This window comes from Camelus ferus, chromosome 11 (assembly GCF_009834535.1).
Source record: "Camelus ferus isolate YT-003-E chromosome 11, BCGSAC_Cfer_1.0, whole genome shotgun sequence".
In the NCBI taxonomy this organism is placed as follows: Eukaryota; Metazoa; Chordata; class Mammalia; order Artiodactyla; family Camelidae; genus Camelus; species Camelus ferus.
The window spans coordinates 57,250,936-57,367,407 of NC_045706.1; the positions used below are offsets into that span (position 1 = coordinate 57,250,936).

The window sequence follows — 116,472 nt, forward strand, 5'->3', positions numbered from 1 at the left end:
AGTTGCTTCTGTGTCTTCATCTGTTGTAAATAGTGCTTCTATGAACATTGGGGTGCATGTATCTCTTAGAATTAAGAGTTTTCATCTTTTCCAAATATATGCCCAGGAGTGGGCTTGATAGATCATATGGTAACTCTCTTTTTAGTTTTATAAGGAACCTCCATACTGTTCTCCATAGTGGCTGTACCAATTTATATTCTCACCAACAGTGTAGGAGGGTTCCATTTTTAATGTTTCTTAACTTAAATTCTCAAGACAGTCAGACCTGCTGGTTGTGCTTCTTAAAATCTAATATAAATATGAATCATCTGAGAATCTTGGTAAAATGCAGATTGATTCAAGAGGGCTTGGACAGAGCCTGAGATTTCGTGTTTTTAATAAGCTGCCTTGTGATGCCAAAGATGCTTGTCCACAGATCATGATTTGAGTGTAAGGTAGAGCATCTTACCAAGTCAGGTAATAGGTGTACGTGGCCAGTTTAATGGCTTGATTGTCCTTAGGTCATGTGCCTATGATTTGTACAATCACTTGGGGCCAGGGCTTGGGGATAGGTTGTTCATTATATGAAATATACAGGGAATGTGACAGGGGAAGTTTACGAAAGAAGAGTCTGGAATTGGGCTGGCACTCTAAATTATGCCTCCTAGATGCAGTTACTTCCCCCTGAGTATTGGTCTTAGTTTAGTACCTTTGTCTCCTAGTGAGAATCATCTCTGAAGATCAAAAGAGGGTCAGACACTCAGAGCCTCCCTACTCAGCACATTACTTCTTGCTTTGATTTTAAGATGTGAAGATGTGACCTCCTTTAGCCAGAGAGGAGCCACGTGCTACATACACAGTGACTGGACTCACACAGGTATTTCTGCCGTTTGCTTCTCACTTGACTCTATGCTGGGTCTGTTTGCTTTCAGCAAGTTAGAATGATTTTTAAATCCTGAGTTCATGGCTGCTGGAATATTTACTTTTCCTAAATGAAACCACTCTTTTCTTTTCATAATTCAGGATCCTGGTGCTACAACAGCAGCCGAATTGAAAAGTCAACCCCAAAAGGTGGCTCATGGAAATGGCCAGGAAAGTAAATCATATATCAAATAAAGCCAATTCCTTCACTCTCCCTAACTGATTATTGTTCCTTAGAAGATAAAATATTTAATTTATCCTAGAGCTACGGAATCCAGGTGCTCTTACTATTGAACAGCTTTATTGCAATAGGTAAGATGTGTTCATCTTAGCACTTTATAATTTTGCCCAGAAAACATTTATACTCATGAGGTCATTTGGCTTAGCTTTATTGGCTTATATTTATTCCAGAGAAAAGAATTTTATTTTTCTTTGCAGAAGTAGCTGAATGCTTTCCTGTCTTCTCATGCCATCCTTGATTTTAAATGATTACAGTTTAAACCATCTGACCCAGAGATTTTTATATCTATGTGCTTCCCTTTGGCTCCAGAGGGCATGATGTGAGTGCATTTGCTACCTAACCTTAGTCTACTATTATAAAGAACGGTTTACTCAGATCAGCTCAAAGAAATGCTGATAGACATTATGAGTTAGTAGCAGGACAGCAGAGAGGAGAGAGAGAGAGAGAGGTGTATGTGTGTTTCCATTTGGATGGTTTCTCATTAGTTCAATAGAACAATCTCCTCTCTGCCACAAAAACAGAAGAAATTACAGAGAAAGTCAGGAGAGAGAAGTGGCCCAGAAGGAAACACAGCTGTCTACAGAGGGGACAGAGTGCTGGCCTGGCAGCTGGGGCCAGCCTACCTCTCTTCTTGTTTCCCTAGTGGCTCCTGGCAGTCTTTTTAAGCTTAAACTCCATGGGTGTTTTAGAGGCAATGTTTCTGAAGACCATACGAATGCTAGATATCCATGTATGTCCAACCCATGGAGAGACCTCGGTGGCACTTTGCACACGTCCATCTTCCACTGAATGTAGTCCTATTGGCCCTGGGAGCTATACACACAGAGCAGCAAGTGTTTTTTGTTTAGCTCACACTGGCAGCTGTTTGCATGCAGGACCTTACAGATCTTCCAATAGACTCCATGAGCTTATGGTCTTCATAGTCTATGTAGAGTGAGCAGCACTTAGCCTCACTGAAATTCTTTTATCATTGCCTCTGCTGCGCACCATGTGAAGTGTGAGCATCCCCAGCTAGGTCTGCCAACCCTGATCACCGCTACAGGGAGAGGCTGAGGTCTTCCCACAGGGCAAATGCTGCTGGTTGAGTATATGTCAGAATTGTTCAGCATGGAAAGAGTTTCTTATGGGGGCTCCATCATTTCGGGGAGACATGGGACATGCTGATGGGGCCATGCTAAGGCACCTCACCATTCCTGAGCCCTGGCTGAGCTGCACCAAGGCTGCTGTGGGTTTCTAGTGCAAACGGGCAAAGCTCTGCCGACCGCAGCAGAAGTCGAAGACACGGAGGCAGCCAGAACTTAGTCTGGTTTGGCTCTGTTCTTTCTGGCTGAGACCGGCCATCACCAAGATTCGGGGATTCCTGTTTTGAGCTTTTGCTGGTGGAGAGATGGCTGTTTTAGAGGAGTTATTTTCTTCCTCTCCAGGACAATAAGGAAGTGGTGGGCATGTTGGCCGTGCTACAGGCATTTTGTTCTGATTCCTGGTCCTCTGACGGCTGCTACCTTTTTCTGTACTGCTACCCTGAGAATTCTGAGAATTAGAGATGGGAATGACAGGACCAGCGTGATCGCTGAAATCCCACTGGTTGAGGTTGGCAGAGAGGCAGTTCTGTACCTCGTGGGTTGGGGAAGCACTGCTGCTGGTGGTCAGATTAGCTGAAGGCTGGGGCTTCGAGGTGATGGTGTAGCCCTCCCGTTCTGAGCTCTGGTGTCCCAGGAGCAGAGAGGTGGCCATCACCTCGGACTTCTGGCCCATCCCTGATCTCTTTCCACGTGTAACCTATTGATACTATCAACTCAGCTCTCCAGGGCTCTTTGCAGTCAGTGAGTAACTCCACATAAGGTTTTAGTTCAATTTTATGACCCCAGCTTATCCATGAATCTTTCTTAACTTGATCAAAAGTGCCTCTCTTGGTGGGAGTGCTTCTCTTGGTGGAATTGAGAATGAGAAAGTTCCTGAGCAGGTTTTCACACTCCATGGACAAGCAGAAGGGAATATGGTAAATTTCACTCAGTCACTGCTCTCACGGCTCCTTGAGATCAGAAGGCAGGGGTCAGATGGCCACTGCATATAAGATGACCCTGAGGCTCCACACCTCCAATAGAGGTCTGTCTTAAATTTTGTCCTAGAATAGTTCTGGAGCAGCAAACTTATTGCCACAGAAATTATGCATCTGGTTGCCAAAGGTGAATTTGTTGCTGAAGCCAGAGTCTGCAATCTTGATGTTCGTGTTAGCACCCAAGAGCAGGTTTTCTGCCTTTTGGTCACTATAAACAATCCACTTCTGGTGGCACCACTGCACAGCAGATACTTTCCAGTGGAATTTTCTTCCAGCCTCTTTTCGTTTCATGTGCCATGAGCCACTAGGTAATCAAACACATCTCTTCCACTAGCATATTCCATGATGAGGTGAAGTGTTTTCTCAGTCTTGAGATTTAATTGCTTTTCCTCCCTTGGTGAAAATAAACCCTGAATTTTCTGAAATTTAATATTGAGTTTCATATTCAGTGCCAATTCACTCTCAAAACCACATATCTTGAAGATAAATAAAAAGACAGAGCCTAGAAATTTCAGTATTTATCTTGAGGTGATGAATTTATAATCCACTTAAGAAAGTGTTTGATTTCCCTCTAGTTAACTGTATCCAATAACTTTAAGGGGATATGTGAGGTACATAATCACTCATCATTGGTGGTCATGTAAATTGGTATAAATACCTTTCAGTGGGGATTTTATAGTATCAATCAAATTAAAAATTCTTTTAAAGAGCAGTTCCATTTTTACAAATTTATTCTATAGAAATGCTTACTTGGACACAAAGATGTGTGTTCAAGGATGATCATAATAGCATTATTTATAATAATGAAAAATATTTGTATGAATAGCCAAGACATAGAAACAACCCAAATGTCCCATGACAGATGAATAGATAAAGAAGGTGTGATACAAACACAAACACACACACACACACACACACACACACACACACACACACACACAATGGAATACTACTCGGCCATAAAAAAGAATAAAATAATGCCATTTTCAGCAACATGGACATGGAGACCATCATTCTAAGTGAACTAAGCAAGAAAAAAGAAAGAAAAATACCATATGATATCACTTATATGTGAAATATTTTTAAAAAGACACAAATGAACTTATTTACAAAACAGAAACAGACTCACAGACATAGAAAACAAAGTCATGGTTACTAGGGGGAGAGGGAGTGAAAAGGCATAAACTGAGAGTTTGAGATTTGCCAATACTAACTACTGTATATAAAATAGATAGGCAACAAGGTCCTACTGTATAGCACAGGGAACTGTATTCAATATCTTGCAGTAACCTATAATGAAAAAGAACATGGAAAGGAATATATGTACGTATATGTATGACTGAAACATTATGCTGTACACCAGAAATTGACAGAACATTGTAAACTGACTATACTTGAATAAAAAAAAATTTGTATGGATGGACCTAGAGATTATCATACTAAGTGAAGCTAGAAAGAGAAAGACAAACACCATATGATATCACTTATATGTGGAATCTAAAATATGATACAAATGAACTTATTTACAAAACAGAAATAGACTCACAGACATAGAGGACAAACCTGTGGTTGCCAAAGGGGAAAGGGATGGGTGAGGGATAAATTAGGAATTTGGGATTAGCAGACACAAACTACTATATATAAAATAGATAAACAATGAGGTCCTACTCTATGGGCCAGGGAAATATATTCAATATCTTGTAATAAACCATAATGGAAAAGAATATGAAAAAGAATATATATATATATATATATATATATATACATACATATATATAACTGAATTGCTGTACATCAGAAACTAACACAATATAGTAAATCAACTATACTTCAATAAAATAAAAAAAATTTGTAATGATGAAAAATATGAGCTAAGATGAATACCACCGCTAGAAAGATGATAAATTATCTATGGTACATTCACACTTTGCTTAATGGATTCCTATCCTCTTGCTCATCCAGATAACCTTTATCCTTGTGATTTTTTTAGAGATGTAGAGAGACCATCAATACTTCTCAAAACCACATCCAGTTCCTGCTCCCAACCATGTGGTTTAAGATGGAAGTTGGCATATTTTAATGATCCTGTCCTGTAGGCCACTGTTGAACGCTCCAGACTGTGTATCTGAACAAAGATGTGACAATCAGGATTCCTCAGTTTCTTACATACGGTTGATTGATCCAGAGATGGATACCGAACCCCAGCTGAACCAACCAGAGTCACACCATAGAGTTTTCGAAGTGGGACTGACAAAGAGGAATCTGAGAATTATTGGTAGCCACAGTCCCCTTCATGTCAAAGTTATTTGCTTTGCAATGAGACAATCCAGCTGACACTACACAAGAATCTGAACTTAGAGAAGAGTGTTCTAAATTTTGGTTTCGAGCACTACTGAGGCCCAACTTCACCTTCTGATCTTATAGTCAATTGTTCAATCCTTCCTTGGAATTCATAAACCAAAACCTTCTCCTTTAAACTAAAGCAGATCAAACTGAGTTTCTGTTTTGATACTGTATTGGTGAAATAAAAAGGCACATTTCATCAACAATATGAAGAGTTTGGTATAATTTTTACCAAACTTACACCTTATTTGGATATGAATATAAACATTGTCATAGAAGATACACAGCAAAGTGCTGACAGTGCTTTACCCTTGGAGCAGTGGGCAACAAGAGAAGGTAATTAAATTACCTTCTTGTGTTAAATTAATTAAAATCTTGTGGTTTTAATATTGTATACTTTAATATTGACTAAAATTTTAACTATTTAAACTCTATTCAATTTGTAGTTGAAAAATACTTTAAAAAGTCCATCAAGTAAAAACTTCTAGGAAGAATACATTTTTAAAAAGGCCAAACAAATGCTTTTCAACCACTGTATCTCAAACATTCTGATACCAAATGCACCTGCCTTAACTCGGTCCACAGTGAAGCCAGTAGAGAATTGTGACGGCTTCTGATAGAAAGCCAAAGTTGCAGAGCGACTTCCCAACTCACAAATGCCTAATTTATGAACACCTGGCACATAAAGAGAAAGATCCTGGCCCAAGCTAACTTGCCAGGAGACAGCACAGCAGAGCGAAAAATGCCTCAGCTTTGCATTTTGAATTGTGCCCTTCCATTTACTAGCTATGGGATATTAAGTGAGATATTTAGGCCTTCCGCACCTCAGTTCCTCATCAATAAAATGTGCTAACCATGATTCTTAACTCCTAGGATTGCTACAAAGTTTAGCAGAAATAACGCATGACCAAGCCTGGAACATGCAATGCACTCTATGCAGATGTTAGCCATCAGTGTCATTGGAAGGCAGCTTGGCCTCTAGGTGCTCAAGATTTCGCTGCATCACTGTCTTTTTTCTCTAATGGAAAGCTGGATATCTGTTACCAGGTACAGACAGAAAATCCCTCGGAGTAATGGTTTGCCTGTCATGGTGACAAATTTCAACATGTTAGAATCAACATCCTCAGAATTAATTCTTGTCCCATATATCTGCATGTCACTTGACTAGACCAGAGCTATCCTTAAGTTTGTTAAGTTTATCACAATAAAAGCAGAGAAATTGTTCTATTTCATCTATGCCATTTCAAACATTCTAAGATTCATGGTTTTTTTTTTTCCCACATAGTACAAATTCCTGAAGTCTGATATCCCTTAGAGTCGATGAAGTGTTTTAATATGCACCATCCAGGCAGCAGGCCAGGAGCTACTTGTGTTGTAGGTGGTTATTGCCTGATATGGGCAGGCATGGCCAAAGCCATCGTTGTATCAGGGTTTATGTATTATTCACATTGCTAGAACTAGATGTGTTTAGTTGCCTTTTAAAATGCCATCAAACACTATGACCCAGCAGTGAAAGAGAAGATGTTGAATATTCAAAAAATTACAGAATAGAGCAGCATGATATATACAAAAACTCTGTATCTAAATACATCTAAAATAAAATTTCTACCTAAGAAAGCATTGCTTTGGAAGTTGATTATGCTTTATCTTACTGTGCCGTTCATAAGATAATGACACTGTAATAATATAATTTAGGTTCAAATATATAGAGTGAGCCACATCAAGAAATATGGGGTCTTCTTCACCCCTGGGGTTTCCCACTTCACTCTGGACAACGTCTTCCAAAGCAGCACCTACCAACCACAGGCTACATGCCAGGCCTACTGGTGGCACTGTTTTTCTTCCACCAGAGGTCAAAGATTTTCTTTCTACATTTTATCCAAAACAAAGACCTTTCTACCACCATCATTTGCAGGGGCTGCAGTTTCACTTCTGATCCTAGACGTTTGCTGCCATTACGGGTAAAGGGATTCAGTGACTGAGCTAGAGTCTGCTTTTGATACAGAAACCTTGACATGTGGACCCTGCCACTGAGGCAGGTGATTCATAGGGAAAAATGTCCTTGTAGAAAGGACGCGATACTTACTATGAGCTATAAACTTTATCTAGTCCTCAAATATCTATTAAACTCACAATGTAGATGCAGTGCTAACATCAAATCTCTAGTATATGAGATCATCTCAGTTTGGGAATACATGGTCAAAGAAAGCATCTAAGAAAGAATTGAGAAGTACTGCCCCTGGTTGGTGTCCCTGAGAGGGGAGCACATACAGGACCACTCAGAGAACTGCCACAAAATTTTGGTTGTACTAATAATCCAAATATGAGAGTCAGAAAATTTGGGTCAGCGAGGAGAGAAGTGGGAGTTTTCCAGCAGAAAGAAGAGATTTTCTTATTGAGAAAACCCATTATGATGGAGAGGAAGCCAACAACTTCCAAGAGATAAATCTTAAAGATGAAAGAAGTTCCCAGGAGACATGACAGTGGCTCTGCCTTCCATACACAGAACGTTCCCACTCAAAAGCCTCCTGTGAGTCTTTAACTCAGGAATCACTTTCAGCAGTGGGAGGCATTCACATTACGAAAGGTAGGTACATCGGGATGAGATGTGCTGAAGGTACCACAGTCTCATGCCGCCATTTCACGTTGACTCTTGGACATCCATCATCTCTTTGAGTAAAATGTCAGATGGGAACATTTTCTACTTAAAATGTTTCTTTTTTTTTTTTCATATCTGCCCCACTCTAACTTTTCCCCTAGTGTTGTTTGGTTGAATTTCCACAGTTAACTGTAACTGTACTGTAATCCAATTAAGGCAGAATTTCTAAATTGAAGCCCTCAGGACACCACAGGAAGATTCATTGCTTACCTGTAGTACCCTGATAGTTTTATTCCCTGCTAGATTGGGGATTAATGAGGTATTTATGGAGAAAACATTAGAATTATGTATTATGCATGGTATTGTGTTTTTGAGGAAATATGATTTAAGTTTCAAAAAATTTATAACCAGGCTTTGTAATTGATGCTTATTTTAAAGTGAGTTCTACCTGGGTGAGAACAGCACACTTGGGGAAGCTCGTGGGAGCCTTCTGACTTCACTTTAGGTACATCTGAAAATGGATTTCAATTCTTGAATTTCCTATGTTTGTGTCAAGCCCTTGCTATCACACTAAAATTTTGTCTTTCCCTCTTCCTATTTTTCCTGTCACCCAACACCTAACAAAAAACTTTTCAGGAATACCTTTGACTTTGCATATAGTAGATTTTCAAATTTTATTTGTTGATTAAACAAATAAGTGTGTATGCAAGTGAATGCATGAGTGAATAAACAATGACTCGAAAAGTTGATTTTCTGGCTTAATTTAAAATCTACTTGTACCTCTAAACTTTGATGAACAGACTTACACTGACATGGTTGTGGTCAATAGGTGACATTCTTTCTCCCTTCCCTTCTTTGAGATGCACAGTCATACCCCTCCCCTCATGCCTACAGGACCCCTCCTGTCTCCAGGAAATGGAAGAGCCAAGCCACTCTCCTGACTAGCTGGTCCTTCCACTGACTTTTGGATAAACATCACTTGGCAGCTTTCCCTAGAAAAAGATGACACGTTGAATGTCTAAATCTGACTAAACCAGCATCTTCTCTCTCCCACTCTCTCTCCTTTTTTCTGCCTTCCACATCCTGCTCCCATCTTTCATCTATCTCCTAATTCCTCAGTATGATACCTGCTTCTGACTTTTCAACTATAGCCTCATTATCTCCTACTGATTAAATCACACACCTCTTCAGCATCTTCTTCCCAAATTCTGTGGATATCTTTTATTTAGATCCTAAGTCCTTTAGCCACATCTCACGATCTACTTATGCGGTTATATATGTGTTACAAATGAACTTGTATTTATGCCATTAAAGCACAGTCAGCTTTTGCCATTCATTGCACTGCTTGTTGCTATTCAACTGTTTTCACTTCCCTGGTGTGATGCCCAACTCCCAGGGGTTCACGTCACTGCCAGAGGACAACGAACAGCTGGACAGTTAAGGTCCAACACACACCAACTCCCACTTAGGCTTCAGATGCAGAGACCAGCAGTTGAAATAAAGCAACATGTATTAAATGTAAATTTGGGGATAAGTCACACACACATGCACATACATAATTTGATTTTATCATCACAACCCTATAGTTTTGACACAATGATCTCATTTTATAGAGTGTGAAATTAAGCCTTGAGAGATGGCTTAAACACAGGGGCGGATCTCACTCTTGGAAAGGCAAGATTAGATCTCAAGTCTCTCCATTTTTACTTTACCTTGCTCTTTTTCAAGACAAAACTTGGCCGGAAACACATTTACTATCACCTAGTTCCAGAACTTTTTTTTTTTTCATGCTGAATGGATATCCTGTACCCATTTAGCAGTTAACTTCCCAGAGAGATGTTGGCTGCACATTGTAAATATAACTGATGCCACTGAATGTACACTTCAAAATGAATAAAATGTTAAGTTTTCTATTATTTGTATTTCAGTACAATAAAAAGAACCAGACACACACACACACACACACACGCACACACACATTTACAATCTTCCTTTTCCCACTGTTTTTCATAACTCCCTTTCCTTAAAAGTTACGTCAATAATTAGAGTCCAGGATGAAATACCTAAGCTGGTTTTATTAAGTTAAAATATTGTATACTATTTTCTTTTTATTACCTGCCTTTTGCCTTCACCTGGTTAAATACAGATTTTGAGGCACAGGGATAGAGACAGTATTATCATTTATCAAAAGCTGCACTTCCCAGAGGGGCTGCAACGAGTTTTAAAACACTAAAGTTTTCTACTCTAGCAATACCATTTCTCAGAAATGCACCATTTGCACAAAGAATTTCATGGTATTTTATTTGGTCTGTTGGATATAAAATGAATTTTGGGGCTTTCACTTCAGTTTCGACTTGACAAGCCCTTGACATGATGTTGATGACTTCCAAATCTCCTTTCCAGCCCACACCTCCTTCCTGAGCACTAAACCATATATCCAACAGCCTACTGGGCATCACTGTGATATCCCGCAGACACCTAAAACTTAGCTTGTCGAAGGCTGTACTCATTACTTTGCACTCTCAGACCTGCTGCTGCTTCTGTATTTTTGATTTTGCTGAAAGATGTAACTATGCACTCACATGTCCAAACAAGACATCGAGGCATCATTCTCAAATTTTCCTCTCCCACCCACTTCCCAATCAATCATCACATTCTTTAGAGTCCATCACAGTATCTTGCAAGGTCTATTTCAAAGGATCAGCCTACACACACCTACACGAGAGTGCACATGCAAAGCTTTCCTTCTTGATTGCCTAGTATGATGTAATCAGCTATCCATTTGCTCTGGTAAATTGATCTCTGTAGACACAGAATCTCGGCCAAATGAAAACTTGGGAAAATAAATCAACAGAAGATAAAGGGAAAAATGCATCATTTACCAGAAGCCTTTTACTACCCAGTTTAATTCTCTGTTGTATTTTGTTCTTGCGAAATCAATGGATGTTTCAATGGTAGAAGCCAATGTGATGCTCTTTCTTCCTTAGATCAGGTCTAGATAAACAGCTTTCCCTCCATCTTGCTCACCACCTCTTGGAGAAACAAGTGTAGACCATACTGAGAAATTATTTTAAAGTATAAACAGATGTGTTTACCTGATGTCACACTTGCTTTTACCCAGAGGCTAAAGGCCACTCCCCTCCTTCTCTTATCTTAGGTACTTCTAATTTAATTAGGAACTTCTTCTAGTTTAAAGTTGGACATTAAAAAAAAAAAAAGCCTTTCCTTGATCTTTTGATTAGATTTGACTAGAATGGGAAATCATGCCAAAACAGAAAGGCTAATGAGAAATAGCAACTCAACACTATCTTCCAAAACTTTTGACACTTGTGAAAAGGATGTCAAAAGAAATGATTAAGTAGGAAGGATTATATGGTAAGTCCCTCAATTTCCTGCCTAGCTCCACGCACCAGTGAGATGCAAAAGTCAGGAGCAGCCATATGTGCTACCTTCATTCTCAAGGAACACTCCTCTTACCACGACACATAAGCATGGTCTCTCTTTTGATGAATCTCCTAAAAATAATGGTTTCAGAAAACAAATTATTCCCTTTAGAAATGTTTAATCAAAAAGAGCCACAAGATCAAAGATGGCATGAGAAGCAAATACAAGTAAACCAAAGGACATAGAAACTATATTCATCATAAGAAATAATAATTGCACAGGAAGTCTTAAGTATTTCACTATGAATTTTAAAATGTAATGAAACAACTGATAAAAGCAAGATGACACAGGTAAAGACGTGAATTTAAACAAGATGGTAAGATTAAAATATGATGAAACGTGAATAGAAGAGCTAAGAAAAGAAATGAGAGGACAATAAAAATCACTGGAATAAAGGTAAAAATGTCAATGATAAGAAGATACACATTGCTAAATCATGTGTAAGGGTCATAAAAGACAGGATTTCAAAAAGGCAAGCAAAATGAAATGGATATAAATTCATTTTCCTAAAAGGATTATGAGAAAATAAAAGGCAAAGGAGATACAAAAATTGCATAAGTTGAGTAACTAAAGAAAAACATTAGAATATAATCCATCTTTAAAGATACTATTCAAGAAAACTTTTTAGAAACAAACAAGGTCTTAATATAGGGACCAAAAAAAGAGAAAGAAAGAAAGAAAATAATAAATCTGGGTCCTAGGAAAACCTGACAGAGAAGATCAACACAAATAAATGCCCTGTTTTATTCAGCTTTGCAGCCAGATAAAGATCAGGTCACTTAAAAACAGGAAAACAATGTTGGCCTCAGACTGCTCCCCAATCCTATTCAATGCTGAAAACAATAGAACACTAAAAAAGTTCTCAAAGAAAAAAAAAGTCTGAGTCAAAAACTGTACGCACAGTCATTCAGACATAAACAAAACAGATGAAATTTTTGCAGTGTACAAAATCTCTGGAAATATGATTACTTTCATCCTTTTTAAAAGAAACCATTAGAGGATATATTTTAGCCAACTAAGAAAATAAGGGAAAAACAATGGCAAAAAGCCAGGTAGAGGGTATTAATGTGTTCAGCTAAAAAACAATTTTTTTTAATGTGTGAATAATATTTACAAAACAGTAAAATATATTATAAATATGGGCAATGTAAATGTAATACAACTAACATTAGTTTGGAAATATTTTTGGTCATTGTTTCCACAAAAATTTTTTTCTGTCCTTCCTCACTCATCTCTCCTTCAGGAATTCTTGTGACACATATGTCAGGGCATTTGCAGTTGCTTCAATTGATATTCTGTTCATTTTTTAATATATTTCTTGTGTTTCATTTTAGACAGTTTTATTGCCATTTTTTCCCTTTGCTCTTGCTTCTGCTATTAATCCCATCCAGTGTACACTGTTCATCTTAGACCATGTCGTTCTCATTTCTACAAGTTCTATTTCAGTTTTTGTTTTATTTCCTATGTGATCACTTAATTTTTTAAAAATAAGGCATACAATTATAAAAGTTATTATAATGCTTTTATATCCTAATTCTAACATTTGGGTCAGTTCTGGGTCCATTTAATTAATTGTTTGTTCTCCTCATTATGAATCATATTTTCCTGTTTCTTTTAATTCCAGGTAAACGTTTTTCCCATTTAAATTATACTTATTTTCCCAAGTTATTTAAATTTATTTAAAAGATTAGGAGATTTATATAAAATAGACTGTAAGGGAGGGCATAAAAATAACAGATTTTTGACAATGTCAATATATTATGTTTATATACTTAACAATAATTATACCAAATGCAATTCTAAATGTAAGCTGGCCATTGATGAAGTATTTTCATAAATTAAAATATTTTATATTCTTAAACCAGTTAGGGACATTACTAATACTTAAGTCATAATCTTAGATGAACAGAAGTTAACTTTTGGCCTTTTTATTATTTAATATCAGATTACTTTCCACTTTTTGGAGTAGACATTGAGCCAATGAATTTCAGAATCCTAGAGTGCAAAAATAATACTTAGAAATCATATATTGTCAACTATCAATTTACTTCATGTGGATCTCTAGCTCAAGAATAAACTACATTGTGTGTAAGTGAGTATGGGTGTGTGCGAGTGTATTTATTCCACACAATTTTATCCCATGTTTAGGCTCATGTACCTACCATGACAGTCAAGATACTGAATAGTCTGTTAGCACAAGGACCTGTTGCATAGCCCTTTCATAACTACACCCACCTCTCCCCCTCCCTACATCTCTAAACCCTGGCAGCCTTTCATCTGTTCTCCATTTTAAAGATATTTCAAAAAATATTTCCAATTCTGCCTGTAAGGAGTTTAGAAGCTAACATTCCATCGTAACAGCAAAAAAAAAAAATGCTAACAGACTGAAAAATCCACTACTCTTCTAGATTCCATAAGAGAGGTGAGGACACAGGGCAAACTGCTCCCCTCAAAATTGAAGAGAGAGAAAGGTGAATACAGGTAGTCATGACCTACCAGACCAGAGACTCACTAGCATAAACTGCTGTGGGAACCAGCACCCGGGTAGGAAAACCTAAATTGCAATTGATAACTTGCTGCAGGTCAGCGTGGACAACTCTGAAAGTTAAAACCTCCAGGGAAACCCATTCATTCTGTAAACTCTTAAAATATTGTGGGATTTCCCTCCAGACGCTTGACCAGGTTCCCATACTAAGTATCAAAGAAAAAAATCCCCTTCTGCTTTTGCAAGGGGAAGGGTAAAGAAACCATTCTGAAATATACCGGAGCACTTTGTTCTTTACGAATAAGTCTGCCCTTACAGGAAACTAGTTAACCGGAGCCTAACTGGCTGGAGTATTATCAGAGCCTAACTCACCTGGAGGAGTGCCCAACTCCAGCCCACTCTGGCCATTCTGTTCCACCCAAAAAGGGAGAAAAAAAATCCAAGAAACACTTGTGAAGTTCATAGTTCAGAGGCGTAGGCTCACTAAAAGACTGCGACCTAATCATAGGGAACCTTCCCTTCCTCCCTCCCCTCACCACGTTACTAAAAGTCTACTTACTGCAGTTCTTTTATTCAATGTCTAGCTATCCTGAAAAAAATTATAAAGCATGCCAAAAGGCAAAAAAAAAAAAGAAAGAAAGAAAGAAAGAAAGAAAGAAAGAAGAAGATAAGAAAAGAAAAGAAGAAAGAAAGAAAGAAAGAAATGAGAAAGAAAGAAAGAAAGAAAGAAAGAAAGAAAGAAAGAAAGAAAGAAAGAAAGAAAGAAAGAAAGAAAGAAAGAAAGAAAGAAAAAACCTCCACAATTTGAAGAGACAGAGCAAGCCTCAGAACCAGATATGACAGGGTTGGTAGAATTATAAGAATGGGAATTTAAAACAACTATGATTAATATGCTAAGGTCTCAACTGGATAAAATAGATAGCATGCAAGAACAGATGGATAATGTAAGCAGAGAGATGGAAAACCTAAAAAAAGTACCAAGGAAAAATGCTAAAGATAAAAAAATCACTGTAAGTGGAAATAAAGAATGCCTTTGATGGGCTCGTTGGTATACTGAATGTGGCTGAGAAAAGAATCTCTGAGCTAGAGGATATATCAATAGAATCCTCTAAAACCAAAAAGAAAAGAAAACAAAGACTGGAAAAGAACAGAGCAGAATATCCAAAGACTATGGGAAAACTACAAAAGGTGTAACATATTCATAATGGGCATACCGGAAGGAAAAGAAAGAAAGAAACAGAAGAAATATTTGAAATGATAATGACTGAGAATTCGCCTAAATTAATGTCAGATACCAAGTCAGAGATTCAAGGAACTCAGAGGACAATCAGCAAGATAAATGTCAGAAAAATTACAGCTAGGCATATGTTTAAATTACAGAAAAATCAAAGACAAAAATTCTTAAGGAAGCCAGAGGGTAAAAGACACCTGACCTATAGAAGAACAAAGATAAAAAATGACGTCTGACTTCTCCCCAGAAACCTTGCCATCAAGAAGAGAGTGGAGTGAATTGTTTAAAGGGTTGAGACTCCAACACCCTTCCATCAATGGACAGATCCAGCAGGTAGAAAATGAGTGAAGACATAGCTGAACTCAGCGGCATCATCAGTCAACTGGATCTAATTGACTTCCGCAGACTGCTTCATCTAACAACACCAGAGTATCCATTTCCTCCAGCTCAAATGGAAAATTCACCAAGATTTCCACCTTAGGAAACGAGAGGAAAAGAGCAAATTAAATCCAGAGTAAGCAGAAGAAAAGAAATAATAAGAATTAGAAAAGAAATCAATGAAATTAAAACAGGATATCCATAAGAACATCAACAAAACCAAAAGCTGATTTTTGAGAGATTAATAAATCAAGAAGCCTCTAGCCAGGCTAAGAAAAAGAGAGAGAGAGAGGACTCAAGCCACAAAAAAGCAGAAATGAAAGAAGGGACATCACTAAAGATCATTTGGTCAAAGGATCATAAAGGATACTATAAGCAGCTCTACAACTCCAAATTTGATAACTTAAGATGAATAAACCAATTCCTCAAAAGACACAATTTGCCAAAATCCACACAAGACGAAAAGGACAATCTGAATAGGTCTGTATGTATTAAACAAATTGAATTAATAATAACCTTCCAAAACACAAAGCACTAGGACCCAAGTAAGTTCTCAGGTGGTTTCTACCAAAATTTTGATTAAAAAATTTTACCAATTCTCTACAATTTCTTTCAGAGGATAAAAGCAGAGGAATATTTTTGAACTCATTCTATGAGGTCACCATCACTCTAATATTAAAAAACAGACAAAGGTATTACAAGAAAGGAAAACTACAGGACACTATCTCTTCTCCTTCTGGGACTCTAATAATTTGAAAATTGTTTCTTTTGATGGATTTCCATAGGTCATTCTTCTCATCATTCTTTTTTTTTTTTTTTGGTTTTCTTTTAACCAGGTGATTTTAAAAGTTCTGTCTTCACAGATTGTTACTTATGCTTGATCCATTCTGTTGTCAATGCTCTATATTGACTTTTTAAGTTTCACTCATTTGTATTTCTCAGCTCCAGATTCATTGCTTGGTTCTTTTTACAATTTCTACCTGTTTGTTAAACTTCTTGTTTTGTTTTTATATTGTTTTTCTGATATCATTCACTTGTCTTTCTCTGTTCTCTTGTAGCTCATTAAGCTTCCTTGAAATAGTTATTTTGATTTCTTTATTGAGTAAATCACAGATCTTCATGTCCTTGGGGTCAGATACTGAAAGATTATTATGATCCTTCGTTGTCATGATTCCTTGATTTTTCATGTTCCTTGAAGTCTTGTGTTATTCACATTTGAATAGGTAGTTACTTCCTCCAGCTTTTACTAACTAACTTCAGGAGAGACATACCTCCCATCTGTCCTGCTAGGAATTCTGAGGTTAGCTCAGACCTTCTATGGATACACTTGTGCCATCCTTCTTGCTCCGTCTTATGGCAGAACTCTTAAGCCTTCTCTCAATCTGGCAATGCCCCATGCCAAGTGCTTACAGCCCCTGTTTTGCTTTCCCAAGGAAGGAGCAAAACTCAAGTTTGTAGTCTCTTCCTAGCCTGCAGATTCGAGTCAACTTGGTGTGTGTGCTCACTGGTCATCTGGCAAAGGTCACTCTCACCACAGTCAAAATCACGCACAGAGAACTCACCACATGGTGAGGGAATGCATGGGTGATGCATGTGGAACAGTGGGAGTGTCCATGGGCCAGCTGCAGGAATCCACAGGGGAGGCCTCCTCAGAAGCTCATGGGTAGGCTTCGTGATGGAGTCTGTGATGCAGTTAGTAAAATTCATGCTCTCTGACAGTCCTATATGAAACTCCTCCAGTCTCTTTTCAACCACAGTCATGGAGTTGATGACTTAGTACTCTGAATGTAGCGAGAGTGAAGTGGCCCTTTAGCATCTTTCTGCACAGCTGGAGAAGCAAGGCACTCACTCAAAGCTCTCTCTTTCGAGGGAGAAATCATGGGCTGAGATGCTTTTGTCACTAAATTGTGGCACCTTGGGGAAGTAATGATGCAGGTAGTCATCTGTTTCTTTTACCCTCTCCCATGTGTGCAAACTTGTATTTTTTGCCCCAGAAGAGTATTGAAACTTCAATTCTGGAAACTTGGACATCCTCAAGGTCTCTCTTATCCATAAGTAATTGTCTAAGTCAGTATTTTCCAGGGACTCCCAGACAACGGTCAAGAAGGACTGGAGTTAGTTCATGAGCCACTGTAGGGTCAGGGTCAAGTTCAGGGTCCACAGCTTGGATCAAGGTCTGTATTCCTATTACCCAAAGCATATGTTGGGAAGACTCCTCCTGGGTCCCTTGGCATGTGGTGCTGGATCTCACAGCTCCCACAGCTCCCACAAAGGCAGTTTTGTCCATGGATGGATACCAGACTCTTGTTGAATGGGGAATATGAACAAGGGAGATCTTATTCAGCCATATTGCTGATGTCACTCCAAAAATAAAATCTTAATAAAAATAAAATTATGCCTAGGTATAAGGAAAAATAATAACATTGCAATGTGTTCACTTTTTTCTTATTTAAATATAATGCATATGGAAACTCTAGAACAAAGTATTGTTCATGGTTGCAAGTTTTCTCCAGTTCATTTGAGGTGGTTTTACATTAGTTCTAAATATTAACACTGCTGTCAATCATTAAGGAAATAATACAAAAAAGGCATACCTAAAATGCCAACAAATAATTTGAAGTGAAGTTTTAAGAAAGATTTAAATAATCCAAAAGAAGTTAGGTGATGGTAAACAGAGAAAGAAAATTGTGGGGACCAAGAGAAAGAATAAAATGGTACAACTAAATCCAATCACATCTGTAATTATTTTAAATGTTACTGGAATAAACACACAAAAGAAAATGCAGAGATTCTCAACTGGTCAAAAAAAGCATAAATTGTCTTCACCTTGCATATAAGAACACACCATGAATGTAAACACAAATGTAGGTTATATGTAAATGATGAAAAGGAGATACCTCATACAAACTGTAAGCATAAGAAGGCAAGAATAGCTGTATTGCTATTAGATAAAATATACTGTAAACCAAAGATATTTGATTTTGATGAAGAGGAGTATTTTATAATAATAAAAAGGTCAATTTAAGAAGAAGACATAACAAAATCATATAACACGAACCAAAAATTGAAGTAATTAAAAGTAGCCAAGTCTGTCACCATTTTTGAAGATTTAACACTTCTCTCTTTCAACTGATGGAACAACTAGATAAAATATCAGGAAGACATAGATGATGTAAGTGATACGAGGAAAAGAAGTTAAGAAAAGACATAAAAGGCACAAAACAGAAAGATGTAAAACTCTCCCCTTTTTGGCGGGTAACGTGATTATTTACATAGAGAAACCTAAGAAACTGACAAAACAATTATTTGAATAAGTGAATTTAATAATGTCACAGAACACAAGGTTTGTTTCCAAAAATAAGCATCTGTGTTTATACGTTACCATTAAAAATGGAAAATCAAACTAAAAATTTTGTTCTCTTGACATATCACCATCTAAACTGAGAGATGTATTTAACACAAGATATGTGAAGATATGTAGTTGCAGTGCACTGAAAACTACAAATATTACCGACAAATATTAAAGAACTAAATAATGAAAAGATATACTGCTTGGTAGTCAATATTAAGATATTGATTATTGCAAAATTAGTCTACAGATCTTAGGTAATATCATGTCATATTTCTAACAAGTTTTTATTGTAGTATTTGGTTAGTTAATTCTAAAATTAACACAGACATGAAAATGACATACATACATCTACAAATCCAAGAATTCAATGAACTCTAAGTATGATAAACTCAGAGGCTATATCAAGATACATTATAGTTAAAGTAGCTAAAGCCAAAGACAAGAAAGAATCTTAAAAGCAACAAGAGAAAAAAAAAAGCAACTTATCAAGCATGAGATCCTCAGTAAGGTGGTTACCAGCCAATTTCTCATCAGAAACCAAGGAGGCAGGAAGGCAGTATGATGACATATTTAAAGTGCTGAGAGAAAAAAATGTCAAGAAATCATTCTTTATCTGGAAAATTTGTCCTTCAGATATGAGGGAGAAATTAAGACATTCCTAGACAAACAAACAAACAAACAAACAAACCCTGAGTCCTTCAGGTTGAAATGAGGACAGGGAGTCCTTCAGATTGAAACCACAAAACCTGCCCTCTGAGAAATCCTACAGGGAGTCCTTCAGATTGAAATGAGAGGACACTAGACAGTAACCTGAAGTCATACGGAGAAATACAAGCTTACAGTAAAGGTAAATACATGGATCATATAAAAGCCAGTATCACTGTTTTTTGTTTTTTTTTTTGTAACCCCAGTTTTTATTTTTCACACAAACGCATAACAATAATTATAAATCTGTGTCTTGGGGCATACAGTGTCTAAATCAAATTTATCCAAAGAAGACAGACAAATGTACAGTAATCACAAGAAATGGTCCTAAACATCAGTAGTCTTTAGGGAAATGCAAATCAAAGCCACAATGAGGTATCACTTCACATCTTGTAAGATAGCTATAATTAAAAAAAACAAAAACAGAAAATAACAAATGTTGGTGATGGGAACATTGCTGATGGGAATGTAAAATGCTTGGCAGGTCAGCAGGGAAAACAGTTGGGCAGTTCCTCAGATAGCTAGACATAGAATTACCACCTGGCCATGGTTCATAGTAACTTCATGACAGTGTCCTAAGACGTCACATTCTGGAGCTCATTTCTGCTTAATGATATAAATCATCTATTACTTAAAATAATACCTGTTTATTCTCTTTTAGTAATAAGCTTCTGATTTTTTTTTCTATTACGTTTGGCAAATCTACAAAGAAGTCAGATCCTATGGAGTGGAAATGAAGTAACAGTCAGATACAAAGAATCAGCTTAAGAGATCAGATGATGAAACCTGGGCTGTAAAGGTCTTATTCCCACAGACCTTTTCCTCTCCAACATAAAGATTGATTTAAGCCATTATTGTCTCATGCCTGGAATGTTGCCAGCATCCTTCTGTTCTTCCTACTCTCTGGTTCACCTCCCTCCATTCTATCTTTAACGTTGCATCAAGAAGAATCTCTCTGAAAAGTAGGTCCAATCACGTAACTTCCCTGTATCCCTGTCTGTTCATATCTCCCCTGAAATAAGACCAACATTCTGTCAGCACGACCAAACAGGCCCTCTACCACCTGTTCCATCACAGAATTGTCCACATAGTTGGTGCTTAGTAAATAAAAACTCACTCAGTGAATGATCAGTGGTTTCCACCAAGAAAAAGAAAAGAAAAAGCAAGCATAACGGTGGGGAAAATTGCTTTACTTTATATATACTTTCTGAGCGTCATCTTTGTAAAGGAGACTGAGAGAGGGAAGGAAAAGATTTTCAAACCGCAGATACGTGCTTTTTCTGCCATATCTCTTGCCCCAGACTTTAAGAATCTGAGAATCTAGCAGGAAATACAAGACTTGAACAGAAACTGCCATATGATTGGGACTTGATAAATGTGCAGAGGAAATTCAGTAGGAGAAGTTTCTATTTCCACCTTGGGGACTCAGAGAGGGCTACAGACATTTGATCTGGGACTTGAAGAAGGAGTAGGGCAGGTGGTAAGAGGCAGCTCTCCAGACCCTGGAGAAAGGCCCTTGGGTGTGTGAAGTTTAGGACAGCGGCACAAGCCGTATACAATAATGAAGGGCTTAACAAGACTTGGCCAAGAGCAGTAAGGCTGGAAACCAGCATTGCTAGTCTTGAAGGCTCCTAATTGCTAGTAAGAGAAATTATAAGTTGAGGTTTCTCTATGAAGACCCTTGAAGCCCTAGCTAATTCTCTGCAACGCCTGAACCCTGGCTGCTTTCTCTCCTGGCCTGCCCTCCCTACCTGGAATTCATTCAGACTCGCTCTCTCCTCCTTCCCCAACTCCATGACAGCAGGCTTCAGTCAGCTTCTTCCTGCCAGGGGAGACTGATTTCCAAAACCATTCTTCAGGTGGCTTTCTATTTCCCTAAGCCTGGGTTTTCTCCTCAGCAGTCTAGGAAACTGAGAGGGGAAAAAAAAAAAAAAACCAAAAACACAGATCTGCATTCTAATCATGGTTCTTCTGCCTGTAGATATGTGACTCTGGGCAAATTACTTAACCTCTCTGAGCCATCTGTAAAACAGTGATAATAACGCTTATCTTCAAGAGAGACCATGAGGGTAAAGGAAAATGTTTAAGCCCCTAGTTCTGAGAATGCTTCATACAGCGTTAGTTGTCTTCCCACTCCAGTCTCCAGGCTCAATCAGGTCAAATCTGGGGCCCCCACTTCCTCATCGCCCAAGCCCTCTGTTAGGGCAGCTTAATGAATTCTCCACTGTGATCATTACGAACTCTCCTGGTTTCCTGCTCAGAGGCCAAAAGACAGCATTACACAGCAAGGCTTAAAGTCTCCTTTTTTAAACTTAAACGAGGCTCACTGGGGAGGCTAAAAGCTAAAGATTTGACCCGTTCTGGCATTTGAGCTGATTCGCATTAGAACTGCCTTTGTAACAACTGGAGGGGAAAGAAGAACGCTCTAATCAGTCTAAGCCTGAGGAAAAGTAATTGCAAATTTATGGAGACAAAAACAGGTGTGTGAAATGGTGTGTAACGGGGCTTGCCACAATCTCCCAGGACATGGTTCCTGGTTGGGAGCCCTCACGCTAGAAAAGAATTAGGAGTATCTTGGCAAGATCGTGTCGCGGGAAGTGCAATATTTATTCAGCACACAGAGAGCCAGTGGATGCACTGACAATTGCAATGCAGGCTCTCTGATTTGATTTTGGCTGGCGTGTTATTTAGAGACTTAATCATATAATGCCTAGTGGCACCAAGTACCCACGCGGATCTGATTGAAGCCTTTGCTCCTGCTGCTTTCAGGGTGCAGATAACTGAGGGTGGCTGGGAGAAAATCATTTGCCTACTTGCATCAGGAAAAGTGGACAGCTCCTGGCTTCGGAGATCCAAACTACAATGAGAACATCCCTGCCTCCAGGTATAGAAAAGTTGTTGGACCCTGAAGATCTCTTACCCTTTGTAGCAACTTTGTAGGATTTGCTTGAGCCTAAGATGACACGGCTTTCTCTGACCAAAATTTGTTTAGTTACCTTTGAATCTAACTATTTCATAGATTCAGACTATCATAGAGGAAGGAATGAGTCGAATTATCTTATTTCAGAGATGAGGAAAATGAGACCCAAAAGGAGCGTAGCTTACCAGGAATCACAGAGACGGTTACCAAAAAAAAAGCCAGTGTGAGAAGGGAAGTCTCCTGATTCCCAGAGTTACTCTTTTTATGGTATTTACCAAAGAAAAAAAAGTAGATAATCATGCTAAATTTATTTATTTTTCTTCCATTGAAACAGACAGTAGGACCCTTTGCCTTATTTCTCCAAAGTGCTAAGCTATGTGTGCAAAAGCTACATTGTCACTTTCTAAATTTTGCCTGTACTTGCAAATTTCAATCCCTTAATCGATATTTGGTACCATGTTCTTTACAGCTTGACTTTAATAGAGTTAATAGGAAATAAAATCTTCAGTTACATCCCTATTCTTCTATTTCCACACTATATTTAAACCTCCAAAAGTTGAGGGGCTCTGATGGGTCCATTTCCATGAGCAGACAATTGTTTTTCATGATTCTTTGGCCAGATAACTCTGGAATCCTTCCTTTTACATTCATCAAATGAATGCTCCTGGCTTGCCCAAGCTTATTTTTTCTCAAATCACTTTTTAGGATAGCCAAAGAAAATTCCCATAGTTCTGAATATGATTGGGTATGAAGAGCTTTAGGCATGAAAATCCCCAGATGGCATCAGAAGTCTGTAAGAGACTGGGAGCAGGGAGGGTGACGGGATGGAGGGCAGTAGTGTTACCCCAATCCTCCTTGGTCCTAGACTCCTGTGCATTGAGCACATGACTGTGTCTGTCTGTTTAGCTAACTGACTACCTGTCCTCTCTCTGTCTACCTCACTATTATATCTCTATCTAACAAGAAACTGTGGACAGAGAAAGAAGAAATCAGCTTCCTGTAGTCCTGTTTATCCATGGTTCCAAGGAAATTCCCAAATGCCAGGCACCTGCCCTTAGTGGGAATGAATGCAGTGTAGTGACTGCTTTGAGACCATTGGTTGCCAGCTCCTGTGCTCCTGGCTCTGTTGCTTTCACAAGACAAGCTGTTGAAGCAGCTATTAAGGTGTATTTCAAACCAGCTGGATATGTAAGACAACAGCCCTGTTTAATCAGCTGTCCTGGTCTTACAGTGTGCTCATCCTTCCACCTTGCCCTACTCATTATTAGAAGCAGAAAGCTGCTCTGTACTGGTTCAGCTTTTCCAAGGAGGTGATGTCCTACTTGCTTACAAATCCCCTCCTACTGTTGCTCCATCAGAATTGGAAGCTTATTTCTCCTGGATTTTAGCACATGGCAATTTAACACACTTTGCAGTTTCGTGAAGTAGAATTGTGTTTGAGAAATAACTTAAAAACCTTTTTATAAATATGCCCTGTGTCTTTCATGGTGCCTGCCAAGTGACATGTGCTCATTCACTGAATGAAGACCTGCAGTGTGCTCACATTTTCCTATTTGCTAAGTTGAGGCCATTGTAGCAGAATTCAGTAACTTCCCTCTAAGAAAATTACCTTGCTTCGTAACTTCTGATTGAATAACACCACTTTGTCTTTCCATTATAAGTGTTCTTTCTGCGCATTCTCACATAGCCTCATGGCTTGCACTCCCGTTTGTGTGACTTTTAAGTCATTACCTCCGACCAGAACTTCAGACTTCATCTGATGATTGTGTATCAAGTTACCTGCTATACATCTCTGCCTAAAAGGCCCAAGGTACCTCAAAACTAACATGTTCCAATGTGAACCCATCACCTTGCACCTTCTCCGTCTCTTTTACACACATACGAATACACACACTCTCAAATAATCCACTACCGGGGATTTCCACCTCAGGGTACATCACCATTATCCATCTAGCCGAACAAGTTAAAACTCAGAAAGGTTGCGTCACCTCCTTCTGTCTCTCAGAATCTAGTGAAGCCTTTTCTATCAGTAGCCCCAGGCTCTACTCCTTCAGGACAGAGTCTCAGTTTCTAAGTATGACTCCTGCTTAAGTGAATGGCTACCTCTTCAGACATTTTCCCCTGTAAATGAATTCCATTCTCTTAGGCATATTATATTCTAGCCATCTCTCTTCTCTTCCATAATTTTTTCTTCCATCTCGCAAGTGTTGCCTTATGAACTTAGGTCTTTAAGATTTAACTCAGATGTCATCTTCTCTGTGAGACTTTTAATCTTCAGTTTTCCTGTGTTTCTTGCCTGTGTCTCTCTTCATACATCATAAAGTGATCACTCATTAATTTTTCTTTCTCTTGCATGCATTGCAAGAGGTGGACTCATGCCCCTTTCCTTTTCCACTTCCCCAGCACATAGCATATTTGTAAAAGGTATTTCGGAAATATTTATCGATAATCAAATGAACAAATGATGTAAGGTAATAACAAAGCCCTTGGAAGAACAAGTCTTGTGAGTAGTAACTGGGGCAAAGGGTAGACCATTTTCTTGGGATGACGGCTCAGATAGACTGAGGGGCAGAGTGACTTGAAAGCAAAACGCACCAGAGAAATACTCGAATCCTATAGTCATCTAATAAATGGCAGGTCTGCTGTACTTAAATGAAAGTTGGCTCCATGATTCTAGTAAAGAAAGAAAAGGTTTATGATACCAAAATGTGGACTAAAATACTATATACTGATAGGTAATAAATGAACACGTTGCATCAAATATGCGTTTCACATATCTCATGAAGGGATGGCTTGAAGACAAGAATGCCTTGGCTCGAGGTCCTCTGGTTAAAAAGCTAAATCAGATTCCCCAATACCATTGTTCCCCTTAATATGCCATCATAGTAACAGCCAGGAGTTAATATAAACTCTAAAATGTATCTCTGTTTTAAAATGTGTCACTTTATTGCCCATAGCTGTAATATGTAATTCATTCAAGTTTCAAAGCTATGGGTTAGGAAGAGTGACTCCTAGTTCTGTTATTCTGGGATTGGGTGAACTAGTCACTATTCACCTCATCCATATAATTACAATTTTATGACTTACATCATATGGCCCTTCTAATTAAATGCTGGGCCAGTAGTTTCTCAGTTTCATCCCTGAATACCTTCCTAATTTGTGGGTGGATGCTAGTTCACCTACCCTAGTCATCTTTCTGTAATTTCTTTATTAGTTAGATCCACACCACCTGGAATGCTAACTGCAGGTGAACTAGTATTATTAAAAAAAAAAAAAAAACCCAAAAAACAAAATGAGGGTGAAAATCTTACATAATAAAGATAGGAGTTATCCATTTAACTCCTATTATTCTTTTTTATTATTTGTTGGTTTTTGTTGGTTTAAATTATGGCGTCACATGTTCTATAATTTTTGTTTGCATTCCAATGGATAGGTTGTTTAAATGTCCTGCATTTTTGGAGGAAGATGTTGGGGAAAAGGGAATAAGGATGTTTAATAAGGATGAAAATGTTCAGTCCTTGATTTTGCTATTTAATTCATTTCTACTCTCGGCAAGGAGCTGTGCAAAATTTTTGATATAAAGTGGCAAACAAACAGACATGGGGCCCTCCCCTCATGAACACAAACACAATCATAAACATGCAAATAAGTATGTAACTCTTCATTGCAATAAGTGTAATGATAAAGCAGGATACTGAGCTAAAGAATTAAGTGTATCTACTTGAGACCAGGTAATCCAGAAAAGCCTCCCTGAAGAAATGACATTAATTTTGAGGTATGTGTTGGAATAACAAAGGGAAAAAATAGGAAGGATGCATTCAAATCAGGGAACCCCATGGGAAAAGACCATGGAATGGGAAAATTCTTGATCCAGCCAAGTTACAGAGTGGACTTCAATGTGGGTGAAGCCTCGTGACAGACGAAGGAAGAGGCATGAAATGAGATGAGATGACATACAATTAAAAAGGTAGATTGCAGCCAGAAATGCCTTTTAGACATCTTACAAGTGCAACGGAATGCTCTAGAAGGATTTAAACACTGAGAATGGGGTGATTAAATTTATGGTTTAAAAGATCAGTCCAGATGCTCTGTAGACTGATGTGTTGGTAAACAGGGGTAGAAAAGAAAAAGAATCGTAAAAAGACTATTGAAGTAACCAGGAAATAATTGATAGTAGCCTGGACAAGAAATGCTACAGGACAGGTGACGATGAGGGCTAGCAAATTAATCAGTGCTATGAAATGGATATTAAAAGCACCCACCTCACAAAGTCAAAAATATTATATGGAATTGTGCCTTTAAAGCACGAAGGACGGTTCTGGTGCACAGAAGACGTCTACATGTTTGTTATTACTACAGCTATTATGGCTACCACTGCTATTGGGGTTACTTGGTTTGATTTTAGGGGTGGTGTTTGGATGGTGGTGAGGGCAAGTAAGTTTGTTTGGTATATAATAATGTATTAATTTAGAAAAAAGTTTGATAGAATTATAGTGTTCTGTCTTGGGGGTGGTGTTTAGAATGATGGTAGGTGCTGTTTAATGGTGTTGAAAAGGAGAAACGGTTGACTTTTTAAAAATCTAATAATTGTCTCAGGGACCAACAGATGCTCACCAGCTTTTTTCTTTACTTCTCTTCCCTTCAAGAAATTTCTTCAGTATTTCTAAGCTTTGAAGCCTCATTTTCTAAGGATAGTACAAATATTGTGATAATTCTCCACTGATATTAGAGCCATCCCTTTCATGGAAATTGTCCTGTGACTTCCTGGGATGTCAGAGCTAGAAGGAAACTTTCAGGGTCATTTGGCTTAATTCTGTCGGTCGCAAATACAGAGGCAGACTGAGAGAGAGAAATGCCGTGACTGGTCAGAGGAGCCAGATAGTGTGTCAAAAATGCCCACGACTGGGTATCGGAGTGAACCAAGTTCAACCTCTGTATATATCACTGTCACTTTGAAACAAATGGCTTAGCCTTCGGAAGCTTACTTCCTCATTTTAGAAGGAGGAGCCTAAAACCTGTCCTGCCTTGTAAACAATTGCCATGAAGGATGAATAAAATAATTCACATAAAACATTTCATGAACTACCAAGTTCATTTGTTATCATTCGTTTGCAGTGTTTATCACCAAACCAACAGATGGGCATGTTGATTCAAGCTGTTTGCCCAGAGGTAGTTAGCGGAGTGCATGGCTCTGATGCTCAAAACCTTTCGAGGTACACGTACTGGGAGGCTATGTTCTAAATACGTGTGCAACTTGAATAAGCTGAAAATCTTCAAGTACGTCTTTCATAAATTCTTAAGATGCTTAAACCTCAATACCACCTTGGGCTCATTATTTACATTTTACTACAAGAAAATAGTAAGTAACCAGAGTAATTAATAAAACAAATACAAGGTCACACAGCCACTGGGCAGCAGAGTCTGGTTTCAAACCTTGATCTGCTTTGTTTGGAAAGCCATAAATTTTTAAGTACTAACAGGGGAGCTCTACCACAGTCACAGAGGTAAGTTGACATCGTTTCTGCAAAAAAAAAAAAAAAAAAGAATTCTTCAATTGACCAAACCTGATTAGGAAACCAAAGGCACATTTTTGTCCTCCAGCATGTGTTGAAATGCAGCTGATATGATATTGCAATTGAGCAAGTGGATCTGAAAATCACCGGTAAAAACACTCTGCAGATGGCAATTAATTACCACACTGGCCCTGCTCTATTGCGCAGTGAAAGACTGACAGAGATACTGCGACAAGACTGAACCAGGAAATGACAACGTGCTTGGGAAACTGCCCTCTGCTGGTCAAGGCGGTGCCCTGTCCTTGTAAAACAGGGACGTTATTCAAAGATGCAAATGAGATATTTTGAGCACTTTATATTTATGACTTTATTACTCTGAGATGGTTGGGAGTTTTAATTTTGTGGTTAGCCCACCTGCTGTTTCTTTATTAAAATCTTAGTTCTGATTAATCAAAAATGCTCTTTGTAGTCAGGTCACATAGATTCCATAAAAAAAGGATGCACTGGTTCGCCCTGGATTTGGCGTAAGATTTATCTTTTAAAGATGCATGCTGATTTATGTGTGTGCTCACAAGTGTGGCAGCAAATTAAAATATGATAGTAAGTGAGAAAGGTTCATGGCTTTCTGAATGTGATTATAAATAAGGAATTTCATGGCCAAGTTGCTCTGTGTAATAGCCATGTCTCTCCTCACCCATGGGCATACTGGGGTCCCTCCGTTGGTGGCAACCACAGTAAACCAGCATTGGGTTTGCACAGCTTTATAAAATTGGCATCAAAAATCCACACCAGAAATCAGCACAACATTGTAAACGGACTGTACTTCAAAAAAAAAAAAATCCACAATTCAATCAGCTGCCACAGTTTTTTATGCACATGGCACTGAAGCATGTGAATTTTCTGAAGCAACAGAAATGATGATTGTCTTTCTACCACCACCTGGAGTTTTGTTGACTAGCACTGGTCAGGAAAGCTGGCTTCAAGTTTTCCTCTACAAAGCTTCAAAAGGCAGCAGGCACAGAACTGGGATATGAGAACCAGAGACAGCGTAGCCCAGCATGGAAACTGTTCAACAGATAATTGGACAGAATATCTAAAGGGGATGTAAGTGGTGTTCTGAGATTTACGTATGTATATTTATATGTATATATATATATGTGTGTGTGTGTGTGTGTGTGTGTATTCAGAGTACAATTTGGATTCTATTTTACCTTCAGTTTACTTATTAAATACCCACATGACAATCTCATCGAGACTGGACATGCTACTTTAGTAAACAAGTCTCTTTCATGACAACTTGTAATATTCCCCCCACCGAATAAAAAACAAACCTAATATTATTTCAGACATACACAGAATGAAATGTAATTTACCATCTAGAACTATGAAACCGATGAGACAGCCAAGGTGCAAAGAGTGCTGCTACTTACATTGAATACAAGAATCTCCTCGTGAGATAACCTTCCCTGCCAAGTTGTCAGAAGACTCTCTTAAGGAAGAGACTTCTGTAATTACAGAAGGCAGCAGAGCAGAGGAGATGACCATTTCTCAGGAACCACGTCTCTGTTTACCATGTGTCTCTGGGCAATTTCTTGACCTGTCTGAGCTTTGGGGAGCTATGGGCATAACACCTATCTATCTGGATTATTTTGAGAATTAAACTTCATGTGTAAAAGTCCTAGTGCATAGTGGACATCACAAAAAGTCAATTCAGGTCTCTTTTTGAGCAAATTTAGCTGACATTATTACTCTGAGACCCCCAGATTTTGCAAGCACACCAAAGGCAGTATAATTATATTTTTGGTGATTAAGAATCTCTTTATGGTGTGTGGGGGTGTATGACTCAGGGGTAGAGTGTGTGCTTGGCACGCACGAGGTCCTGGGATCAATCCCCAGGGCCTCTGTTAAGGGGAAAAAGGAATCTCTTTAGTTTTGTGTCTTTTTCAGCCTAGCTGGTCTGCTCCAATGGAAGCACAGGGGAGATGGCTGCCAGCCAAGGACCTGTGACACTAGGAGTGTGATGCTGAGTCATGGAATCCAAGCTGTGTGAGTGGACTCCAGAGCATTTCTGTGGAAAGTGGAGCAGTGAAAGGAGTGGCCGCTATGGGGTTAAAGAGGAGTTTACAGGAAGCACTGCAGCAAGAGGGCTAGAAGGTGGGGGCTTGGGGGCAGAGACTGTCGTTTCAGGAGGTTGTGATCACAAAGTTTGTGGCTGAGATGGGCTGGAGAAAGAGGATACTGCTGATGGTCCTATAACAAAGTTCCATATTTCTAGAATGACTGTGCACCTCTATGTTGAATTCACCCTGGATGAGGATAATGGTTAGGGCTGGGAGGAAGCCAGTGAACTAGGTGATTATGTGTAAAAATTTTTAAAAAATGAGAAGGAAAAATCAGGATCTTGGTAAGTGAGTTACCTAACAGATGAAGAGAGCAACACAGTCTGAAATCTGAGCCACAAAGAAGCCAAGCTATTTATGAGGAAGGAGGAGAGATGCTTCAAAAGCAACAGAGGAAACGACACAAGTCACCTCTGTGCTGTCTTTTTTTCCAAATGTACTGGGGATACCTTTTCCACTTGCCCCAAATTCTCCTCTCCCTTCAAGCCCGAATCAAATTCCCATTGCTCATAGAGTCTTCCTTCTCTTCTTAAGCCTACTCTGGTTTCGCTTTCCTGGCTCCCTAAGATGTTTATTTTCTATAACACCTAGTTTGGGACATAATGGTATAAAGCTCATCTCCTGTCTGGGTAACTCCCATTTAATTTTGTCTCCCCAAGTAGGCAGCTGGCTCCATCTAAGTTTCCCATCCGTTTTTATCTCTTAGTTCTTAGCATAATTTAAAGCATGTTTGTGAGCTCATAAATACAATACAATTGCTGATGCTATTCAACTTCAAGACTTACTGTAAAGCTACAGTGATCAAGGTGGTGTCATAGTGGTGGAAGAATAGTCAAGTAGATCAATGAAACTAGAATAGAGAGCTCATAAATAGAACCACAGAAATATAGCCAACTGATCTTTGACAAAGAAGCAAAAGCAATTCAACAGAGGAAGATTAGACCTTTTCAACAAATGGTGCTGGTACAATTGGATAGCCACATGCAGAAAACTGAATCTAGACACAGACCTTACACCTTTTACAAAAATTAACTCCAAATGGGTCATAGATCTAAATGTAAAACACAAAAATTCTAACAAATAACATAGGAGAATAGCTGGGTGACCTTGGGTTTGGCAATGAGTTTTTTAAATGTAAAACCAAAAGCATAATCCATGAGAGAAAAAAATTGATAAGTTGGGCTTCATTAAAATGAAAAAATTCCACCTTACAATAAACTCACCTCAGGGAAACAAAAGATAGATCATCGAGTGGGAGAACATATTTGCCAAACACATAGCTGATAAAAGACTTAACCAAACTCAACAGTAAGAACACAAACAACCCAATTTAAAAAATGGGCAAAATATATGGACACCTCACCAAATAAGATTTACAGGTGGAAAATAAGCATATGAATAGATATTCGACACCATTTGTCATTAAGGAATTGCACATTAAAACTATGAGATACCACTGTATACCTATTTGACTGGCTAAAATTCAAAACAATGACATCACTAAATGTTGAGAAGCATATGGAGCAACAGGAACTGTCATTCATTACTAATGGGAATGTGAAATGGCACAGCCATTTTGGAAGACACATGGGCTTGCTATAGGATCTAATAACCACTCTCCTAGGTATTTTACAATATGAATTGAAAACTCATGTCCACACAAAAATCTGTATCTGAATATTTATAGCCCTTTCATTCATAATTGTCAAGAACTAGAAGCAACAAAGATGACCTCCACTAGCTGAATTCAGAAACAAACTGAGGTGCATCCATACAAATGGGATATTATTTAGCAACAAAAATAAGTGAGGTATCGAGCCATGAAAAGACATGGAGAAATCTTAAATGCATATCGCTAAATGAAAGAAGCCGGTCTGAAAAGGCTGCATTCTGTATAATTCTAACTATAAGACATTCCGGAAAAAGCAAACTATGGAGATGTAAAAGAGATCAGTGGTTGCCAAGGGTTGGGTGGGGAGAAGAGATGAAGAGGCAGAGCACAGATTTTTAGGGCAGTAAGACCTCTGTGTGATACTGTACTATTGAACATGCAACATTATGTATTGTTCATTTTTTTGTGTATTTTGTACACAAAAATGAACTTTAAGGTAAAGTATGGATTTTAGTTAATAATAATGTACTATTATTTGTTCATCAATTGTAATAAATGTACCACACGAATGGAGATGATAATACTAGGGAAAACTGGAGCGGAAGGGAACTGGGAGAGGGAGTGAACAGGAACTCTGTACCACCTGCTCTATTTTTCTGTAAACCTAAAACTGCTGTAAAATGAAGCCTGATTATCTGATTAAAAGCAACTTCCTATCAACCTTGCCTCCTTCATTTATTGATTTAAAGACCTAGTGAGCAGCTGGCCCACGTCTGATAACAGGGTTACCCAATATTTCTTTATAAGGTGTTGTTTTTCGCATTGATTTCTATATTCGGCATAATGCAGAGGAAAAAACAGGGGGAAAAAAACAATTACTGTTCTATCTCTTCAAATTCAGGTAATAATGGCTCAATCATTTAACCTCACTAAATGTCGACTTCAAATACAAAATCAGTATGAGATAAGCTTTCCTACCGCAGTGGGTTAGACTATTAAATTCAGGTTGGGTAATTGGTGAAATACCGTATTAGGAAGTGTCGAGGGACACCTGAATATAAACTTTCGTGATAGTTTCAGCGTCCAAATGATGTCTTGGCCTGGGGAATGGCCAAGAGCAGCAGAATTTTAAAACAGGATGAAGAGTTTTCAGGATTCCCTCCACCCTTCCTCCGCACTAGCACCTTCCTTTTTGTTGGAGACTTCTTATCGAATAGCCGTATTACAGGGAATCAAATTACATCGCTGATTACCTCAGACTTAATAACACAACCAAATCATCTGCCTCCATTCCTCACCATCATTTGTTTCTAAGGGGATACCTCTGCCGTGTCCCAGCGCCTTCAGTACAGCGGGGTAGATGGAGCTTGGAGAAGGCATCCTACGAAGGGGCTTTTCTTTCCTCTCTTTCCCTTGGTCTGGCACTCTCTAAGAAGAATTCAATAGAAAGCATCTACTCAGCACTTCTCACTTGCAAAAAAAAAAATGTGAATTTCATCTAAATGACCCATGAAGCTGTTTTACATTAAGTGCTCTCTTGTATAGAAAACGGTTAGAGGACACATTAGGGGGCCATTACATAGCAATTATTTCTAGCCAGGTGTAAACAGAGACCTCTTGTCCACTTTAAGGAACTGTTATGATCCCCCCAACCCATCTCAGGTGTCACTCCACCCCTTTGGCGTGTGTGTTACCGGGAAGAGTTAGTGTCTCAACGCCTGGATATCTCACTCTGATAAAATCTCAGGGGACCAGGACTGTCTTTGGAGGAGGAAAGAAATGGTGCTCCCAGGTAGGAGCCTGCTAGACTTGGCTTGCTCATCGTAGGTCAGGTGATACTCTCAAGTATGTTTCATAGGTACTAGCACTTATCCTTCCTGGGGCTTACAGCTGACATCACGTACTTTCCGTGGCACTTTTCTTCACTGGGGTCAAGGGTGTCCCCAGAAGCCTCCTCAAGACTGCTCTCTATTCAGCCTATAATAGCCGATCAAAACTGGCGTGAGAGGTGAAACTTTTTACCATTTTTAATTGTGGAAATCTCGTAGGCTTTAGAATGGGGGAATCTTTTGTAAATAATGGTTTTGCACACTTATATAACTATTCTTATCTCAAAGATGAGATGATAATATTTACAATACAAGGTTTTTGTGAGGACGTGACTAGTTGTCCCTGTGCACGCGCGCGCACGCGCGCATCCCCCCCATATGCCCACATAGAAACAGACGTTGAACGTTGAACCAAGTGTAACAGCAGACACCCGAATGTTATTTCATTTTCTACATATTAGCAGAACTATCAGCTGCCCATATGGCCATTGGGGAAGATATGGAAGCCAAGCTAATGGCATAACTTGTCCTTTAAAAGTTTCTAACATACTCAATAAAATCAAGCCCTGATGCCAGTCATCGTGACAATTACCAAAGACAGTCTTACATTTTAAGATATTGTCTGTTCTGTTTAAGGACAAAGAAGCAACACTACCTTTTTAAATGAGTATTTCCTTGGTAAATAACTCAGTTCTCAGGGTCTAAAGAAGAGGAAAGGTAACATAGTAGATAAAACCTAGGCCATAAAGAGGAACAATTTATACAACACCATGAGAAAATGAGACCAACCCAGAATGTGGGAAATTCAACAAAACAACTAGCCTGAATGCATCAAAAAGTCAATATGGTGATAAAAGAAAAAAAAAGGGGACATCGTTCTAAGGAAACATTCAAGATCTAAGGTAATTTGTAAACCTTGACTGAGTCTTGATTTTAAAGAACATTTTTTGCCACACAAGACTCACGTGAGACACTGATTGCAATCCTCATCTTAGTTTCACAATTTGAAGAGCCAACACCCTTCCCAGATTTAGGCACACAGTTGAGTATAACTTTTGGGGACTGTTTTATTTTTATCTTTCTCTGATGCTTCATAAATATTGGAGTAAAATGTGCATTTACAGTCAGCTAGCTAAATTTCATTTTGAACCAGAAGTCATCTATCTCTCTGATTTATTTCTTTGCCCCCAATGGAATTTATCATCTTTTTAGGTTTCCAAATAAATTAATTAGGATATTGATTGGGATTGCACTGTATCAAGAATGTAATTCTAGAGTGTGTGGTTATCAGAATGGGCTGATGATTTCAATGAAGAAAATTCAGCAGTCCAGATATGAGGTAATTTTTTTCATGGTAATAGGATAAGAAAAGGTATGGAATCGACTGCATAAAGGAGAAGAAAGCACAGTGTGGTCAACACAAGCATAGTTTCCCAGGTCCCCAGCTTCCCTGTGGGTGCGTACAGCTACAGCTGGTACCCTTCCGACAGAGGGGCAATTCGGCCAATTTTTTCCCCTCCTGGCCTATCTCCTTCCTGAGTTCACTGCAATATTATTCACAAAAGGTAAGATATGGAAGCAACCTAAGTGTCCATCAATAGATGAATTGACAAAGAAAATGTGATATATATATATATATATACATATATATATATATATATGTATGTAATAATATAGTAAATTACAGTTATAAAAGAATGAAATACTGTCATTTGCAACAAGATGGATGGACCTAGAGGGTATTATGCTAAGAGAAATAAGTCACACAGAGAAAGACAAATACTGTATGATCTTATTTATGGATGGAGTCTAAAAACAAAACAAAGTAAGTGAACAAACATAACAAAACAGAGTCATAGATACAGAGAATGATCAGGTGGTCGCCAGTGGTGGATGAGGGGAGGAGAAAAATGAGTGAGGGAAATTAAGAGGTACAAACTTTCAGTTACATAATAAATGAGTCAATGGGGTGAAATGTACAGCATGGGGAGTATAGTCCATAATAATGTAATATCTTTGTAGGGTGACAGTAATTGATTGTGGTGATCATTTTGTAATGTATAGAAACATCTAACCACCCCGTTATGCACCAGGAACTAACATGGTGCTGTAGGTCAATTTTACTACAAAAAGCAAACTAACAAAGAAACAAATAAAGTCATAGTCAAAGAGATGGAATTTGTGGTTCCCAAAGGTGGGGAGTAGGTGGGGAGGGGGACTGAATGAAGGTGGTGAAAAGGTATAAACGTCCAATTATAAGTTAAGCACTAGGGATGTAATGTACAACATGAGTAATATAATTAACATTCCTATATATTATATGTGAAAGTTATTGAGAGACTAAATTCTAAGAGTTCTCATCAGGAGGAAAAAATATTTTTCTCTTCTTTTATTTTGTATCTATATGAGAGGATGGATGAGCCCTAAGCTTACTGGGGTCATCATTTCATGATGTAAGCCAAATCATTATGCATTACACCTTAAGCTTGTACAGTGCTGGATGTCAATTATACCTCAGTAAAACTGGCAGCACACACCTAGTTTGATTCCGGAATTGCAGTGGAGCAGTGACTACTGTGTGCCTCCTATGTTCCCTCTTAGAATAGACGTGTTTGCCGTAGGGATCCTCTGCCAACTACACCACTGTGCGCTGCACGTGTCAGGAGAAGATAGTTTCTAGCTTATGCTCATAGGTTGTTCAGGTTTCAGAGAGTGGAATTCAAGGAGCTGGACCTGAGGAATTGCACCTGAAGAACCGCATCCACATTCCAGCCTAAGTTAAAGGTGAAATTCTGATGAGTCTGATATAATGGGATGAGACTTTTTAAGCATCTTGGGAGGGAGTGAATATATTTTGCATGCAAGAGGAATATACATATTGTTGTGGCCAGACAATGGACTGGGGCAGATTATACTTTCCAAATCTAGTCGCATGATCTCCCAGCCTACTTGCTTTTCTAGAGCCTTGCCTCCCCTACTCTGCCACTGAGAGATGGAGTCTAATTTTCCTCTCCTTGAATTTGGGCAGGCGTGACTTTCTTGTAACTAATAGAATGTGGTGGAAGTGATAGTGCGTGTCTTTGGAGATTAGATCACAGAAAGCAGTCCAGCTTCTGCCTTCAAAACTTGCAATTAGAGCTCTGAGTCACCATGTGAGCAATCTGAAGCCACCATGCTGTTCAGACAAACAAACAAACAAACCCAAACTACCCAAATTAGCCAGTGTGCAGAGATCATGCAGAGAGGCTCTATTACTACATAAAAAGAGGGAGAAATGTCTCCATTCAGCTATCTCCCAACTGCTCCTGCCCCATGCCACTCTGCTGCTGGAGATCCATTCACCCTGTGGCTTGCAACATCTCGAGAGACTCCAAACCCAAACCACCCAGACTTTCCCAAATTCCTGACCTAGAGAATGCATGACAACTCACAACATGACTGGTCTTACTTTAAGCCATTAAGTTTTCAGGTGATACGGTAGCAGCAATACATAACTAGAATATACATAATATGAATGTTTTATTCTCTCTCTCCATACATATATAGCTTATATTATTATATGTTCACACACATATATAATTAATGTGACAAAAATAATTAATATGACAGAAATAATATGGAATAAAGAATAATTAATGTGAAAGAAGCTATGGGGGTGAATACTTTAGGAGAAGAGGGGGCTAGTAATTAGGAAGGGTCTGAGAGGGGCGTCTGAAGTATGGTAATATTCTATTTCTATACCCGACTGATGACAACACAACTGCATTTATTTTTTGCCAATTCATTCAGCTGTAAACTTATGATTTGTACATGCTACCCTAAAATAAAGATATTAAAAGAAGGAAAAAGTGAAATAGAAAATCCACAGTGCCACTGATAAATTAGTGAAGCCCAAACACCTGCACATGATTTAAATGGTGACAGAGATATAACTTTGAGTTGATCCAAGTTCAGAATCAATGAGATTATGGCAGAGTGTGATAGCACTCAAGCAGTGATTCATAGCCATCCTCTCCCAGACTCTTGAGTGACAAGAAGAGAAAGACATCTACCAGCTCCCTGGCTGCAGACACAGAGAAGGAGGAACATGACATGTATTCTGTTTTACTCAGCTGTTCACAATTCCGGACCAAAAACCAAGTATCTATTACATGTTTCCTTCCACTAACTACCAAACTCCACTCAGGCAACACTTTAATAGGTGAGTTATCATTTTATGATTTTTTTTGCTAAATATTATTGGCATTCTTTATGTCTCTTTAACATAATATTCCATCGCTAGCTTATATCGTAGCATTTGTTTATTGCATTATAGAAGAAAATATAATTTGCATTTGATAGTTTTCAGTGCATTTGTATACTGTATGCAAAAGTGCACATTAATGAGTTCATTAGCTATTAAATAATTAGGTAATTACTTTTTAAATATTTTATAATACGCATATACGTTTCATGAGTTGTCAAATGAATGTGTGTAAGTGTTCCGGTCGTATGTGGGAAAAATTCTTAATGGTGTTGCAAGGCATTATTCTTTTTCTCACTTAAAATAATGAGATACAGTCTACTTTCAAAAATTCAACATCTATCATATTTTAGTAATGAATTTAGTTTGTATAACAATGGGGACCCTGTGAATAAAAATCTATAGTCAGAAAGAAAGAGACTGTCAAACCAATAGAAAAATGGGAAATTTACACGTTCATCAAAATGCAACTCACAAAAGATAGATTGGTAGCTTGTGTTACAGGTAAAATAATATACTCCCCAAATGCCTGCATCCTAATCTCCAGAAACTGTGAATGTGTTACCTTACATTGCTGATGCTTTGCCCAAAGTCATGGGTAGCCTGCATCTGTGACTAGCCAGTGCAAGCCTGCATCCCTTCCCTCCCTTCCACAGGTATTGAACTTAGGGGCACTCTAAATCAACATCCTGTATGTCATTCTCTACTACAGAATTTCCTTCCTGGAAAACCGAATCTGTAAGAGCTGGCAGGAATTGTGTGTGTGCACATAGATGCTGGAAAAGAAAGTGAGTGCAAGTCCCATCTGTGCTGGCACAGAGAAGACAGAGGGGGACAGCAGTAGGAAACACGGAGGGTCCTGTAGATTCAGAAGTGGTAAACCTGAGCCAGAGAGCCGAGGCACAGCAGAGAGTGGTATCAGGGACACGGGCAGAATTGGAACCTCTAAAAATGTCCTCCTCCATAAAAATCCCCAAATTATTAGAATCAACTTTCTCAGAACTCTGGAAGTCACTCAAAGGTCTGAAGCATCTAGGGGAGCATTTATTCAAGAAAAAAAGTAAAGCTGAATCTCAGGGAGAACAGTGAGCTTTGCACACGCTCACTGGATCTGGACTCGCCTTCTGCTCCCCAGCTCAGCGGCAGCCTTGAAAACTGAGAAAGCCCTACACTCTCCTTCGGGTAACCCTGAAGCTCTGCGCAAGCAGAAAGTGAGGACCAACGAAGTGTTTCCAACTCCCACACGCCGAGGCTGTGCCCCAACATGCACACAGAAGCTCTTGGTGAAGAGAAGAGACTTATGAGTTCTACATGACTTTCACAGCACAACAACAAAAAGACAATCCAATTTAAAAATGGGCAAAGAATTTGAAATAGCCATTTCTCCAAAGAAGACATAAAACGGTCCAGTAATCACACGAAGAGATGTTCAACATCATTAGTCAGTTAGAAAAACACAATTCAAAACTGTAATTAAATACAATTTCACACTCAGTTTAGTGGCTATAATTTAAAGAGTGGGGATCGAATGTTGAGGAGGATTTGGAGAAACTGAAACATTGATACACTGGAAGCGGGAATCTAAAATGGTACAGCATTGTGGAAAATATTTTGTTGGTTCCTCAAAAAGTTAAACATAAAGTTACCATATAATCAGGAGAATTGAAAATATTTGTCCACGTAAAACTTGTATATGGATGTTTACAGCATAATATACTCATAATGACCAAAAGATGGAAACAACACAAATGTTGGAGTCAATGGGTAAACAAAATATAGTTTATACACACAACAAAATATTATTCTTCCATAGAAAGGAATTGTGTATCGATCCATGTTACAATGTGTTAAGTGAAAGAATCTAATCTCGAAGAACACACGCATGATTCCATCTGTATGAAATATCCAGGGTAGACCAGCCAATGGAGACAGTAAATAGACGTGGTTGTTAGGTAGAGGGTACATGAGGATTGGCTGCTAATAGGTATGAGGATTGGCTGCTAATAGGTATGTGGATTCCTTCCGAGTCACTGAAAAAGTTCTGGAATTAGACAGTTATAATGGTCGCACAACCCACGGCTATATTAGGAACCCCTAAATTGTACTTTTTAAAATGGTGAATTTTGTGGTGTAGGAGTTATATCTCTATTTAGAAAAAAAGAACATAAGGCAGTGTTTATAAATTATCAAAATGACGTGAGTTATGGACCTCAGGTGACATGTGGATTTCCTTTGAACTATGGTGGTGGATTTGGAAGAATTTGAGGATTTCCCATTCTATCTCTGTGGATTTGTGAATTATTAATTCTAAGTCTGCTTCAAAACGATTGCATAAAAATAGGGTGGAAATGAGATCCAGTAATACTTACTCTTTCTGTTTCTCCTGTAATTTGGAATCAGTTCAGGAAGGGGAAATGGCATTCATTAAACAACTATTAAGTGAAAGTTAATAAAAATTAATAATAACCTTTTAAATAAATGTTATCTGGGAAAAACCTTCATTTTACAGATAAGAAAATTTAGATCAAAGGGGCAAAGCTAGGATCTGAAATCAATATATTTGAGTTTAATTTGCTTCTCTTCTTACTTTCTAATATTTTTCCTACAGTGTTTACATGTTATCCCCATACATGTGGAGGTGTAGAATATGAATATCTGAATTAAGGCTTGGCCATGTCCCTAACCCCATATCAGCACCATGTTATCAGTATCAACATACATGAGTTGTCTAATTTGCCCATTTGTAAAACGGACAGTCAGACAGGCAGGGGCAGCAGAGCCAACATGTCACAAGAAGGTAAATATGTCAAGACTCATCAGTGTATATATATAACTAATCACAACAAAGTGTGAACAGCAACACCAATGAGGAAAAAAAAAATCACATAAAGGGGTTTCTCCCCAATGAGGAGCTTTTCACGGCTCCACGTCAGGGATGTAGGCTGCTCCTCTGCTCTCGCAGGGCTCAAAGGTTGAGTTTCTTGCCTGGGTAGCTTCAAATAATAGATCTTTATACCTAATTTCTGTGACCTTTAATCCTTTCCCCAAAGAACTATATGTACATATTAATCTGAATTCATTGTTATGTCAAATAATTCTATAATGACATTTCTATAATAAATATAATTTTGAAAGTCTGCCTCTGGTCATCCGTGCTACATCAAAGCCCACAGAGAGGATGCAAACAATCCCCACTGTTAACGCTATTAAATCCAGAATCAGGAACGTCAGGAATCATTATCAAGTAAATTTACTTCTTTAGATCTTTGCATTCTTTGGAAATTTTCATGGGTGTTTGAGTGGGAGTTAGGGATGTCATTTTCCCACAGATTCTTAGCCTCCTTTGCAAGGAAGTAGAAAGAATTTTATCATCAGTGCCTTTTCCTTTCAATAGCATTTGTTCTCTCAAACCCAGCAGTGTTCTCTGCCCAGTAAACACCCCTTATCACCACACACCCACAAAGATGTGCAATGCGGGAGAAAACACTTTCCTGGCCTGGGTCCTTGTACATTTCTGTGCCTCTGCTTCCCTTACATGTTACTGTTGTTGCTGCTGTTTTGTTTGTTTATTTATTACCCCATATTGCTTGTCCTGTCTCCTTCAGCAACTCTTCAGTTCCAGAAAATACACAGAATCGTGGTTTTACGTGGATGATGGATAAGTATAACTCAATTTCGGTTTTTGTTTATTTGTTTTGTGTTTAATTTTTTTAAATTGAAGTATAGTTGCTTTTTTTTCTTTTTTTTTTTTTTTTTTGGTTTGCTTTGGGGGGAGATAAATAGGTTTGCTTATTTATTTCTTGATGGAGGTACTGAGGATTGAACCCTGGACCTCATGCATGCTAAGTATGAGCTCTACCATTGAGCTATGCCTTCCCCCATCAATTTTGTTTTATAAAAGAAAATTATGCCTCTCTCACTGGTAGCAGTTGACCAAAGAAGTTACTAAAAGAATAAAGACAGGTAACACCACGAAATAATGCACTTGAATTCTTAATAGCTTTTCAAATACGTTACCAGATAGAGAACTTAGACGAAAGTAAGTAACTATAGACTAACAGACAGATTGAATGAAAAACTAGAGAAGCAACAGATTCAGGAGAGAGAGTTTCTCGGGGGCATAGAGAAGAGTGTGCAGAGTTCCAGGAAGTTAATATCTGGACTGTCAGTAATTTATCCCAAAAGAAAAAGGGAAAAGGACCAAAAGACTAAAATCTCTTCATATTATTAACCTCTGTCACAAGTCAGTGTTGAAAAGAGTTGAAGACTTCGGACATTTATGATGGGGGCTTTAAAACAATGCAATTAATTTTACTTGGAAAATTATTTGTGCTATAGATAACTTATGATAAGGTAATGTAGTTCAAATATTTAGTCAACTTTGACCATAGAAACTGTTTAAGTACCAGATGCTCCCCAGTAAACACTGAGCTTAAACATAAGGCATCTAAATGCAAAGTGACCACATTAAACACTCAGCTTCTGAGTGATAAAGGCATTACACTTTACAGAATACAAACGTTACAAAATAACCACTCATGAGGACATTGAGATTTAGTTATGCAACTAAAGAAGATACTAAGTACATTTCCAAGTCTAGGGGTCAGATTTTAGAAATATGGATTTATCATTTACCAACTAAACTGAAAAAGTGTTATGAAAAGTTCCAGGCTCAACAGGCAGGTTTATCCGTATGCAAGAGACATATCTAAGCGGTAGCAGATACAGTGTTTCTCGGGTGAGAGAATGGCAGCTGAGTTTGTTGAATAGATCTGCCCAATCAGATCTTCAGCGCCTCAAAATCAATGGCAGAAGAAAGTTTGCCACTATTACAGTCACACTTTATGGGGTTGAAACTGAGGCTTGTAAGCCATGACCAACAAAAACAAGGTCCTGAAATTAACTGCACATCCACCGTCTGCATATTCTCCAACAGATGCTTCAGAACAGTTGCTTGGGGCTCAGTTAGCAGTGGGGGTAATCTATTAATCATCAATATCTTATCATTATGTCTCAACACATGTGTCTAATACATGGTTAAATTTTATCATTTGCGTGTCAAAATTCCCTTCAAAACTTGAAACAAACACTTGGCCAATATGTGCAGATTTTAACAGAGCTTCTATTTAGATGAGGAGTATGGTGAATTTATTTATTTATTTATACTTTCATATTAATCATTTTGTATTTATAGTACATAAGATATATATACATGTCAATTTTCAAATATACTATTTTATGTTATCATAGAAAAAATAGTGTGATCCATCCTCTCCAACTGTATTGTTGTATTAATTGAGTCCAGTCTCCCTAAAGGACTATTTTATGAAATTAGACAAGGTAATTATCTACATGAAAGAAACTAATTTTTAATTTGGTTAACAAAAAAATGCTTAAATATATGCAATGAGAGAGGATTTTCCATACTACCCATCAAAATTTACTACACAGCTATGGGAATAAAAGCATAAATAGCAATAGTTCACTGGAACCGAGTGCAGAGTATGGGAAAAGATCCTTTATATATGGGGATTCAGTAAATGGCATTAGGAGGTTTTCCAGTGCAGGAATGAACAGACTTTTTTTTCAATAAGTGGTTGGAGACAACTGGATAAACATTCGGGAAAAATAAAATAATTCACAAAATAAAAAACTAGCTTTCAGAAATATTAAAATATATATGCAGAACACTAAACTTACCATTATCGGGGTACAAAGGACCATTTGAACTGAGAAAAACCAGGAGCCAAGAAAGTAAAGACTGACAAATTAATTGTGCTAACATTTCAACATTTTCCAGAATGAATGAAGTAGATTGTAACAAAATTAATAAAATTAAGCAGTGGCTGGGAGAAAATATGTGCAACATGAAATTGGCAATCCTGAATTTCTGTATCACAAAGAAAAACACACAGGAAAAGAAGGAAAAGTTATATGAATATATATATATATGTGTGTGTGTGTATATATATATATATAGATATTCAATTCAGGAAGTAAAACAAATAGTTAATAAGTACAGCAAAACATTCTCAATCTACTCTCAATCAAGTAAATGAAAATGAAAACACAATATCAGCCCGACAAAAACAAGAAGTGATTGATAATATTCATGTTGAGGATAACTATCACTATTTAAGATACACATGTAATTCTGTAGGACAAGTGCTTTTCAAACTTCAACATGAATCACTGCACTTTGAAAGTGCATTTTGTGAAACAGCAGGTCTGAGGTGGCCCATGAAACTTTCTATTTCCAGAAACTCACATATGATGTCAAAGCCTCTAGTCCACAAACCACAAATCTGGTAAAACTTTCAGATACATTTCTGAACACACATCCTGGAGTGTTCATTTTAACATGTACACAAAGATATATTTACTAGGCTGTCTATAACGGTATTCTTTTAATGGAGAAAAGCAGGAAACCACACAAATATTTATCAAAAAGGGAATGTTTCTATAAATTAAAGTACAACTATTCTACTGGAATATTATACAGGAGTATAAAAGAATGGAACAGCTCTATCTATACTGATATGAAAAGAGGCCTTCATTATAAGAAAAGGCAGAGCTGCAATAGAAAGTGTGTAGCATGATCCCACTTATATATTTTCCTGGTTATGAGAAGGAAGCACAAAGCGTACCTGTCAGGAAGGATACCTGTGTTGTATGTGAGTGTTGAGGACAGAATGAGCTAAGTGCTGAGATAAGCTTCTCTGACCACTACGGTCAAATTCCACATCAGGAAACACACTTGCTGGTATAAGAAGGAACCCACTCAACTTGGAATAATACAAATAATTACACAATTACTTAAGTGATATGCTGTTCTCTTTATTCCCTCCCCTCCTACAGTTTCTATCTTACATGTCTCCCACTCACCTCTTTTTTGGGGTATACTTAGTTCTGGGTTTGTTGTTAATAACTCTTGCTAAAAGGTAAATATGTATGATATAGTCGAACTGGGCTTGAAATTTAAACTTCTTCTTGCAGCCAAGTAATTATTATAAAAATACTGACTCCACTCAGACTGCACTGGAACTTAATTACACTGATATAAGCACTGTGATGAATCACATCTCAAGCTGAAGATGCTGAGAAATCACGGAGCGTTAAGAAAGGGGAATTGAATAAATACTAATATCTTCTTTATTCTAAAAGATCGTCATTTATAGAATCTCAAAAAAATTAGCCTCTCAAAACTAAAAGGGAGTTAAAGACTGTCCACACTAGCTGCCTAGAAGATTTGCCTTCCTTCTAGGATGTTACGACTCAGCATAGAAATACGCCATTCTTCCTGCATTTCCAAACAAATGATAGGTGGAAATTTATTAAGCCACCATCAAGATTTGCGATTGCCTGATGATTAATAATGGCACTATGCAATCTTCAGACCGTACGTACATGGAATTTGCATGTGGAAGGAGTAATACAGATGGAAACGCATTAAAGATATATATTATATATATGTGGTGAAAGATTAGGATACATTAAAACTGCAAGATGGGAGAGTCATCCTAAAGGTTATATTAATACAAATTAATGGCTTACGTTCATTCTGATAAAGAAGTGAATGTCATATAATATTTTGTGCAAAATTGAATCCGATAATGTAGATACTGAAGTTAGTGCTCTCTGATGTTCTTCAGTGATCTGTTTACTAGATTCTAATAAGAGAAACAACAAACGAATGGGACATGTGGGGGAGGCTATAAAGCAGGCAAATATCTCTGAAGCATTAGACTACACAAAGAACTTAAAAGTACTTTAAGGAATGGTAATCTAGTTTATATTCAATTTATTTCATTTCCCTACAAAGCCCTGAGGAACATACTCCATTTGTTGCACAAAAGCCAATTACAGTAATGGGCCGTTCATAAGAGTTTCCAGCTTTCAGAATTAGCTCTCACCATTTAACAGTACATTTTCAGATGACTGGGAAGCTAATCACTTCTAATTCTTCAGTAACTCTGTTTACAGGATCAGCATAAAAACGACACCATTCTCTTAGTCCTCAGAGTAGACCAACATGAACAAACTAACAGAAAAAGAAGAATTAAAAAGACCTTGGTTTATCATAAAAGCAGAATCACAAAAATAATTTCCTGGTAACGCGATCCCCTGGCGGGAATATAAATTGTTCAAATACTTTTATAACACTGATTATCTCTGTGCCCTGGGACAACTTATTCTCTTTTCCGTCTTTAGTTTTCTTGTCTGTAAAAGAGGGTAGTCTCCCCCGTCTCATCAGATAGTTGAAAGATGGAACTACTCAATGTGCAAGTCACCCAATGGATGCCCAGTGGGTGTTCCTTCCTCTTCCTTGACCCTGGGCCCTTGAAGCCCTAGATAAAGAAGATATTTTACTTTCTGTCCCCAATAACTTCTTGTCCTGGTCTTTAGGCAATACCCTGCCATGAAGATATGATCAGATGAGACATTCTTTGGCCCCTGGAGTTTTCTCAAGTCCCCCAGTATTTCTCAGCTGGGGCACTGTGGGCATTTGAGGTAGGAAAATGAATTGTGTAGGGTTGTTCCACAGGTATCGGGCGCTCGTGTCTCTAAATGCTTCCCACTAAATGCCAAAAACTAATCAGTCATTGTAACAAACCCCACCCCCGGCCAAAAAAAAAAAAAAAAAAAACCCAACAAAATACACATACATACAATTTCCAGTCACCCACAGTTTCTTCTATAAAAGGACTACAAGATTCTTCAATATCCTACAAGAGTGCATTTCACTTTATTCGTGATCTCACAGTTAAATGAAAAATATTTATTAGCTACTTTTGATAGGCTAGATTCAACTTCAGGTTTATTTAAGATAAAACTCATCTTCCTCACCTACCATTATAAACAAGATTTGGTCCAGGTTAACTAGAAGATGTGTAAATTTAAGGAAGCATCAACTCTTCAAGTTGTTGATATTTAGTTAGCTCTGAGAATAAAAAAATTTAACTTAAAAAAAATCACATGATCTGCATCTGAGAGAAACCTGCAAATTCTACTCTCATATACAGGATGTGATTCACTTGTAATCTGGAAGCTTCAAAATCAGAAAAAGAATCCCCACCATCCACAGGTCTCTTCAGACAGACTGTCAAGTTTACCCAGTTAATTTTTTTTTATTAGATTATAACCAGAACCCATCTTAATTATAGTGACTGAATTTCACCTTCCACCAATCCCAAATAACTCTGCACTTTATTTTAAGGATATCTGTTGGGGTTTTTTTTTTGTTTTTTGTTTGTTTGTTTGTGCACTGAGAATTTCAATCCCTGCAGCTAGCTTCTAGCGTTTGGAATAAATTCAATTTTTGGCTCTTCAGATTGAGTAATTTGTGATTTCCTTTAAGAGTTTCCTCCTCTGCCCTAAAGGTGACTCTTGTGTTTTTTTGTTTCAAAGTCCTCGTGGCCTCTTTTGCCACTGGCTGGTTTTCCATTTCTGATCTTGGCCACTTCTACTTCTCAGCTGATTTGCAGGGCAGATGACTGACAAGACTGTGAAGGCAGTACATGAGCACAACTTCCTGACTCAGTTTAGCAGCTTTGCCACCTCCTCTTGTTGTCTGAACATCTAGGGGCCCTGTCCAACAGGTGCACAGTATTCCTGACATGAACTCGTCATATTGGGGTGACCATGTTTGCACATACATTGTCAGTCACAACGGAAATTTTCACCTAGAAGATGTGGGTAGTTGGTGTCCGGAAACTTCATTGTCCCTGCCCTTGACAAAGGAACCGGCCTCTCTCCCTAGTTAACCCAAATCAGAAGACTGAGCAGCGACACTCTGGAAAAGAGGCTGAGCTGTAGTCTATTCGCTTGAAGCAATCACTAAGCAGCTGTCACAGGGAATCACAAGTGCTTTCTCTTTTTTTGTCCTGGTGACAGTGTCTGTTCTCTGATTTAGCTTCTGGTAACAAACAGAGCCCCTGAGAGCTTTCCAACAGATCTCCAGACCTCCACAAATGAGTCCCTGCAGACTCAGGTGGGAGGAGGTCCTTCAGTCCCTGACCCAGAGAGACAGAAAACGAGGAAACCCTATGGCGGGCCTGCTGGTCCAGCAGTCCATGAACCTAGGTAATGGCACCCCCTCCTCCTCCATCACCCGGCTCCCCACATTCCAAGGGAAAAGAGGGGGGCTATTACTAAGACAAAGAAATGTAAACAGGCAGAAACAAAATCACAGACCTAACACATAGAACATAATGTTACATAACCCCTAACACGGGTTATGACAGGGACACATAAATGTCCCTCTCCTCGTGATTCATGATCACTTCAGTACTGTTAATAACAGTGTCCCTAAAGATAACTTCTGTGCATTTTTGCCCCAGCCATAGAGGGGAAAAATATCAACGTGCCTCTTCTCATTTCCCAGTTTTTTATGTTCTGTAGGTCTGAATGAATCTTCCATTGGCTTCAATTGTGTTTATTCTTCCTGATAGAGTTTTTTGGTTGTTTTTTTTTTTCTTTTTTTGAATTTGGGAGAAATTGATGTTAATCCATTTGAAGGGTAGCAAATGAAACAAATCCCATGATCCACGGGGAAAATATGACTCAGCATTGTCCTTTCAGGTATTTAGATAACTTCCTTTCATCCAATAAGCCTGCCACACAAAATGCAGCTTCTTGCCTCACACTAGCAGGTCCTTGCTCTGCGAGGGAGGTCGAGGGGTGCTGGGCTGCACCTCGCAGGTCTACGAGGCCTATACTCATCCAGTTGCAAGACCAAAGAAGGAACTCAAGAGTCAGTGACAGACATCAATGGTTTAACGGATGGGGAGCTTATGTGTCTGAACACCATGTGCAGAGGGTGGAAGCAGTCTTGCTCCTGGGGGCCGGGGGAGGTTAGCAGTTGCAAGAGGAACTGACATCAGGTTGGCTCATCAGTTACCAGGGAAACCAGCAGAAGGGCATGCCCCTCATCGCCCCTTTGATAAGAACAATCACTAGCTGGGGTGGGGGGCAAGTATGTAGGAAGGTCGGTCCTGTGAATAGGGTGTAGGTGAAGCAGGCGCTGGGGGAGCAGGGGACGTCCGAGAGAGAGAACAGCCACCTTGAATGGCCTGACCATACGAGTGGACATTATTGACACCACAGTAACACGAGAAACCAAGGAGGAGAGAGAGGAAGTAATCTGGCGTTTCACTCACAGTCCAACACTCCTACTGTTCTGGATGTGCAGACAACAGCAATATGGCTGATGTCCTTGGGGCTCACTTCAGATGACTGTTCAAGGGGCCACAGAATGAGCATCTGATTGACCATCCAGACCCCAGTTGATCTCAGGTCTCCAGGATCCCAGTGCTGCTCACTCTCCAGAGGATTCTTGAACCAGAGTATCCTCCCAGCAAGAAAACCACAGTCCCAACTCTTAATTTATTGCCTTCATTTTCCAGGGTCTTCAACTACTGTTTATGTCCACCCCACTTTAGCATAAATCACTGTCAGACTAGTAAATGGTAACATTCCTTTGAGCCCACTGTCATCTCTGTACCTGCCAAACGTATCGTGTCCCCCTTGGCAGCCTTGATGGGACATATTCCAGCCATACACTCGTATTTTGAACAATTATTTTACATATAGGTGTGTGATAACTCACATCTAGATATAAACTACTGACCTTACATTTAGAGAGATTCCGAATTATATTCCTAGCAGGAGGAAGGATTTTCATTAAATCAGCTAACAAGGGGGAAACAGGACTGAGAGTGTGTCTCAGGTAGGAGGAGGTCCTTCAGTCCCTGGCCCAAAGAGACAGAAAAATGAGTGTTTCTCTCAGTCTTATTTCCCCCTTGTTGGCGAGAGATTATATATGGAAAATGAATAAAGAAAGAAGGGAATTAAATATATTTATCCACACATACACAATGTTTTTACTATACTTGAGTTTTTCCACCTTTATTCCTTCCTCTTTCAAGACTTGGCACTGTGCATAAGAAACAAATACAGCTTGAAAAAGCTACTCTGGGTTTCTCACAGACCCTACACATTCCTGTGTACAAATCACACAGAATTTCCCAGTGGGGGCTTGCCTGGGGGATTATTTACAAAAACACTATTTTAATGTTCTGATGGATCAGAAATAGGTTGTGCTTTTCTCGTATTATTCCCAGAGAATTTTTTTCATCATTGTCCAAAATGTGATTACTTGTAATTTAAAATTTATATAAAATTGAGTCGATGTTAGAAACAAACTGACTACGAAACTTGAAAATCACATTCAATTATTAATTAGGGTAATACTGAAGAGCCAGTTTGTAAAGTTCACAAAATTTTTTACTACTACTTTTTCAGTGGTTTATAGGCTATTTTAAGGAAATATTTTAAATTTATTACTGTGACATTTTGTAAAAATACACAGAGAAGGGAAATGTTAATCAGGGGTATAATATATAAAGTTTTACTATCATTACCAAATTTTAAGGCACTGAATTGAAAGGAAAAACGAAACATTATCTTTCAATTTAATGAACAGTCTCTAGGACATCATAGGTATTTAAAAACAATTTCTAAAATTCACCTAAATTAGGCTGTGTGCGTAGATATGGGTATGTGTTGTTTTCCTGATGGCTACACTTTTTCAGAAATTTAACATTTTTCTGGAGCACTCTCTTAAGCAGCTCCTGGAAATTAGCCCTATAAACTAATTATTCTCACTCATAAAATATGTTTTTTCAAAAACTCAGCAGAAAAAGGAGCTCTATTGTTAATTGCTACTTACTCCACAATTCTGTTAACTCTGACCTCCTCCATAATCTCCCTAATTTCATCTCATTAGCTCTAATTATGTTGCCATATACAATGCTACCCACTTCCACCTGCTTGTTGTTTATATCAACCTAATGTTTTGGATTCCTCAACAGGTTCCCCTTTTGGTTGACTCTTAGGCAAGCATTCATTTTGATGATGCTAAGTGTTTTGATGATATGTAAGTCACTTCCTACTGACCTGGCCAACGCCATATTTTTTTCTTCATCCATGGACATTGAGATGATAAGGCTTTTATTGTCCACACGTATCTTTGATAACTAGTTCAGCAGTAGCTTCCTTATTTTAAAATAGGGAAAATAGCTTGTCTTGCAGGCTTTTTTCTTTTGACTGGATGTGATAAAACATATGAAAGAACCCTGTAAACTCAATACCCCCACGATCAACAATGCAAAGTATTATTATTTTCACTGTGATTATTCTTGCCTCTGATTAAAATTCAAAGTGTGTGAGATATATATATAGATATATATATATAAAACATATATATAATATATAAATTAAAAATATATATATATAAAAAACAGATCTGGTTCCTCAAATGTTAAACATGTCTGTCAATCTCTAATTTTAAGGTAATCCACTCCAGAGAGGCTGCCAAAACCATATGAACAGAGAATCAAGCTGAGTAAATAAATATGCAGTTGTTACAAGCTGAAACTTTGGTCCAATCCGCAATGCCACGTCCTGCGTACTGATCTGACGGGCACCATGTGTTAACACTGAAGAACACACTTCCTCCTTAGCAGCCTAAGAGCATACTTAGCACTTATCCCATTATTCCTTCACACTGCTTGGGCCAAGGAGGGGACTCAGGCTACCTGATTTCAACAAAACATAAGGAACAGTCATCAAGACTGTTGTACTGGAGAAAAGATCATGAAACAGAAAAAAATCCCCAAAGAAAACATTAACTTTTGACAAGGTAGTAAAGTTAATACAATGGAGAAAGAATAGTCTTTTCAACAAATGGCGCTGGGACAATTTAATGTACATCAGCAAGGAAAAAAAAAACTCAATCAATAAACCTCATCATATTCCCCTTATATTATACAATTAATTCAAGATTGATCATAGACCTAAGTATAAACCTTAACACCACAGCATACCTCGGAGGTATTACAAGCTCAGTCGCAGACCACTGCAATAAAGCAAATACCACCATAAAGAGAGTCACACAAAGTCTGTGGCTTCCCACTACATGTGAAAGTTATGTTTACACTACACTGTAGTCTATTAAGTGTACAATAGCATTGTGTCTAAAAAGTGTACATACTTTAATGAGAAAATACTTTAGCTCTAATAAATGCTAACCATCATCCGAGCTTTCAACGAGTCATTAATCGTTCTGATGGTGGAGTGTCTTGCCTCAGATGTTGATGGCTGATGACTGACAAGTGTGGTGGCTGCTGAAGGTTGGAGTCGCTGTGGCAATTTTTTTTTTTTTTTCAAAGAGACAACAATGAAGTCTGCCACATCGATTGACCCTTCCTTTTGAGAATGATTTCTCTGTAGCATGCAATGCTGTTTGATAGCATTTTACCCACACTGGAACTTCTTTCAAAATTGAAGTCAATGCTCTCAGGCCCTTCTGATGCTCTATCAAATAAATTTACGTTATATTCTAAATCCTATGTTGTCATTTTAGCAAACTGCACAACATCTCCACCAGAAGTAGATTCCATCTCAAGAAAACACTTTCTTTGCTCATCCCTAAGAAGCAACCCTCCTTGTCCTGTAAGTTTTATCCTGAGATTGCAGCAATTCCATCACAGCTTCAGAAGCCACTTCTAAATCTATTTCTCTTGCTATTTCTAGCATATCTGCATTCTAGCATAAAGGCAGTTACCTTTCCCACTGAAGTCTTGAATCCCCTCAAAGTTATTGATAGGGGCTGGAATCAACTTCTTCCAAGCTCCAGTTAATAGTGATACCTTGACCACTTTCCATGAATAGTGAATGTTCTTACTGGCATCTAGAATGATGAATACTTTCCAGAAGGTCTTAAACTTTGCCTAGATCTATCAGAGGGATCCCTGTCTGTGGCAACTGTAGCCTTTTGAAAGGTATTTTCTAAATAACAATACTTGAAAGACAAAATTACTACTTCACCCATAGGCTGCAGAACAGATGTCGTGTGAGCAGGCACGAAGACGTTACTCTCACTGCACACCTCCATCCTGAGCTCCTGGGTGACTAGGTACATTGTCAATGAACAGTAATATTTTGAAAGGAATCCTTTTTTTCTGAGTAGTAGGTCTCAACAGTGGGCTCAAAATATTCAGCAAATCGTGTTGCATACAGACGTGCTGTCGTCTAGGCTTTGTTATTGCACTTACAGAGCACAGGCAGAGTCGATCTAGTATGGTTCTTCAGGGCCCTAGGATTTCCATAATGATAAATGAACTTTAGCTTGAACTTCAAGTCCCCAGCTGTCTTAGCTGCCCTTTGAAATATGAAGCCAGGCACAGACTTCTCCTCTCTAGCTATGAAAGTCCTGGATGGCATCTTCTTCCATGTCTACATTGAAAATCTGTTGTTTAATGCAGCCACCTTTATTGATTACCTTAGTTAGATCTTCTGGATGACTTGTTGCAGCTTTACATCACTATTTGCTGCTTCACCTTGCATTTTGATGTTATGGAGATGGCTTTCTTTCCTTAAACCTCATGAACCAGCCTCTGTAGCTTCAACCCTTTCTTCTGCAGCACCCTTACTTCTTTCAACTGCCACAGAATTAAAGAGAGTTAGGGCTTGGCTCTGCATTGGACTTGGCTTAATGGAATATTGTGGCTGGTTTGATCTTCTACCTTGACCACTAAAAATTTCTCCACGTCAGCAATAAGGTCGTTTCACTTTCTTATCATTTGTGTGTTCACTGGAGTAGTACTTTTAATTTTCTTTGAGAACTTTTCCTTTGCATTCACAGCTTGGCTAACCATTTGACACAAGAGGCCTAGCTATTAGCCTGTCTTGGCTTGTGACATGCCTCCCTCACTAAGTTCAATCATTTCTAGCTTTTGATTTAAAGTGAGAGACATGTGGCTCATCCTTACATTTGAACACTTAGAGGTCATGGTACGGTTATTAACTGGCCGAATTTCAATATTGTTATGTCTCAGAGAAAAGGAAGCCTGAGGAGAGGGAGAGATGGGGGAACAGCTGGTGGGTGGAAATAGCAGAACACACAACATTTAGTGATTTAGTTCACCATCGTCCATGGGTGCAGTTTCTGGCACCCCAAATCAATTACAATAGTAACATCAATGATCACTGCTCATAGATCACCAAGAGAAATATAACAATATCAATAAAGTTTGAAATATTACACAAGTTACCAAAATGTGACACACAGACACTAAGTAAGCAAATGCTATTGAAAAAAATGACATTGATAGATTGGCTCAATGTAGGGTTGCCGAAACCTTCAATTTGAAATAATCCACAGGGAGGTAGATGTACCGCTGTTACTAGTACCTAGAGTAGTAGTTTATACTACATCTGTGTATACATAGAATTTGTACCAAGGAAAATATTAAAACTATAAATTTTTTTTTAAATTGTGCAACTTTTCCACATTGTGTTATGGCTGAGAGGCAACTTTCTAGATAGGAACTTTCATTTAGTAGTTTTCTATAAGTCAGCATATATGTGGTATTTCTGTTAAGAATAGAAAATTAATCTCTCACAGGTGGTAATATAAATCTTATCAAGTTTCTAATTCTATAGTGTATCATGTTTTTTTTTTTTTTTTTTTTGGTTGGTTGGTTGGAGTAAAAACCTTTCATTCCCCATTATTAGAACTCACAGGTCTGGATTTGAGGGATGGGATTAGTGTCATATGTCTCATCTACATTGAATGTAACCATTCATCAGCTTTTCTCAATATAAAGATGTCATACAGTCAAACCATCAGCAGTTTGGCTGCAAAGAACACAGCCCATAGCCTAGCCTAAGAAACGAATCCTGGGAATCACAAGGATTTTATTTTTCTTATTAGTCTTGGGCCAATTCTGTTCTCCAAGCTCTCTCTCTTAAGGAACTCTTTAATCCTCTGAAAATGAGTCTTCTAAGACTGAAACCTGAAAGGGAGGTGGCTTCTCAAGTCTGAAAGACTAGAAGTCAGAACACATGCTTCCTTAAATGTACAGACCTCACAACCCATGAATTGATTAGGCATCAGACAGAGACAGAGGACTAGTTTATTCTGGGGGCTATGGTTTTCATGCAATTCATCTGTTCAGTGTGTTAGAAAACCACTGAATGAAGAAGAAAAATATCCCATTTCTGTCAAAAAAAGATAAAACAAATGACAACCCTCTAGGAACTGGGAATTCTGCCAGGAGCTATGTTCATTGACCTACTTCTCAATTGCATCTATGAAAAGGATTTTGTCCACAACTTTGTTCAAATCATACACCCTATTACAACATATGCCTTGATAAATACTAAGTCTGGGTCATACTTATCATTTAATCAATGTACATACATATATATATGCATATATATGCATATAAACATATGTTCATTAGCACACAGACACACATGCAAGAATACATACATATACATGTATACACAGGTATTTATTATATACAAATCAGTTTGTATGTAAAATAGCATGAAACAAATAAAAATATGGTATCATAAAATATATTCAGTTTATCCTCGACTCAGTTAATATCACTCCAAATTTTCTACTTTAGTAACTCAAAGTAATTTTAGAAAATGCTTTGAGGTTATTTAATAATATTCTAAAACACCATATAAAAAGTTCAGAGATAAAAAAATGATGACAAGGAAACTAAAAATTTATACTGAGGGTGGTAAATTATATAAATAGTACTATGAAAACTTAAGTAAGTGACATAAAAGACATTCTTGAGGTGCTTTTCTATAATGTAAAGGAACAGGACAAACATTTGCAGGAAGAGAAAAAAATGTTAAGAATTTAGAAGAACCATCTAATCTATAAATTATATGGGATCCTTTGGAAGGAACCATAAAAATTAGAAAAGAAATGGTCAAAATATAATAAAGTATAAGTTAAAATAAAGAGCATAATTAGTAGATATGAATAGTATAAATAATACACAAATATAACTATACTGGTATATTATTATTATTAGATTAAATGGATATAGAAAAACTATACCCAAAAGATGATGATGTCAGTTTTCACATTAAGTAACAAAATTAAAACTGAACATAAATTTCTTCTTTGCAGTGCTGAAAATCAAATGTCAAAGAAGCAGTTTTAAAAATTAAAATGTTATTCTGTTTCCTATAGGGTCGGAGAGGTAAGATCTCACCAGACTGACTCACGCACAGGAAATCATTACAAAATCTGAACATAATGCAAACAGCAGGTACCTGGAGACACTGGGGAGTGAACAGAATTAAGCAGAATCTTGTGGGGTGTACAAACTCAGAGGAGAGGTATTTTACAAATGGATTTCATATTGTTATTGCTCTTAGATTTGAGCCTAAGCATTCAGGATGCTATGGGAAGCAACAAGGCTGCCACTGGAAAAACCACGGTCTTCTGGGCCTGGATATTCACAACCTCTGAGACTTAGAAGAAACTCAGAAGGCAAAGAGACAGAGAAAGGATATCCTAATTCTATCTACATGACTCTCTGAACCATACCTGTAGGAAACAAAGCAACTCAGCTAAAAACAAAAATTCTGAATTAAAATCAGATCTGTTGACCAAGAAACAGAGTTTGTTATTCCCATGCAACAAAAATTACAGAATTCAGATTCTCCATGCTCAGGACACAATAAGAAAATTGCCAAATATACAAAGATCTAGGAATTTGGAACATATTTTGAAGAGCAAAGAAAATCAACTGAGATTTACCCTGAGATGACCAAAATGTTGGAACTAGCAGCCAAGACTTTTAAAGTGACTACCAACAACTCTCCTCAGTGATGTGAAACAGAACACACTTTCAATGACTAAAAAGCCAGGGAATCTCAGCAGAGAAATAGACATTATTTTTAAAAAGAAACAAATTTTTATCCTAGAACTGATCAATGCAGAATCTACAATAACAGCGAAATGTAAGGGGCATAGGCAATATTCTTGGAAATGAAGATGGATCAATAGAAAATATTTACTGTCAATAGCTCTAAGGAAAAATGTTGAAAAGTGAACAGAACCTCAAGTACCTGGTATATGATATCAAATGGTTGAAAATATGTACAATTGGAGTTCCAGAAAGAGTGTAGAGAAAAAAAATAGTGTAGAAAAATACTGGAAAATAATGGCTGAAAATTTCCCAAATTTGATGAAAGACAAAAGCCAGTCAATTAGAATAAACACATAGAAGCCACACCAAGATACAAGCCATGTTATAGTCACATTTTGAAAGCTAAGTATAAAAAAGCAAATCAAAATCACCTAGAGAAACAAATATTACACGCAAGGGGATGATGATTTTATTAAGATCTGACATCTCAAACTACAGAGGAAAGAAGAATGAAACAACATCTTTAAAGAGTTCCACAAAAAGTTTACTCTAGTAGCCTATGTCTAGCATAAATATCCTTACAGGATGAATTTGATATGTAAACATTTTCACTTTAAAGAAAGTTTACTGGCAGGACATCTATACTGTAATGTATGTTAAAGAGATTCTTCAAACTGAAGGTAAATGATACCTAATAGAAACCTGGATTCTCAGAAAGAAATTAAAAGCACCAGAAATGGTAAATATTTGAATAAATGCAAAATAATATTAGGTCTTTATTTCTTAATTTTCATGTAGTTCATATACTTGAAACATAAATTATAATATTATCTAGGGACTTTATCATATATGTACAGATGAACACATAAAACAGCTATATGTATAGAGCTGGAATTTTTTTATATTTTATGTAAAGTAAATCAATACTAACTTAAGTGGATTGTGGAAAGTTAAGGATGTATGCTGTAATCCCTACAGCAACTATAAAAATATTATGCAAAGAACCACAACTGAAGAGCTGACAGGATAATTAAAATAGAATATCAACATGTATTCAAATAATTTAAAATTTAAAAAAAAGAAAGAGAGAAATAAAATTTTAGGAGAAAATAAGAAATAAAGTGATAGATAACTGAACCAAATCACTAATTATGTTAGAAACTAATGGAGTAAACCATGTGCATGTTCCTAATGACAGAGTTTCAAAATACATGAGACAAAACTGACAAAATTAATTTAAGAAGTAGACAATCCCACAGTATTATGAATATTTTAACATCATTATCTCAGCAATTGATAAAACGAGGCTCAAAAACTAAAGCCAAAGGAAAAAAAAAATATCAGAACACCCTTATCAAATTCATTGATATAATTAACATTTACAGAACACTACACTAAACTACATTAGAATATACATTTAGGGCACATGGTAATTTTACCACAATGAACCATAGATTGGTGTATAAAACAAGTAAAAATTCATTTAAAAAATTAAATCATTCAGAATATATTCTCTGAATGCAGTGGAATTAAATTGGAATAACCAAAACCCCTAAAATATGTAGCTATTAAACAACATTCTTCTGAATGACCCGCAAGTTAAAGAAGAAATATCAAGGGCAATGAAAAATGTTTTAAAATGAAAAATCATGAGTATATATTAAAATTGGTGGAGTGCTGCTAAAGCAGTATACATAGGGAAAGTTTTAGTTTGGAATTTATACATTACATTAAAATAAATTTAATGATATGAGGTATTACTTTAAGAAATTAGAATAAGAATAAAAAATAAATAAACAATAAGTGTAAATAAGAAATAATAAAGCTAAAATCATAAATAGACAAAATAGAAAAAGAACAACAGAAAAGAATCAATGAAACTCAAAGCCAGTTCTTTTATTTTGAAAAATCAATAAAATTGATAAGCTTCTCTCTAGTTAATTGATCAACAAAAAAAAAAGAGAGGGGGAAGATACATATTGTCAATATCATTAAAGTGGTTTCATCACTTCAGATGCTAGAGATATTAAAAAATAATAATAAAGAAATATTATGGATAATTTGACAACCTAAATGGAATGGACAAATTTCTGGGAAGATACCAAATTACCAAAATCAGTGCAAGAAGAAATAGAAAATTTTAATAGCCTGATATACTTTAAAGAAATATAATTCAAAAACGAAAAACTTTCCTGGAAAGAGAAATCTAGGTCCAAATGGTTTCACTGGTTATCTCAATAACTTATGTAACAATGAAGTAATACAAATCCCATGCAGACTCTGTCATTAAAATATAGAGGAAGAACGGAATCTCAACCTGTTTTATGACACTATTATTGCCTTAAACAAAAATCAAAGACATCACAAAAAATAAAATAGGTCAATAACTGTAAAAACATACAAACAAAAATTATCAATAAACTTTTAGCAAATAGAATCCAACAACATAAAAATGACAGATAATACATCATACCCAAGGGTTGCTCTTCCTGGGAATGGAAGGTTGGTTTAACATTAGGAAATCAATCAATGTAATTCAGAATATTAATAAAATTAAAAAGAAAAACTAAATAGTATTTTACACAGATCAGAAATAGCATCTAGCAAAGTTCAAGACCATTCATGCTAAAGATTCTCAGCCAACAAGGAAATTTCCTCAATCAGATTAAGGACATCCATGAAAGATGTACAACTAGGGTCATATTCAGTGGTGAAATGCTCAATGCTTTCAGCATAAGATCAGGAACAAGGCTAATGTTCACTCTCACTGCTTCTATTTAACATTGTATTGAAGATCCTATCCTGTACTTTATTAACAGGGAAAAAAAATTTTCTTAAGACATATCGAAAAGAAAGGAAAAAGTAAATCTGTCTTTATTTAATTACAAGCTTTGAAGGGCTTATACTATCTTATTTTAAGACTTACTACAAATCATCAACTATCATTAGAGTATATTGTTGGTGTAAGAGCAGACATATATAAAAGTGGAGCATAATGAACAAACCAGAAATAGACCCACCATGTAATTGATCACTTGATTTCCTAGAAGGGCATTAAGATAATTCAATGGAGGGAAAGATGGTCTGTTCTACAAATAACATTGGAGTAAATAGAAACCTGGTTAGAAAAAGTAAAGACCTTTACCTCAAACCAAGTAGAAAATTAACTTGGAATCGATCATGGACCTAAATGTAATTGCTCAAACTTCTAGAAGAAAACATGTTATTTTTAAACATTGGTTTAGGGAAACGTGCTTTAAACAGGATACAAAAAGCACAAGCCATAAAGTTTTTAAAAAGTGGTAAACTTCATAAAATTTAAAACTTTTTACTTTGAAAGACGAAGTTATGAAAATTAAAAGGCAAGCTAGAGACTGGGAGAAAAATACACCTATATAATACAAGACTTCTATTGAGATGATTATAAGGAATGGTTACAACTCAATTATAAGAAGATAATCCAACTTAAAAAGTGGAGAAAAATAGAAAGCACACACGAAAGAAGATACACGTAATAGTAAATAAGCCCATGAAAAGAGATGCAACATCCCTAGTCATCAGAGGACAAAAAAATTTAAACAAGTTACCGCTATCCACCCACTAGAATGGCTAAAGTTAAAAAGACTGACAACACCAAGTGTTGGTGAGGCTATGAAACAACCATCACACACATAGCTTGCTGGGGAATGCAAAATAGCACATTCACTTTGGAAAATAGTGTGACATAAAATGCCATGTAGATTTACCATAAGAACTCGAAATACCACTCCTAATTATTTACTCAAGGGAAATGAAAACATACCTACATGCAATAACTTGTACGTGAATGATTATAGCATCATTTTCATAATAGTCAGGAACTGGGAACAACACAAATGTCTATTACCTGGTGAATGAATAAACACATTACAGAATATCCATATATAGAAACTACTCAGCACTAAAAAGAGACAAAAGGTGATTACATGCAACAAAACGGATGAATCTCAAAAAACATTCTGTTAAGTGAATGAAATCAAACAAATGACCACATAATGTAAAAGCTCATTTTATAAAGTTTGGTCAGTTTTTTTACACCTGTGAAAGACCCACACCGTTTGACCTACAGAGTCCACAGTCTGGATCTTGCTACTTGCACACTGTGGATGCAGTCCAGTGTGATCCACTGTCTTCTGTTACTCCTGCAAATAGACAGCTGATCCAGACAATGAATCAGACAGTTTTGATCCCTTTGGCAAAACTACCATTTTTATGAAATCTAATAATAGAGAAAAGACAGATAGCCAATTCGTAGTTGTCTGAGCCTGGGTTAAGAGAGCCAATCAACTATAAGGAACAATGAACAAACATCTAGGCGATGAAAACATTTTCTATCTTGTGTTGGTGGTGATTACAGAACACTATAGGATTATCCAAATTCATCAAACTGTATAATTAAAGTTAGTGAATTTCAGTTTCTATAAATGATATTTTGATAAAGCTGGAGGAGAAAAAAACAAAAATAATACTGTTGAAAAATGAATATATAAAAAAGAAAATATAACCACAAAATACCAGCAATTTTATTACACATAAATATATTATTTTAGTATTTCACTTTATGCTTGTTAGGATTTTCAGTGTTTATAAATACTGGTATTTCTTTTTATTAAAATGTTATATATTATACAATATTTTAAAATATATTTAATAGCAATGAACAGTCAGTAAAAAAACCCTAAAATTATAGAAATAAAGTTAAGATAATTTTCTGATGACTTATTCCAGCTGACAACTTAATTGAAATTAATAATTCAAAGATATGAAATACATGGTCTGTGCTTTCTTTCTTTGCCAATCCTAGAAAACTGGAAAAGGTATTGTTTTTGAAATGAAATGCTTTTACTTGCTTGCTTCATGACCGCTTAAAACAATACATACTGCTTCCCTCTTCAGCATTTGTTAACAAAAAAATTTAAACTTTTTATATACTTAGTGCATTGTGCCTATAGAATTATTAATTCTAAAGAAGGTTTGTTCCAAGCAGAACTAACTGTGCAGAGCAACATAATGGAGACTGTCACTGAAAAGGAATTTGTGATGTAGTTTTCTGAATCTTCAAATTGAATGACCTGGGTTAATTTTTTTTTCATGTTGGTAAATTTATTATCTGACAGCAAACTTCTTTTTAGAATCTTTTTTTGTAAGGACCTGTGATATAGTATGGTTTAAATATGAATACAAAAATAAAACAGCATGTATAATAGACTTTCAACTATTGTATCAACTTCAGCAAAGTCATTGCATGGAAAATGTCCAAATAATAAATTATTATTTTAATTTTTATTTTGTGGACGACATGCTAATGTTAGTAAAGTATGAATTAACTTTATTAAGTGTTGGAATGTATGGTTTACTTGACAAGAATACACATCATTATTTCTGAACAATGAAGGAGGTCTTTAAAACTTTTTTGCTTCTAAGTACTATTGTATTTCAGGTAAATTCTACCAGAAACCAAAATATATTTTTCTTCCACCACCAGAATTGTCCATATCAATAATTCTGCTTTATCTTTTAAGAGAGAGCACCGTCTGACAAATGGCCATGTCCGCACAGAGCAATAAACTGCAAAACATCTGACTGTTCACTCACCACTCAAAAATCTCCCTGACAGTTAGCACCAGAACAGCTTCAGAGACCAAACAGGAATAGACATGGCTTTAATAAGCTGAGTGAGAATGCCGTGATTCACATCCAAGGTCTTTTTCGCAGTTTGCTTCTTCCTCTAACAAGGTACAGGACTTGAGCTACTTCCCCGGAATACCAAATGCACGAGATGGGGAGCCTGCTGCAGGTCTCATCCATGTGCTTAGATGAGAGCTGAGCTCAGTTGTCTGGATAAATGTAGGCAGGACGGCCAGCTGCAAGGCAGCCTACCTGGCAGAGGTCAAATAATAGGCACCTTTAAACATCTCTCCCAGAGGAAGAAAAATACCACACAATGCTGACCATTCAAGGAGAAATAGTATCCATGTAAAAATGTTGTTCAAACAAGCACCTTTCCTAAGGTTGGGGTGGTGGGGGGTAGGTCTTCCCATGGCAAAAGTAAAAGCTAGACAAAAGCAGTATGTGACAATCTGAGCTTTGAGATCTCACCTAAAATTCAATGTCTGGTTAGTGGAGTGATTTTAGGAATTTTAGCTTTTAGTTCTTTCAAGACAGTTTCCAATTGGATCAGTGATTCTTTGTTTCTGTGGCTTTATATTCATCCCACACTGTGTGGGAAATGTTTGTGAGCTGCATAGGTGGTTGAAATGGGGAGTCATCATATTAATGGGTTGGAAAAAATAACCTGTCGTGAGGTTAAAATCCCTGACCTACAACTTAATATAGACTTCTATGAGATTCAAGTTTCTCCATCTTCAGAATGGGTTGTGTTAATATTAAATCTATATATTGATCTTGGAGGGCTGCTGGAAAAATTCAATAAAAGATTTAGTGTAACATCTTTCTCAAATAGAAGACCCTCATTATTGTGCCAATTTCATTCACTTTTTTCTAATTGAAATATAGTCAGTTTACAGTATTGTGTCAATTTCTGGTATTCTGAGCCTCAGATAGTCAGGTTGGAATTCTTCCTTCTTCCATATTTAGCCCAATTTTATGCTTTCATCTCATCCACTTGATCCATGTAACCTTTTATATTCCTTTTTTTTTATCCCATTTTCATCCTCAATTCCCATACACACAGACAAACGTTCCCTCCTACAGACACACACCAACACATACCGACACACAAATCTGGATAAGATACTTGACTTACAACAGGAGCTCTACTTTCCTACTTTCTAGACTGAAGCCTACCGTAGTTAAAAAGTGTATGAGGAGTCCAGCTTTGACTGGTTCCCACAATGTATGCTTTGGAATCAACTTACATTATAACCAGTTGCAACAGACTATCATTTTTCACATCTCTCCTATTCTACTTCCAGTATGATAATTACACTTCTCCCACCCTGTTGAACTCAGGTCTGCAGTATGACTTGCTTTGACTAATAAAATTTTAAAAGAAATGATATATTTCACTTTTTGGCAGAGGTATTAAGAGCCAGTGTTTATACCACACAGCTTTTTTCCATCCTCCTTGTGATTAAAATGTTTTAGGAAAGGACTGCTTTGAAAATAGCACTATTTACAATGGCCAAGACATGGAAACAGCCTAAATGTCCATCAACAGATGACTGGATAAAGAAGATGTGGTATATTTATACAATGGAATACTATTCAGCCATAAAAATGACAACATAACGCCATTTGCAGAAACATGGATGTCCCTGGAGAATGTCATTCTAAGTGAAGTAAGCCAGAAAGAGAAAGAAAAATACCATGTGAGAGGGCTCATATGCGGAATCTAAAATAAATAAATAAATACATACATACATACATACATACATACATACATACATACATACATACAAAACAGAAACAGACTCATAGACATACAATACAAACTTGTGGTTGCCAGGGGGACAGGGGGTGGGGGTGGGAAGGGACAGACTGGGGTTTCAAAATGTAGAATAAATAAACAAGATTGCACTGTGTAGCACAGGGAAATATATACAGGATCTTGTGGTGGCTCACAGCGAAAGAGAATGTGACAATGAATGTATGTATGTTCATGTATAACTGAAAAATTGTGCTCTACACTGGAATTTGACACAACATTTTAAAACGACTATAACTCAATAAAAAAAATGTTTAAAAAAATAAAATAAAATAAAAAAAGAAAGAAAAGGACTGCTTTGTTAGCCTGGGTCCCTGAAAGACAACAATGATGATAACACAGATCATGGGTCCAAGCCAACTTTCAATGAAATACATCATGAACAAGACGTATTTCTAAGCCAATGAGATTTGGGATATTCTTTATTACGACAGCTTAACCTGCCTTCTCAGGACTAGGCTACTACTGCAGCCTGAACTAGGTCCTTTATTTTGAGTAAATAGACTTCAGCCTTATTTTCTGTTCTGTAATACAATTTTTAGAAATCTTTTAAATAACACAGTAATTTCATTCGACTGGGTGAGTTTTATACACTCCAACTCCACATTAAGAGGCTGTAGCTCTCTGCTTGATTATAATTTCTTGGATTTCTATTAGCATTGGCTCTGGGTTTCCCATCAGTATAATCCCCCCACCTGTTGCAAAACCCATTTATTCATCTTGGGTACTTTAACGACAATTGCCTGATGAACTGTGATCTGACAATGCCACCCCTCCTTGGGCAGCAGGCTTTATATCCCCGGTCTTAGTGTCTTTTTCCAGCATCAGCACCTGGATGTAGCCCCCTTACTGTCTGTTCCGCTCCTGTTGCTGTGATAAGATTCGGTTTCTGGGTTCCTCTCAGTTTATAAAATAACTAATTTTGATTAAACCACACTTCTATCAATAATAGAATATCCACTCTGTGAGTTACTGACCTTGAGACATTATCATTTTGAGCTTTAATTCTGATACCTCTTATGATTTTTGTGAGAATTTAATAAAACATGTTGCCAAAGATCATTTGACCAATTGTGTGTGCCAAGTTCATTTACCTATGGGAGCTGGGAAAATCATTCAAGAAAGTAAATATAAAATTTTTACCACTTCTGTATGTATGCACACGTACACACACGTTCATTGCTTAGAGTTAAATGAACTACCGTGTACGTATTTTTTCCTAGATCCTCTGGTTGATTAGAGATAAATTGCTACATTTTGGGGGGAAAGAACATTGTTTCTTGAATACTTTCCAGAATTTGCAATCCACTTAAAGAATAAAATGTCTGTAGAGTACCCAAACGCCACTCCATGGTCTGCAGTAGTGCCCTCTCTGCTGACACTCCAAAAAAAATTTTTTAATACAGGTTATTGGGATACCATACTGATATTCCAGTATATTAATCACCCAGTCCTTACCACCATTTAAACTGTCCAAAAAGTCACCAGCCTTATGGTGACTTACGGTGGTAAGGCGGGTCTCTAGAAAGTCTGTGTCAATGTTTTAGTGGATTCCTGGCATTTTGGCTCGGTCTGCACCTTTCAGTCGAGTTCTGCCTACTTTCACACTTCATGCCTATGATGGGCTGAATGTTTGTGCCTCATCAAAATTTATATGTTGAAACCCCACCTCCAGGGTATTTGGTGATCGGTCTTTTGGGAGCTGAGTAGGTCTTGCAGGCTCCACCCTTATAAACGGGAAATGTGCCCTTTTAAAGGAGACCCTAGACAGATACCTTGCCCCTTCCTCCATGTAAGGGTATAGCGAGAGGATGGCTCTCTATGAACCAGGGAGTGGGACCTCACCAGACACTAAATCTGATATGCCTGGATCTTGGACTTCTCAGCCTCCAGATCTGCTAAAAATAAACTTCTGTTGTGTAAGTCACCCTGTCTATGGTATTTTTGTTATAGCTGCCTGAACAGACTCAGACAAGGCCCTATCATTGGTTTGCCCACAGGCTCCAGTGCCATCCTCTTATCAGTAAAATCACCTACTCAGCTCCCTTCTAGAGAGGGGCAAGCCTTCAGACTCACCCACACCCACTTGAGGGGCAGCTCTTCAGGGTTTAGTGCATCAATCGTGGCTGCCATGCTACCCACTGGCATGTTACTCTTGATATGAAACAGGAAAATGCTTTAATGGGGAGATGAATCTGAAGTCCAGGAAAATGTCAAGCAATTTCCCTCATAAAAACTCACATACACTTTAAGCTCAGAGATCAACACAGATCCACATTATCATATAGAAAGTCACTGGGAGAAAGCTGGGCAAGTCATAAGGCCTTGTGCACTTGTAAATAAATTGCATTTGCTTTTCTACAATGGAAAAGGACAAAGCAAAGGAATGGATGCTGATAGTCTTTTACTCCAAGCAATAAACTGTCAGAAGAAGATTAGGAGAGAGAGAAAATGGTAGCAGACCTTAGAAGGAGATTAATCATGATGTATAAATTTTTTAGGGCAAGAATTTAGAAATGTTGAGGATTACTAAGGGGAGGGAGCCCACAAGAATCAGTGGTAGCCTGGTTGGAAGAGAATAAGCCTTCTAGATTCCAGGCCAACATTTTCCACCATCCACTGCACTGTCTGGATCATTACTTCTTAATCCATTTCACCCACTGCAGAAACATCATTGTGGGATGATGACTGACAAAAAGATGCCAAGAGAAACAGAGAATATGGAGTTTGATGGCAAAGATACTCTGACCTTGCACATGGAGCATGCTTCCCATTTCTCCTCCAAATCACTGTGAGAATTTATTATTGTCCCTCATCGAACCACCTTTAAGAAATGAGGGTTTGACTGAGCCTGAGGAGCATTCTCTATGTCATCCTCTTAAGATATTAGACCTTAGACTGCCTGAAATGTAACTGCTGCTGCAGACTCTGGCAATGAGTCCAGCCCACTTCTGAGAGTTTTACTGTAAAGTAAAAAGTTTTACTGGTGACTGAGGGGTCATCTTAAATATGCCTGGACTTGGCTACTGGACAACAGCTCAGCTCTAGCTGTTCCCAGAAGCCCATTCCATCGGCCCATTGATGTTCTTTAATTTGAAAGGTAGTGATACTGAGATTGGTCTAAGGACAAGGAGCTGGCATTTATTTCCTTATATCTTTGTCCTAGAAAAATGCCATGTCTTGATTTAATGGTATTTGTAATTCCAAAGTGAGTTAAATGTCATGACTAAAAAAAGTGAAAAGGTGATTTTAGAATAAAATTTATGTCAGTAGACACAGGCCATGGAGAGGGTCAAGACAACCTATCAAAGGCAAGGAGAGACCTAGTTTATAAATGTCATTCCGTGAGAGAGAGTGTGTGTGTGTGTGTCTCTGTGTGTGTGTGTGTGTTAAAGAGAGAGAGAAGATTCTTCCAAGACTTTATGAGAACTTCTATACTCACAGAAGTAGCCATACTTTGGATTATGTTCCATGTGGAGAGCACAAACCCTTTGTTAGGCAAGAAAAGGTCTATTTCAACGTCTTCCTATTTTTCCTGAGCAACCCCCACCCTGCCCCTTTCATCTATCCTTGTCTGGGCCTTAGAGGGCTGCTATATATTTCCAGAATAAGTCAGGTCACTGTAGCAGAAAAACCAGTAATACAAATGAATTAATTTTTTTTTTTTGCATTGCAATTGGGGTGACAAAACTCAAAAGCACAAGGAATTTAAAAAGATGAAGTTATTTCTGGTTTCAGCTCCCACACATAAAAAGTGCAGAAGTTGTTACTCCTATCCTTACAATAAGAAATAGCTAGACAAAGTAGAAATCAATTATTTAAAAAAAAAAAAAAAAACTGTCAGAGAAAAGAGAAAATCAATTATTTTTTAAGAACTGTCAGAGAAAAGACATTACAGGGCAAACCATTACCCGAAAATCTGAAGCGTCAGGCATATCCAGAAAGTCACAGCAACTGAGATTCGCTTACCTGGAACAGATGCAAACTGATGTCAGAAGCCACTGGGAACAACTTTGTTAGTATTTTTGATGATGTGGTGGAGGCTGAATGAAGATCGGCATGAGAGGAAGAAGTTCCTGGGCACCCCAGTCATACAGCGCTCCTCATACTTCCCTGGGCTTTACTTTAGGATTCTAACCAACTTCTCAAAGTAAGAGCCAAGAAAACTTCCCACAGGAACCTGAAATGGGATGGGAAGGGTAGCCATTGTAAACCCCGACCCAGACCATTCTTTCTATCAAAGGCTTAACCTGCAGGGGGCGCTAGAGGCATGTTTGATCAATTTGAACCAGAGAGCAGTCCTGAAATCTTTTTTCAGTTGGAGGAAGGGAACTCTGTTCCACTTCTGCCACTCCACCTTTCTGTCTTACCTAAGGAGAAATGAGTAACAGTCAGCAGGGAAGAGGATTCAAAAAAGCAGACTGAGAATGCGCTATCCAGAGAAAGAACTGGAGAACAGGGAAGAAAATGGGCTGCCAAGGTGTCCTTCCAGAGGTGAAAGGGTGGTCAAAGTGTAATCCATCCATACCATGTAAAATATTCAGTGGTGAAGAAGTAGCCACTAAGCTACTCAAAGACATAGATGACTTTAAATACATACAGCCGAGCGAGAGAAGCCAGAGCGAGAAGACTGCATACCATATGATTCCATTTACATGACATTCTGGGAAAGATAAAACTACAGAGATATAAAATATGTACTTGATTGCCACAAGTTTCGGGAGTGGGGAGGTTAAAACAGGTAAACACAGGGAATGTTTTTAGAAGCGGAAACTAACCAACCATGAAACTAGATAATTCCTGATTCTCTCTCTTGCCAGAGCCCAGTATGGGACAGGGTGGCTTCGAGAAAATTCCAACTCTTCTCTCTCTGGGGAAGAAAGGGAGTAGAACATATACCCAACATTTTGACTTTTAGGGGGGCTGCCTGAAGGAACAGTTTCTATCTTGCCTGTAATTTTTTTTTGTAAGGGTCATATTTCCCTATTCCTGTGTATATCTATTTTTTTTTTTAGTTAGGATTTCAGCATTTGAAGAATCAGCCAACTCTCCAGAATTTGTGGTCCAGTTTCATAGAGGGGGGACTTTCGGTTGTCCCAGCTAGAGATTTTGGAGACCTCTCGAATCTTCCTCAGAGATGCATCCTGTCAGTACTTGGATTCAAGCAAGACAGAAATGGAAAGTGGGCACCGCAATTTCCTTTTAACTGTTCCACCATCTTGCTGACCTCACTTCTCCTATTTGATTTGATGCAGAAGGGAGAAAAGAATAATGATTAAAACGAGCTAAAGAAGTAGCGAATAGAAAACTGAGGGGAAAAAAATCAACAGTTGGTTTTTTTGCAAAGATAAACAACAAAACTCTAGCTAGACTTAAAAAAAAAAGGATATTCAGGTAGCTAGAATTAGAAATGAAAGAGGGATATTACAACCAATGTCACAGAAATAAAAAAGATTATGAGGCTATTATGAAGAATTACAGCACAACAAATTGGTTAATCTAAAAGAAATGAGTAAATTCTTAGAAACATACAACCTACCAAGACTGAATCATGAAGATATTTAAAAAAGAAAAAAACACAAAAACTCAACAGACTTATAACTAATGAAGAGATTTAAGCAGTAATCAGAATCTTCTGACAAAGAAAAGCCCTAAGACCAGATGGCTTCACTGGAGAATTCTACCAAAAATTTAAAGAATTAACACCAATCTTCCACCAGCTCTTCCAAAGTATCAAACAGGAAGGACCGTTTTCAAACTCATTCTGGAAATAGCGGGGAATGTTTAGATTACCACATGTACTAGGTGTTAGTAACATTATTTTGCCAGGAGTAAACTGCTTAGGGACTAAGAAACTGCTTGGATTTCTAACTTGTGTGAATCCTGATGTTCTGATGTCTTTATGTGGTTTACAGAGTTTTGGAAATTGGGAAGTGGGGTACACGTGTATTTTAGGGTTAGGTTACTCTGACTTTGGACATGTTGTGATAGCCATAACAGACGAAGGGAAAGACACTTCCAGCCTGACCCTTCTGAAGGACACTAGCTTCCACCAGGATGTCTTACTAACCCTTTGACTGAGACACAGCTGAGTAAACACTTGGGGAGGAGATTTTTGAAATGTAAATTTGTTTAGATTTATACATTTTCTGGATAAAGGATGGACTTTTGTTTTAGACTTTGAGTTTGCTGGGAATTTGATAATGTTACCCATATTTTTCAAATTTGGACTGTGTCTGAATTGCAGGTAAAATATTTGGGTCACATTGTCACATAGCTCTCCAGTGAGCAGGGTTGGACGGGGGCCTTGGCACAATTAACAATGGTAAACTAGGTGAATATTTGGCCAGGCTTACAGTCTAAGCTTGGAATTCATTTAAATGTTGGCTCTCTGACATATTTCGTATTTTCCCATCTCACTAGTTGCAGAAGATATAAAATGAACACGTGACACACTCACAGCGGGAGGAAACAGCCTCCCCCTCTGATCCCTTCCCCCAGTGGTCAGCTGCTGCTCTGCTTGATCACAGACTTAAACAGTGAAGCCAGTGAGTTAAGAGAGAACCAATCAACCACACAGGGTAGCATATAAGAAGGATAAATCTGTTGAAAGACTACTTGGGTTCAAACCTTTTCACTCCTATTTACCGGCTGTGTGACCATGAGTAGTTCACTTAATCTTGGGAAATCACGTTTTAGCATCTTTCAAATGATGATATATATCAGCACTTCCCACAAAGTATAATGAATAATATATGGAAAGCATTTACCCTAGTGTCTGATACATAGTAAGTTTCAATAAAATCAGCTGTCATCACCGTTATTATGTTTGAGCACAGCACAGAGCCATGCGTTTTACTCAGCCTCTGCTTATGTCTTACCTTGCTTTCCTTACAACCAAGTTATCCCAACGAACTTTCTGCACAGCACATCCACTATTTTCTCTTTGTTCCTGCATTCCTTCAAAGCTTACATGATCTAGATGTGTCTGCCTAGGGAGATGGGCCCTCTGTGAATGTCAAGTCCTACCCTCGCCCCTTCTCCATGCCCCTGTACCTCCCCACAAGGCTCATCCCTTCCGTACCCATTAATTACCAGCTCATTAATTACTGGGTAAGGGTTTTGCCACACTAACCTACCCTTCAGATAAATTTAATAAAATATTAACACCGAAGCTACTGAAAAATTAAATACTGTGTGTGATCTTCCTTAGAATTATGCAATAGTAACTCTGAACGTAAACTGCTGTTGCCCAAACTATGAGGATAAATGGTGCGAAGGCTCAGAGTAGTGGCTGTAGCCAGGGTACATGTTCTTCTCGCCCCTCCCTTTTCACTATTTGTTAAATAATGCCCTAAGCACCCACGGCTGGCTGGTGAAAAAAAATGTGGCAGAAACTTGTTCAAGGATTTCTTTCTTCCTACAGGTCAGGAGAACAGTGTCTGAACAAGCTCAGTGTGAAGGCTGGGAGAATCATCTTGTCTTCCCAAACTTTCTGTGTGCTCTTTTAAAAAAAAATTTTTTTAAGGGTATTAGGTTTATTTATTTATTTATTTATTCATCATTCATTCATTCATTCGTTCATTCACTTACTTACTTACTTAATGCCTAATGGCTGTACTGAGGATTGAACCCAGGACCTTGTGCACGCAAAGCCCGCATTCCACTGAGCTATACCTGCTTCCCCCTTCTGTGTTCTCTGATTTTGCAGACAAGAAAGCTGAATCCTAGACATACAGTGACTTGTCCAAAATCTTGTACTGAGCGGTGTATTAAGCAGTTTCTCAAACTCATCCGTTTCCCTCTTTACGCTTTAGTTTCCTCAAATGTGTCTCCTAGGCATTTCATCTTTTACAGCCTGCTTTGACTCCTGAGCACTAGCTGCCCCAAGCTTAGGAAATGCTGAAATGCTCGGCTATAACCTCCTTTCCTTCCTCACTTTGTTTTCTGCTGTATACTTTCTTTTCTATTTCTTCTGAAAACCCAAACCCTAACCCCTTTTATCAACATCAACACTCAGGCATATATTTTATATTAATCATTGTTGGTTTCTATGCCTTTCTTTCCAAGCAGCGTATGCACTCTTCGATGAAAGCCCCACGCCTTTTAAAGGAGATTTTTCTAAACTGAGAAACATTGCTTACATCTAAATACACTGCATATGAATCTAGAAAGTATACAGAGCGACAAACTGAACATTCCACTCACTACTCAGCGCTGGCTTATAGGACAGAACAGTACCAACATTTTAAAGCTCCTGAATACCTCTCACTGCCAGACTATACCTCCTTCATTCCCAAACTTAGCCTCCATTTAATTGTGTTTAATATTTCCTTGATTTTCCTTATAGTTTCACTAGAGTTAAGGATTGTTGATTTGAATGGTATCAGAATGAAAGGGGCCCTGTCTTTTTTTGTCGTTTTACTGTTAGGTTTCAGCACAAAGAAAGTAGAAATAGTGCTTTTTGTGTGTGTTTGTTTGTTTTTATTATTATTTGAATAAGCAGAAGAAGGCATCATGTCGCTGAACAGCCAGCCGTAGCTGCCCTGCGAGGTACCTGACGTGCTCTCCATCTGACGGATGGGGGACCTGAGGCTCTGAGAAGCTCTGCTGATGCAGCCTTGCCCCTGGCTGGGTAGACAGTGCATCAGAGACATTTCATTCCTGGCTCCTCTTCCACTGTCACCACTAGCGCAACAGGACACCGTGCAACGTCACTTTGGTTTGACTACAGTAAGAACTATTTTTGAGAGTTCTTGAAGCTTGACCACTTTTCTACATTTACTTTTTTTCAATCCTTCCACTCCCCACCTCCGCCACCATCACTGGCATGCTGAATTCATGTTTTAGAGGAAACAGAGAAATCAGATGCTGATAAAGATCATGGCTTTCCTGCTTTCAAGTGGTGATTCCTGAATTACCCTGTTGGTGTAAAACAGAAAAGCTGTGGTGTGGGGGGTAGAGGAGAGGCTGGCATCACAAAGGCAACAAGATGTGGCCAAAGCATCGTCCACTTAATTCAAATGAACACCCTATGGACTTCGGCAAAGGCCTCATGGGGCTTGCCTTCATCCTCATGACCCAGCAGAGTAATCTATCTTCCCCTCATCTTTGCTCTTTGCTGGAATCCTCGATCCTGATTTTGTTTTGGTGATGTTGTGTTTTAACTCTGATCCAAACCACAGGTTGTAGCTACTGTTGAGCTGTTTCTGCTGCCAAGACCTAGGCTGGACCTGCCTCTGTTTAGGTTGGTGCTCTATTTACCACTTTTCTAGGAGCTTTTTTTCTCACTTTTTCGTCACCTTCTCAAATGGTTATGACCTTGGTCAGAGTCCCAGATGGTAATAAACAAAATGAAAGAAAGAAGAAACGTAAGGCAATTTGGAGGGCAAGAATCTAATTTAAAAAGTATGATTCTAACATTCAGAAAATTAGATTTAACATCTAGTTGCTATTAATTATTAGCTGTGTTTTCTTGTTCAAATGACTTACCTTGTTTGTAAAAGGAGAAAGATAATACTTGCCTCACATGTTTTTTCTAATTAAAATTTTTTAAAGATGATATGCTTAAATGCACTGTCTAAGCTCTAAAGGCTTAAATGATTAAAGTTTTTTAAAAAATAATTATTTGGACAAAAAAGATTAGAAAGATGTGTGGTTAAACAACAGTTTCGATGAGGTTCTAGACACTACTTTTTAAATAATCATTTTCTTGTAAAAATGAATGCACATGGAAATGAACACTCGACACTAAATATAGAGAACTGAAATATATTAAAATGATCTGAGTAGTAGTTAAAAAAATAGAATAAATATATTATTGTAAAATTTTGGTTTTACTTTTCAGGTAGGTTATCAAACTAAGAAATATATTGGGTTCTCTATTTTGTCTTTTCTGATAACAAAGGAATCTTACAACTATTTCTGGAGAGATTTGATTCAGGGGCAGATGTCAAAATTTCCTAGGTATAATTTCTCCCTTTTTGTTAATATCATAATTAGGCTTCATGTAAAGGTACTCATGTCCTACTAATCTCTTTGCTGTGCTTCATTTAAAAATACCTAGCAATATGTGAATATTTGAAAGTGCCTTTCACACTGAGATCACTTGTCCATTGTTCTACAATGGCAAATTGCAACAGGAGAAATCCAAATGTCAACATCCTCAGCTTTCAGCTGGGCTCTTGACAACTCCGCTAGGAACAAATTTATTGAAATAAAATTGTCCAAAAAAGTCCATGAAGAGTGTGGTGCTGACAACGTATATAAATAAAAATAAAATATTCTCTCAGTCCAGTGACTTCATAATACAATTTTTATTAGAAAATATTAAATTATTTATCGAGTATTTACCAAGGGTAAATCATAATCATTTTATTTTTTCCAGTTCAGAGGCTACTTTTTTTCCTGTCACTATAATGATACCTCTTGTGAATTCATTCACCTTACATTTTGTCAAAATACTTTGAAAGTGTTGACAAAAAGCTGCCTCCTTTAATAAAGCACCTTATTCTGGTGAAATGGTTTTTCCTCATGACTTCATGGTCTCTGTCTCCTGCTCCCTGGAAATCTTATCTTTCTCTAGATTTAAGAATTTAAGTTTCTTTTTAAGTCTATGTTTCTAAAGTAATTTACAACACACTGGATTTAAATATCTTCTTGGGACAACTGTTTTGAATTAGATTTTATGAAATTTATTATTTCCCTTGAGAAATTTTATCTTCCTACCAAGTGCTTAATTTTTTCCTCTATATTACGTGTATTTACTACTTTATATTCCAAGAGAATTACAGCATTTTCACTCATGGAAAAAATAATTAGTAATGAAGTAATATAGCTGGCTGCTAACTCCTGATGTAGTCTTTCCCTACTTCAGATATAATGATGATCAAAACAAAACAAAATATGAAGTTATCTATGTGTTTCCAGCAATTAAGGCATTTTCAGTTACTGAAAGACAATGGGTTACCACTAAGGAACTCCATCTCTGGTCTCTATGTGCGGAGCCACAGGAAAGAATCTGTCCTCATCTGCAAGAACATAAGACGTTTCATCCTTTCTCCGCTCTGCCCTACGCTCACACATGCAAGACCACACTGAGCAGAAAACCCACTGCAGCTCTACCGCAAGGCTGCTCCTCTGCGAGGTGGACGGAGTGCTGTTCTCCCTAAGCATCACAGATGAGAAACAGCTAGAAGAATCAAACACCAGCATATCTACACTACAAGAAATGTTGAAACAATGTTCATCAGGACGAGAGAAAATGGTATCAGAAGGAGCCTGGATGTATCCTCCACAAAGGTAGAGAGCTGGAAATAGTAAATAAGTAGACAAATATATCAGAAATGTTAAAGTTTCTTTGGAAGGCAACTTACAGTGTTCAGAAAAAGTAATGGCAATGTATTGCATGGATTAAAACATGACAGGAAAATGAATGATAACAACAGCACAAGGAATAGAAGGGTAGCAAAAGGAAGTCTACCATCATTAGATCCTTTCGTTGTAGTTGGAGGGCCATAATATTATTTAAAGACAAACTGTGCTAAGTTAAAGGTGCATATTCTAAACAGTACACAAACATTGGGATACCTAACAAGTCAACAGAGGGAAAAAAATGAAACTCAAAAATAATTAATTAAAAGAAAACATAAAGAGGGAAGAAAAAGACATTAGAAAAGATACCGGGGGGGGGGGAAGAAAACAGAAAAGAAATGGTAAAACTCAAAAATACTGATTTTTATGTTTAATATGAATAGTAAAACCCCTCCAATTAAATGGGAAATATTGCCAATCTGGCTAAAAAGCAAAAAATCAGTCATATACTGTGTATGTGAAATCAGCTTTCAATATAAAGGCTCAGATAGGCTAAAAGTAAGAAAACCAAAAATAAATAACATGTAAATACGAATCATAAGAAAGTTGGAGGTACTGTATTAATGTCAGACAAAGTAGCCTTACAGGACAAGAATTATCAGCAAAATAAGGAGTGTTATTTCATATCAAGAAAGGTGTCCAGAAGATATAAAATTCCTAAATGCCCAATTTAAAGCCCTAAAATAGAGAGTTAAAATATATGAGGCAAAAGCCTGATAGAAGTGATAGGAGAACCAGACACACCTACAATTATAACTGAAGATCTCAGCACTCTTCGAAATTGATAGAAGTGGCCAGAAAATCAATAGATACTTAAAGGACCCTTGAATATCTAATTGATATTTTCTACGCCTGCCCAGCAAGAGCGGGATACATATTTTCAATTGTATATGTGAACAGGCACCAAGTTACTCCATACGCTAACCTCCAAAACGAGTCTTAATTAATTTCCAAAAAAAAACCCTTAAACTACACAGAGAATGTTTTCTGACCACAGAGGATGTTACTTCTGACAACAGGATTAAGTTAGAAATAAATTTCAAAGAGGTATCTCGAAAAAACCTCAAATAATTGTAATTCAGCAAAGCTCACCTGGATAACCATGGGTCAAGTAGGAAATAATACGTTGAAACTGAATGAACATCAAAGCTTAATATATCAAAGTGTGTATAAGTTACAGTAAGTAGTTGAGACAATTGTACTGGCATCATAATAATAGATTTAAGTTTCAGAAGAGACAGTCCAGGAATAAAATCATATACATAGTTGTTTGATTTTGAAAAAAGGCACCAAGGTAATTCAAGATAAATCTTTCAACAAACAGTGCAGAAACAATTGGATATATACATGAGCGGAAAAAATGACCCTTATCTCATGGTATACACAAATTTAATCCTAAATAGTTAAAAGTTCAAAATGCAACAGTCCTAAAATTTCCAAAAGAAAACAGAGGAGGGAAATTTTTGCTAATTTAGAGTAGACAAAAGATTTTGTAGGTCACAAAAAGCATGACATAAAAGAAATACACTGAGAAATCATATTTCATCAGAATTAAAACATCTGATCTTCAAAAGACTCTATTAAGAAAATACCCAGTTTATAGTTTATTTGCTAAATTTTATACTTATGTTTTATGCACTTTTCTGTATGTATTCTATTTCCCCAAACTAGAATTTAACAAGGAGTGATTTTTATTTTATCATCAATGGCTAACATTTATCTGAAGCAAATATAAAAAATCTTGTGTGTTAATTCTACATCTTGGCATGTTTGTGGTTACATTATCACTAATTTTTCCAACATTCTTAAATTTTTTTCATAATCAAAATGCATAGGTAGATCATGTAGCAACATAATGAATTTGATGGGATATTAAGAAAATTAGTATTTTAAATTATTTTTGTACTACCCACTACATAAAAACAAAAGATGCATATAAAAATGATCTAAAACTGAAAATGCCATCAGTTATTTTTCTATGATGGTAGGAAATTGGATATTTTTTAAGCCCTGTTAATTTTTGTTTTTTCTACAGTTCATGTGGCTACTATGTATTATATTTGACATATTCAAAAAGTAATTAATGAGCATCATAATTATGATATTTCAGATCTACTCAGGGTAGTGACCCATCTCTGAGAAAATAAACCCTGTGCATTTCAGAGAGGGTTGTCTTAGGGTTCTAAAGTGATGACCTTTCTTTGGGATGTAGACAGACGAACAAGAAAACTCTTGGTGGCATAGAAAGAACCAGGCTAAGGAACGATTCTCATCCGCAGATTTGCATGTCGCCAACAGTCAATTAATTCAGTGCTCACTGGGGGCACAGTGTGGGTGTCATTCAACTATTTTTAATGCTCTATAGAGATGGCTTTAAATCAACAGCCAGTGGGCCTCATATTTATTTCTGAGTGGCAGGTTGTCATTTGTTTTGAATACTATTTGCATATTCTTCTTTATTAAAGTGTCAATTCATAAAATGCATAGATGAATAAAATCTTCCTAAAACTTTCATTAAAATATTCACTAAGAATTCCAAGGTTAAACTAAACATCAGTGAAAAATAAGAAAAAAAATCTATGGTGGAACAAAAATAAGAAACCCACTTACTCAAATTAGAATATTTTACTATAAAACATACGTTTTGATTAAAATATAATACCTAACAACCTATCTAACAGGGAAATCTCATCTGATGTAATAGAAGATTTTTAAAGTACCAGTTATTTCACAGTCACTGTGACAGGAGCTGTACATGGCGTGTGCACATCCAGAGGGGGGAAAAGATACAGCACAGGCCCTTCCCTTAGCACACACTTCTGCGTTTGCATTCTTTGTAGTCTGTGATCGGTTTCTATTGAAAATACCAAACATAAGATCAAGTAGCTGATATCACTTTCCCAAAATGAAATCCAACTCAGCTCAGTCTAGCTCCAGGAGTACACCATTCTGATCTGTGTTTAACTTTCAGAACGCATGCAGAAAGATCTCCAAATTCACCTGTTCTTGCTTGAAATTAACAGGCTCTCTGAGGAGACACTAGGGACCAACATCTGTTACTAAATCCAGTTTAGTATGTTTATTGGCAAACTCTGTGACCTCTGGAACCATGGGGCTCTAAAACATAAGAAGGGGAGGGTGAAAGATTAAATCAGAATCCTTTGCATTAACTCATTAATTAAAAATAAACAGGGAAGGCGCACTTTTGGGAAGATGGAATAAACACAGTTTCCCTATTTCTCCATTAAATACAACTGAAACAAACATAAAGAAGACTCTGAAAGATGGAGAGAAGAAGGCAGACTGACTTAGGGGTCTCAGAACTGAGCAGCAACATGGTGATTAGTTTTCTAGGTTTTCTTTTTGTCTTATAGATCCAGATTCAGAGCATGAAGAAGTTGCAGAAGCCAGAAGCCAGAAAATGCCAACAGGTTCAGCCCAATACCAAGCAGCCTGCTCTCTCTACCAAAGGACAGAATACAAATGCAGAATAGTAAGATAGAAAACTTTGTGGCAATAACTGTTTACTGCAGCCAAACACCACAGGAACAACTGGTCCCACCCGCATCCATGCCAGCAAAGGCCAAGTGAGGAGCCTAGATTTCTGCCCTCTGGATACTGTAATGAGGTCCACTACCCCGGCTTCCCCACCAGTGCAGAGTCAGACAAAGACGACAAGAGAGTACCTCCATTCCTGATGAGTGGTAACAAGCCCCTAGTCCCAAATGAGATGCCAGTGAAGACCACGAGGGAAGCCTGGACTTCCGCCACCACCAGCAGCCACAAGGCACCCCTTAATTTCTCTGCTGGGGTGGTGTCATAGGAGGTCAGATGGAGAGCAAGGACTTTTACCACTTTCCAGCTAGAAGACAGAGTCCCTCACTACACCACCCTCAGACTCCATCTCAGAAGGAGGCCACAGTGGACCAGTAACAAGGCACCTGCAGCGAGGGAGGTATCGTTGGAAGACTAGTGGGCATGCTGCAATCTCACCACCCCCCAGCTTTATTAAGGGTCTCCTGTTCGGTGTGGACAAAGGACAAATGGGGAACCTAGACCTCTGTCCCCGCCTGGCAGTAACAAAGTGGGGAACTTCCTTTCCCAATGATGCCATTTTATAGGCAGCCAACTAAAAGAGAAGGTTTAAATGAGATTCAGAGCCCAATAACATAAGACCCCAAATTTCCAACTTTCAATAAAAGACCATTCATCAAACCAATATCAAGGAAGATCTCAAACTGAATGAAAACACATACTTAATAGATGCTAACATTGAGATGACAAAGATTTCAGAATTACCTGACATTTCACAGCAACCACTATAAAAACAGCTCAATGAGAAATTACGAACCATAACTTTAAAAAAAATTAAAAATAGAACGCCTCAGCAAAGACATAAAAAAAACCTTAACAAAGAAATAGAATATATAAAGAAGAAACATAGAAATTTCAGGAGAAATGATTAAAACTAAAAATAAACAAATCCATAATTAAGAGTTGGAAAACTCTTTCTCAGCAATTAATAGAACAACTAGATAAATTATCAGCATGGGTATAGAAGGACTCAACATCCCAGTTGAACCATCACAATCTACCTACCATTGCAGACCACTCCACCCAACAACTGCAGGAAACTCAAATACACAGTATTCTCAGTTTCTCATTAGACACATATGATGTAGATAGACTACATCATAAAATGAATCTCAACAGAACTAAAACAATTGAAATCATAGAAAGTGTGGTATCTGATTACAACAGAATCAAACTAGAAATTAAAAACAAAAAAAAAATGGGAAAAATCTGCAAACACTTGGAAACTAAACAACATACATCTCAATAATCTGTTGGTTAAAGAGGACATTTCAGGGGAAGACAGAAAGTACACTGAACTGAATGAAAATGAAAATGTGGACCTAGAGGTTATCATACTAAGTGAAGTAAGTCAGAGGGAGAAAGACAAATGTTATATGATATCACTTACACGCGGAATCTAAAAAATAGTACAAATGAACTTATTTACAAAGCAGAAACAGACTCACAGACATAGAAAACAAATTTATAGTTACTAAAGGAGAAGGGGGGGGTAATAAATTGGGAGTATGGCATTAACAGTTACTCAGTACCATACATAAAATAGATAAATAACAAGGATTTACTGTATAGTGCAGAGAATTGTATTCAATATCAATAACCTATAAAGGAAAGGAATTAAAAGATAGATAGATATATATACACTTATAGCAAATTACTTTGCTGTATACTTGAAAATAGTACAATACTGTAAATCAACTATACTCCAATTAAAAAATGAAAATGCAACATATCAAGATTTGTGGAACAAAGCTAAAACAATGCTTAATGAGAAGTTTATAGCACTAACGGACTCATTAGAGACGATGAAAAGTCTCAAGTCATAATTTAAGCTCACACCTCAAAAAGCTACAGTAAGAAGATCAAAATAAACTCAAATTAAGGTGACTCAAATAGTAAGGATTAGAATAGAGATCACATAAGTTGAAAATGGAAAAACAATAGAGAAAAGTCAATAACAAATAACTGGTTCTTTAAAAAGGTCAATAATATTGGCAAACCTCTAACATGAGCGACAAAGGGAAAAAAAAAAAAAAAGAGAGAGAACAAATATCTGGAATAAAACAAGTGATAATTGTGCAGACATCCAAAGAGTTAAAAGGAAAAAGGATGAAAAAACTCTACATGTAAATTTGGCAACCAAGGTGAAATGGATCAATTTCTCAAAATACACACACACACACACACACACACACACACACACACACACACAAACACATACGCAAACTAACACAGTTCACTCAATATGAAATAGGTAATCTGAATAGCCCGATAAGTAATAGGAAATTGAACTTGGAATTTTAAAACTCCGAAAAAAAGAAATCTCCATGCCCAGGTGGTTTCACCTGCAAATTCTACCAAATGTTTAAAGAAGAATTAACACCAAATTTTTCCACAATATTTTTCATAAAATGGAAGAGGATGTCCTTATTCATTTTATAAAGCTAATATTACTCTGATAGCAAAGCAAAACAAAGACAGTTCAAAATAAAACTACAGGAAAATACTTTTTAGAAATAGAGACATAAAAATCCATTACAAAATGTTAGCCAACAGAATTCAGCAATTTATATATATGTGTGCGTGTGTGTATATATATATATTCTATGATCAAGTAGAGCTTTTTTCCCCCAGAGCTATAAGGCTTGTTTAATATTTTTATATCAATCAGTATGATCAATCATATTAGGCTAATGAAGAAAAATCACAAGATCATATTAAACTATGCAGAAAATCATTTGACATAATTCAACACCCATTCATAACTTTTTAAAAGTTAAGTTTTTAAAAACCATAAAACCATAAAAAGCTTTTAAAAGTTTTTAACCACTCAGAAAACTAGAGAGGTAATTCCTAAATTGGATTAAGAGCATATACAAAAACCCTGAAGCTAACATTATACAAAATGGTGAAAAACGAAATACTTTTGCTCTAAAGCTGAAAACAAGGCACGAATATCTGCTTTCATTGTTCATGTGCAATATGGTGGTAAAAGTTCTGACTACTGCAATAAGGCAAGAAAAGGAATTAAAAGGCATATAGATGAGAAAGGAATAAAAGTGTCACTATTTGCAAAAGACATGCTTGTCTATGTATAAAATTCTAAAGCATTTCCAAAAACCTCCTAGAACTAATAAGTGAGTGGTTCCAGGAGCCCCATGGATACCAAAATCCACAGATGCTGAAGTCCCTTAATAAAATGGTGTAATGCAGTTGGCCTTCCATATCTACAGGTTCTGCATCCATAGACACGGAGAGCTGACTGGGTATATACAATGGAATATAATTCAGCCATGAGAGGAAAGGAAATCTGCCATTGGTGACAACATGGATGGAACCTGAGGGCATTATGCTACGTGAAATAAATCAGAGAAAGACAAATACTGTATTAGATCACTTATATGTGGAACCTGAAAAAGCTGAACTCATTCAACCAGAGAGTAGAATGGTAATTACCAGGGGCCAGGGGTTGAGAGAACTGGGGAGATGTTTAAAAGTACGGATTTGCGATCAGAAAATGAGTAAGTTCTAGCCGTCTAATGCATAGCAAAGTCATTATAGTAAATAATTCACAACAAATTCAAAGCTGCTGAGACTGGGTCTTAAATGTTCTCACCGCAAAAAAGAAATGGTAATTAGGAGACATGACAGAAATGTTAGCTAATGCCGCTACAGGAGTCATAATGCAATGTATAATGTATCAAATTAACTCGTTATACATCTTAAACTTACACAATTTTATGTCAGTTGTATCTCAATAAAAATTAAAATTATTTAAATTAAAAAAGAATCATGTGGAAGGAACCAGTGTACCTGTTTTAAGATTTATTCTATAGCAAGCAGTCAAGACAGTATGATATTGGCAGAATGATACAAACACCCGGAGGTAGACCCAACTGACTTTTGACAAAGGTGTAAAAGCAATTCAGTGGAGAAGAGATACCTTTTCAGCAAATGGTGCTTGATCAATTTGGTATCCACAGACAAAGCAAACAATCTTGACCTAAGTGTTACCCCTTGCATAAAACTTAACTCAAAATGTATCACAGGTTTAAGCATAAAATGCAAAACTATTTAACTTAAAAAAAAAAGATAGAAGAAAGTCTTTGGGATCTACGATGAGGCCAAAAATTCACAGACTTGATACCAAAAGCATGATCCATAGAAGGAAAAATTGGTAAATTGAGCCTTGTGAAAATTAAAGCTTTTGTTCTGCAAAAGACCCTGTTAGGTGTATGAAAAAACACACTACAGACTAGAATAAAAGTTTGCACGCTCGCTTCGTGTACAAGAAAGTCTACTGTCTAGCATACATAAAGAATTCTCAGAAAATCTTTTAAAAAGATACAATCAGAAAATGGGCAAAATACATAAACATAAACTTCACCAAAGAAGAAAAACTGGCAAATGAACACATGAAAAGATGTCCATCATCAGCAGTCAGAAAATGCAAATTAAAATGACAGTAAGTTATTACTACATACCTCTCAGAACGGCTAATAGAAAAATGATGATCCCACCAAATGCTAATAAGATGGGCTGAAGGAGATCATTGAGAGGACGTGACTGCTGGCTGACCCACAAGACGGACGCAGTAACCATAGCCCCCACCCCCACCCCCCGCTCCCCTGTCCTTGGAATGTGTGGCTCTCCCCATCATTCCCACAACAGGAAGCCTTTTCAAGGACACAGCCTTGAGGGATCATGTTTGCTGAGACCATCTGCATGGAATATGTGACTGAATCCAGTTAGATCCTCTATACAGCTTTTAAGATTCTGGCAGGCAGATGTGGAGATCTCCTAATCTTGTGGCCACCCAAGAGGAGCCTCATATGTAAATTCACTTGCATATTAAACCTGCCACCTACCGATGGGGAGTGGTCTGCCTCTTCCTCTCATCTCTCCTTGCCCTGTATGTACGGGGGCCAGTTTGTGAACCAGTTATATGGAGAAACAACTCATACATTGCTGGTGAGAATGTGGAACAGTACAGCCATTGTGAGAAAAAGAGTTTGGCAGCTTATTAAAAACTAAACGTAGAACTACCACATGACCTGCACTCCTGAGTATTTATCCCAGATTAATGGAAACTTACGTTCCCCACCAAACCTCTACATTAGTATTTAGAGCAGTGTTACATATTCATAACAGCCCCCAGATGGAAACAACCCAGATGTCCTTCAGTGGATGAACAGTCAAGTAAACAGGGGTGTATCCATACACAGGTACTGCCAAGGAAAAAAAGAAAAAGAAGATAACATTGATACACACAACCACAACAATCTAGATGAATTTCGAGGGAGTGATGCACACTGGAAAAAATCCTCCCCCAAAGTTACATACAGTATGATTCTATTTATATAGCATTCTTGAAATAATAGTATTACAGACATGGAGAAGTGATCATTGGTTACCAGAGGTTAAGGAGGGGTTAGGGTTAAAAGGGGGGATGTGGTTGTAACTGGTCACATGAGGTATCCATGTGGTGATGAAAATATTCTGACTCTTGACTGTATCAATGCCAGTGTCCTGGTTGTGATATTGTACTAGTAGACTTTACCATTAGGGAAAACTGGTTACAGCGTACCCAGGGATTCTGCATATTGTTTCTTACAACAGCTTAGAAATGTACACTTATCTCAAAATTTAAAAGTTTAACAAAAACAATTTAACAGAGGTCAGCCCACATGATAAGTCAGAAGACAGTGTATGATGGTGAAATAATAACTAGGGAAGCAGTCTTTACCGAGTTGAGGAATCTAGTGGAACTTCACAGATGAGATTTAGGGAAACATCTCAGAAGGGCTGGCAGAGATCTAAGCCTCAGGATCTAACAAAATCCTGAAAGGTAGAGCCCCCTGGCCAAATGACACTGACAGCAGCATCAGAGGAACCTGAGGACTGGCAGAGAGTGAAAGGGCAGGGATGGATCGAGGGCGCGGTCTGCTGAGGAATATAGTATGGAGAGGGAGAGTATAACAAAGGCATTTCTGCAAGGCAGCTTCCACAGGGTTAGAGGACACGTGTTCAGTGCTGAAAGGTGTATCAGAACTATGATTTGCGAACGCCTTGAGGACAAGGACATCTCTTACTCAATATTGTGTCACCAAACCGCTGTCTGATATCTGGTGCATAACAAATGCTTCATTAACTGTTGTTGTTGATTTCACTAAGCACAATGACGGAGGCAGGACACAGATTCCAGTAGACTAAAGAGACAAAAAGGGGTGAGAAAATAAACAGCTCTTTCAAAAACTCTTGGTTCTGAAGTAAGAACCAAAAAAAAAAAAAAAAAAAAAATTAGAAGGCAAGGACACATTTTATATTATGTTCTTTTAGTGGTTTTAAGATACGAGAAACTTGCATATACATCTTTACTAGGAAAAAGAGCCAGCAGAGATGGGGAGAAGATAAAAGGTAGACAGGGAAATGAACTTTAAGGAAGTAAAACAGATGCAGATGCTTGTAGGCGGAGAGGTGGGAGTGCATACCAGATGGCCTCTATTTTCAATTAAGTGGGAGGTGAACTGCTCTGCTAGGAGAGTAGAGAAAGAATGGAGGCGGGGAGAAAGGCTCAGGTTGGGAATAGATGGGAAATGAGAGTGGAAACTGAACTACCAACATAAGCTCATTTCTCATAAGCATTTGTCACCACGAGGGCTGCACCTCTGCTCACTGAAGTGTGCAGCCTCACTTTGATACTAATATCTCCAATCCCAACTGATGGCATGTCTCTTCTAAACCAGTTTTCTGCTCAGAATAACTGAAGACAAAATGGGCTGTGTATAAATGTCTGTAACTATTTCCCAAATCACATTTAATCAGCACCGTATGTTCTTGAGTTTATACAAACATGTAATTTTTTCAGAGACATATTTAAGCAGTATGCTTTGTTCAAGGACAAAAATAAATGGAGGAGGCGAGAGATGGATATGCTCACTTACCTTTGTGTGTGCACTCTACTGAACACAGAATATCTTATGAGTCATAGGAGAGCATGACCTATTTTTAGATAAATGCTTTTGTAAATTTCTTATGCAGTGGTAGAGGAAATTTTTATGTCCTAATTGAACTAAGCCATCTCATTACCTGGCTCTACTGACCGATGAGCGTTGCCATGGTGATGAGGCAATCAAGTTAGCAGGTCCTACTGTGAGAAGTTTCCATTCTGGATGCTTTATCAAGTTCCATCTTGCTCATCTCCAAATGCCATCTAATCAGCAGGAAAATAAGGAAAATGATTTAGTGACACAGAAGCACATGCCACAAAAGAAAAAAGGTTTTCCTGAACAAATCTGATTGCAAAGTATGCTGACATAAAATTTACAAAAGAAGCATCTTTAAAAATTTGAAAACACTTTAAGGCTGCTCAACAACAAATTAAAATTTCTCAGGTCCATGTATGTACCCATTTTGACATTTTTAAACTTTTATACATATCCAGGTAAAAATCAAAGCTTAAATAATCAAATGTTTTGTTGTCTGCACAATTGGTCTCAAAGATAAATTATTGCTTGTGGTATGGATTGAATTGTGCCCCCCTCCAAATTCATATGTTGAAGCCCTAGCCCCCAGTGTCATGGTATTTTGGACAAGTGTCCTTTGGTAGATAATTAAGTTTAGATGAGGTTATGAGGGTGGGGCCCCATGATAGGATTGGTGCCCTTATAAAAAGAGAAAGAGACCCCAGGGTGCTCTCTCTCCCTCCCTCCACCTTTCTCCCTCTCCACTTCTGTTCCTCTCTCCCTCCATCATGTGAAAACACAAGAAGTCTTCAATCTACAAGCCAGGAATAGGACACTTACCACAGAACCAAACCTACTGGCACCCTAATCTTGGACTGCCCAGCTTACAGAACTATGAGAAATAAATTCCTAGTGTTTAAGCTACTAAATCTATGATATTTTGTTATGACAGCCCCACTGACTAATAAAGGTCATTTAAATGAGTGTTTTGGGATACAATACATCTTACAGCTTGGTGGAGGTCAGGTATTGACAAAGGATAAATAGCTTTTATACTGAAAAATAAAATCTAAGAACAAGAGTTCAAAGTGGTTTCAATTATATCTCAAAATGGGAGTACGGATCTATTTTCTCTTTCTGAAACTATAGAGAATTTAAAAATTTTATCATTTCTTCATATTTGTTACTGTTATTTCCTTAGCAATGAAATGCTCAAATCCAAAGGCATTATGAAACTTGTGCTTAGGAGCAGGAAGAAGGGGAAAAAACCAAGAAAACTACATCCTTTTTTATCATTTGCAACCTGGGGAAAAAAACCGCATGGAATGAAATGCTTTTGACATGATTTAAGGAGAAAAGAAAAGTTCTGGATAAAAATATCAATGGACTAATCATGTCACTATGTCTTCTAAATATCTCATTGGAATTCTCATGAAGATGCACTAAAATATAATACAAAAATGAACAACTACACTGTAAACCCAAAATAATACAGGAGAATATACCAGAACGTGCTATAGTCAATAGATTTTATGCACTACAACGGTTAGTATCATCATTGCTTTATTTCACCAGTGTGTGCCCAGAATCTAGGAATAGCCCTTGGTACTCATTAGGTGCTCAATAAACATTTGTCATTATCATTGTTGACCAGACCATTATTGAGAATTGATTGAGAAGAACCTTTTGAAACACATACCGTATGGTTTTCCCTTAGAAAGATAACATCGCAGATAGCTTCCAAAGAAAGTAGGCAAACGTGATTTCCCATCTTAATGTATATTCAGTGACACAGGGATTATACTGACCAGAGGAAAACCTACTACATAAGTGCTATCATCTGGGCAAGTCAGAACAAGAATAATCTTCCTGTTCCCTTTTAACCACTCTTCTTACACATATTTGGCTCCACAGTTCTCAGGATTTTACATCCCAGAACAAGAGAGGAGTGTAAGGCTGTGTGCTGCAATGTGGTAAATATAGATAACAAAATTTAAGAGCAATTCATTCTGAGTTATTTAGACTTTCACATCCTACATGATACAAAGCGAGTTACAGACAACATTTGCTTCTTTGGCTTATTCTTAGAATTGAACTGTCAGAGCAAAGTAGATTCAATTGGAATTAATTCCAACACATCCACACAAAAAGCAGTATCCACTGACATGGCAAGCCAGAATGAGGTGGAATTCCTTCCCTATAACCTTCAGAACTAGATCTGAGTGGGGAAAGGTGACAGCATTTAAGTGGACAGTGAGCACCAAAGCTAAGGTCACTCTGCCCACACTTTCTTGAAGCCAATATAGGAATTGAAAACTATGATTTAAACAGAATACTGATCAAAGCAGTGATAAATGGGACTTGTAAAATGCTCCTTTAAAACTGGGAAAGATTCTCAAGAAAAACATGATTAGAAATAATTTTTCTAAAAAGAAAAGAAGGAAAAAAAAATATATATATACCACCAATGACTTTGTATTTCTTCTAGCTACTTTCACCCACTAAATATAAATAAGTTTATTCAGTAATAATTAAAATTATAACCATCAATATAAAATTTAACCTTCCTCAAAATATAATTTTAGCAAAAAGTAATATTGATGCATTGGTCACTGGCAAAACTCCACATCACTGCCTAATTAACAATGCTATTATTCTGAGGACACTTTGAAAAGTTTTTATATTCTCTGATAATCTTTTCAATTTGTTTTACTCGTCTCAAGAAAACACCTTTAGTAAAATGTGGTATATTTTGAACAAAGTGAAGTGGAGATCTCAGAGAGAAGTTGAAGTGGGTAGAAGCATCTGTATCCCTGGCATATTTCACAAAGACGAGCCGATGGTCCTGAGAGGCACTTATGAATCCCCACAGCCCAGATGATTTTCCATTTCCTTTCTCTCTCACAGTAACTGTGCCACGTTCTTTTCTCTCTTCCTTTCTCTCTTCACTTCCTGTCTCACCAGCCAAATGGAAAGCCCACTTATAGTTTAGATTAGGAAATACTTACCATAACTCATGTAAGATGAATGAAATGTTAACTAATCAAATGAATCAACGGATTTTTTTTTTATTCTTTTGATCTTCTCACTTTTCTATCTGGGCTCCCATTTTCCCACACCTTCTGTATACCGTAAGTTCTTATCAACCGATTCTTTCTTTCCTTTTTCCTTTCTCTATATCCCCATAAACATCCATAATTTGGGTTTTCTATTAGGCTTGCTAGAGTTTCTATTTGACTGACCATATTAACACATGAAATAACCTTTTCCAAAAATTTCTGTAACAAGAATCCAATTTACTAGATTTTCCTAGAATACAGGGTAAGATTGTTTTAGTTTTTTTCTTCCTCTATCTTACAAAGTATCAAAAATATTCCTATAAAAATCAAGAGAAATAGACTAATTATTAAAAATTCCTTTTTTCTACTTTTCCTTATTCTTTTCCTCTGAACCCAACAATCTATTAAGCTAAATAGTGCTTACAATACAGATACTAATATTGCAGTAAATAAAGTTTTGAAAATATTTCTGAGATTAGTTTTATGAAACATAAAATTTGAGGTTAAGTTCTCCTTTAGAATCATCGTGGCTGCTCAATCTTTCTGATTTGGGGAAGGAGATTCCCGTTTAATCTCATAATTTAAAGGAATAACTTTGCAGTAAGAGCCAACAAACCTAATTAGCCCGCTTGTCATAAATGTGCTCTGTGGACAGCTAAGCATGTCACATTTATACAGCATGGGTGACTTACAGAGATAGATGTGACTTTAAGGGATGTGAATCCATGGGGGAATTCTTTATGAGACTGCCTCCCGCATTAGAAAAATGCAAACAAATCTTGCTTATGAACCCATAAAATCTGTGGAGCCATTTTTCTGACTCACAGTAAAATCCCTAATTCTCAAATTTCATCTTCTTATGCGCACTCTTCTTCCATTCTTCATATTAGCAAACTTTCCACTACATCAGAGAGCTGGCTTGTGCCAGGCACAGGTTGTTCAAGGCTGTCTCCCTGCTGATTTGTCTCTCCTGACTAGATTCAGTTGGCTTTATAAAATGCTGTCCACGTAGTTTTGAGTTTGATCGATTTCCTTGAGATGTAAGCTCACATTAGAAATGCGTCGTCCCAGATGCTGCAGCATGTGCTTTCTTTTTCTGGTTCCCTGTGAGGCATGAACTCTGGAGACCTAGCATGGCTACTGGAGTCTCCGTAACAATATATCACCAGTTTTCTTCACATCTTGGCAGAGTCCAAATGCTCAGGGATTTGCCCACCAGAGCAAGTGGAGAAATGTCCTTTGCTCCGTCCATATGCTGTGATGTCACTCATCAATGATGCCTTTTCTAGGAAGTCACAGAGAACAGTCTGCAGTCCTGGACCGAGCCTCTGGTTGTCATGGGACCACACAGGATCATCGCAATTTTCTTCCATCAGCTACAGCCAGATGTTACCTTCAGGATCTCCATTTGTTGACTAAACTTGATACATTCTTAGTACTAGCAACGTGGTGTTTTTCAGTAAATGATGGAAGGAAAGGAAACTATTATTTTTTGAGCATATACTGTATATCAGATACAGTGCCTAAGCCATATACCTGTGTTAATATATTAACATCAGTGACTTTGAGGAAAATATGATTACTTTTATACAAATGAAAAAATCAAGGCTTCATGGGGTTAATAGTTGACTCATAACCATATCACTCTTCACTTTGAATATTGTTTCATTAGGTTTTTACCTTTTGTAAGGTTCCATCACCCTCTTCAACATTCACTGGGGACTTGAGAATCCCATTAACAGCTTCATTTCTACCTCAACTCCTGCCATCATCTTGGGACATTTTAATGTTTGGGACATTTAATGATTTACCCTCCAGACTAATTCCTACAATCCCTTAACCTCTCCAAATCTAGTGCCCTTATACTAATTTCTTATAAGTATACTAATTATATCAGCCCTTGGATATGTTTCATTTTTGAATTTCAAACCTAATGTTTCATTTTTGGCGTCAACATCCCATCCTGCCCATGTCCTCTCTTTCACTCACAAACATGTGCTCACAACTGCATTGAGCCCTCCAGTACCTCAACTCCTATATTGTCTTCCCAGATCTAAAATGATCTCACTTTTTCTAATGTCCCTCCTTGGAACCACCCTTTCCTGAGCCCTGTCATCTTTCTTACACCCTTATCCTCTGCTTTCCCTGCACAAACCCCTAAAATTGGTCCTGTTTATCTTACATTCCTACTCTCTACTCCGTCTGAGATACACAGACTTTCTGGTGAAAACTATTTAATTGTACAGCTAAGCACCAATATGAACTTATGGTTTTCAAGTCTCTTGAACCTTAAAATTAGATTACCCTGTTCTTTTTTCCATAAAGTTATCTTTTCTCTTCTAATACATTCTTCCCATTGGCATGTAAGCATGGTCATGTTTCTCCCTTTAAAAAAATGTAAAAATATTGGGCTCCTACAATATCCTGTAGATTCTGCTATTTTAATTCTTTGCTTTGCATCCAAACTTCTCAGTGAGTTATCCTCACATGATGTATTCATTTGTATTCTATATTTCACTCCCTATCACACCATTAAAACAGCTCTTGGTAATGTCGCTGTTGCTGAATCCAGCAGGCATTTTCCATCTTCATCTTATTTGACCTGTCAGGAGAATTTTGCACTATCCATCACTCCTTTTAGGATTCATTTGGACATCCCTCTACTGAGTTTCTTCCTATTCTTCAAGCTTCCCCTTCTCTGCCTCATTTTTAGGATCATTCTATTCTTCAAAGTCATTAAATACTAGAGTTTCTCAGAATAAATCCATCTTCTAATTCTACTCTCTCTTAACAAGCTCATCGATGTCCAAGTTTCACTTGCATGCACCTGGACTGATACATGATATCTCTATAACAAAACTGCCCAATTGAACTTTTTGCACTGTTGGAAATGTTCTGTAGTCTGTGTCATCTAAGGTGGTGGTCATATTACCTTTCAGTTTCTCCCACTCTTCCTGAGGTAAGTACCTTAGCATACATTCAAGACCCTATAGTTTCACAGCTTTTAGCAGACTCCTTGCTCTAGGATCTTATACTAAACTTCTCATTCGGCAAATGTTGCACCCAGTTTTCCTCCCACTACAAATTTTGAATACTTCCTCAAAAAGTCTTGAGTTCCATTATCATATCAATTCTCTCAATTTCCTCTTGGAAATTTGTTTTCATTTGTGTGATTCTTTGAATAATAGCTGATTCTCTAATAGGAGAGCAAAGGCCTTTGGCTTTTGTAGATGTTTTACACACCGTTTATTTCCAGTACCTAGTAAAGTTAATGGAATATAAAAGATACTCACTAAATATGTGCTGAATGAATAAATTAACAAATCTTTCCCTAAGTTCTAGACTTTCTAGATATCTCCAACTTCTTCCTAGATATCCTAAATTGTATGTTCTAAAGACATCCAAAAGTGGTTTTAATGCTTTCCTCCACTACTGTTGCTAAACACACACACACACACACACACACACACACACACGTTATTATGACAGCATCACGGACCTTGTCATCCAAAACCAAGATCTGGAAGTTTTCTTTAAATTTCTTTTAGTTTTTCTTTAGCTCTCTACAAGAAAATTATAAGACATTGAGAATTATTAAATAAAGAAGTGCAAGAAATACATCTTGTACGTGATTTAGAAGACCCAGTACTATAAATAACAGTGTATAATTTTCCCAAAATTGATCTATAGATTCAATACAATTTCTCCTTCTCCCCAATAATAGCATTTGTATACTGTTTGGAATTGCATGAATCTATAGATCAATTTGGGGGAGATTACACAGTGTTATTTACAATATTAGGTCTTTTAAATCATATACAGAGTACACGCTATTGGGAGAAAGTTTTGACAAGTTGATACCCAAATTAACATTGAAATACAAAGGCAAAAAAAAAAAATCAGAAAAAAATATTGAAGAGCAAGTTTAGAAGAATTAAAACAGTAGGTATTAAGGTACAAAGTCCTAGTAATTAAGACAGTATAATATGGACACAAGGATAGGCACATCATTTAACGGAGGAGAAAAAATACAGTCCAGAAATAAACCTATATATAAATGGACCCCATAATTTGTGAGAAAGATGTCACTGCAGAAAAATGAGAAAGCATGGTCTTTCCAATATATCATGCTGGTTGAGTAGTTATACATATTAAAATTCTGCAACCCAATACACACAAATCAATTCAAGTAGGATTGTACATCTAAATGTAGAAGCTGAAACAATAATTTCTGGAATAAAACATAAGAGAAGAGCTTCAAAACCTTGAAGACAGGAACACCTAGCATAAACAAAGCACCAAGAGCACTAACCTTATTGGCAATGATTGATACATTGGTCTACATTAAAATTCTGTTTATCAAAATATACTACCAAGAGAGTGAAGAAGCAACTCACACCAAAAAAAGAGGGTATTTGCAATGTTGCAACTGTCCAAGGGATCCTATACAGAATATACAGAAAGAGGTAAGAAAAAAAATAAAGGCACACAATAGAAAAATGGGTTAAAGACCTAAACAAGCATTTCAGCAAAGATGATATTCAACCAGCAAATAAACATAGGAAAAGAAGTTCAACTTCGTTAGTCGTCAGGGAAATGAAAATTGAAAGCACAGTAAAATATTGCTACCTTTACCCCCGAATAGAATGGCCAAGATGAAAAAGATTGATGACACCAAGTAAGTATTGGTGACCATGTGAGGTAGCCTTTAGAGCAGAGGTATATATTGATAAAACTTCAGAAAGCTCTTACTGTATGTACTAAAGCAAATGCATATCTTAAGATCCAACAATTCCATTCATTGTTATCTAGTTTACAAAACTGAATACATATATATGTCAAAAGACATATATAAGAATATAAGAATATTCTTTTCTATAAGAGCCCCAAACTGAAAATTATTAGTAGAACAGATAAATACGTTGTGGGGTAGTTATGCAATAGGCGAAACTGTGAGCAGAAACTGTCTGTAACAATACATAACAAAATGCTCGGGTTTGTCAAACATCATTTGTAGCCAAAGAAATTGAGACACAAAATAGTACATGTTGTATGATTATATTCACATAAGTACAAAAAGAGAAAAATGTAATCCCTGATTTCAGAACCTGAGTTTAGGCATCGTAACTGAATGGGGGCCTGAAAATGATTCTGGGGGCCTGGAATCTTCTAATTCTTGGTCTCTGTGTTAGTTACATAAGACTGTATTCACTCTGTGAAATCCATTAAGCTATACATTTATGATTTGTGCACTTTTCTGTATGTAATGCTAAAATAAAACAATTTATGAAGAGAAAAATTAAATCCTACTTCTCTCAATTTTGTCACATAAGTATCAATTGAATCCACATTTTTTCAGTTCTCTGTCGCTGCCATCATTAGCCTCTCACCTTCAAAGTGGCGGAGGCTTGCCAACTAGTCTTGCACCACCCAAAGTTATTCCCATGTAATTATCTGTGAAAACCCTCTAAATGGCAAATATAAAGACCCAAGTGGGCTATTTAAAACATTTTAATGTTCGCCTAGTTGCAAAGTCTAGTATTCAAGCCCCTTTGTGACAAATCTTTTATTATTTTTATTTGCCTCTGTGTCCATTGCTCACTCTCCTATTTGTATGCTCATTGTTTACTAAAAATTGACATATTATTTTATAATGTTCAACAGACAATAATAATCAAGCTAGCATCTGAAACCGGGTATGTATGGCTCCATAACCTGTGTTTTTTCCCTAACATGACCATACCCACTGCTGTATGTGTGGGGAACAACTTGCTTATTACAGAACCAGTGTTTTTTAATAATAATGTCTATTTTGAAATAGCTGAATTTTTTAAAAAGAAAGAAAGAAAAGAAAACTAAGAATCAAAGCCATTACAGTTCATTTTTATGTTTTTCCCCAAATGTGCTCCCATGTCACAGTACGCTTAAAATAGCAGAAGATTTGGCATTGTCATTTATCCTGAGGGAAATGACAAACCATTGAAAAAAACTTATCAGGGCAGGAGAATAACATAATCATATTCCAGTTTTCAAAAATTAGAGTGAGAGTAGTGGTCAGGTAGATTAGAAGGGGCAAGACTGAAAGTAGAGAGAACAAGAGGCATTTATTTGGTTAACAGATAAAAGCCACTGACAGCTTGAAGACAAACTCAATTATAAATAAATGACAAAACATTTTGAAGATCATGAAATATTCATTCTTAGAAGTGATGAGAAGACTGAGAAATATAAAAGATATTAAAAAATCACTTCCTATGAAAAGTGGGTTGAACCAAATGATCTTTTGAGCTATATCATTCAAGTATATGATTAAAAAATAATTATCTTAAATCTAATAACCAGGAATCTATTACACCCACAAGTACTGCCTGAAAATATTATTCCTAGATGTTTTACAAGTGACTGGTAACTTAAAATATTCATGGATTAAGAAGTTAACAGTTCAAAAGAAATGGTAGAGAATCATAAAATGGGAAAAATCAGTATTTCTGACATGTAAATATTAGTATGGTGAATATAGTTGACATAATGCATAGTAAAAGAATGATTTCTTATTAACAATAATAATCCAGGTTTAAAATCCCACCTTATTAAAAATTGAGGCCAAGGGGGAGAAGGAAATAACATGCTCTCCCACTATGTGGTAATGTACATTACATACCATAGTAAATAGATATTGTCCTTCCTCAGAGGAGCAGGGAAGTTTCAAACATGGTTATTTTCTAAAGTAAAGGTAACTATTCTTAGCAGAATTAGTATGTGTAAGACTCAAGTCACTTAAGACAAAAAGTATAAAGAACTTGTTTGATGTAGAACATTCTAGGAAAGAGGAAATAAAGCCTAAAAGTAGAAAGTAAAAAATAAGAGAGCAAAAGTAAAAGAAAAAAATACCACTTTTATCACAGTTATTATAAAAGAATTAAATTCCCCTTGTACTTGTAAAAGAACCTCAACCAAATATATGATGTTAATCACAGACACAATAAAATGGAATGAAGCAGAAAAACTAAGAATAAAAGGAGGGACAATATATACCAGGCAATTACAAATGGAAAGAAAGCAGCCTGGGCAATATCAGTACTGTAGACCTCAAGACAAAAGCATCAAATGGGAAAACAAGTATGCTTTACATGAATAACAAATGGATGAATGAACACATATAAATGGCAATTGTGAGCATTTATGTTTCACATCATTTGACATTAAAATATTTAATGAGAAGACATAGAAACACAAGGTAGAGTTGATAAAGTTACAGCCACAGTGAAGAACTTGACTATAACTCAATTTTTTTTTAATTTTGGGAGGTGGGTAATTGAGTTTTTTATTTATTTACTTATTTTTAATGGAGCTACTGGGGATTGAACCCAGGACCTTGTGCTTGCTGGGCAGATGCTCTACCACTGAGCTATACCCTTCTCCCTTATAACTCAATTTTTAACAAAGAAAACAGAAAATAATTAATAGAGATAAGTGACTTGAATAAGATAATACAATGAAAACTAACATCTGTGGTTTTTTTACTACATGTCAGGCATTGCTATATTTATTATGTGTATTGTCATATTTATTAGTTCATTTACTGCTTATAGCAACCATCTAGAAAGAAACGATTATAATTTCACTTACAGATGAGGGGATTAATACAAGCAAGATTCAGTAGCCGGACTAATGTTACACAGTTTGAGATTAGTCGAGCCAAATATTGAACACAAGCAATCTGTCTCCAGGGATTTATCTCCTAACCACTTTGTTGTAGTCTTTTAATTAATAAGTCAGACTGAAGAGGCATAAATAGGTTTTGTGCCTAGATATAGATTGTACACATTCTTTTAAATGTCTATAATATATTTACATAATCAATAAATGTCAGAAACACAGAAAAGATGCAAAAAATTCTTTTACCTCAAAGTAATAAATATAAATACAACAAAACTAAGAATATAACACAGAATAGAAATATGCTTTGATAAATGCAAAAATGAAATTTAAACTGGCATTACAGACATTTACGATGAGAAACCAATAAAATTTTGGAGATCAAAGGTGTACACAGAGAAAAATCAATAAACTTATATATATTATTGCATAAGAAAGAATGTGAAAGACAAAAAGAAAAAAAGGAATACAAACAATATTTGTATATCAGCATAGCAAAAAATCAGATGAAGGAACAAGTATTTAATATTTTGGAAAATATTCACAGTGAAATATCAAGAAAATAAGAAGAATGTATGTAAGTCTATAAATGCATGATCTTGATTGTGTTTCAATAATTAAATAATATACAGAGATTTTTTTTTAAAGCAGGACAGAAACACAGTAAACTAACTGTGATAATACTGTGTTAGTGGAATTACCAGTAATCACCATTTTTATGCTCTGAAATACATTTTAAATGTTCTGCAGTGAATAGTCTGTCTCATACCATTTGTACACAGAATAAGTACTATTTACACAGCACAGGGACCAGCACCTAGAGATGTAATGCTGAGTGAGAAGAACAACAACAGCTAGAATCCAAAGAAAATTTCAGAAAGAAAACCAATGAACAAAAGAACATATGCACACAACAGTATGGATCACTTTGAAAAACATTGCTAAGCAAGAGGCAGGTATTAATTTATGATTCTCTTTATTAAATAAAGATACTAAAATGATTTATAGTGTTAAAAATCAGAATGTGATTTCCTGGAGGAATGGAAGGTGGAAGGAAATAAAATCAATTTTAAAAAAAGGGACCCAGGAAAATTTTCTGGGTTGATGAAAATGTTTTATACCTTGTTAGGAAGGGGATACCAGGGAATATAAAATTTTGAGCAGAACATTTATATCTATTTTCCCAAACGTTGAATCTGGGTTGGCCTTGTTATTTGCCTTGGTCAGTAAAATGAGGTAGAAATGACAATGTACCACTTCTGAGCCTAGACTTCATGAGGCATTATCTGTGTCTTTTTCTCAGAACCCTGTTGCTGCCATCTGAAGAAGCCCAGCTTAGTCTTTTGGATAGTGAAAGACTATTTGAAGGAGAGACTGTTTTTTCTCAAACTTTGAAATATTGCCTTTCTAGACTAGATTGCACCCTCTCAGCTCCCAGCTGACCACAGACACCTGATTCCTGCTGAGACCAGAACTATGCAGCAGATCAATACACTAGGGAGCAATAAGAAATGCTTATTGTTTTAAGTCACCTAATTCTGGGCTGGCTTGTTATGCAGCCATAGCTAGCTGATACATATGAGAAAAAAAAAACTGATTGACTTCTACTTTTGTTGTGAAAAATAAATGAGATAACAGACTTAAAGAAACATTGAAAACTGAAAAGTACTACAAGTTATAACAAATCAGACAACTGTCCCTTTTACGATTTTCCCTGGGCCAAGAACAGTACTAAGAAAAAGATTCCTAAAATATTACAGCTATATTTGAGATCTGATATTCCGAGATGAGACATAGACTTTACATCTTACACAAAGTCTCACTGAATACCAATCACTGCCTGAGTGATGAGCCATGAAGAATTGTGCAGTTACATCTGTATTCAGAAGAAAAGAAGACTTACTAATGTCTGCATTAGACATGGAACACACAACTGGTTTCTCGCCCTGATTTTATCCAACCTCTTCATTTTCAGATGAGAAACTGAGACCCTAAGGACAAAAATGTCTTGAAAAAGTCACTCAGAAAATCAGTGCCAGATGTCAGTTTTTAACTCAAGTCTTTTAAGTTAATCTAAATTTCACCACACTCACAAGTAGTTTTGAAGTATTGTGGCCCAGGAAATGGTTACTATCTAATAATTTTTAAAAAGAATTAATTCTTGCATAGTAGAGATATTATTACAAAGAAATTAAAGTTTTGCCAAGTGATCAACCAGCTCCTCTATGATCTTTCACCATTATGGTTGAAGCCGATTATAGAAAAAAAGATAAGCAAAGATATGAAAGGACCACTTGCCTCTTGCCCCTTCCCAAAGAGACTGTGTTGATACTATGGTCCATCTCTGAAGACTATTAATCTGAGACTTATTATGATCAGTACATGTGTTAAAGAGAGGGAGAAGCCCATTCTTATTTATGATGAATTCATTGAAAGGGATGCTGTGTCACCACAATGTGCCAGGCACAGGTTGAGCCAACCTTTGACCTTATAAGTAGCAGGGTCCAAGGCAAGCAGTAAGGAGAGGGACTCTGATCACTGATTCTGGGGAGATGAAAACCAAGAAGAGTCCTACAGGAAAATTTAGTCCGAAAAGTCAAGTTAACTAGAGGTGAGACAGTTTTAAATTTGGAGGGAGATGTCCATTGTACATGTATCCCTTGTGGAGTCCTTGTAAGATATGCAACAGAAACTGGCCTCATTTGGCCAAAAGTCTGTGATATTCAGGCTTCAGAGTTACAGTAGTTGACATTGTGTATTATCCTATTCTTCAAACTGTATCCAGGACTGCCATCTCATTTACTCTGAGTATGCACAACTTTTCACATCACGGGTGACCAGATAAAACTGTGCCAAAGGGCTCGTTGGAGGTCTCCTCACCTCAGAAAACAACACAGTGTCCTCTTGGGCTTCAAATCTGGATGCGGACGAACTCTGGAGCAACCATTTAAGTATCTTATTCTCAGCTGCCGGTGTTAATCATAGATGAGAAAGATTAGGTCTTTCATCTCTATCGTACAGTCTCATATTGGGATAGCCTCATTCATCAAAGTCATAGATTTCAGATATGAAGAATCAAAGGAAGTTTGTGGACTCCTTGGTAGAGCCATTAGCGCATTGCATCTAGTGGATCTGCCAACAGGTGACAAATGTACACAGTGTCTAGCACTGACATCCAAGCTTGTTCTTGCCTGGGCCCTGGTAGATATGTACTTCTCCAAAATGAGGTAGTGGGAACATCGATCCGGGGTCAAACAGACTTGGGTTTAATTCTGGCTCTGACACCAACTGTGTGACTTTGCTTGAGTGTATTAACTTCTTGGAACTTCAGTTTCCTCACTTCTACAATGTGGAAGATACTTCTTCATAAGGTGACTGTAAATGTCAATGAATTAATGTGAATAATGAAAGTGAATAATGTATATGTATAAGACAAACATCTAAACTATATATTACATGCTCAATAATGTCAGTGCTCGTCCCCCTATAAGGCAAAGATCTCTTCTAACATTGTTCTCACTGATTGGTAGAATGGAAAGTATTCAATAAATGACAGCAAAACTTCTGTCTCCACTTCCAACACTGATACAGTCATCTGAACTTGGGAGGTTTTTAACTTTCATCTTCCTGAATCTCTTATTAACTATAAAGTCAGTTCGATGGATCTTCACCTTCAACTCTAATTGGCCAGACCACTGGAACGGAATCATGCTGTAGTGGCCAGGATATCTGTTGTCTTTGAATAGTAAAGTTGCCAACTTATGAAAACACTGTGTCTGTTTGGTTAGAAATCAGAAGTCATCTTACAGTTTCCAGGGCAGACAAGCAACAGCAGAAAGAGATGGTTTTATAAAAATTAAGGGAAGACATTTTTTGCATTAGAAATCTTCTTCATCCTTTGAACAAAAGACCAGGATTCACCCTATCATATAGTCTCAGATTGTGATAGTCCTGTTTATCAAAAACTTGTTTACAGATTTTAAATATGAAAATATCAAAGAGAATTTGCAGGCTCTTCAGTAGAGGCCAATTGTATATTACTTGTTCATATGTATATTACAGTAGAAGAACACCTCAGTCCAGCTTTCAGAACAGAAGTAGAGTGAAGAGCTGCTAGGCTAACATCCTGCCAAGACCTGGGCCTCCTAAGACCTGGAATCTTTCCATACCTCCCCATCTAGCTCCCCCAAACCCCTATCCAGCAGTACCCTGGAGTATAGCTGATCCTCTCTTATCACCATGGAAACAGGGAAGGATGATTTTAACTACAAAAATTAGGATGGATTTAAGATTCACCAACTCATCTTTATCCCATAATTTTGGTGGTCACAATGAGTAAATCAACTTACATGACCTGGAGCAAATCAATTTACTTTTCTGAGCTTCAGTTTCCTCAAATGTAAAGAAAGGGAGAAGAGTAAATGAATCCTTTTATGTTGGACCAACTCTAATTATGATTCATTCTTATCTTTTTTTTTTTTTTTTTTTTTTTTTTAACAGCTCCACATTCTTCAAATGGAACCACTTCATTCACCCGTGAGAACGGCCACAGCCTCCAGCCAGGGACAAACAGCTGGGGGCAGGCGGAGAAAGGCAATTCTAGGATCGTTTCCTCTTGGCATCAGCTAGTCAGTCCCATCAAGCAATTCTAGCTACCACGTTTTTCAGAACCCAGACACTCTTCCCTTCAGTAATTTCAGGTCTTCACCCCAAAATTCTGAATATTATCCATACTTTTGTTTTCACTTAGGTTCTTAGGTTGGCCACTACACTTTTTGCCCAGGTTCTTAACTCCAGGTTCTGCTTAAAAACTATTCGGAAAACTCTGAGTCCACTATGCAGGGACAGCTGTTAATGGAAAGAATCTGAGTCGAGGCTGCTTGTGTTCCACAGCAGTGACTTAGCTCAGACTAAATTTTCTCCCCACAATTATGGGCGTGCTGCCGACATCTTGAGGGACCTGTATCTGGCAGGGGAAGGCACGTGGGCAGAACGAGGAACAAGCCAGCAGCCCCTGGATGACAGGTCTCCCCAAGAGGGCCTTCCCCAGCTGAAGCAGCCAAGCCTCGCCTTTCTGCTGACAGACGCGCCTGCTTCCAGCCATGTGTCTCTCGACACGTGTTTGAAAAGGCCTGCAAGGTACCTCTGTGGCCTCATTTCTCAGAGGATCTCCAGGGAAGCCAGCTTTGTTGGTGACTGCAAAATGTATGCCATTCCCCTGCACAGACTCTCTCTCTCCCCGGCTCTCACAGACTCCCTATCACCTAAAGAATAACATGTAAAGTTTTATAACAATATCTTGCTCCCAAGGGTGTTATGAAAATTAAATAACCTATCAATATGCCTGAATTATTGCATGGTAAGTGGAGGTACTCAAGAATTACCAGTTTTCAAGAATTTCTTCAGTTTACAAGAATTACCCTCCCTACTTCCTGATCTGGTCCTTACCTATTTTATAGGTTTTGCTCCGATGATTCTCATACCTCACTTTAGTGACCCGAATTGCTTGAGCTCTTCAAACATTTTTCAAATTCTGTATTTTTGCATCAATAATTAATCTATCTTGAAACTGATGCTGCCTTTTTCTTATTGGAAAAAAACCCCTCATTCCCGGCACTTTAGTGAAACCCGCCCTCTCTCTCAAAGAACAGGTAACTCTCCCCGCCCCTCCCAGGCCACCACTGGCCCTGGTATAGCCCCACAATTTACTCTGCATTTTTCATTAATGATAATGATGATGATAACTATCATTCCTTAAGTGCCTGTTACTTATCAGAAACTGGACTGTTAACTCTACGAACATTCTTACCCTTCAAAATAATCCTACCATTGTTGATGGTTAGCCTCCATTTTAGATGAAGAAATTGAAGTTGGAAAGGGACTGATCATATTACTGTAATACACAGCCTGGTTCCTCAGTTGTCTTCTTGTCTGGACTACACTTAAATAATTGTGTAAACGAGCTGGCCCTCAATAAGTGACTACTCAACAAAGATACGAATGATGCAGAAAAGTCTCCTCTTTGACCCCCAGTTCTTTTCTTACCCATATCATGGGCTTTTATTTTCCTTTAAAGACATGTTTATTTAACCCAGTTATGCTTCAGTACCCACCATCAAAGAATTACAGAGGACCTTGATAGATCATTCAAGCAAAATGCTTCTTGTTTTGCAGATGTGGGAACAGCCTCACAGGTGACGTGCACACAGCTTCAGAGATGTGCAAACTGTTCCTGAGGTCAAAAATGAAGTAATGAGGGAGCTGGAACTCCAGTGACATGCACTTTGTTTTCAAACAGGTACTCTTGGCAACAGCACCAGTTTAGCGGGCTTGGGGAAATGACTGATTCATTTTCAAATCTATAAAAATTTGAGCACAACTAGAAAGGCTTCAAAACCCAACCCAGGCATCACTTCCTCTGTGACACCGTCTGTTGAGAGCTCATCTAAGTAAAGTTGGCCATTTATAGTTAAAATCTCTGGAAAATATTGGCCAACTATTTCCTCCAAATTAGGTGGTTTGGAGATTATATCTGTTCTCCCCACAAGCTCAACTGTGTGATACACAATGAAAGCAAGTTTCAGAACAAAGACTGCCACCCAAAGGGACATTTATCAGCCAAGCAGACGTATAAAAATATTATCACCAATTCTTGCAAGCCTGCTGAAGCTCTGACTCTGTCAAGCACAGCCTTGACATGAAGCCACTGTACGAAAGCTTTGTATGAAAAGTTCACCCCAAGGCAAATACAACAAATATTTTGGTAGTATGATTAACTACTATTCTTTTAAGGTTCAGTGGCAGGATCTTCTATTAATTAGGGGGACACAGGACCGAGTAGATTTCTAGTTATAGGGCACTCGTGTGAGGGAATGAGATACCTGTTTCACCAAATTCTTATTCACCAATTCTGCCAGAGTGGATGGAATCACACAAATTATTCTAGCCAAGTAGCCAAGGACACATATTAACCACCACAAGTTTTCAATAATAAAAAATCATTTCTAACATATATTATGGAATTGGCGTATTCTATGTACTGATCGTTGAAATGCATACCTTTGGAGTATGAACCTCTCTGGGGACAGGTAACTCACTACACCTAGGACCTGAATTCCTCACTGGAAATCTTTAGATGTTACCTGATCCTCCTAATGTGTGCATGACATCGATTTACATTCACATGTATTGCCTCATCTATAGACAAATAAATCACAGACAATACAACACTACCTCCTTTGTGATTATGCCACAACCTCAAATCTCTCTGTTAGAGCCTGTAGTGCCTGGAGTAGTTGTTCTAGGTAATGGGTCTGTCTCTGCCACCAGAAATTTTAGTTACTTCTATCCTCCTAAGCACCCACCTGGCACTATGACTTGTACAAGGTAAACACACAATAAATGCATATGATCTTTGAATAAATGACTAAAATGATAATACAATCAATGAATTAGAAGAAGCAACTTTAGGAATGACTGTATTAGCTCGGAATGCTTAAACAATAAACATTTATTTCTCATTGCTCTAGAGGCTGAAAGTCCAAGACCAAGATGCCAAGGGATTTGGTTCCTGGTGAGAAACCTCTTTCTAGCTTACGGATGCCTGCCTTCTCTCTGTTCTCACATGGCAAAGAGAAAGAGAGCTCTGGTCGGTCTCTCCTCCTCTTTGAAGGACACTAAATCCCATCATGGGAACCCTGCTGTCACAATCTCATTTAAGCCTAATCAATTCCCAAAGGTCCAACTTCCAAATACCATCACATTAGGATGTAGGGCTTCAATATCTTAATTGAAGACACAAACATTCAGGCCATTACACCACTCTACTCTGCTGTGATCATTTCGATCGAAAACTAAGCAAAAATGGTAGAGAAGCTATTCCTCTCTTAGAAACAAATCATTACGCAGAACTGAATGAGAAAAACTATAGAGTTTTGTATTGTCAGATTCCACTTGTATCTGACCTTCTCTTCCATCAGAGAGGCTAATACGCCCTTTGAAGAGCCAGTGCTGCAAGGTAGGCTGACCTTACAAGGGAAGGCAGAATCTCTGTGGTCAGCTACAACATGCCGGGGGTGTCCAGGGGCAGAAAGGGGTGTCATGTGAGCAGACAGGTTGCCCATCCAAAACCAGCTTTGCCTGTCCCTTTCTGTTTTATTTCCAGAGGCTTGATTATCTTATCCTCCAGCATAGAAACTGGCCTTCAGATGCAAATCCCGAAATGGAAGTTTCTCATCGTCTATTTGCATTGTAATAGGTGCACAATTGATTCGCAAAACCTTGGTGCTGCTTAACGTGACAAAGGAAATCACTTGCTTCCAAAATTACAGGGAGCTTTGGGGTCAGGCAGCCTCGGTAACAATAGAGCCTCTCTTTCAGAAACACAGAGAAATACGGACACGCAGCCCCCGGCTTTGGGAGCCATCTCCATCTGAGTGGTCAGTGCCCTCACCCTCTTACAGCACCCGGGGGACCAGGGTACTAGCATGCCCAAGCCAGCATATGGCGCACATCTTATTAACGTAATCGCGGGACTCCAGCAAGCTGTTTTCAAGATAATTTGGGCCCCTGTGAATAGTCATCCCTCTTCTCAGCCCTGGCTCAGTTCTGGAAGGGATGATGCATGTACATCTCCTCTGCCCAATGGACTCCAAAGAAATCGTGCCAGCGTTTATAATATCTGCAAAACCTCTCTGTAAATAACACCCAGGCCACACTGAGCAGATTGAAGCCAGGAAGCTCAGTTAACCTGACAGCTTTTCCTCAAGTGGTTATTTTTGCAGTTGGAAGGGAAGAAAGACCCCCGCCACTCTGAACAGAAGATTCACGGCAGTCCTAACTTGCACTTTTTTATGGCTGTTTTATGGAAGGTGATGTTTTACATGTATGAAGAATAAAGTGAATTCAGCTCCTCTGCCTGGAAACCTCTTTCTTTCTATGCTGGTCAGTGACAAGTTTTTAAAAAAAGAATAAGAATACAAATAAAAGCAGCCTTTAGTTTACAAAATACATATGCAACTTGGTCTCTATTCAGGCAAGGACCTCCCTCCCCAACTTCCATCTCTATCTCTCCAATCCTCTCAACCATGAATACCAAGATTTGAAGATTTTTAGCTTCCTTACTCACCAGCTCTTAATTTGGTAAATTAGTTATTTCATTTCTCTTAGCCTCAGTTTCTTTATGTATCAAGTAATCATTGTTTTTATTATAGGTTGTAATAGTTCTGAAATTTCCTTGCTAGGGATTAAATGAGATAATTCATGTAAAGTGCTCAGCACAGAGTAAAAGTTTAAAAATGGTCATGTATTAGTTTTTAGTTCTCCTTTGACTTTTCTTATTTTGTACCTCTCCTTTATTTTTACAGTCCATCACACTTGTCTTTTCTGATTCTTAGGAATGTATGTCAGGATGGATTCTCTTTGACGATTCCAGAATATCACACAAATGGACTAATACGGTGTGTAACCTTTGGGGACTGGACTCTTTTATTTGGCATAGTGAATTTAGGATTCAGCCAGGCTGTCCTGTGTATCAACAGTTTCTTCATTTTTGCCACTGAGTAATATTTTCATTGTTGGTTGTACCACAGTTTGTTTATTCATTCATCCTTTGAAGGTCATTTGGGTTTGGTGATTATATGCCATGCTACAAAAAACATTTGTATACAGGTTTTCGTCTGAACATAAGTTTTCGTTTCTCTAGTATAATTATCTAGAAGTAGGATTGCTGGGCCATATATAGGTTTAACTCTGTAAGAAACTGTCAAGCTTTTTCTAAGTGTACCAATTTTTATTCCCACCAGCAAGGTATAAGAGTTCCTGTGGTTCTGTATTCTCACCAGCACTTGTGCTTTTAATTTGAATTTCTTTAATGACTAATCATTTTGAACACTTTTAATATGCTCACTTGCCACTTATATCCCTTTTTTGATGAAGTGTCTTTTCAAATATTTTGCCCATTTTTTACATTAAGTGATTTTCTCAGTTTTGAGATTTGAGAGTTCTTAATGTATTCTGATATATATTTCAAATATTTTTGTCAGTCTGTGGCTTACTTTTTTTCTCAGCAGGGCCTTTTGAAAAAGCAAAGGTTTTTAATTTTGATGACATTCATTTATCATTTTTTTTCTTTCATCAATTACAAGTTTTTGTCTTATGTCTCAGAACTCTTGCCCACCCAAGGTCATGAAACTTTTTTCCTATGTTTTCTACCAAAGATCTAATTATGTTTTAAGTCTTAATTATTCTTTATTCCTCAAGTCATATGTCACTCCCTCCAGGAAGCCTTCTCTGATGTCCTAGGTAAGATCAGATCCCTGTGTTACGCATCTTTGGAGTATTTTATAACTTCTTTCCCAAATTTATCGCAGTTTATAATTATACATGTTGTAATTACACATATTGTATGATTATTTGCTAAATGTCTGCCAATCCTCTTGCTTGTACTTGATTGTCTATCTTTGCTTACCATTGTATCAGAGTCCAGTATAGTTTACTTCATAGAAATTGAATGAATGAATGAATGAATACAAAAATAAGCAAATGCATGGGTGCCACTGTACACCATGAAAGACTATGTTAGCAGAAAGTGTTGTCATCCTAAGTCCTTTGGCCACTTGAGCTCAACAACTTGTCATGAAGAAATGAGGTCAAGCTGAAGTTATTACCACATTTCTGCTCCAGGGCCCATTCTAGAGGAAAAAAAATATAGGAAGAGGGCTAACATTATCTAGGGTCTATTATGTCTCAGGCATTTTGTGTTAAAAAAAAAAAAAATCTGAGGCTCAAAGGTGTTGACCTTGACCTTGACCAGTGTCACTCTTCTAATAAATTGAGAAACTGGGACACAATTCGAAGTCTGAATCTAAACTCAATGTTTTCTTCCTATTCTGTGCTGCCTCCCCACTCGCTTTCCTCCCAAAACACTTAAAAGTTATTTTTCAAAAGGCTGTGTAGTTGCCAGAATGTGCCAATCTGAAGGCCTATCAGATGCATCTCAAGAAAGTTATAGATCACTTTTTTCTCTTAAGATATTCCTTGAGAGGATAATAAAACATCTTAATACAAAAGGCTCATCCTGTCCTATCTTCTAGGCAAGATGCTGCTCTAGCCACCCTGAGTTATCTAGTAATGAAAAGACCTGCAAGTTGTATCAAAAGATGAGTGAGCCTAAAAAAGCTGCTTCTCGTGGTGGGAATGGACAAATTATTAAACCTTACATAAATTAAGTCAGTTAATAAATAACATCCACTTCGTAGGATGGTTATAAATAAAGAATAAGGTTATGAGTCTTTTATAAAGAAAGAGCATAATGCCCTACACATAACAGAGCTCAGCAAAGGACAGCTTCTTTCCCCCCTTTTTGCCCTCACTGATAAAAGGAAGCAAGAAAGGCCCACAAGATGGGAAAAGAGGTCCTGCCCTGACTTGCTGGTCTCTGAGCCAACTCCTAAGGTATTAAGAATCCTTGCTAAGAAGCCTCACTTACAGGTTCAGGGCTATACCTGAGTCCAGCAGCAGGGAGCCTTCCCTCTCTGGTTGGAAAGGCATTATTGCTCAGATGTCTTCAGGCCATTCCAATGTTCCAAGCCTGAGTCCGGTTTGTACCCTAGATGGTAGGTCTTTCTAGGTAAGGTTTTTAGGCTGGAGATTCAAGCACCAGCTCAACCAGGGCTCAGTTCCACTCAGATCCGGAACCCCTTTAGATTGGGAGCACATCTAGGTTCTCCATATTGTCTACTCTGAAAACACCTCATGCTTGAAGGTACTACCTATAGTCTGGCATAAATATTCTAAGCCAATGCTTCTCAAACTTATCTGGGGACATTGGTAACAAGCAGATCTAATTCAGACTAAGTCTGCATTTTTAACAAGCTACGTGGATCACACTTTGAGTAGCAAATATCTAAGCCACTAGTTCTTAAACTTTAAGGAGCATCAGAATCACTTGAAGGCTTGTGAAACTCCTGCCCCACTCCCAGAGTATGTAATTCAGTATAGCCCCAAACTTTGCATTTCTCGTGAGTTCCCAAGTGATACTGAAAGTGTACATTGAGAACCTTTACGCTAAGACATACACAAAAAGGCCACTGTGATGCGGAATCTCATGTTCATGTGATTCCTCTGAATAGGCCTAGACTTGTGCATTGTTCTGGCGTCTTGGGACCTCTGTGCTTTCAATCTCACACGTTTTCTTGTATCACCTTTGTCTTCTGCTTTAGTGCCTCAGTTTCCTAAGTACTGCAGCTTCTGATTGAGAGCTCCATCTCCTTTGCTTCAAATCAACAAAGTGGGAGGGATGACAGAGAGCATGGATCCTGGATGGTGTGGTTTACCAGAAGCCTGTCTTTGTAGATTAGCTACCATATGCTCCTCTGTCCCAGCAAACCAGACCTGACAATATAATTCAGCAGAGACACTGCTTAGATAAAGCACCATCCTGCTGTTCTGAAAGGAAAGGTGGAAAGGACTCCTAGAAGAGGGAATAGAAAGCTAGTTCCATCATATTACTCACCAAAGGCTCTGTCACGTGTCTCACCCTCACCATGATGCACCCCCACCCCCATTTTTCTTAATTTTATCAGCAATCCCTGAGGGAACAGATGGAGTGGGAACAGCACGTGTTCACTTATTAAATTGAAAAAAACAGTCGTTCTCTGCCTTTAACCTATCCCATCATTTCATCCGCAAGGGTGCCTCCTGAACCCAGTCTATAGTTCAGCTCTGAAATGCCCAAAGAGACATGGCATTCCAGCACCAGATAGCTGCTGGCCATCATTAGGAGAAGTGACAGACATTTCTCCTCTACGGCTTTTCACGTAGAATCACTCTTTTCTGTCAAATCCTGTCTGTCTGCACTTGACCTTTCAGTGAAAAGCATGGAGCTCTGTTAACGAGCCTCTCCTGGACAGGAAGCGATAAACCCACTCCCACTGCCCCAGCTTCCATGCTGTGGGTGCTCCATCCTCTGATGCCTCAGGACACCATACTGGGTTCCACTGCAGGAGTGCCTGGGGACAGCTTTTCCTCATCCTTCATGTACAAATTCAGCTGGAGATGGAGCGCTACCTCTTAATAATTAATTAATCTGTTCCCTAGAGAGCCACACAGAGTTGATAATTATAGAAAAGAAAGTGATAAAGATCAACTGCTTGCTTTCCCAACAACACTTTTCAGCTGGCTGATGAAATCTTTACCAGGATCCCAGGATCTCGGCACCATACCAGTTTTGAAGGGATTCTATATTAATAAGACATATGTTAGCAATTTCTATGAATTATTAACATTTTGTAATAAAATGGCAAAGGCCTATATTTCACCTTTTATGTGCCAGGCAGTGCTCTAAGTGCCTGGTGTATAATAAATTAAATTCTCACAACAACTAAATAAGTTTGGTACCCTTATTAGATCCATTTTACAGAGAGATTAAGTACTCTGCCAGGATCTACTGAGTGCTAGAGGCAGGATTCAAACTCAGACTCTCTAACTTATTACCTTTCGCATTTTGCATTTCCCAAGCCACTTACATACAATCTACCCGCTTTGGAAGGCAGAGAGTATATTTTTGTATTTTGTAGATAAGGAAGGTGAGATTGGGAGAGGCAATATGGTATCTCTAAGTTTTGTACAGGGCATTTCTGAAGCTAGTTCAAACCTTCTTTTAAAGTCGTCCAGAATTTTTTAATGAATAACTTCTCTCTTTTTCAGTACAGATGTCATGAATTGTCAGACCCAAACAAGGCACAGAGCCCGCTGTGAGGGCTGCGCAGTCCCGTGCATAGTTAGACCTGGCGAAGCTCGGCAGAATTACATGATTGTATCACCCAGGGTAGGTGGATAAATGTATCAGTGAGAATTTTCTCTGCATTCTGACACACCTGGCACCTGAACCCTGGATCTCTGGCCGCTCACTCTTAATGGGATTGTACACACAGTCTCACAACTCCCAAGCACACCATTACACTCTACCAGAAGAAATCAGCCAAAGGCAAATGAGAATGAGTCTGGCTTCCCTGATTTCACCCTATCTGCCGGCTTGCCCTCATTTCCAAACAGCTCATTTATGACACTTAAACGCCACTTGGCAGTGATTTTGGAGGACAAGAAAAACCAATGGGAGCCAGTAGTGTCTGGCCTCCGAGCCAGCCTGAATGGGCCTTTCTGCCTGGGTCAGTGCCAGTGGCACAAAGGACCCACTTCCTTAACACTTGTGGCCAATAACCTACCAGAAATTTACTGATCTGTTATGTTTGTTGCTTATTTACTCCCTCCCCCACCCCCGACTATAATGCTGGCTCCACAGAGGCAGGGATTTAGCTTTTATTTTAAATGATGCTACTACCTAGAAGAGCCCTAAGCACATCCCAAAAGTGAACTATTCACAGGAACTGAAATAAATGAGAAAATAAACTATGAATGTTACCTAAATCCTCCACAGGCATTTTCATTATGAAAAATGAAACTGACTGTATTTTGGCTAAAACTACTCACGTCTATTTACCCAAGCCAGATGGCTAGAACAGGCCCGCTATCATGGCCGTCACTCACTTCAACCCCTTCTTATTTTATCTGCTGGCCATTGCCACTGTCAGCACCCCCAGACCATACTCTTTATTTGGTCTCTGCTTGATTCACTGCAAAGTTTCCCATAAACTTCTCTGCCTCTGCTCTTGCATCCATTCAGTGCTCAGTTCCCACCCAGCCACAGGGATTCTACAACCTACATATAAACTTGTCACATTTGGCTTAGAATCCTTTCACGATGGCCCACACTTTCAGGACAACGGACAGATTCCCCCTCTTGGTATATAATTTGTCCATGATCTGCCAGACAGATCCTCCCTGTAGCTGCATCTCTTGGCTTTAATTTCCCTCCAGCCACACTGAACCTCCTGCCTGGTGTCCCACGGGCTCATGATCTCTCTTCTTTCTCTGACTTTTCACATGCTTTTTCCTTCACTGGGAAATAGCCCTTCTCCACTAGGCTGCTTCCTCTTCTTTAAGGCACACAATTGAAGTTTTATCTCCCAGACTGACTTTCATGTCTTTCTTACTTGCTGCTCCCACAGCCCTATCACTTAGGCCTCCCATTGTGATTTCTGATTATTCATCTGCCTCCACCATTGCATTGTAAATTCCTCAGAAGCCAGAGGTGTCTTTCTGGGGTAGAGTCCTCATTGAAGAAATCCTTAATAAAATAATATGTAAATGGCTGAGAGAAACACTTGAACTTGTCTCTCTCCCCCATCTTAAGATGGTTCTCATGAACTGTATAGCTTAGCTGTAAGCTGTAAACAGCTGTAAAAAAGACTGCACTTTCTGCAACTAGGTCCAGGGGAGACACAGCAAAAGTCTAGGATCGGTTGTATCTGGGTGAACTTCTAATTCTTGTAATTTGATATTTTACTGGTATGGACTAAGCCAGACAGGCCTTTTTTTCCAAATAGGCCTTATCCAGGTATTTTCTGACATTTAAGTCAGTATGATAACAGCTCTAAGTATATGTCACATCCAAGACTTAAATTTTTCAATCATCACAGAGCAGGCCTGAGTTCTTTCTTCTTTTGTCCCTCCAGGCCCAAAAGCCTGGATGCTAAGCCCATCCTCACTGGTTAAGGTGGGAATGCGTGGGCATTGGCTTGAGTTTAATTAAAGAAAAAATACATTTTTACAAAGACTACAATTGTACACTTTGGTTTCCTTACCCGTATCAGGGATGATCCAGCCTGGAACCATGAGAAAGAAACAGAGAGGGGAGAGGAGAGGGTGACTACCTCTTGTCTCCCTCCTCCAGACCTCACTTCCTCCTGGGTCGCCATCCTGTTCTTAAAAACAGGCACCACAGAAGTCAGACGTGTAGTCACAAAATGTGGGGGCTTCCACATCCTAGTCACTGGGCCCAGAAAACACTGCACAGTTCAGTCTGGCTCAGCGCACCACCACTCATACAAATCAGTTCTTTTTGCCATTGAGTCTAAGAGCAAAAGACACGGAAGCAGAGGACAAATTAATAAGAATGAGACTTTATATAATTGAGGGAAGAAAGATAAGAGCCCACTGAGGCAGATGGGAGAGGGGGAGGTATAAGCAGTGCGGGTATCCTGCCAGTTCTGGCCCAGAGCTTGGGTCTTCCAGGCTAACAGTCAACACCAAGGATGGCTTGGTTGATGATATGTACAGAGCTCTTTTCTATTCTACACAGTGGAACTTCAAGTCCAGTGTGCTTATATCTGGCCAGATTCATTGGCCCCACACCCTCTAACATGTATACATCCTGTACACACACATATCCTGAGGTTGGGTCTCAGCTTACCTCAGGGAGATAAAGGACAGGTTAAGTTTGTTTGACATAGCCAAAAAGCATTGAGCCTCTGCTCGGCAGAGCAAGGTCCACTCGTAGGGTACCATGGGGAGCTGTCATTTCTAAAGGAAACCTTTCCTACTTAGTTAATGAGATCCTGGATCTTGCACTGGAAACAAAGGAACGGGGTGGAGGCCTAACACTTGCCTCCATTGACACCCTAGGTAAGTGAACGGGTAGTCTAAAAGCAAGACTGCTGTTTGCTGCATGCATACCAGAACATACCAGAAGCACAGTTGCTCTGATTAGAGATAGCGGCAAAAGTGCTTCCAAACACAGGTATTTTCTCCGTGATGCTGGCTTCTCCAAAGTCAAAGGAAGGTACTCTGGCTGGGCGGGTTTCTGGTGTTCCCACAGGTGAGTCTAGAAGTGTCTCCCTAAAGCTGCAGGGTATTCTCCCCTCCAACTGAGGCAGATGTGCTTCGGCCATAAGCTCCCCGTGTCCTCTGAATATTGGCAGGAATGGCAGAGTCTCCAGCACAGATGTGATGCTGGCCCCTCCCATTGCACCACCTATGCCCTGGACAGGTGGGCCTCAGTTACTCTGATGAAAGGCAGGAATACAGTGGCCTCTGATCAGAAGTAAGATGCTGCTGATTTTCTCCGCACCACAAATACACTGGAATGGTGAGCCTCAGGTACTCTGAACGAAGATGGGACCAGAAGCATCTCAAAGCACAGGTAAGGTGCTCTCCCATCCTATTGCCTCACCTGTGTTCTGGACAGGTGGGCCCCAGGTGCTCTGACTGTAGGCAAGAAGAGCGTTAGCTCCAAGCCCACGTATGGTGCCAGGCCCTCTGAATGCAGTGGATGTACAGTGACCAAGGAGTCCCTGGGTGTCCTGAAAAAAGGCAGGAAGGGAATATCTCCAAATACCAACATGGCACATGCCTCTGACTACAAATGTGCTCTGACCAGAAGGACCACAGGTGATCTGACCACAACACGTTCCTTTACAATGGTACCATCTCCTCCAACAGCAGCAGCTATGTTCTGGATGATCACGGTGGGATGAGAAGGGGGGCCCAATTGCTCTGACCATAGGCAGGAAGAAAAATTGTCTCCCAAGTCAGATTTTCTTTCCATAGAGCTGGCCTCTTGAATTGCAACAGTGCAGGGCGCAGATGCACAGGTCAAGTGTTCCCCAACACGAGCAGTGCAGGGCATCCTTCTCAGTCCTGGATCATGGAGCTGGGACCCAAGGCAACCTCACTGACCCCAACTCTGCTGCTACCCATAAAAGCTGCAAATCCCATAAAAGCAAATGGGTGTGTGGTAGTGCTCGCTAAAGGTGAGCTCCTGCCCCTGGTGCTGAATATTTTGGTGGCTGCACCAATGAGGAGAACATCTGGAGTGTCACAAAAATACAGCTGGGTGCGGACAGGGATACCAAAGATAAAACACAAGGAGGTCAAGAAACTGATGGAATTGTGCTGTAAGTGGGTGACTGGGCTGCAAGAGAAGTTGATTCTGGAGCTTATGCTGAAGCTGCTGAGATTCCAAAATGGAAAGAATTGTTGCAGTTGGTGGCTTCAGGGTACAGTCCACTCGGAGACCTAAATATGGGGTGAATGGCTTCACCTGGGTCAAAGGAAAGGTTAAAATTTGCATTTAGGTCACTGACTGACATCTGGCGAAGACTAGCTCTGAGGCAGCGCTGCCACTGGGCAGCATGTTCTCAGAATAAGGAGGAGCTAGGGAAAATGGAAAGAAGTTCTCACTGGAGGCAGGGGAAGACAACTGGGAGATAGTAGCCAGCAAAGGGGGTGTGGTATCCAGATCAATTTCATCAGAGTCAAAGGCAGGCTTGGAGGCAGAGTCTGCAGAGGTGTTGGCTACTGGAGTAGAGGCCACTGGGGAGGCAGCAACAGACAGAACAGTACATACAGAGGCAGTCAGGAATGGAATTCCTGGCTGCTGCCCATCAGGGCCTCCAAAGTGAGCCAAAAGAGAGGTTGAATTTTGGGGTGGGACTGCTGACAAGAAATGCAGGTAGGCTGGGGATATCTGCTCCACAGTGCAATGGGCCTGAACCAATGAAAGGGAGTTCTGAAGATGAAAGCCTGGGATGGCCAAGTGGTGTCCAGGTCGACTGTACCAAAATCCAAAGCAAGAGAGCTGGATGAGTCAGATGTGCTGGCTGCAAAGGTGCCAGTGACTGGGAAAGTGGAGATGGGCTTGACAGTGAAGAAAGGGGTGCTGGTGGGAGGCTGGACGAGAACAAGGGAGGAGAATCCACACATATCCACAGGTGACTTCATTTTGCAGAAGGAAGGCCTGAAGGAGAGGGCCGAGGTGCTAGCAAGGGAGAGGAGATCAGAATTAGAAGGTGCTGCAACTGTACTGAGAGACCAGGATGCAAAGGGCTGCTGTGCTTATTCCTAAGGAGAATCTCAAAATGTAGCCTTGGACCTGAAGAGAGAAGGAGATTCAACAGGAAAAGCAAAAGAAGGGAAGTTAGCAATTGTGTATCTCATTTCAATATATGGTGCAGAGCATGGTACAAGAGCAGACTCGACTGGATGCCCGGCAGGCAATTCAGCCAAGTCAGTGCTGGTAACGCAGCTGCAGCCTGGATCCACAAAGGAAGTGGGTGAGGCAGGAAGTCTGCAGTGTTGGGAGCAGGCAGGGAAAAATATCAGGCAGGCTAGGACCTTGGGTTCCATTGGTGCTCAGCTTTCTTCTCCAAGCCTAGGTCTCCACTGAAGACTATACAAGGAAGCCTGGGTGGGGGTGTAGGAGAGCGGAATATAGGTCACAATGACCTCACAACGTAGCACTGGCAACAGCAGCAGCCAAGGGAACACCAGTGACGATGAAATTTTCCATTTCCAGGGGCCTTCAACTGGGAGACTTGAGTAGATAATTCCTGCAGGACAGTCTCTGGAAACTCCTCCCTGTGTCTTCTTCCCTGACAGTGATGCTGGAGGGCTGGGCCAATGGCTTGGCCTTTATTCATTATTTCCTGCCCACATCTTGGGCAGCAGAGCTGGATGCCACTGGTCAGAGAGCCATGTTGCTGCTGGATCACTACTGCCAATACGCCGGAGATCTTTGGTAGGCCTGTAATGAGCTTGTGATGGCCAAGGCCTTTAAGGAAGGAGCTACTAGACATCTGGGATTTCTTACCTAAGCTGTCTTCTGGAAGCTTGTAACTGAGGTTTCCCTTCAGTTCCCTAGTGATCTCCAGGAGCCAAGGTACAGATGGTACATTCTCAGTACCACGGGGAACCACACCTCTGATCATCCTCCT

General features: G+C 38.0%; 1 pseudogene; it reads right to left on the reverse strand.

The window, feature by feature from the left end:
• Positions 1–2,546: 2,546 nt before the first annotated feature.
• On the reverse strand, positions 2,547–66,342 carry LOC102514669 (annotated as a pseudogene).
• Positions 66,343–116,472: the final 50,130 nt, after the last annotated feature.